Here is a 124,626-nt window from a genome sequence, read left to right on the forward strand (position 1 = left end):
CTTGGGGCAGACTCACAAAAACCACAGAGCAAATCTCTTTGACTCAGATTGCTAAACATCCGGGTGGTAAGGGGCCTGATTCGTGGGAAATAAAAGGAGCAATGAATTGTCTTTTGGTGTTTGTGAAAAGTGAGGACTAAAAATCTGCAAAGTCTCCCCGGGCGACGCATCTGACTTGCCTCTACAGGTTTCCTCCTCTTCTAGGAGTGATCCTCCCCCCAGCGCTGAGCTGTATGAAATACAAAGGCAGGGGTGCCTGGGTGGCTCAGTGGGTTAAAGCCTCTGCCTTCGGCTCAGGTCATGATCTCAGGGTCCTGGGATGAAGCCGGGCATCAGGCTCTCTGCTCAGTAGGGAACCTGCTTCCTTTCCTCTCTCTCTCCCTGCCTCTCTGCCTACTTGTGATCTCTGTCAAATAAATAAATAAAATCTTTAAAAAAGAAAGAAAGAAGGAAGGAAGGAAGGAAGGAAGGAAGGAAGGAAGGAAGGAAGGAAGGAAGGAAACACTCCCTTCAGCGCAGCCCTGGGAGGGAAGAGGTCGGATGGGTGGAAGGAAGCAAGCCCTGGGCCCCCGCCAAGGACAGAGCAGGGGCGTGGCCACCCCTGTGCTGCGAGCTCCCCCCTGAGGCCAAGCACACAGTGTCAGGCTGTCCCCAGAGAACTCAAGGGTGGGGAGGATTCCTTCTTCCCACTTTTGTAAAGACTTTGTTTCTACTGGACACCCATTTTTAAAGCTTTTTCCCCCCTATACACTCAATGCTGCTGCCAAAAATTCATTCAGGCAACTTTTCAGATACCTTCGTGGTACGCCTGTCTGAGCAGTCGCCTTGGGCACAGGGTGCCGGCCGCAAACCTGCCCAAATTGGCAGAATGAGCGTGGGATGGGATGGTGGGGGAGGGCCAAGCACGGACCCCCAAACAGAGAGGGACGGGGACATCCGCAGCCAAGAACCCTGTTCCTCCCGGCACTTCGGAATCAACGGCAGACCTCAGCGGCCTGGAGTCATGGGAGGCTTGATTTCACTGACCTTGTATGTTTCCCTTTCCCTCTGCCTGATGGCTTATGTGTGCCAGGACTTCACGAAAATTCCTGTCAGAAACCATGGAGTCCCACACATTCTGTAGCTGAGAAGCATTATCGCTCAGGGCTCCAGCTCCGGGGTCAAACACCTCTGAGTTCTTACCATGGTTTCATCACTTCCTACCCACAGGAACTTGGGTGTGTCAATGGACCTCTCCAAGCCTCTATTTTCTCACCTGTAAAATGGGACGACCTGATAAACTTTGTGTCTGGAAAGAGCAAATGGGGAGGCAGCGAGGTCAGCTCTCTTTTCATAAGCCTTATTGAAATACCTGACACTTTAAACCATGTCCATTTATCATTTTGGTTAAAAGGTAAAAATGATTTTAAAATATTAAAATACTTCAAGTAAGAAAAAGAGAAAGAAAAAAAAAACCTGAAGGCTAGAATAAGACATTTCTTTCTAACCAAGAAAAGAATATCCACAGACACATAGAAATGAAATGGGTATTTGCATCCCTCAAACAGGTTTTCTCGATTATGTTATGAGGAAAGTGAGAATAGAAGATAAAAAGAGTGTAAATACTCACATTTCATTTTCAACCTGAGGAGCTCACTGGGCATGAGCCAGCCTGGGTCTGTTACCTGCTGTGTGCTGTGTTAGTCATTTCTCGATTACATCCCTGCTTTTTATTGCACGTATATTTATTTTCTTTATGAAAATGATAATTTCTACACACAGCAAAATATCCATTTTAGTTCTCCCTCAGGTCTCTTAATTCTTTTTTCTGAATATTAAAAAAAATCTTTATCAGAAAAAGTTGATTAGATTTGCTTATTGGATGAAAAAAAATCCATTTTCCAAGTGTAGAATGAATTATAGTATGAAAAGAGTTATTTGTAAAAAATAGAAATATCAACTCTAGATTTGTGTAAAATAGCGTCTACTGCAATTTACTATGAAGAGAGATTTAAAAGATGGAATAACATAATAACATCACAGTAACTGAAAATTTCTCTGGGAAATATTCTCTTGTTCTGAAAGAATTTTGACAAACAGCATTTCAGAGGTAAGTTTGAGTTACATTATAGGACGAAAACAGTTAAATGTCTGCAGTTTTGTATGATTGAATGTAATGAAGGAGGACTCAGAAAGTGTCATTACTTTTCTTCTTAGTTATAATGAGAATTCTACTCAGATCATACACTTAAAATGCATGCATTTTATGGCATGTAAATTATGTCTCGATCTTATGGACTGAATGTTGGTGTTTGCCCCAAATTCACAGGTTGAACTCCTACTCTCTGCATGTGGGCTTTGGGAGGTAAAAAGGGTTAGATGAGCCTGGAGGGCAATATGTTCATGAATGGGATCAGTGCCCTAAGGAGAGGGAAGAGAGACCTTGCTTCCCTCCGCTCCTGCAAGAGAGCCTTTCCCAGAATTCTGACCCTGCCGGCACCCTCCTCTGGGGTTCCCAGCCTCCGGAACTGTGAGGAATAAATTTCTGTTGTTTATAAGCCAGCCAGTCTGTGGTATTTTGTGATGGAATCCCAAACCCATTGAGACATTCAGTAAAGCTGTTTAAAAAAAAATCGACTTCAGTCATTCATTCATTACTATTTTCAAAACCCTAATGCGTAATTTATCAGTGGGAGATCTCACAGTTTCCACGAAGCTAAATGACTTGTCTGACTCATTCAGAGACAGGGAGAAAACCAGGCCACAAGGAAGAGCCCAGACCTTGTCCTTCTTGGCTCAATCCCCTCATTCATGAGGCTTGGATATGAAAGGGCCCAGCCTACTGCCAGTGTTTGCAGTACTCCAAGACCGGAGGGTAATTAAACCAAGGCCACGGAAGTTTGTAGAAAAAGAACCAGAAACTAAAGTCCACCGTCTCAACTGCTTCTTCCTCCATGGTAGGTTAACCATTACCTGGAGACCAAACAAGGATCGCGGACGCCTCCCTCCTTGACTCTGAAGAACCTGCTTTACCCCGGCCCACGCCCCAGCCCTCCGCGCCACGTGTTATCAGAGGACAGACAGCCTCACTGCAGAGGTCTGACTCAACCCAACCAATCCCTGCTGGGGGACTGAAAAAAAAAAAAGGGAAGAAAGAAAGAAAAAGACAACAAGATTTGGGTGGCAACATTCAGAAAGCCTTTTTTGGTGGTTAGTATCCACATTGCAGGGCTCGAGTGCGTTCCTGGAGGCAGAGAGGACCACAAGCCTCCAGGAACCCCTGGGCGACGTGCTTCTCAGGCTAGCACGTGCACCCGGATCACCCGTTGACCTGAATAAAACACAGAGTCTTACTCATTAGGTCTGCGGAGAGCGCTGAGATTCTGCATTTCCTTTACTGTTTTTTGTTTTGTTTTTTTTAAGATTTTATTTATTTATTTGAGATAGAGATGGATAATGACAGAGATAACAAGAGCACCCACAAGCAGGGAGGAGAGGAAGGAAGCAGGCTCCCTGCTTAGCAAGGAGCTCGATGCGGGGCTCGATCCCAGCACCCTGAGATCATGACCTGAGCTGAAGGCAGAGGCTTAATTGCCTGAGCCACCCTGGTGCCCCTGAGATTCTGCATTTCTAAGAAGCTCTCAGGAGACGCTGATGCTGCTAGGACTGGGACCACCCTTCAAGCAAATTCTAGAGCGGCTCTGCTCAGTAGAAGTGTTGGCTGCTGCAAAAATGCAAGCCACATACATGATTTTAAATTCTCGGGTAGCTACATTAAAACAGCAAAAAGAAATAGAGAAAATTAATTTTAACAGTACATTTTTATTTAAGCCAAAAATTCAAAATACTGTTTCCATGTGTAACTAAGAGGGAAATTTATTTATGAGATGTTCAACATTCCTTTGTTCCTACTAAGCATTTAAATTCAGTCTGTATTTTATGGGGTGCCTGGGTGGCTCAGTGGTGGCTCAGTGGGTTAACCTCTGCCTTCAGCTCAGGTCATGATCTCAGGCTCCCGGGATCAAGCCCCACATTGGGCTCTCTGCTCTGTGGGGAGCCTGCTTCTGCATCTCTGCCTGCTTGTGATCTCCCTCTGTCAAATAAATAAATAAATAAATAAATTCAGTCTGTATTTTAGACTTCCAGTACTTCTCAGTTCCTGCTGGGCATGTTTTGGGGGCTCGGTAGCCCATGTGACCTGGGGCTGCTGTGTAGGACAAGCCAGCTCTAGGGCCTTCCTCAAGGTGCTCTGGAATGCCTAGGCAGGCACACCAGAAGCTAGGGGAAATTATCCTCACCCTACTCCTTCGTTTTTCTTGTGCGAGGTCCGCTAAGGGGTCCTATCGACTGAGAAATGGAGACAAGAAATGTTCAGTCTTTTGAGGTCTACTTACCAAGAACAGGAAGGGTCATGATGGCAAGAGAGGGAGGAGGGCATTTGCAAGGAGGAGCCTTCCCATGGGGAGTGTAGCCAGCACCGTGGGAAGCTGGGGGAGGCCGATTCTGATGGGCAAGTGGAAGGGCAAGTGAGAGGCCCCAGGGCCCCTCCATTGCACACTTGTCTGTGACCCCTCACCACCCATCCCGGACCCCAGACACTTTGGCCGCAGCCAAACTTACTAAACCCCGTGGCTTGCATTTAGTATCAAAAATGAAGTCAAAGAGGGAAAGGAAAAATATATATATTTAAAGGATAATGTACAGATTTAAAAAGATAAAAAATGGAAGGTGGGGCAGGGTACCTGGGTGGCTAAGTTGGTTGAGCAGTCAACTCTCCATTTTGGCTCAGGTTGTGATCTCAGGGTCATGAGATAGAGCCGCGTGTCTGACTCTGCGCTCAGTAGGGAGCCTATTTGAGATTCTCTCTCCTTCTCCCTCTGTCCCTCCACCCCCCCCCCCACTCTCTAGAACAAATGAATAAAGTGAGGTTAGCAGGACATAACAGAATTCCAAGAAGAAGAAAAACTCTTCTAAACACTTACCCCCTACTGGTTTCTCACTTAGTTCCCAGGCTACTCACAGCAAGATAAATTTAGGAACTTGGTTTTCCTGCCTCCTGCCTAGAGACAGGAGGAGGCCTGAAGTCACAGCCTTTAGCCCCCATACAACTAGCACGAGAGGCTCACTCTTGTCTCTTCCCCAGATTCTGCTTATGGAAGTCACAGAACCAGAGGACCGTTGACTCCCAACTCCCTTCCAAGCAGGAATTATTTCAGAAACAAGGGCAGCCAGCCTTTCCCTGGAAACTTCCACAAAAGGTTTACCCTCAAGAAGACAGCTTTTTCCATTTTCGAGAAGTCTTACAAAGTCATTTCTGTCAAGCTGAAGTTTACCTTCATTGAAAGTTCATCCACGAAATAAAAATTAAATAAGGAATAAATCAAGTTAATCCACTAATCCAAGTCCTAGTTCCGGAACTCCGCAAACCACTTGTCATCCTTCTTCTTTAAGTAATTGAAAACAGCTGTTGAGGCGAACTGCTCCTAGATCTCTTGCTGTTCAAATCCGCCAACACCTTTACAACAACCCGAGACCTATATGTATAGGGTAATTGTCCAGAAAGAGGATTAGTTAACTAAACTGCTGTACACCCACACAATGAATTATTATGCGGCTATTTAAAAATGATAATGGAGATGTAGATTTATTGACAGCGGAATACTTCCGCCATATGTTAAATAATTAAAAGGCAGGCTAGAAAACCATATGTATAGTAGAACCCTATTTTTTTTAATCTATAAGTATAGTTTTACAGTGAGAAAAGTCTAGAAGGATACACACTAAAATATCACGGAGGTTATTTATGGATGAAGGCATTACATTTGTTTTTGTCTTTTTGCTTAACCACATTTTCTAATTCTTCTATGCGAGCATGTGGTACTTGTATAATACTGTTAAATAATGTTCTACATAAATAAATAGAAATTATAACTAGTCTTCATAGCAGATAGGGAGCAATGACAAATCATTCCTTGGTTCCCTCAATGAATGAATACTTGCCATATGCCAGACACTGTTTAGGTGCAGCTGTAGGTACAAGACAGAGAAAAATCCCCGCTCTCTGGAACTTACATTTCCACGAAGGAGACAGACGTTAAAAAATAAATTAGTAAAACACATTGTATATTAGTAGTGACAAGTGGTAACAAGAAAAAAAAATCTAGGTAGGGAAAAAGTAGCAAGTATTAGGGGAGATTAAAATTTTAGGTAAGATTGTCTGGAAAAACCTCACAAGAAGGTGCCATTTTAGTAAAGACCTGAAGTCAGTAAGGGGATGATCTATATCTAGGTATCTGTGGAAAAGAGCTCCACATCAAAAGAGATGTAGTACAAAGACCCTAAGGCAGGAGCATGGCTCACATTCTAGAAGTACCAGAGAACTCAGCACAGCCAGGGTGGAGGGCGTCGATGGAGTGTCCAAGGTCGGGGTGTTGGCCAGACCAGCGGGGGCCTTGCATCAGCCTAAGACAGGCAGCGCATGGGTTTCTGAGCGGAGGACTTACATGATCCCACATAGGGTCTTAATAGAATCACTCTGGTTGCTTTGTTGACAATAGACTAAAGTGGGACAAGGACAAAATCTGGGTGACCAGGCGGCCACTGAAATAATCCAAGCGAGAGTTGACAGTGGCTTGGACCAGTGTGGTCACCAGTGGAGGCGGCGATCAGACGAACCGCTGGTAGTGGCCAGAGCATATTGTGAGAGCAGAACCCCCGGAATGTGCCCATGAACTAGCTGTAGGGGATAAGAGAAAGAGGGGAGGAAGGATGATACCAAGGCGTTAGGTGGGAATAATGAGACAATGGGGTTGACTGTGGAAGGGTCCAACGGGTAGACACCAAAAGCTCGGTTTTTTTGTTTTTTAAAGATTTTATTTATTTCTTTGAGAGAGAATGAGTGAGAGAGAGCATGAGAGAGGAGAGGGTCAGAGGGAGAAGCAGACTCCCCAAGGAGCTGGGAGCCCGATGTGGGACCCGATCCTGGAAGTCCGGGATCATGACCTGAGCCAAAGGCAGTCATCCAACCAACTGAGCCACCCCGGTGCCCAAAAGCTCAGTTCTGAACACTGAATTTGAAAACCTCTTGGACAATCAAAGGCAGATGTCAAAAACACAGGTATATATGTCTGGAAATCAGAAGAAAGGTACTGGATAGAGATGTTAAAAAACAAAATCCAACCAAGTAAGTCTTAAAGATCTCACTGGCTTTATTCAATTACTCATGAATTGGGCAGCATTCAGTCTAGCAGGTAGAAAGGAGCTCCAAGGAGCTTTACAAAATGAAAGATTTTATAGACAGAAGGAGGCAAGAAAAAGGAAGTTATACTAGGGAACATAGTGAATTGGTTATTGGAAGGTTACTTTCCTTGGATGGAAGAGAAGGGACCTAACAGGCAGATGACCTAACTAGTGATGACCAGGCAACTCCTAACTGGTTTAAGATGCTATTTCTGGGAGAGCCAAAACTGTAACTAAGTTAAATCCCACTTTGGTGATATGGGTTTAGCATAAGTGACTCCATTTGGGGCCTGTTGTCTTGTTTTTTGTTTTTTGTTTTTTATCAGATATAAATCAGGAGCTATCCAATAGATGGAACTTAAAGCCAAGAGATTGGAGAAGTCATCAGATTGTGAGTGTGGAGAGAAGAGATGCAAGGTTTGGGTTCCAGGGCACCCCGTGTTTCAGGAGCAGAGAGAAGAGGAGGGTCCAGAGAGAGACTGAGAAGCATCAATGAGGTAAAAAGCCCAAGAGAATCTAGCATCCCAAGTGTAGGAAGAGATAAATGTAAGAAGAGTTTTAGGATGGCAGGCGTGGTTCCCCGTGTCTAGTGCTACTGTTAGGCTAAGGAAAGTGAGGAGCAAGGGCTACCGTAGCAACAGAGGTGTAAATGACCTTGAAAGGACAATTCTGTGGCCCGTGGGGGCAGGAGTCAGTGGTGAGGGTCTCACAGGGGTAGGTTTGAGAGGGAATGGGAGAAGAGAAACTGGAGATTGTAAGTACATACGATTCTGCTCCAAGGAAAGTAGAATAATAACTACAGATAAGGGGAAAGAGAGGCTCTTGTTTTTTGTTTGTTTGTTTTTTTTTCTTTTAAGATGTGAAACATACACCTGTTTATATATAAGTGGAAATGATCCAGTAGATAAGGAAACAATGGGGAAGTGAAGGAAAGTTCCTGGGGCCATGTCTCTGGGTAAATGAATGAGATGGGATCCAGGTCCAAGGGGAGGGGGAGGTCTTTGCTAAGAGCACAGACACATCATCTATGGTACCAAGAAGGGGGAGTAAATGAGAACAGAGACATCTACCAATGAGGGGAAGTGTTATAGGAGCATGTAGGACTTGCCTTTGATTGCTTTACTTTTGTTAGTCAAACAGAAAGCAAGGATATCTGCTCACGGTGAGGATGAGGTATGAGGTAGGATTCAAGGACAGAGGAGAACGTATGAACCTGTCCTCTTAGGAAAGGGAGAAGCATAAAGGGAATACTTGTTTGCTAGGCAACATTAAGAGTATGCTTGAATTTAGTGACTACGAGTCATGTTTGAGATCTACTATTTATGATTCCATTTTCAAGAAAACTAAGAATCAGTAAATGAAAATACTGACTTTCACTACTACAATCAGAATATCCTGGACTTTCTGAATTGGAAGCTACTTTAAAATACTATCATTCTACTTCTTTCTTTCATAGAGAAGGAAATAGAAGACCAAGGAAGTTAGGACATTTGCTAAACAAGGTCCCTAAAGAACTTAGTGGGAGAACCTGTATGTGTTTTGTGGGGAAGAGAATGAAAACTTGATAGGCGTGTCCCCCAAGTACAGAATTCCAATGGCTGGCACGTATAGGGTTTAACTACGTATGGAACTGTCTTACGAGAGCTGCACAATAACAGCTGGGAGGAGGGGAAGGTGGAAGACGTCTTTTAAGTGTAGTGAAGAGTGGTTCCTACATTAGGGTGTTCATCGAAATTACCCTTCCACTTCTGATATTCTACACTTCAAAAGGAGTCTTCAAGAATATTGTGCACAGGGGCGCCTGGGTGGCTCAGTGGGTTAAGCCGCTGCCTTCAGCTCAGGTCCTGATCTCAGGGTTCTGGGATCGAGTTCCGCATCAGGCTCTCTGCTCAGCAGGGAGCCTGCTTCCCTCTCTCTCTGCCTGCCTCTCTACCTACTTGTGATCTCTCTCTGTCAAATAAATAAATAAAATCTTAAAAAAAAAAAAAAGAATATTGTGCACAGGGATGCCTGGGTGGCTCAGTCCATTAAGTATCTGCCTTTGGCTCAGATCCCAGGTTTGCTGGGATCAAACCCTTTGTCAGGCTCCCCGCTCAACGGGGAGTCTGCTTCTCCCTCTCCCTCTGCCCTACCCACCCCCCCACCCTGCTCATGCTCGCTCTCTCTCTCTCTGCTCTCTCTCTCAAATAAATAAATAAATAAATAAAATCTAAAAAAAAAAAAGAATATAGTGCACAGGCTATGAGAAAAAGAGTATCAGGCAGCATTGAGATGACTAATAACTAACGCCCACAGCCCACTTAAAAAGCCTCCTCTGGGGATGCCTGGGTGGCTCAGTCGGTTGAAACAGGCTCTTGGTTTTGGCTCAGGTCACCATCTCAGGGTCATGGGATGGAGCCCACACTCAGCGCAGATTCTCTCCCTCCTTCTCCCTCTGCCCCCCCCCCCCCCGCCACTCACATGGTCTCTAAATAAATACATAAATAATTTTTTTAAAGCCTCCTCCCTTAAATTCTTCAATTACAACTCTTGACCTATCAGAACCTGCTGCAGTGGCTTGCTTCCCCTTCCCACAGCGAAGCTGCGGCACACGTGCTCATACAGCTGGAAACGTCTGTGATACCAGCCGCTGGACCAAGAGTAGGGAGACCTCAGGAGCTCGAAAAATAAACAGAACAGATAATTAGTCCTTGAATAATGGATGAACTTAGGCTTTAAGGCTATTACTCCAACAAACATTCTTAATGGCACTAAAACTAATCCAAACATCTCCCCAATGCCAACCAGTGAATGGATTATAAGTTTGCTCCAAAGGAAATACTGTTTAGAGACGATGCGCGCGTTGCTATTCGGACAAATGGAATTGCCACAGCAGAGAAGGGGCCTTTAAAATGCAAGCCGGGGGAGAAAAACAAAAATACAAACAACAACAACAACAACAACCAAAACACTCTCCAATCTAGTTTGTTCCATAGCGCCTTCGTGCTTTTTAAAATTCTTCTGCAGCATAAAAAAATAAATAAATAAATAAAATTCTTCCGCAGCATATTTGGGGACGAACTGAGCGACGAAGCAAGGCGAGATACGAGGTGTCCACAGATGTAGCTGCGCGTGTCAAGCAAGGGCGACAGAGGCGGCCAGTGGAGAAAGCAGCAGCCCTGTTAGATTTCGTCTGTTAATTTATGCAGGCGGCGAAAATGAGCAGGAGATCCAGCCCCCCAGGCCCTCTGTCCCGCGGGCCAGTCCTGAGACAGGAGGCGCAAGAACCTCCAAGACCGCAGGACGTCCTTTTGCTGGGCAACCGGTGCCACAGCCCGCAGCTCAGAAGGTGGGGACCCGCCCTCTCACCTCCTGCGAAGCCAGGAAGCAACGAGAAACTCGAGAAACTGGCAGAGCGACTTCCTGGGAAGACCAGGAGGCAAAGAGCATCTCAGCAATCGGCTCTCGCGTTCTGGAACGATCGTGGGCCCGACGTGGAGAGAACCCGCCTCTCCGCCCGGGTCAGGGGCAGCCCTTCCCCGCACCGCCGTGGGTGCAAAGAGTCTCCTGGGAAAGATGGTGAAAGAGAGGGATGCAGGGCGCCTGGGTGGCTCAGTGGGTTAAGCCTCTGCCTTCGGCTCAGGTCGTGATCTCAGGGTCCTGGGATCGAGCCCCGCATCGGGCTCTCTGCTCAGCAGGGAACCCTGCTTCCCCCTCTCTCTGCCTGCCTCTCTGCCTGCTTGTGATCGCTGTCTGTCAAATAAATAAATAAAATCTTTTTAAAAAGAGAAGGATGCAGACTCAGTAAGAAGAGCCAAAGGGCTCTGAGGGGGAAGCTGGGGCCCTGACCCATCTGCAAGGGAAAGGGCTCGCAGGGTCCAGAGGTGGGGTCTCGGGGGTGGGGGGGGGGTGGGGGCGGTGAGGGGCAAAAAGTTAAGGAAAAACCCATTGGACACGGTGAAACAGGGGAGCCTGAGCGTCCCCAGCACCAGGATCCAGAAACACCACTTAGATCGACAAAACCAAAAGCAGAAGCGGTTAAGCCTTTCAGAACGAGGAATTTTTCCAAGGTAGCAAAACAACAACATACTTTGAGAATACTGTCACGTTAGGGTACATGAATATGCATTTGAAGAGTTTCCTCCGCGACGTGATAATCCCTAATTACCGGACTCAACAGACTTCGTGAAAATTTGGATCTTCCTAATCTTCAAGATTTTACAAAGCTAGAATCTGGTGGCATAAGGAAGAAAAAGTATGATTTTTTAAAAAAAGAATCCAAAACAGTAAGCTTGGCATATCTGTACTTCATAGCGAAGCTATGATTTTCAAAACAAAAAAATAAAAGTTGGGGCGCCTGGGTGGCTCAGTGGGTTAAGCCTCTGCCTTGGGCTGGGGTCATGGTCTCAGGGTCCTGGGATGGAGCCCGCCCCCCCAATCGGGTTCTCTGCTCCACGGGAGTCTGCTTCCCCCCACCCCTGCCTACCTCTCTGCCTACTTGTGATCTCTGTCTGTCAAATAAATAAATAAAATCTTAAAAAATAATAAAATAAAATAAAAAAATAAGAGTTGTTAGAATTTCAGATTTGGAAGGAGATGCAGCGACTGTATAATCTGAAGATATTCAAACATTTAAAATTTCCGGCTCCAGAACTCACTGGTCACACAAAACTCATGAAAAAAGGAGGGGAGCACGGAGCCTTGACCATCCCCCCCTCCCCCCATGTCGCAGTCCCACCCACCACTCCGAGGGGCCTGGAGGACCTCCCAGAGCAGAGTTCAGAAACCACTCATCTAGCCCAGTGCCCTGTTTATGGGCGGGGACACTGAGGGTGAGTTTTATTTTCCCAAGGTCAAACCTCTAGTTTAGAGAAGCTTGAACCCCTGAGCTCGCCTTTCCCATACAGGACTGTTTGCCGAGCAAAGAAAAGGGTTTCTGGAGAGGAAATCCGCTCCCTGCAAAGATGCTGTGAAGATTGTTGAAATGGCAACAAGGGATTTGGAATATTACAGAAACTCACCTGATCAAGCGGCGCCAGGGTTTGAGAGGTTGGGCTCCAACTTTGAAAGAAGTTCTGTGAGTGAAAGGCTATGAAGCAGCGTCGCATGCTACAGAGAAATCGTGTGGGAAAGGAAGACTCAGTCAAGGTGGCAAACGTCACTGTTGTGTCTTATTTGAAGGATTGTCACTCCCACTGTCAGCAGCCACCACCCCCGGCAGTCAGCAGCCACCAACATAAAGGCAAGACCCTCCGCCAGCAAAAAGATTACGACCCACTAAAAGCTCAGAAGATGGTTAGTGCTTTTTTTTTAAGCAGTAAAGTATATTTTAATTAAGGTCTGTACATTGTCTTCTTAGACATAATGCTATCGCACACTTAATATATTTCACTATAGTATAAACATAACCTTTACAGGCACTGGGAAACCAAAAAATACATTTGACTCGTTCTATTGCAATATTTACTTAATCGCCGTGATCTGGAACTGAACCACCGGTATCTGCCAGGAACGCCTGTGTGTGGTTTTAATGTTTCATTATGTTTTCTAGCAAGGTGTTTATTTAGTCTTAGACCCAAAACACTTCCCAAAGGAGAGCATCTCCAATTCGGTAATTTATGTCAACAAGAAAATCTGATTAATTAGTATAGATCCGATTTACTGCCAACTTTTCAGGAATAAATTTATTTTGTCAAGAAGTCTATTAATTAAACAAAAATATGGTAAGAGAAGCAAATGATAAAAATACAAATACATGACAGCCCCCAAATTTTTTATTATTTTCAGAAAGAAATAGTTTAGGTAAGAGCTGTGAACGGAAAAAGATGTTATACTTAATATTTTGTTTGTTTGTTTGTTTGTTTAAAGCAGGCTCCATGCCCAACATGGGGCTTGAACTCACAACTTCAAGACCAAGAGCTGCACGCTCTGCTGACTGAGACAGCCAGGCACACCAAAGATGTTATATTTAAATATCAAAATTCAAATACAGTTTTAGCACTGCTAGTCCATAGGTATATAAAAATCAAACAAAAAAGATATGATATGCTTTTTAAATGATTACTACTCTGCACATATTTTTTAAAAGATCTTATTTAAGAGAGAGAGCTTGCAGGGTGGGGAGGATTAGTGGGAGAGGGAGAAGACCCCGCTGAGCAGGGAGCCAAACGCAGGGCTCAATCCCAGGATCCAGAGATCATGACCTGGGATGAGGGCAGACGCTTAACCCACTGAGCCCCCCTGGTGCCCCACGCTGCACATATTTTGAGAGAGATAGGACATGGATAAGTGAAATGCTGACAGTCTAGCATATGCTGCAACCAATGACCATTAGAGACTAGATCCCCAATTTTAAATATCAAGATATATTGGACGGTTCCTTGTTTCCCCCCTATGCAAAGAGCTCAGCTGTATTATTTAGCTTCCACTGACATGAAAATGAGCAACAATTCATTGAGGTTCTTCTGTAGGCATTGGGCCACATCTCAAGCAATAAAGATTTTAAAAAGAGAAGTCATTACCCTAACTAATGTTGCTCAGTCTTCTGGAGGAGGCAGTGGACATAGATAACTATCAGTCAAGGAAGCACGGTGTGCAGCAAGTGAATGCTCCGGGCAAGGAGCGTTCCCAGGGAACAGTGACTCAGGGTTTCTCTGGAGGCAGAAGTCTTCCTGAGGGCAGGAAGTCTTGAAAGCAAGCTGGAAAGAAGGTGGTACTTGGATAAGCAAAGAGACGGTCTACATAGGGGTTGGGTATACCCGGAAGTACGTGGAGAGAAGTTTGGCCGGCAGAGGGGCTGTGAAGGGAAGTACATTTGCTATCGATGATCACACAACGAAACTGGGTTCAAGCAGGTTATAAAAAAACATTCTGAGGGGGCGCCTGGGTGGCTCAGTGGGTTAAAGCCTCTGCTTTCGGCTCAGGTCATGATCCCAGGGTCCTGGGATCGAGCCCCACATCGGGCTCTCTGCTCAGCATGGAGCCTGCTTCCCCCTCTCTCTCTGCCTGCCTCTCTGCCTACTTGTGATCTCTGTCTGTCAAATAAATAAATAAAATCTAAAAACAAAAACAAAAACCACTCTGAGGAGCCTTGAAAATCAACCCGTGCTGGGACCTTCCACGAGGGGATAGGAGGAGATTGAAGGGGTCCTGGCCGATTTTGGAGGGTCCTGGGAAGATCAGTCTGGCGGGGTGTATGTAAAGGGCCCATGGGAAGAAGGAGAGGTTGGAAGTAAGGACATCAGCTGGGAAACTACTGTGCTGGTTTAGTCACCAAGTGATGGAAAGCTGGAAGAAACTGGGAGAAATCAAAATGACTGGAGATTCTAGTGTGGGTAACTTGGAGTCTTTATGTTTGCTGAATGACTAAGTGAACAAATGAGCAAGGGCAAAAATTCAGGTGAGAACTGACTTAAAAGGGAGAGATGAGGGTGGCTCAGTGGGTTAAGCCTCTGCCTTCGGCTCGGGTCATGATCCCAGGGTCCTGGGATCGAGCCCTGCATCGGGCTCTCTGCTCAGCAGGGAGCCTGCTTCCCTTCCTCCCTCTCTGCCTGCCTCTCTGCCTACTTGTGATCTCTGTTTGTCAATAAATAAATAAAATCTTAAAAAAAAAAAAAAGGGAGAGATGAGGGGCATCTGGGTGGCTCAGTCGGTTGAGCTTCTGCCTTCAGCTCAGGTCATGATCCCGGAGTCCCGGGATCAAGGCCTGCATTGGACTCCCTGTTCAGCAGGGAGCCTGCTTCTCCCTCTCCCTCTGCCTCTCCCCCCAACTCATGCTCTCCCTCCCTCTCTCTGTCTCTCAAATAAATAAGTAATAAAATCTTTAAAAAAACAAAAAAAGGAAAGATGAGCAACTCTGGAAAACAGTATGGAGGTTCCTCAAAAAGTTGATAAAAGAGCTACCTTATGATCCAGTAATCTCACGACTAGGTATTTACCCAAAGAATACAAAAATACTAATTCAAAGGAGTATGTGCACCCAGACGTTTATAGCAGCATTGTCTACAATGGCCAAAGTATGGAAACAGCCCAAGTGTCCATCGACTGGTGAGTGGATAAAGAAGATGTGGCGCGTACATAAATGGAATATCACTCAGCCAGAGGAAAGAAGGAAATCTTTCCGCTTGCAATGACATGGGTGCAGCTGGAGGGTATCATGCTAAGTGAGACAAGTCAGTCAGAGAAAGACAAATACCGAGTTGAATACTCATATGTGGGATTTAAGAAACAAAACAAGCAAGCAAAGGTGAAAAAGAAAAGAGAGAGAGACAATCAAGAAGCAGACTCTGGGGCGCCTGGGTGGCTCAGTGGGTTAAAGCCTCTGCCTTCAGCTCTGGTCCTGATCTCAGGGTCCTGGGATCGAGCCCCGCATCAGGCTCTCTGCTCAGCGGGAAGCCTGCTTTCCTCTCTCTCTGCCTGCCTCTCTGCCTACTTGTGATCTCTCTCTGTCAAATAAGTAAAATCTTTAAAAAAAAAAAAAAGAAGCAGACTCTTCACTACAGAGAACAAACTGATGGTTACTGGAAAGGAGAGAGGGAGGGATGGGTGAGACAGGTGATGGGGTTGAAGGAGGGCGCTTGTGATGAGCACTGGGTGATGTAAGGAAGTGCTCAATCACTATATTTACACCTGAAACTAACATTACCCTGTATATTAACCAACCGGAATTTAAATAAAAACTTTTAAAAAGAGGGAAAGATAAGTTTGGATTTAGACAAACTGAATTCATAGCGATGGTCAGCTCGGAAGGTGGAGGTCGTCAGGAAGCAGTGGGAGACGGGAGGCTGAGGTCTGAGACCCCCAGAGCTACGGATGTGGGTTTGGAGTTCGTCTCGGGGGAGTCAGAGTTTAAGCCACGGGAGCAGAAGGATCCAGCAGTGGGAGCCTGTGAGCAGGGGAAGAACAACCGGAAGGGCTGAAGAATGGGCTGGAGACGTGTTCAGACTGAGGTAGAAGAAAGAGAGTTGAAATGAACAAGGAACCCAGAAAAGACATGTGAGAATTAAGTGGAGAAACGGGACAATGACGGGTTGTCAGGGCTGACTGGTTCGGAGAGGTTAGAGAGAAGGACAGCAAAGGTCACTGGTGGCCCTGGCAAGAACGGCTTCGGGAAGATGACAAGGTGAAAGCCAAATTGCAGTGGAACCACAAGTAATTGTGGAAAGAGCAAGTACAATGTTTAGCAGTGGAAAGAAGTGACAGCGGGTGAAAGGAAAAGGAAGTAGAGGGAAGATGTTAGTCTTCAAGAAATAACCGTGGTTAAGAGGGTCAGTTCTGCGGGCGGCTTGTTTAGCTGCCACAGACCGTGAAGGGGATATGTGGACCGGCTCTTTATTTTTTTTTTTTTTCTTTTTAAGACTTTATTTATTTGAGAGAGAGCAAGAGAGCATGAGAGTGGGGAGAGGCAGAGGGAGAAGCAGATTCCTTGCTGAGCCAGAAGCCCAATGTAGGGCTCGACCTGAGCCTCCGTCCCAGGATCTGGAGATCACAGCCTGAGCCGAAGGCAGATGCTTAACCATCTGAGCCGCTCAGGTGCCCCAGAAACACAGGAGAATTTTTTTAAAGCTACAAAGCAGAAGGCAAAGTTGTATTGCAGTTAACTGGATTTTAGTAACTGATTACATCCTAGAATATTTTGGAATGTGATTGAGTAAAAGTAACCCCATCTGTATTTATGTCCTCTTATATTATAAAAATCAGCGCCCCTCATCAGAAACTTCTTGCCTAAGCTCCTTATCTATCCCTATCCTCCCCCAATCTTTATTCATTTTCCCCTAGACACTTATTTTAGGAAGGGGCCTATGTTGCTTGTATCTTCAATCATTTCCTTTAGTTACAAAATGAGCATAACTAAAATTTACCAACGCTCAGTAAGTGCCAGGGACGATTCTCAGTGCTCGCCATTGGCTGTGCCCAGTCATCCTTGCGGTGCACTCTACAGAGAAGGAAACCAAAGCAAGGAGAGGTTACGTGACTCATCTGAGATCACACAGTTCTTAAACAATGGAGCAAAGTTAGAACTAAGAAGTCCTGTCCAGAGTCCACAGCGGTAACCAGACATGGCGCTGCCTCTTACCAGATGCTCCCGAAATCTGCATTCCTTCTGTTCACGAACGTCTTGAGATTACTGACTTCCTTCAGAAATATGTGCAACAGGGGCACCTGGGTGGCTCAGTGGGTTAAAGCCTCTGCCTTCGGCTCGGGTCATGATCCCAGAGTCCTGGGATCGAGCCCCACATCGGGCTCTCTGCTCGGCGGGGAGCCTGCTTCCTCCTCTCTCTGCCTGCCTCTCTGCCTGCTTGTGATCTCTGTCTGTCAAATAAATAAATTAAATCTTTACAAAAAAAAAAAAAAAAGAAGAAGTATGTGCAACATATTGTGGGCAAACACGCCGTGCTTGGGGCCGGCGTCTCAGGAGCTAACAGTGTAGGCGCTGGAGCACACCGTCCAGACGGGGAGGCAAACAAGAAGACCGTGGTTCAGATGGAATGTGGGGGTGAGCGCACACCCGCAGGCTGGGATCAGCACGATCCTCAATGCCATCCCTCCTGGGGGCGTGTGAAGGAGGCAATCAGCTCGCTAGCCTATGCATACCAGCTTCACGTTCCCCCGGGGGGAGACTGCAGGGACAGTGTGTGCACTCTTTCTGGGCCATAAATAAAATCCAGTAAGAGACGGCGCAGAGCTGCTCTCCAAAATTCGTCTTTGCTTTCTTCCTTGATCATATACATCTGGCTTCTGCAAGGAACTCTCTGCCCATAACGTTTCTATCTCTGTTTCCAGCTTGAGCCTCCCTTCTGAGCCCTGACCGCACCGCTGGTTGTCCATGCCCACGGGACACCCCTGCTTGCAGTTCTGACTCTGTAAGTCTAAATCTCACTGGCTCAGGGCGCCTGGAGGGCTCAGTCGGTTGAGTGTCCGACTTTGGCTCAGGTCATGAACTCAGGATTGGGAGGTCGTGCTCCCCACTGGGCATGAGGCCTGCTTGAGTCTCTCTCCCTCTCCCCCTCCCCCACTCTCTCTAAGGTATATATAAACTCATTGGTTCTCTCAAAACCCTTGGTCTTGAGTGGTGCACCCCACTTTGGTGCTGGCAGCAGCACTCTTCTAGAAGCCTGGGGAGGTCTCTATCGATTGCACATGCTGCCCGGTCTCGCCATCTCATCATCGTTTCCAAGTCTTTGAACTCCTCCCTCCTTTCCATTTTACTGCCGTGACTAGTTTCTACTGAAGGAGCCTGACTTGCGGGAGGCACCTCCTCGCTCAACTCTCTGCCAAGAGTCTTCCCGAATCCCAGCTGGCCAGCTGTCTTGTGCCCCTGCCTGTTCTGCCTTCCACGCTCCCGACGCAATCGCCATTGGCTTCTCCCCCGTTCCCCTCCACTCCCTTCACGCGTCTCACACCTGTCCAATTCAGCTGCTCCCTGCTCTCCCACAAACGGCTTACACGGCTCCCCCACCTGGAACTCTGCGTTTTCCCAACACGGCTCATCCTTCAATGCGCACACGCGCTGTGCTCTACGCGGTTTTCTCACCTTTGGTTGGAAATCATCTCTGTGACATGAACGTACAAAGCATGTTCTCTCTCTTCTAAGCACTTGGCAATTTCTACCTTGTTTGCACAGCGATGCATCTTCTCTCTTCCACTACATGGCAAAGTCTTTGGCTGTAGAATCCAGGCGTGATTCATTTTCAGGTGTCCTACTGCCTCAAACACCAAGTGCTCAGAAATCTAAGTAAGTGACTAAGACAAGGAATAGGAGGCCTGAAAGAAGACTGGCAAGATAGAAGAGCAGAAACGGCACTCACACGCCACCGTGGGCTTGACTGACTCCTGAGCGCTAAGCCATAGACATCCCTCCATCACAGCGATTTCAAGGAGCAAAAATAACAGACTACAGTCACATGTCAGTTAAAGAATTTTCCAGGAAGCCAGTTAAGTGAAAGGAAAGAATAGTAGCACCTTAATGTTCGGATCCACACACTGCGGAAAGGTACAAATTAATGCAGGTAAGCAGATTTTTAAGTAATGTAGGCTCCCCCAACCATCCCCGCCAAGGATTGATGGGGGCACGGGCTGGCTCAGTCCGCAGAGCAACTCTTGATCATGAGTTCAAGCCCCATGTTGGGCAGGGAGCTTACTTTAAACACAAAGAACAAAACAAAACAAAATATATATAACGAAACGGAGGAAAGACCAAGGAGGTGAAGCCATGCCAACAAAGAGTTAAGAAAATAGGTTCTCCTCTAAACTGAAAATTGATTTTCTAAACTCTATTTTTGCTTTCACTTGGTGACCATAGGCTCTTGGTGACCAAGCTTTTAAAGATGTGGCCTCAACCCAAACATTTCCCTCATGAGACTGTCTCCTTACGGCTGCTAGTCTTAAAAAAAATCAACCGAGTGGGGTGCCTGGGGGAGGGGGTGTTGGGACTCAATCGACTAAGTGATTGACTCTGGATTTCAGCTCAGAGGTCATGATCTCGGGGGCAGGGGGAGGGGAGATGGAGACCCATGTGGGGTTCCAGGCTGGGGGTGGAGCCTGCTTGGGATTCACTCTCACTCCCCCATCTCCAAAGAACTGAGTCAGCACAATCTCCAATTTTGTGATTCGTGCAAGTATTTAGAAAAGGAGCATCCTTAATAGACATGACAAGAGTTTAAGTCAACTGTCACACAGCCCAAGAAATGGAGGGGCCAATTCCAAGCATTATTCTTCATATATTGTCCATTTCAGAAGCAGAGTCTGGGATGGAGGCGGTTGGCACCGCAGGCCATTTTCCTAGTACTGTGGGTGGGCACCTACTTCTTGTCTCAAAACGTTAACTTCTTTTGGAGAAGCAAAACCAGTCTAAATGCCCCACAAAAACAAAGAATAGTAACTCTCTAACAAAAGGAATGTGTGATGAGATTACTAATTTTTCCTTATGAATTTTATCCTAGCCTCTATGCATACCACAAAATCCTGTGGCAAAAGACAGCACAGGAAATGAAAACTTCCAATCTGCATATTAAAAGATAAAGTAACATTTCAATTCCAAGGAGATAAAAGGAAGACACTTGGCAATGCTTTAAAGGAAGAGTGTTTCTTCGAGGTGTTTTGGCTTTTTTTTTTTTTTTAAACTTTTGGTTATACAGCATGAAGTTCTTCTTATACTTGTGAAGCTATGAAAATGAAGAGAGAAGGGGCTTCTGATTAAATGAGATAGAAATTGGCTTGTAAGACCACCATTATGACATGTAACAATTTCATGTTACCAGAAATGTAACTTCTGGTTGGATTTCAAGGATCTAGATACCACATTAAGTTCACCTAGCATTTAATAGATCCATAGCTGTTACAAATATTAATCCTTGTTGGTCTCACCATGAAGAGCCATGAATTCCCTAGAGTTCTTAATACAAGATCTATTTTTTAAAATTACTCTATTTAAATAACAAAGTGGGGGGGATGGATTTGCAGCTTCCCTCTATATGCAGGCAAAGGAAATTATACGCAAAACAAGGCTACTTCACAGCAAGATTTATTAATACATCCAAAAGAAAGAAAGAAAAATCATTTGTCACACTATATACAGATAATACATACAGTGTTTTATACACATATTACATCAGTTTTTACACAAGAAAAATATACATAAAAATGTAAACTTTTGTATACAAAAACCCTTAAACAAATTAAACAAGGACCAGATAACAAAAGGAGACCAATCCATTATTATTTCATCAAATTTTTAAAACAGTAATACAGTACATTCATTGAGAGATATATGGAAAATGTGAGCCATCTCTTCACGTTTAAAGGGAAATTACAAACCAACAGCCTATCACCTCCCAAAATGTGGTCCCCCCCCCAGCCACACCACACTCAGTGCCATAGACCTGCCTTTCCGTCCGAACTGGGGGGCTCTCAACCAAACCTGCCGACGTCCTCATTTGGCTGCTACAGTCTGTGCAGAAACGGGTGGCCCTTAGCTTTTGTGCATATAACAAGCTTCTAGCCACTATTCACGCAAACGCAGACAAGATTCTCGGTTTGTAAGTTCCCTTTAAGCAGCTTTTTTTTTTTTTTTGTAAATATTTTCAATGTATGGCCTGTTAAACATACTTGTGTGCCAAGGTGAATGAGAACACTGAAAAAGAAGGGCTCTGAGAACTGCTAGTCCTTGCTACCGTGCAGTTACTTCGTAAGAAGAGATTTTAAAACTGTGCAACGTGTCTGTCCCTTAGTGGATCCAAAGAAGCTACCGCCTCACCTCTGATTTCCCACTGCAACTTGGTTTCAATTTACACTTCTGTACTCCAGTTAGTACCGTAACACGGCCAAAAGGCTTCGTTAAAGGCTGCTTCTGATATCAAGTTCCAGCTCAACTACTCTATGAAATCACTCAGACCCCAACCTCTCTCCTCTCTGTTCTGGTCTTCAGGGGGGTACTCTTCCTTCACTGGCTTTTTTTTGGTAACGTCTTACAATTTGGGATTGTCCATCTACGTTCCTCTCTCTAAGGTCTCGAAATGTCATCTGCTGCCAACTCATCACAAAATAAAATATTTCATGTTTTCTTCTTCATAGTCTCTCCTTCAGTGTGCCAAACTGATGTACGGATGAAAACATCTGAAGCTGTAGGGACTAAGAATTAAATCTGTGGCAAGTGCATGCAGACTTGGAGTTCTTTAAAAAGAAAAAAAAATGTCTGGGAAGACCTTTAACTAAATAAATGCAAAGCACGCTTAAGACAAGCTTCATGAGAGCTGCCTTCTCACAAAGTTGAATTTTGAACAAGGCAGAATAACAATTAGGTGATAGATTTCCCTGCAGCTAGAGAGTAGTTAACTTCCCCCAGGCAAAATGATCTCAATGATCATTATTTATTAATGAAAGGAAGAGGCAAATTGGTGAATTAAGTTGATCTAGAAGATGGTGGTTGACATACACTAACGGAAATGATAGGATTGTTTTATAACTGGAATAAACAGGCTGGTTTGTGGTACATCTCCATTTCAGAGAGGAAAAATGCACAAGGTTCCTCGAGTGAATCCCCGGCTCGCTCTCTCTTTCTCCCATGGGACAGATGGCATTTTTAAAAATGACAGTCTCCCTTTCAGTTAAAAAAAAAAAAAAAAGTAACAATAAAAAGGAAAAGGAAGATAAATAAATAATGTGTGGATGTCTTTAGATGAGACTTTAAAATGGTTTTTTTTTTTAAATAATTTTCGATAATGTATTTTTAAATCATTACATACAACTGCCATTGCAGTGACAATATTCCAGTAGGGGCAGCATTTTGCTAAATGTAAAAGATTGCCATTTAAAACTCATACATATACATGTGTATATACAGTATATCAACACTATTTATATACATATATATCGAGAAAGCAACATTTCATTGCCTCTGAGTATCTATATATTCACTCCCACAATATATACTAGACATACTGTGTGAGTATATACCAAAGTATATGTACACGTGCTCAGACATGTATATATACACTTTTGTCTTGTGTGTGCATAAGAGCTTTAAAGGCACAATATATAGGGATGCAAGTTTTCTAGAGAGCTGCAGCGAAGTTAAAACAGAATGTCACAAATGTGGGAAAAAAGTCGAAAATATAGCAAAATTCGTTATGTAAGAATTGGTTAAAGCGGAGTCATCATGAGTAAAGTGAGTTACTTCGAGAATTCAGGAGGCTTACGTGTGACTTTGTATGCCTTCCATTAAAAAGAAAATGGTAAATAGATGATTAAAGACACAAAGTAAAACACACTTTTAAATGACAAATTGATGAGGATAAATGAGAAAATAAAGCTAACACTGTTATCAGTACTAAAATCAGTTAGGTTTTTTTCCATTGTGAGTGAACTGTCCCCAAATTATCCAGGTAAACTTTCAAATTAGTCTTGTTTGAATGTTGGTTTTTTGGTTTGTTTTTGAGACAAGGATGAATGCCCAATCCTCAAATTACTATACAAACTATTACCCAAAGTGACACCTTCTGGAAAATAGCAGAGATAAAGATCTTTAGAAGACAAGACCGAGACGTTAATGAACTATGCTTAAGCCAAACGCTTCTGGCTACATCATAGAGCCGGAAAAAAATACAATGACATGTGATGAGAGGTTGCTTGAGAAGGCAGTGAAGATGCAGGACAGTGGAACTGGCAAGGAAGAACAGGTCTACCAGGAATTCACTTATAATAACCGTAAATAAGACTATTAATCCAAAGGACTTCCCTCTTGGTATGCACCGATAATGGACTCCAGACTGTCCCCTCCTCTTGCTTACAGAATCATCGAGTTTTCCATAGACGTATAATCTTAACAAAGGCTGTTAATCTATTACACACACACATTTTTAAGGGAAATATATGTATATAGCTTTATCTATACACACACATATACATACGTGTATATATAGATTTATACAAATGTATAAATAAACATAATACTTTTCAATCTTTCCATTGACAAGGCAAGTTCACATTCAGCAAAGTGCCACCACACCCCATATACACATCTCTGTACAGATATACACAAAAGGGTCTATTTTCACCCTTCAATCAGGGGGAATTTATTCTAGCAAATCCCATTGAACCAGTAACTGAAGGGAGAAATGGCACCAGTGCAAACTCCCTTCTTTCACTTGCATGCATATGTACAAGAAATATGCAGATCTTTTTTTTTTTTAAATCCATAAAGCAAGAATGAATGAAACTGGGAGATGCAGAAATACAACTATAAAAGAACGACCTGTAGAACTTTCCTAGGTCTTGGCTATACTTAAGATGAATGAGGCTTCAAAGAACTACAAATTCTGGTGTATTCTCAGAAGTTGTTTTGACATATATCCAAGTACATGATATTTTCATATTAAAAATAAATGTGATTGGAGCATTTAATAACAACTCTAGTTTTGTCTACATTAGACCACCAGTTACTCCAGTAATGAATGTATAGCAAAATGACAAAACTCAAAATGCAGGAATGTATCTTTTTAAAATTCCATATGAATTAGGTAAAAGTCAAGGGTAGCATAATTTTTCTTATAACCAAAATATGGGGGTTGGGGGCACACTAACTTCATGAGTAATAGCACAACTGAGTAACTTTTTAAAAAAATTTTTGGAAATAACTGAAATCATCCCAGCTTTGATATATGCATGGTGAAATGATCCCATCAACTCTTCCAAAAAAGCAGTCCCTTAAAAAAAAAATGGCATTCTTTATAAAAAGCCTTTAATTTTCTTAACTTCACGAAGAAAAGATGATCACTAAGATTTTCTAACTCAGAATACGAAGAAATCTATTATTAACATAAAAAAAAAAGTTGTTTCAACTGGTCTGGTCCCATCACCCCAGCAGATAAACAACAGCTCGTGTCTGGTTCGTCTTTCTCTCTCTCTCATTTTTATGCTCAAAAGTGAGAGGCTTGTCTTAGAACCTGTTTCTCATGTCATTTGAAAACCAGAGCATACTATAAGTTAATCAAAAGGTTAAAATAAAATGCACATGATATCAGAGCTAGCCTTTTAACTAAGATAGCATAATGAAGAATTTGGTGTATTTATACTACAGAGACAATGAGAAAAAAACTCTGATAGCCTCATCTAAATAAATCATATTTCTACAATACATTCTGTTACCTTCCTCTATTTTTAACCTAAGCACACATTCATCTCTCTCACACACGTGCCCCCAATGTATATTTTTGCATGTGTGTAAAAACACAGACGAGACATGCACACAAGTAATTTAATTCTATTTTTAAGTCACAGTGGGAATTCCTTAGTGAGGAGGGATAAAAAGTTCCTGAATAAGACACTGAGAACATCTAGATTTATTATTTTCTCTATTTTTACTTCCCAACTTACAGGAGAAACTGTAAATTAAAGAATAAATCCATAGGAACTAAAAGAGGTCTGAAAAACTTAGTTTACAAATTCCAGCTACAGTAGTTGGGGGAGTTTTGCTTGATCTATTATGTATTTCTATTTACCCTGTAACTAAGCTTCTAGCCATCTTAAGTGTAAACCACAGATCATTTACTAAAGAAACACGATTCCCAACAGTTCTATGAGCAGTAATACATGGTCTAAAGGTGTTCTACATTTTGAGGCCCCAGGATATCCTTTTATTTTATATATCTGCAAGGTAGCAAAGGATAGCTGTACACCTTGACACGGCAGAGATCCAGTGTAAAAAGGTGCTTCACTAGTTTGTTTTGTCAAAAAAAAAAAAAAAAAAAAAAAGCTCATATATAATTTTTTAAGCTATTAAAACACATAGGCAACATAATTCATTACACTCAATACAGCTTTAGTATAAAACTTATAATTTATGAGGTGATGTTAATAGTATAAATTAATATACCTTTTCTCTTAAAATCTACAATAAGTATTCTGAAAGCTCATCGGGGAAGGAAACTTTTAAATAAAACTTTTAAAGCTGTGCGTGATGGGAAAGGATTCTGTTTGCTGAAGCGGAGATGAGAGCCTGAAGGAGAAAGGAAAAAATCCTACGCGAGACACGGTGGGCTATGAAACCGAACGTTTTCTCTTTCTTGCGCTCTCTTCAATGATGAGTCACCTTTAGTTACTTTTTAAAACTATTTTCTTATTTTAAAAACTGCCCTAATTTCCACAAGGAATCCCTGAGACATACTCAACACTATACAGTGAAAAGAACAATCACTGTGAAGAGGGACCGATTTCAACCCTTCCGAGCAGATGAAGACAAGGTCACAAGCAGCCAACGTCCCATCACTTGCACACTCATCTGCCGGAGCCGACGCGGCCTTAGCAACACCGGGTGGAGTCAGTTCAGGGCAAATCAGTCTATTCCCCAAGCAACAGCAATGGTGTGGCATTTGGCCGCACTGAATGGTGAACGTCTTTCCAAGGGGGAACTCTGGGTGCATATAGAGCTTACTTCAGTGGTCCCCAGCTCAAAAAAACAAACAGAAACAAAACAAAACAAAACAAAAAAAACAAGTGAAAGAGGCAGCTTCGATTACTCTTAGGCCAGGGTCAGGGCAGATCAGGGGTGTTTGTGCAGACTTGAGGACCTGGGTGGGGGGAAACTGACACCAGCAGGCAGGAGGGAAAAGGGATGGGGAGCTGGGCTGCCGGACAAAGCTTACCAAGAGTTAGAAAGCTTTTCTCTTACAACACTGTTTTTCAGACGCAGTTTTAGATCCCCCCCAAACTCCGCCACTCAAACAGTCAAACATTCCCAAGATACGGTAACCTAGTTTTCGGTAAAGAAAGTCATACCAAATCTTCTCTCTCTGAAATGCCACCTGTCCTTTAATGGCTCTGTATCACAGTGCAGAGAGAGGGAAGCGAACAGAAATTAGAGCTGAAGGGAGATTTTTTGCTATAGAAATGAGGCTCTCCAAGTCGGCCCCATAATTTTTGCATTAATGACACTGGCTATTAGGAGACGTAATTATTCACTTGTATTTCAGGGTTTTTTTCCTAACTTACTGGTCAGGGGGAAATGCTTAACAGACAGATACTCAAACAGGTTCTTCACTGGTATTTTATTTCAAATCTTTTTCAAAATCAAATAGATTTTTTAAATCTATTTCAAATCAAAGATAGCATTTAAAATGTTACTTTAGTCTTCTAAGCATGGATTCTGGTTCTCTCCAGAACAGGATATTGGAAAGCTCACAAGGCTCCAGATACTAAGATGTCATTCTTTAACCTTTCTACAGAATGCCAGTGAAGATTCCGTATTTTCAATGTATTGCGAGAGGAAAAGAAAAAAATCTATGTTCTGTCACACATATATTTCCACCTCCCACCTCACCCCCAAGAAATGTATTTCTCATCAGGAACGGATCCTTGGAACGATGTAGGTGTTGGTGATGAAAGAGATACAGATGAAGACTATTCAGTATGACCACATTTTCTTCTAAGGAATCTTTGAAATCGCCTCTTTCACCTGCAGAGTTCTGCTGACCGTGGAGAAGACCACTGTATTAGATGAATCTACATATACCAGATTAAAAACAGAATTTAGTAGAATGTTAAAAAGTTAAAAAGAGGTTGAAGAACCTGAAAACTAGATACCTAGGAATTTTTTAAATGAATTCCAAACCTATTAAAGAATTAGTTTAGTGTTATGAATAGCCTCATCTTTTTGCAATTACCAATCCACAACCACCTACAGAAAATGGAGAAAAGGCGATCGGCTCACAAGAACACTGCTGACGCAGCCTACCACGACCGCCATCACCACCCCCATGACGCAAGGGCGCAGGAAGGACTGCAGGCAAGGGACATGAGCCCATGGTGTGGGAGTTACCTACACAGGCTCAAAGTCTAGGACCAACTGATACAAACTGAATGGTACCGGGGTATGTGACTGGTTCAGCCCGTAGAGCATGTGACTTTTGATCTCAGGGTTGTGAGTTCAAGCCCCACGCTGGGCGTGGAGCCTACTTAAAATATAAAACCAAAACAAAACTGAACAGTACAGGTCAAGAGGAATATAAATTCTTTCACGTAAGAAGAAAGCTTACAGACTGGGCATGGGGATGGATTACAGACACCGTTTCCTTCCAAATCAAAGCACTGTCTTTGCCTCTGGGTTGGGATCATGGACTGCGAATGAGCTCTGATAAGGCAAAGCTTTAGTGTTAGTCACAGAAAGTGAGGATTCTTAGCTTGCCGTTGAGACTGGGCTTGTTGAAGAAATAAATCTTATAAATAATTATTTGGCAAGGATAAAGTATTCACTTTCTTTAGCCTGATGTCACTCGAGACGGTAACTACAATTTTAAGGAAAAGGAAACACACACGCACACGTGCACACACACACATTTTCCAACTTTATCTCCATCTCTACTATTTGCATCTCATTAAATTACCATCTTCTCGTGGAGGGACACTAGACCCACTGCAGTGCCTGCCAGCATGAAATTGCTCAGGAAGTCATTTATAAAGCAGTTCTACCTCACATGGTCGGTTACTAGAGAAAAAAAAAAAATCCTTCACCGTATAAACTATGTGACAATAATTACAAAATTTTTCCATTGCATAGTCTGTCATTTGGTGGGTGAAGTGTAATTGCTATTTACTGTTGTGAACTGTTTACTGGCTACATAACCTACGCAGATGTGCAAATTACTAAGCCATTTTTTACAGAGGAAAAAAAAACAATGTCTTAAGTACTTCAGTTAAAATAATATTAACAATTATGTAGAGAGAGTAAAGGAGAGAAAAACACTTCTTCGATGCTCTAAGATCACAGCCAGGATCATTCCTTAGAATGGAATTCAGGTTCTCCGAGCACAGAGTGCATCCAAGAAACTACAGCAACTGTGTAAGTAAATCACATTGACACAATCTAACTGGCCTTTATATATGGTCCCAAAGAACTACGGAAATGGAGTGAACTTCTCTGCCACTATTTCTCCTGAATTTCACACTAGCATACAAGCTAGTTTCCACCAAACCAGGACCTCACATGAATTTTGTTTGCGATTCCAGTACTGCCTTATGATAGCGTTAAGTGCTACTTAAAGACACGAATTTTCGTATTTCCAGAGTGAAAGACGCTTCATTCCTTTCTCTACACATGGCGAACCTACTACTAACAGACTAGAATTGCTTTGCATTTGCTAAAAGAAAAACGTTAACAGGTTATCTCTGGGTTCACAGCATGTTCTTCTCTCTTCCGAAAAGGGACTCACGAGAAGCCGCGAGAGCAAAGCAAATTGCAAGCTGGGATGCTGGTTTTGAAGGAGACGAAATGAGAAGACAAATTTGTTTTTTTTGCTAATTCCTCAACCCTACAGTGGTACTTCCTACGGGAGCCCCTTCTTCAGCTATCCCTGTGGGCATCTAAACAAAAATGAACTGACTCGAAGTTTTTGGTGTGAAGCTGAAACTGGCAACATTCCTGATCATTCCATGCCTCCTTACTAGAAAGCAGGAAAGGGCTTTTCAATGCACATAAAACAGAAAATTGCAAACAAGAAAATGTGCAACTTACTGCAAACTCAGTTTTGATAACTGAAGAGTTTTAAGCAGCTACCACGAGAGACGAAGAGCCAGAGAAGTTCAAACCGACTACCCAAGACGTTCCCTTTGCTGTCAGAAAAGGGCTGGTAGGTAAGACAGTCGGTGTGCTGCTCTGCTACAACCTTGAATTAGTACACAATGGAGACTAGATCGGATTGCTGGGAACGGGACAGTTCTCTAGGGATGATGAGAACGGGGAAGGGAAAGAGTGGAGGAAAACCAACTGATACTTTTGAGCAGAGGTAACTACTCATAATCATTTCATTACAGTACATTAAAATAAAAAAGCTTACTAACATAGGTTCACAGGTGAGAAATACTCAAATTATCTGTCCTCACCATTCGGAATAGAAATTTATGGTGATACCAAATATAATTTTGCTTTGTGACATAATTTATAATTTAGAAATTTCTCAATCTGCAAAAAAGGCAAAGCTGTTCAAAAATAAATCTTCCAATCAATTATCAGGATTAAAAAAAAAACCCTAAATATATTACAAATGTATTTTTGGCCCACAAAAAGAAAACTTCAATAAATACAAAATAGGGCATATAATGATTTCATACAGTCACGTGACATTTCCCCGTCCATAATCTCAGGCACGTGGTATCTGCATAATGCCTGCTGATCACCATTATTCCTTTAAAAAGCAGAGAAAGAACACTTTCAAAAGAAGGGACTGGTTAGAATTAGCACGGCATAAAGAGATTACATATAGGAAGTAGGAAAATACATCCAAATCTTTACCTATTGAAAAGGAATTAAGATCAAATATTCCCTGACAAATGAATTATTATATCACATCATTAATAGATATGTTCTCTCTACTCATCTTTTAAAATATATATATGTAAATTAGACTAGACTCGGGTATAAATAGCCAATGGTATCTGGGGACAGTGAGGCTTCTCAGCAAAAGCAGAGCACAGACGCCTTTAGAATCTAGTTCCACCCTGGGGGCCGGGGCTGGGGACAAGGCAGGTAAAAAGAAACCTCACAGATTTATTTCATAGTCACCAACTTACTAAACTACCAATATGATTTTTGAACCCTAAAATTCTGGTACTTAAAAAAAAAATTCCCCAAAGTTACCTAAGTAATTATTTTAAAAGTACCAAAGGGTGGGTACAATTTATATCTAATTTTCATATTCTGCTTTGAAAGAAACTGTAACATGTGTATCCCTCTGATATTACACAGCACTTCACAACTGGTACATCGATTCTACAAGTGTCGCGGACATCTTACAAATGTTACCAAAGAACCACTACTGTCAACATGAAAAAGTCAAAAGGAAAAGACACATCAAGGAGTTCAGAGATCCCATCTTTCCACACCTAGCTGACCTGTCCTGCTCTTCACATCAGAATGCGGTCTTTTTGTCATTACACCTCGGGAAGTTACTCCGTGAGAGAGGGACGGAGAAACCAAACGCGCGTCTAAAAAGGCCAAGGGACCACCAGACCTTGGAATCTCAGCAACCGCGCGGTCGGTCCCCGCGAGCTCGCTGTGATGCCCCCACAGCCCCGAAGTGAATTTGGCTTTCGGTGTTCCCCATCCGAGCACAACGGGGTTGTGCAATTCGCATCATCAGCCTGCCACCCTCTCTACGTGGGAGACCTCACTAATTCAGGGGGAAAGAATGACCAACCCGATGAGGGTTCTGAGATGTGGGAAAGGAGAAGTCAGAGCCTTATCCTCATTAGAAAAAAAAAAAAAAAATAACAAACAACAACAACAACAACAACAACGGGACAGCTGCGTCCTGCCCTGCAGACACACACACACATGGGCGCGCGAGCACACACACACACACACACACACACACACACACACACAGGCGGTCAAAAGACTAATTTTTTTTTCTTTTTAATCGAACGTGATCACAATTCGGAATGGAATCCTGGCCTCATGTGGTGTCTAGCAGGTGGCGCTCCGTCCGAGCCCTGCCCCGCCCCGCCCCGCCCCGCCCCGCCCCGGGCCCGCGCACCATCCTCTAGCGCTTACACAGGAACTCAGTGAATAGGACCGTTCTATCTAGAACCACCTCCGTCAAGACCTGGTCGCAGAATGGAAAGCATTGATCTGAATACTAGGAAATAGTAAAGGGCACTGGTAATCTGAGGTATCTTCCACTTCTAGGACTTGCTGCTAAAAATCGATTCTATGCAGTCACTGTGCTGAGCCACGAAGGAAACCATTGGGGGAGGGTGAACCTGCCAGGAGGGAATGAGCACCAGTGCGAAGGAGCACACGTGAACACTGAAGCGAGGTCCACCGCAGGCCGACTTGTGGAACTGGAAAAGGGAGTTCCCCTGTAGTCCCCGTCTGTTTAAAATCTCCCGTTAGGAAAGGGGGGGGGGAGGGAGAGGGATGATAAACAGGAAACAAAGATAGAAAATGCCAGGCTCCCCACCTGCCTGCAAACACACAGACACGCTCAGTTAGGGGAGGGAAAGGGAGAAGATGCATTATTGGTACTTGTAGCTGTGGCACCTGTTACTGTGAAGCCTGTAGGAGGGGCTATGGAGCTGTGGCTGGGCTGCAGGTCCTTGGGAATGCCACTGTGAGAACTCAGCTGGTGGCCGAAGGCTGCGCTGAACTGAGGGAGCTGCTGCTTGGGGGACGTGGAGGCCATGAGTTCAGCAGAAGGCCCCATGCCACTGAAGCTGGTCTGCGGTAACCCCGGGAGCACGCTGGAGCTGCTGGGGGTCACGGTGGCGAAGGCAGGCTGTGTGGTCTCTGAGTTCGAAGTGGTGGGCGGCGTGGAGAGGGAAGTGGAGAGAAGATGTCCATCTGCGCCGAGAAGGTTGCTGAACGGAGAGGGGTCTCCAAGGTTGACAGGGAGATTGCCCCAGTGAGTTCTGGGGTTTACGACTCCTCCAAGTGGCACCTCGAGTTGAGTTGGGAGCAAGTGCTGCGCCATGATGGGCATCTCTGCTGAAAAGGTAGCTGCCATATTATCACCAGAGAAAGATGTCGTGTGGGGAGAGGTGATATGGTCACTATAGGGAGACGGCACGTGCTCACTATCATAATGGCTTCCATGGGGCGAGGAGTGTGAATGATCACTGCTGTATTGCTGTCGTGAGGTGATTAGGTCATCTGCCTTGCTCAGCAGCTGGGCAGGGCGTGGCCTCTGGGAGGCATGGCTGCCGTCATGTAGTCCATGAAACTGTCCTGGGAAGGCTCTCTCCCCAAGTGCACTCTGGCTGATCAGAGTGGCAGAAGTAAGGCCAACGTTGGCTGGGGCAGAGAACTGCCCCTGGATCTGCCCTGCCAGGGGTGTAGGTGGGTTAGACAAGGTAGCGGAACGGAGCAGGTTCTCATCCAGCTCTAGACTAGAAAAATTATCGTGTACTATGCGCCCATTCAATAGCTCCCCTAGGTCCGCGTTAACTTCTCGGCTCAAGGACTGAATTCCTGAAGCTCCACTACCCGCGGAGAACACCCCTATTCCTCTATCGGACAACTCCTGGACTGGCACACCATCTGACTGGGTAAGTACCCCAATGGTACTCAGGCACTCAAGAGAAGTTACAGCCTGCAAGGCCCGTTCAAGTTCCTCGGCCTCTTCGGTAGTCGGAAGGAGGTCTCCGTTCTTTCCTAAGGAGAACAAAAGCCATCAAGAATGAGCAGAGCTTCCGCTGGTCCCTTATTACAAAAAGCAGATGCCTGTATTATTTTTCAACAATATTCTATTAAAGGGGAGCCTGGGCGGCTCAGTCAGTTGAGCTCTGACTCTGGATTTCAGTTCAGCTCATGATCTCAGGGTCATGGGATCAGCCCCACACTGGGCTTCATGCTCAGCAGGGAGACTGAGATTGTCTCTCCCTTTGTCCCTCCCCCTACACACATGAGTGCTCTCTGATAAATATATAAATCACTGAAACCAAACCAAACCAAACCAGTATTCTATTAAAGAGGGTCCCTGTGGAACAGAGAAGCTTCCAAGGACTGGACTGGAACCTGTGTCACATCTTCCGTTTGTCCACAGCACCTTCTACACCCAGCTCATCAAAGCATTAAATTCTTAAGGATTCTGAGCAATACCAACTTAAAACACACGGTGACCAGTCTGACTACACCTGTGTTTTTACATAAAGTTGAAATCATTAAAACAGGAAACACATCCGTTCAGACTGGAGACAAAAGGCTGTGTAGGAGTCCCTCTGGGTTCTTCTGCTCTTGAACCCGGGACACAGAAACTCATGCCTGCACGTGAGCACCCCGCATTTCCCTGCCTGCACGTGAGCGCCCCGCATTTCCCTGCCTGCACGTGAGCGCCCCGCATTTCCCTCCACTCACACACTGTTTTCAAATGCTTTTTGTGACCTGCTAATCCTCTTCCTCTCCTTCTAACTCACTTTCATAGGATGGAAGCCCATGGGCTGCTGCTGATTTCACTTCCAATATAAAAAATCTAGGGGCATCTGGGTTAAACATCTGCCTTCAGCTCAAGTCATGACCCCAGGGTCCTGGGATGGAGCCTGAAGTAGGGCTTCTTGCTTGGAGGGAGACCTGCTTCTCCCTCTCCTGCTCCCCCTGCTTGTGTTCCCTCTCTCGCTGTCTCTGTCAAATAAATCTTTAAAAAAAAAATCTAGGGGTGCCTGGGTGGCTCAGTGGGTTGGGGCCTCTGCCTTCAGCTCAGATCATGATACCAGAATCCTGGGATCGGGCCCCGCATCAGGCTCTCTGCTCAGCGGGGAGCCTGCTTCCCTCTCTCTCTCTCTGCCTGCCTCTTTGCCTACTTGTGATCTCTGTCTGTCAAATAAATAAATAAAATCTTAAAAAAAAAAAACTATATAGTTGGGAACTTGACTAATCACCATAAAAATACCCAGTTTTTAATGGGAAAGAAACGTTTTAAGAATATAAAAGGTTTCCCCTGAAAGCACCAGGGACCTGGTGAGATTAAGCAAACTTTGTTTTGAAAAAATGCACTTCAACTGACATACAAGTATTACAAATGGGCCAAGTTCCAAAAGCCTTCAATAAATTCAAGTTTAAAATGTTTTTGTTGGGATGCCTGGGTGGCTCAGTCGGTTAAACATCTGCCTTTGGCTCAGGTCATGATTGCACGGTCCTGGGATCAAGGTCCCATGTAGGGCTCTCTGCTCAGCGAGAAGCCTGCTTCTCCCTCTGCCCGCTGCTTCCCCTGGTTGTGCACACTCCCATTCTCAGTTTCTCTCTCTCTGACAAATACAATCTTAAAAAAAAAAAAAAAGTAGTATGTTTGTGTTGAAAAATTAAGTAAAATGACTTACTGCAAAGCAACAATGTTAAAAACCTAGCAATCAAACGATCAATCTATTAAGCCCCTGTAACACGGTGAGACAAACCACACAGCTCTCACCTAGAACAAGGAAAAGGGCTTTAGCAGTGCTGAATGTTCTGTGAGGAGGAGTACTTCAAACACATCTCAGAAACACTACTTCCCTTTTTAAAAGCTCATTAAAACAAAAAACAAAACCAAACAAAAACGGTCTTGAATCAAAATGTTGACCATACCTTCAAAAAAATCAAAATCTTGTAAGTCATCAGGTAGCCGTGGCAGGACGTCTGAAAAGTCCTCCTGGTTCAATTCCAAGTCATGTGGAATGTCAGTGATCTCATTGGCAATGTCATCCGGCAACTCATCAGCACTCAGCTCTGGCGTGGACGGGCTCCTGGGGAAGAGGACATGGTTGGCCCTACCACTCCCCTTGCCCCTTCACACCGGCGTCCCCAAGACAAGTTCATCAAACACAAAGATGGGAAATCCTAACTCAAACTTCTACTTTCAGAGAACGACATGTGAAAGCAAAAGGAAGACCTCGCCATCCAGTCAGTATTTCTGCAGCGTTTAACCAGGTACTCAGAGAAATTTCAAGATAACAGTTCTACTTCAAATTAGTAGAATGAATTATAATTTTGGGCATTGACTTCTGGTAAATTTCAAATCTAGTCGAAATAATAATTTTTAGAAACGACATAAACAGATAAAATGGAGATGCTTAGCTGAAACAGAAGCCTCATTCTTTGGGTGAAAATGCTAAGCCCTGCCCAAACTAGTAGTTCATCAGGATTCTGATGGAATATTTCTGTTGAAACGTATATGGAATTTCTGTTAAAGCAGGAAAATCTGAGTGGACAATTAAATGCTCAATTTCAGCATCTGCTTTCTGCGTTGTAACAAAATGTTCTACTTAGATCTCTCAAACATTTGGTAAAAGTTATACTGGAAACTACAAGGCCTAGGCTGATCTATCAAATGGCTTCTGGAGCCCGGGCACAACGCTAGAGAAGAACGTGAAGCTAGACATTCTGAGAACCACCGAACACAGGAAGGAAACGGAGTTTCAGCGCCATCACTGACCGGATCTGAACAGCCTCCACTGGCAGTGAGACGCTGGTGGGCATGCTGAGGTTCCCTTGGGGTACTGCAGGGGGGATGGGTTTTTGGGGTCGACGAGGTCCACGCCTTCTCTTCTTCTTGTGTTTTTTGGTAAGTGCAGGAGGCTTGGTTTTTTTCCTGGGTTTCCTCTGCTGCTGGTGCTGAACTTTACGGGAGCTATCTCCTCTCAAGAAATTATCCTTTGGAATGAATAAATGGGTATTTTTAAACCGAGACAGTTTGGGAAAAACCTAACAGCTACCTGAAAAAAATGCATCGCTTAACATTCTATGGAATACCTAAGGCATCCTGCATGCCTACAGCTGTGCACAGCAATAAAGGAACGAATAAAGAATTCATGTTTTAATTTAATTCAGATCAATTCAGTATACACATACAGTTCATCCCATACTCATACCCAGACACTGTGAGACCGTGGCAGGCCAAGGGGGAGGTGCGGGTGGGCAGAAGAGACACAGAAAAAAAGAAGACATGGGATCGGTGTTATAGAGTAAAAACATAATGAATGAAACATAATGCACTCTCAAAGAACTTACTCTTCCAAAGGAAAAATATGAATGCAAGTATACATAAATACAGTACAGAGAAAACAAGGTAATCATGACCTTCTATGGGTATACAAAAGGAACATCAATTATTTTTAGTTGCATGATTAAAAGGAAATGGCACAAACAAGAAAAAAGAAGAGCAAATAACCAAGTATGACTTGTGTTTGGAGTGTGGCATATGGAGGACGGACTATGAAAGGAAGCTGTGAAGTTTCGGACTAGATCATATATGACTCTGAATGCCGTTAAGGATTTTCAACTTCATCTTACAGGCAATGGGAAATGATTTTTGATGAAAGGATTAACACAACCTGACAAATGTTCTGAAAGGAGTAACTAGGCTCGTAGCAATGTAAAGGGACAGACAAAGCAAGTGGAGGGAGGCATTATTTCCAATCAGAGGCCTACTTCAACGGTCAATACAGGATAAACGACTAAGGCGATGTGAGTGGGACTGGAAAAACAAAGCCCTGTAGGGACAGAATTCTTCAGATTTCACAGCTCCTTGGATGTGGTGCGGATGAAGGGAAGAGGGCCCCTGAAGATGTCGCTAGGCTTTCTAGGGTTGACCATTAGACGATGTCATTAGTGGGAACAGAGGACAGAGCAGAGTAAGGATTCAGAAGAAAAGTTAAGGAATTCAGTTTGGCTCCCAATTTGAGGTATGAACATGTCCCAGGAGACAGGAAAAAAAAATGGTATAAGGAATAAAGAAGGGGGTGGAGATGTGGCCTCAGAAATCATGATATGGTAAAAGTCCTTCCAGTAACTGACATGGGGCAGGGAGACAAGGTAAAGGGGGAAGGCCATGGGACTGCAGCGTTATAGAACTTTTCCAATTAAGTAAGCAGAAAAAGGAAGAACCAGCCAAGAAGAACAAGAAATTGACAACATAACCAGCTTTCTTGAGCAGCCCCCTTCCATCTGAAGACTGCATTTCATTAATTCCAAGATACACACTGCAGTGCCTCTGCAACTCAGGTCCATCTTAGAATAATGGCATCTTACAATTGCTGTTGACCCAGTGATGGTCATGAGAGTTGGCATTGCCTACATGCGTGCAAAGATGGTAACAGTTCTTGGTACTGTATCTGTTGGAGTCTGGGTATGTACATTGTTGCTTTTACATGAAGAGGAAAAACTGAGTGTGCGGAAAGCACAAAAAGAAATAGCAGATACAACTGTCATTACTGAAGCAAAGGCTCATTACTGAAGATCTGACCACAACTCCTTTTTCTTTCTTTTTCAAAGCAACAACCAAATGATAAAGGAATATAACCACAAAAGACCAAACTGTGTTCCAGCTGATGTACGTAGAAAACACTGCCTTTCCCGGTCAAGTAATACAGCAGAAATGTTAGACCAGGAGCATTAGAAAAGATAAAAATTAGAAAAGGCAAAAATCTATGCCTGATTAAGTCTAAAGAAGCTATTTTGATAAATATAAATCAAAAATTTTAAGTGGTAAGAAATGCACCGCGCCTCATTTTTAAAATCTCTTGGTGGTGTAAAAAACAACTGTGGCTTTTACAATGGATGTCACCTTTCATGAATTCATGAATAACTCATAACTAAATAGAGTACAGACAACAGTATCTGAAAACTAATAACTAAAACTAGTTATTAGTACTTAAAACAAATTTAAGACAAGAAAGAATAAAATTAAAGTATCAATTCAGGAAATCCAAAAGAAGGTGAACAACTAGGGAAATATCTGGATTGAAACACAAATACAGACTCCAGTCACAAATGTACAAATTTATAAAACAAACAACAAAAAAGAAAGGCTGTTTCCCAGCGTCTATAGTTCTTTGGCTCAATACTTGAGGCCTACTTTGATTAGATACAGTATTTAATTCAACAAACAGTGTCCAAGTGACCACTGGTACCCACTAGGGTGCTGGGCACGCATCCCAGGCTCTCCCTCTAGGACCAGTGTTAGGTAGGAGAAAGTCTGCCTAGCCCAAGATCTACATATCCTACTTGTAAGGCACGCGGTACCACCTAGTTCTGGGTCTAGGGGTGTGTCTTATTCTCCTAAGTTATGCCTTGTAGCCCAGCAATGTCGTTGGTCATGTGCTAGGTACTCCGCACAGAACTACCCCCGACTGAGGCCCTGCCATGCTCCTGGTAGTCCCCCACATAGCTCCTCTAGGGCGCTGGCACCCCCAGGCCCTGGAGGCTTTCCTCATGCCATCTGTTCATGCCTACACTACTCACTCCCAACTTGCTCACGGCCTCCTTCTACCATGTTCTGTGTGTCAGCTGGACTTCCTGTAGCTTGAGCTGCTTCTACCAATGGCTGTTCTGTCCACTGGTTGAACCTAATTCTTCATTTCAAGCCTTCCCAGTCATGTGTCTGTTATTCAACAGTGACTTCCTGGGCATCTTTGTTCTAAGCACCAGGGATATAGCAATGAACAAAAAAATGTTCCTGCCTTTGTAAAATTTACTTCTAACAGAGGGATACCGGCAACAGACAAACTAATTGATAAATAATATGGTATTGGGCTGATATCGACGTTAGGAAGAAAAACAAGGTGGAGTATGAGGACAGAAAATGACAGGGGTAGAGGGAAGGTGAAGACTTCTTCGATGAAGTGCCATCTGATGAGAAACCTGAATGAAGGAGTGAGGTGTGTGGAAATGGAGGGAAGGAGAAAAACCAGTGCAAAGCCCATGCGGTGGGAGCGAGCGCGGATGCTGCAGCAGCAGCAAGGCTGATGCGGCCGGAATTCCAGAGGGGAAGGGGCTACAAGGTGCAGCTGTGAAGACCAGATCAGCAAGTCTCACAGGCCAGGTGGGACTCCTGGATTTGACTCTGCATGTGTTGGAAGCCACCGGAAGGTTCTGACCGGGAAACTAAAACCATCGCATGTACATTCTCAAAGGCCTGCTCTCACGGCCGCCGCATACTGGAGGATTCCAATTATACGACATTCTGGAAAATGTCAAATTATACGGGCATGAAGACGTTGGCGGAGACAGAGGAAGGGGCAGACTGCAGGGCTGGATTATGGCGATGGTGAGAGGACTCTGTGTGTCGTCAAACTCAGAGAACTGCCGACCACAAAGAGTGAGTTTTACGGCATATGAACTCAAATGTCTGCGGGGCGGGGGAGGGCCACAGAAAGAGGAAGGGAGACCAATGTCACCCGGGGCAAAGGTGAGGACAACTAAGGCTAGAACGCTGGCAGCCAAGCTGGCACAATGTGTTTGGATTCAAGACCGCTGGAAAGTAGAGCCAAGAGATTTGTACGTTTTTTATCATCCGCTGTGCGCCTCTCACTGTGGGGCTGATGGGCTACAAATGTTTGCTCTACTCAGCTGTGACTTTTAACTTAAAACAGTCCTTGATACACATTTAGCCAGTGGCAACACCAGGAGCACAGCCTTGTACTGTTACATCCTGGTCCGGCGGCCGTTTGGCTACCCTGATGCACGCCCGAAAGTGCAAGATGCTTAGAGAGAAAGAATGGTCCTACTCAGCTTTTTAGTGCATTAGACCTCGCATACTACCTAGCAAATAGTGGAACTCAGCAAGTATCTGGGTAAAAACAAACAAACAAAATGTACTTAATTACAGAAAAAATTGCCTTCTGCCTGAAATTTCATCGAGTATCTATGACATTCACTGCACTGTATATATAAAAAAGCAAAAATCTTGAGAAATGGGGCAAAGAAAACTTGAAAAATCTGTTAATCTGTTAAGTGTAAGAAAACGTACCTTGAAAAAAAAAAAAAAAAGAAAATGTACCTTGAGGGGATAGGAATAAATAGTAAACAAAATAACCGTATGTAAGTAACGACTAAATACCTTCTGGAAAAGTTTTCTTTTAAATGAGGCTATGAAATTAATCCAATGGATCAGGACCGGCATATATAAATTAATATTTTATATACATATTTATGTATTAGCATATATATTTACATACACACAGTTTTTAACTAATGCAAACAATACTTTTTACTGTGAACTGCTGTCCGAAGTTTGAAAGTCTCTGCTGCAGAAAATCAAATCTGAACTCACCATTTTTTTGGCATGTTCTTCACACAGCGGGGTCTGGTGTGTAATGTCGAACACGGGCACAGAGCACTGCTGTCCGTCTGCGAACTTGGCTGTGCAACTTGAGAAAAGCTGCTGAGAGCGGTTCAAGAGGATATCTGTGGTTTTCAAAGTTAGGAATATAACGCACTGAAACTCAAAATTATTTAAGTTTTCAATTTTTATATAAAACTGTTTCTGGGGCGCCTCGGTGGTGTAGCTGGTTAAGCACCCGACTCTTGGTTTTCGCTCAGGCTGTGGTCTCAGGGTCCTGGGATCGGACTCAGTGCTCAGCAGGGAGTCGACTAGAGATCCTCTCTCCTTCTACCCCTCTCTCACTGCATGCGCGCACATGCTCTCTCTCGAAATAAATAAATTAGTCTTTAAGGAAAAAAAAAACTTCTTCCCTTATTTGTGTTTCCTAAGTAATAAATTTTCTTATCTATAAAAGCTGAATAACCAAGCCAACTACCGATGTGGGAAATGATAACTTGAATTTATCAGAAGATACTTCTAAAGGAGTCTCCTTCATGGCCATTCTGATTTTTGTTATTCCGAAAAAGCAGGGTAATTTCATTCTTAACACACTAACTCCTAGAAATTCCACTATAGTGGTTAGAAAATACCACTTTCTTTTAAGGAAAAGTTTCATATATAATCCTCATCAAGAATAAAAATTTTATTTAAAAATTTTTAAGAAAGAAAAAAAATGTTAAGATACAATTACAAAAACTCATCTATCCAAATTCGATTTTTCATTTCCCATTTCCAACATAAAACTCAAACGCACAACTAATGAAAAGTTACTTTTAGATCAAAATTTTATCATTAAAACTGGAACAGCAGCTTTACTTGATCAACATTTTTACACGTCCAAACTTTTAGCCCCTATAGCTGCATTTCCTCAAGACGTACTTCATACCTATCAAGCAGCACCTCTGTTTTTCCTTTATACTTTTTTTTTTTTTCAAATATTTTATTTATTTGACAGACAGAGATCACAACTAGGCAGAGAGACAGGCAGAGAGAGAGGAGGAAGCAGGCTCCCTGCAGGGCAGAGAGCCCGATGCGGGGCTCGATCCCAGGACCCTGGGATCATGACCTGAGCCGAAGGCAGAGGCTTTAACCCACTGAGCCACCCAGGCGCCCCTCCTTTATACTTTAATAGTTAAGGGTATTTATAAAACCTCGACTACATAGAAAGTGCTGCTGAAAATTTAATGCCAGAACAGAGAGGAGGGCAAAAAGTCAAAGATAATAAAGAAGAGCAAGTAACTGCTACTGTATAAATTTTTAAAATGTTACTCAATTTTAAATGTTTAATAAAAGTGAGAGTAATAAGATTTCAAAACCAGCCCGAAGCCCTTTACCACAGGTTTTCCTCAAGTATATTCTGTCTTAACGTATCTTCTTTCCTAGTCAGTGATGTTTATCTTTCTTCCATTTCAAATCAGCACTATGTTCAATACAGATAGCAAATTATTCCCAGGGCAAAAGGGACACCGTAAAACTGCGTAACTTTCTTGGAAGACTAAAATCAGATTTTGAATGATACAATTTGCCTTCTCCATGAATGGGTGTTATAGGTGCCTCCTAGAAGCTATGCAGAATCACGGCAAGCACAAGATTTCTTGCAACTGAGTGACCGCTGCCGGAAGAACCTGCTACTTGCCATCATTTTTCAGATTCTGATGTAATTCTTGAATACAAAGAATCACAACAATAGAAGTGGAAAAAAATTACTCAGGAGACTTCATAAAAATGCAAAGTTACATAAAAATCTTAAACATTAAAATAGTTAAGATTTCAAAAGTCATCCACTCAGCTTAAGAATGAAAATACCAGCCCTGAATGAGTTAATACTTTTCGGCGCACACTCAATTCAGTTAAGAGGATACGCTGGAAACAATGTCTGGTGAATGGAAGGGCTTTGTTAGGGCATGGTTCACCCTTCACGGTTCCACTGCAGGCGGCTGGCTCTACTGCCCTCAACTTGGTCCGGCTCATGCTGAGAAAGCAAAGAGACAAAATTCATTTTTAAAAGAATGCTGGGAGAATCCAGGGCAACTTTACAACACCAGGCTGGCAGGTTGTAACACCAACATTTTACCTTCCCACGTTCATTCACTAAGAAGGTGACTATGAGGTACAATGACCAGTTACAGTATTTCCCCAATCTACTGACGAAACCAGTAATTATATATTATAATTGATCTCAACGGACGCCTTTTTTTCTTTTTAAAGTGATTATTTTGGTTCCTTTGACGTCAGAAAGAGCCAGTGAGGAGACAAACAGGGATAAAGAACAGGGGACTGGACTATCAGACCTAATTCTGAGTCTCAGCTCTACCTCTTCCCAGCTGTGTGACCTTGGGCAAGTTACTTAACCTCGCTTAAGCCTCAACTTCCTCACCTATAAAGTGGAGATATAAGAGTACCTTTAGGGGACAGGTAAGCATCAAAAGATACAACACATCTAAAATACTTGTCATATATAGTGGATAGTTTAATACCTAGTAAATGGTTAATGGTTGTTAGTTCCTGGTATTATTATCCTCATTAGAGTCTGGTCATGTGAAGCTGCTAAACAGTGAATGTGCAAGAAACTTGACCTAATACAGAAGAAAGGTTTAATGACATGGAGAAATGGTTGATTTGCTCTCATGCTTCCAAAATGAACTCATTTTGGATACTTTTTTAAACTTTTAAAAATATGTACAATTCCATCTTCCATTAAATATCATCTCCCCTCTGTATATTCAAAATTTAAATATTTGATTCTTATTTTTAAATTCGTGAGTAGGCAATGTGTTCACATGGTCCCAGAAAAACCAGAGAATAAAAAGCTAGGCAACAACAAAGAGTCTACTTTCAGGGTACCTGGGTGGTTCACTGGATTAAGCATCTGCTTTCCGCTCAGGTCATGATCCCAGGGTTCTGGGATCAAGTCCCGCATCGGGCTCAAAAACAAAGAGACTTTTATAAAATAAAAAAATGTTTTAAAAAGTTCTCCTAGCTACCCTTGTCCCAATTTTCCAGTTCTCACTTCCTCTATAATAAGTATTCGTTTGAATAGTTTGTGGATCTTTCCATAGTTTTTTACAAACAAACATTAAAAATTAAAAATACATAATATTCAAGTTCTTAGAAGTACAAAATCGTCCTGTGATATCTGACTCTCTGAAGCATCACAAACTTGTAGGACTTTACACCTATCTGAGGGTAGAAAAGGAAATCTACATGATATGCTGAATCACAGGTCAGGCTTCACGAATGAAATATCTTTTCAACTGTTTCTGTATCTAAGGATTTTTTTAAAAGATTTTATTCATTTATTGGACAGAGAGATCACAAGCAGGCAGACAGGCAAGCTCCCCGCTAACCAGAGAGCCTGATGCGGGGCTCGATCCCAGGACCCTGAGACCGTGACCTGAGCCGAAGGCAGCAGCTTTAACCCACTGAACCACCGAGGCGCCCCCATATCTGAGGATTTCAACAGAATGATTTCTACTAATCAGAAGGTCATTCAGAACCCAAAGTACATATGAATCGAAAGAAAATCTCAATAAAATTTCTACTCTAATTCATATAAACCGTCCATACGAACAGAGAACCAGGTACCGCCATCAAAGCATTTAATTAAGGGCTCTGCCAGATGTGTCAGAACCACAAGGGAGCCATTAACTTGTGTCTGGAAACCGGACAGACAATGTCAAATAAATGAAGCCGTACTATTGTGGCAGCCTACGCCAATTCTCTTGGTCTAGATTTAAATAGAAGGCATTTCTCTATATTGAGTAGATTATTTTTGTGGAACACTTCAAGAATCTGCTCAGCCATTCACCAAGCCTCGGGTACAATACAGTCCCTCGTTTTTTCTTTATCCGAAGGGAACTACCCATTTCATTTTGTAAAATTGCTGATACGTTCCAACTCGCCAATCTTTCTTTTAAACAGTAACATAAACTCAAAGTCAGAATTTCAATACCGCCCCCCCCATGATGATTAAGGTAAAAATGCCTGATGTTAGACAGATTTTTATTATCCAAATAATCTCAACAAAACAAAAGGAGAATTACCAAAACGTTTTGATGTTTTTAATGTGAAAACACCTACTATGAGCTTCCATTTTGTATGATTAGATCCCCATTTTACAATAAAATTTCTACACAAACAACACTCGTCTCTGCAGGATTGTGGCTACAAGAGAAGTAGATCTGAGTTTACATACTTCAGCTATTTCAGTGGTTTAGTCCACATATTCACCAATATATATGACAAAGCTCTTAGATGAGAAAGGATAATGTTATTCAGTTTAGATCCAAACTCTACGTTAAAGGATTATCTATTAAAAGGCAGTCATCAGGAGCCCCTGGGTGGCTCAGTTGGTTAAAGCCTCTGTCTTGAGCTCAGGTCATGATCTCAGGGTCCTGGGATCAAGCCCCACATGGGGCTCTCTGCTTAGCAGGGAGCCTGCTCCCCCCCCCCCCCGCCTGCCTCTCTGCCCACTTGTGGTCTCTGTCTGTCAAATAAATAAAATCTTAAAAAAAAAAAAAAAGGCAGTCATCAAAGTTTTAACTTCTAAAACATTTAAAGGCAACTTTTTAAATGTCTTTTGTGGAACTAGTCTTTGAAAGCAAAAACATCAAATAGAGGGCATTATCCAACTGACAGCTGATTTTTGTGAGCCTGAAATATAACGTAAAGTAGTAAACTACCAACCACCAACCAAGGATTACGGCTCATTGTTAAGTGATTATCAGTGAGGCACTGACCAATAAACTTTTTACTAATCATGAGTGACAGAAACAAATGACATCAAATTAATAATTAGAGTTCATCTTTGTATTTGTTGAGTAATATTTAATTATCACAAAATTTTAAAAAAAATCACTAATGAAGGTTTGGGAAATGTTTGGGGAAAAAAAAAAAATGGGGGTGGGGGAGGATTCTGCCAGTTGAAAGTCATAGATAGATACAGTCTTCTACACAAATACCAATTGTCCCAAACTCAGAGTACAGTCCCTCACATCTCTGACAAGGTCCTAGTAATACACTAGATTCAATGTATACCATGCTCTACACACAGACTGCGTCACACCAGACAAAACTGAAGTCTCTACTGAAACTGTACACTTGAAAGCATTATCCAATGTAAATGTTAGATATCATTATTTTAAAACCTATGTTAAACCAAGTGAATTCTTTTCGACAAATAGAGAACAGACGTCTCTTCACTTGTTTAATTCTATCCGTTCATTCATCAATACCAGAGACTTAAGAACAAAATGTACATTGTTCCTGCCCTCGCAAAAATGACTGTCTAGCTTGCGGCGCCTGGGTGGCTCTGTCGGTTGCCTGCCTTCGCCTCAGGCCATATAATCTCAGGGTCCTGGGATCCAATTCTGTGCCCCGCTCCCTGCTCAGCAGGAAGTCTGCTTCTCCCTCTCCCTCTGCCTCCACTGCCCCCGCCGCTTGCGCTCTCTCTCAAAATAAGTAAGTCTTAAAAAAGAATAGACTGTCTAGCCTGACAGAAATATTAGTATGCAACTGGACAGTGAACCAGAGTATGGAGCGCAATAAGCATATGTAACTGGGGACCTAACGTAGTGGAAGCTGGGAGTGTTTCTCTGATTAAGTCTGAGTATGGAAGCTAAGACTTAAAGGACGTTCTAGAACGGACACTACCTCCCTCCCCACACAGGAGTCGGGGCTCTAAGAGTGAGTAATACACTGCAGGCAGCCGTCATTACATAGTATACGAGACACACACACCAAGTTTCAAACAACTCTACATGTCCTAAGCAGCAGAAAACTCTCACAGGCAGAGTATCTTTCTGATACATGCAACTGAAAAATAGGCTATTTTTTAATAATAAATATTAACGAAAACCAAAAATACATAAAACTAAAATGACATTTCAAAAAATATAAGGGTACGTAAGAAATATGATCAGAGGCTAAAGGGATTTTTTTTTTAATATTTTATTTATTTATTTGACAGACAGAGATCATAAGTAGTCAGAGAGGCAGGCAGAGAGAGAAGAAGAAGCAGGCTCCCTGGTCAGCAGAGAGCCTGATGCGGGGCTCGATCCCAGGACCCTGAGATCATGACCTGAGCCGAAGGCAGAGGCTTTAACCCACTGAGCCACCCAGGCGCCCCTATAAAGGGATTTTTAAAGTTTTGTTTTAAACTCCTTTTCCTCAGTGACTCATGATCACTATAGAAAAAATTTTTTAAGCTTTAATTTATCAATAATCCTGCCCTCTAAGAGATAGCTACTGATAATATTTTGGTATACAAACTCATAAGAGTGTGTGTGTGTGTGTGTGTATTTCAAGGTTACTATCTGAAAATATAATAGTAAGTAAAACTCCATAAAAAACTGTGTGTTCTGGGGCACCTGGGTGACTCAGTCGGTTAAGCATCTGCCTTCAGCTCAGGTCATGATCTCAGGATCCTGGGATCCAGCTCTGCGTTGGACTCCCTGCTCAGTGCCATGTTTTAAAGAATTAGTATCATGAGGGGCGCCTGGGTGGCTCAGTGGGTTAAGACTCTGCCTTCGGCCTGGGTCATGATCTTGGGGTCTTGGGGACCTGGGATCGAGCCCCGCATCGGGCTTTCTGCTCAGCAGGGAGCCTGCTTTCTCCTCTCTCTCTGCCTCTCTGCCTACTTGTGATCTCTGTCTGTCAAATCATAAATAAAATCTTAAAAAAAAAAATTAGTATCATGAGAAAACAGTCATAATCCAATGTTAAATGGGAAAAATTAGGAAATAAAATATACCTAGGGCATGATCTCAATTATGTTTTTTAATAGAAATACATGGCTCACTGGAGATTTCATACACACACAAACACACACATGTACACACACACAAAGAAAAAAGACTACAAGGAAATAATCAAAATGTTCACAGTGCTCATTCTCTGTTCTGTGCATGGTGATTATTATGGAAATCCCCCCAACTTTTTTCTATATTTTTCAGATTTAAAACAAACAAATACTTGGACTATAATATAAACAGAAAAGATTTTTCCCCCCAAAGAAATGCAATGTAATAAAGCATTCTGAAGACATAACATGCAGGATAATGGAGATACTAACAGAAAATACGCTAGAAACAAAATTTTTTTAAAAGTAAAAAGTAAAAAATATAAAATACTATTTCTGTAGTAAAAAAAACTGTAAATATCACTTTTAAATAATATATGAAATTGTTAAGCATTGTGACTGTTTTAGCATTCTCAAATACTTTACCGAATAAATTCTCGTCAAACTCTGGCAAAGTGACAGTAATACTTTTACGGACAGCTCGTGGCGATGTTCTCTCGCCACGCGATGTTAAATTTTCTCTGAGCAGCGAAAGCAAAACGCAACGCTCCAACATTTCAGGCTTAAATGCCCACGGTCTGCTGCGCCTCAATGAGCCTGTCCCAGAGGCAGGCGCCGGAGGCGGCGGAGCAGGCAGCTGCGCGGGGCTCTCACCTGGTCCGGCTGCACGCAGCCCGCTGCAGCTCCTGCATCAACTGACCGGTGCACTCCGGTTCGCGGCTGGCCGCCTGCAGCAACGCTTTCCTAAACGTGTGCCGGCATTTCTTTTGACGGGATTCTGCCCGCTCCAGGCGGCAGAGGTGCTTATATTTCTGCTGAAAGTAAGTGCAAAGTTGGGTCACCCTGGAGCTCCTACTCTCGGTATCATCGTCATCGGACCTGGAGAGGGCAGGGAGACAAGGGAGGAACTGATTAAATGTCAGGCTCGGTGTAGAGAGGGAGAAAGCGGGTCAAGAAGCGGGTCGGAGGCACAATTTGGGGCAGGTGGGCATGTGACAAAATTCGAGAATTCCAGTAGGGCTGAAAGGAAGTACAATATTCCGACTATAAAGGTAGCAGAGCCCACCCGGTGCTTTCAGACGCTTCACCTTTTCAGCATGTCAGAATCAGACACAGTGCATCAGGGTCTTTTCAATGTTACGGGACTTGGGGTTCTCGGGAAGAAAACAATTTCTTTACTTTCACTTACTAAAACGTCTGAGTAAATGACATGGCAGTAATGAGGAAACACTCAGTGTAATTTCATAACAGATAGGTCATACCAGAAACAGAGCAGTGAATTCCACCAGAGCCTTATCAAAGAGCTGCCTTTTTACATGTACTGGTTTTTTTTTTTTTTAAAGATTTTATTTATTTATTTGGCACACAGAACATAAGTAGGCAGAGAGAGAGGGAGACACAGGCTTTCCACTGAGCAGGGAGCCCAATGTGGGGCTTGATCCCAAGATCCCGGGATCATGACCTGAGCCGAAGGCAGCTGCTTAACCGACTGAGCCACCCAGGCGCCCTTACATGTACTGTTTTTAACTCCCCTTTTCCTGCTCAACACTTTAGAGAATGCGGACTGTAGGAGTCACAATCATTCTATAGCAATTTTTTTTTTTTAACACAGGAGATACCATTTTTTTAAAAAGATTTTTTTAAAAATTTGAGAGAGAGGGGGCGCCTGGGTGTCTCAGTGGGTTAAAGCCTCTGGCTTCCGCTCAGGTCATGATTCCGGGGTCTTGGGATCGAGCCCCACATCGGGCTCTCTGCTCGCTGGGGAGTCTGCTTCCTCCTCTCTCTCTGCGTGCCTCTCTGCCTACTTGTGATCTCTGTCAAATAAATAAAATCTTTAAAAAAAAAAAATTTGAGAGAGAGGAAGCAGGGCAAGTGTGAGGGGAAGGGGCAGAAGGAGAGGGAGAAGCAGACCCCCTGCTGAGCTCAATCCCAGGACTCCAGGATCATGATCTGAGCCAAAGGCAGACACTTTAAGGGACTTAGCCAGCCATGAACTCCCCACTTTGCAAATCTCTGGTCTAAGAAGTAAGCCCTAAGAAACATGTTCTCTTCAGTATAGTAGCTACTACAGATACACCAAGTGAAGGATCTTACTTCAATCTTTTTATTTATTTACCATTCAACATTTGCTGTACGTCTATTATGCGGAGTCCCGTAAAGGAGAAAAAAAAATTTAAGCAGTTTGCAATGCAGTGTTTTTTTTTTTTTAAAGATTTTATTTATTTATTTGACAGAGAGAGATCACAAGTAGGCAGGGAGGCAGGTAGAGAGAGAGGAAGGGAAGCAGGCTCCCTGCAGAGCTGAGAGCCCGATGCAGGACTCAATCCCAGGACCCTGGGATCATGACCTGAGCCAAAGGCAGAGGCCTTAACCCACTGAGCCACACAGTCGCCCCTGCAATGCAGTTTAGACGAGATAAACAGATCCCCAAAGTTAAACAATTCAAAAGACAATCAAAACAATAACTAATAACAGTAACAATAACTAAAAGCAATAACTAAAACAATGGGGCAGGCTGACCAATGACTCAAATATCTGACCTCCAATTAGAAATATCTAGGAGTTTTTCACAATTTGAGATCCCAAGACCTACCCTAGATCTACTGAACCAGAATTTCCACGGAATGGGGCCCAGGAATCTTTATTCTGAATTGTTCCCTGAAGTCCCACACCAGGTTTTCATTCGGGAGTCCCAGTCGAGCCAGTAGATACTATAAATATCTTCAATATGAGGCAGAGAACATACGGAGGTCTAGATATGGCTAACGTGCTATTAAAGTTCACAAGCAAGATTGTTGGATGAGAGGCTCGGCAGAGGAGACGCCAACAGAACCGAACTGTGAAGAAAGGGTAGAATTTGAAGAAAAAGGGAAAAACCTCACAAGGATAAATGAATACAAGCTGGGCTTCAGAGATGGACAGGATAGAGAACAACAAGTACTAAGTAGCTTGTTTTGGCTAAGACGTGGCGTACATAGGGGAGTGCAGTGGGTAAGGCAAACTTTCTAAACCTAACCTTTATTCTACCAGCAGCGAAGAACCTCAAAGAGTTTGAAGAAAATAGGTAACAGTAATAGAACCGTGCACGAGAAAGACGGCACTGTCAGCAGGCAGAAGTGAGGAAGACAGCCCCTTGGGTGGCTCAGGTCATGATCTCAGGGATCGAGCCCCGCATCGGGCTCTCTGCTCAGCGGGGAGCCTGCTTCCTCCTCTCTCTCTCTGCCTGCCTCTCTGCCTACTTGTGATCTCTGTCTGTTTAATTAATCAATCAATCAATCTTTAAAAAAAAAAAAAGAAGTAAGGAAGTGATAGGGAAGAGGGCAGGGAGGAAATCAGTATAGAACTCCAGGAAACAGGTTAACAAGAACCCACACGAGGGCAGCAGCAGCCGGAGTGCAGAAGAGGAAAGGGATCCTGCATGTATGAAAGGCAGATGTTGTCAACCGGGATGGGAGGATGCGAGGGACACTAATCATGTGGCCACTTCCGTCAGCCAAGACCAGGGAAGAGGAACACGAGCAGACCCGGGGCAGGAAATACATTGCATTTCAGGCATGAAGAAGGTCGAGTGCAGATGAGGTGTCCAAGGCAGCAGTGGGAGAAACTGTTGGAAACGATAAAAAGAGGAGCCCAAGAACGAAGGGACAGACTTCCTAGCCAACAGCTGGCCAACTGAAGGATGGGAGGCACTGTAACTGAAAGGCCACAGAGATAGTAGAAAGAACAAGACCTATAAGGGCCATTATCATAAAAGAATTAGCTCAATTTGGTGCCTGGATATGAAGGATAAGAAAGTCGATAATGACTCAATGACTTTGAACTTGCATAACTAGGAGAATGGAAGGGCTATTAAGAGAAAAAAGAGAGAGGAGAAACTGCAAGTCTTAAAGGGAGAGTAAAGCTCAGGTAGACAATCACTTGCCAAAGCTGTTATTTGGAAAGACTCTCTTATGGCGGGGAGGACACACCAGGTCGGCAGTTCTCAAGCCGACAGTGAATGCTGAGGCATGGATGTTGAGGCAGGTGTCATCATTGTAATAAAAATTTTCACAGCTTACGCAGAAGTTCCACGCGGATCTTGTTGCAGACCAGTAACACGCAGTCTGCAGACCCGCACAGGTCCATGGACTGGCCCCGGTGTGTCCTTAACGAGAAAATCTCCAACACGCCTCCCACTTGCAAGAGCTGTAACACTCGCATTTCACACCTGGCTGTGGAGAAGAGCAGCATTCCAGGCAGAGCGAGGCCAGCGGCCATCGTTTACCGGCAGCGACAGGCCTGCCACCTGCTGCGTTCTCAGTATTCTGTTTCCCCACCTGGGAAATCAAGGAGAGCTGGCTCACCTACCTCCCAAGGCTGGGAAGAGAATGAAAAGAAATGACCTATCTGAAATCACAATATAAGCATAAGTATTATTCTTAGATACTGAAACCCATATCTATTATCTAGAATCAAATCACTTGTTAAATACACACATGCAAAAAACTCCTGGCTTGAACACTTTTACCATGAGCTCTAGCAACAGTCAAGGAAGAAAATAATTTGAATCACACACAAAATATTCCAACTGCCCAAAAAGAGGGGAATATTCTTTTTTTTTTTTTTTTAATTTTATTTGTTTATTTTAGAGAGAGATTGCGCATACAAGCAGGGGAAAGGGCAGAGGGAAAGAAATCTCCAGCTGACCCCACACTAAGCATGGAGCCCAATGCAGGGCTCGACCCCCCAACCCCAAGATCATGACCTGAGCCATAATCAGGAGTCTGACAATACACCAACTGAGCCACCCACATGCCCCAAGGGAATATTCTTTTAATTAAGCTAACCTAAACTTGATACCAAAAACTTATTAACAAGGACAATATAACAAAAGGAAAATTATAGGAAAATCTTATTAATGACTTCAGAGGCAAAATACATTAATAAGTTGAATCTAATAGCTTGTAAGAAAAAGAAATATCCGATCTGGGTTAATTAACGTAGGAGTGCAACTATTTTTCAATCTGATCTTACTAGACCTCTCTCCTGCACAAAAACAATTAATTCTTCTTTCCTTTCATCTTCCAACTTGCTACTGCCCTGCTTCCTCCCATTGTTTTCCTCATTTCCTTCTCTTTCTCTCCCCAGTCCTCATATCAGCGTGGAAATTCTTCACGTTCGTAACTTCAGCATCACTTAAATACTGAAGACTCAAGTTTGTTCTCTAGCCCATACATACCTCACAATTACATTTCAGACACGAGGTATCTATCTGGCGTGCTCATCCACATCCAACTAACGCAGAAATGCTGGAATTAGGACAGAGAACTGGGGAGGAGAGAGGCGCCCAGAAGGCAGCACTCTGAAGACCTACAGCGCCTCTCAGTTCTTCACTTAAGTACTGATCGGTGGAGCGTGTGAGCCTCCTGGGAAGAGAAGGCCAGACTCCCACAGAGCAGACGCAGTTTGTGTTTCCATCATTCAAGGGGAAAAACCTGCAACCTGCCGGGCCCTGGGTAGGCCACTCAGGAGCAGACCGCCGCAGGAGTGGGGGTAAAATGAGCCCTCCGCTAAAGGCTGCTATGGCCCTATTTCATGAAATCTAAAGAGCAAGACTCACATTTATTTCTAAGTAATTTAACTGTGTCCCCAAACAAAGCTCTTAAAGGAAGACAAAATACCAGAATCAAGTAAGTAAAATTAACAATGTCTGGCTTCTAATAAGAAATTACCACATTCAGCATGGGTGGCTCAGTGGGTTAAAGCCTCTGCCTTCGGCTTGGGTTATGATCTTGGGGTCCTGGGATGAAGCCCCACATCGGGCTCTCTGCTCCCTCCCTCTCTGCCTGCTTCTCTGCCTATTTGTGATATCTGTCTGTCAAATAAATAAATAAAATCTTTAAAAAAAAAAAAGAATTATCACATTCAAAGAAACAGGAAACTATGACCCATAAGAAAGAAAAATCAAACAGAAACAGATGTAGAAATGATATAGATGGGGGCGCCTGGGTGGCTCAGTGGTTTAAGCCGCTGCCTTCGGCTCAGGTCATGATCTCAGGGTCCTGGGATCGAGTCCCACGTCCGGCTCTCTGCTCTGAAGGGAGCCTGCTTCCCTATCATCCTCTCTGCCTGCCTCTCTGCCTACTTGTGATCTCTCTCTGTCAAATAAATAAATAAATAAATAAATAAATAAAATAAAAAGAAATGATATAGATGACAGAATTAGTAAACCAAGAATCAAAGAACAGTTATTATCATCATATCTCACATGTTTGAGAAGGTAAAGTAATCATGACCGTATTAAGGAGAGACATGCACAATATTCCAAAACAAACTTCTAGAGATAAAAAATACAATGTCTAATATGAAAAAACAGACTGAATGGGACTGATGGCTGGTTAGATGCCACAAAAGGAAAGATTAATGAACCTGAAGATAGCTATAGAAACTTTTCAAAATGAAACACAGGGGTGCTTGGGTGGCTCAGATGGTTGAGCATCTGCCTTTGGCTCAGGTCTGATCCCAGGGTCCTGGATCAAGACTCGCATTGAGCTCCCAGCTTAGCAGGGAGCCTGCTTCTCCCTCTCCCTCTGCTGTCCCCCGACTTGTGCTCCCTTGCTCTATCAAATAAGTAAATAAAATATTTTTTGAAAAAAAGAAAGAAACACAGGAAAAAAACAGACTGGGGGAAAAATGAATGGAATATAAATTTTTTAAAAAGTGAACGAACAGGGGTGCCTGGGTGGCTCAGTGGGTTAAAGCCTCTGCCTTCGGCTCAGGTCATGATCCCAGGGTCCTGGGATCGAGCCCCACATCGGGCTCTCTGCTCGGCAGGGAGCCTGCTTCCTTCTCTCTCTCTCTGCCTGCCTCTCTGCCTACTTGTGATCTCTGTCAAATAAATAAATAAAATCTTAAAAAAAAAAAAAAGTGAATGGAACATCAATAATGGAATAATTTCAAGCAACCTAAAATATGTCTAACTAAGTCTCTCAAATAGAAGGGGGAAGAAAAATAACTGAAGAAAACTAGGGTAAAATTTTTCTAAATTTCATGAAAATTATAAACTTACAGATCCAAAAAGGTCAATGAACCACAAGCACAAGAAACAGAAAAAGAACTACATAAATGGTTTAAAACTACTGATAAAGGGTATTATTCTAAGGGAAATAAGTTAGAGAAGGCAAGTAACATATTATTTCACTTATATGCAGAATCTAAAAAACCGGACCAAACAAAGCAGGAATAGACCCATAAATACAGAGGACAAATTGGTGGTTGCCAGAGGGGAGAAAGGTACGGAGACGGCAAAACGGGGTAAAAGGGAGGGGGAGGTGCAGACTTGCAGTGATGCAGTAAGTCACGAGAATAAAAGGTACAGCCTCGGGAATACAGTCAATGGTAGTAGGGTTGTATGGTGACAGACGGGAGTTACACTTGTGAACAGAGTGTAACACACAGACTTGTCAAATCACTGTGTTAGACACCTGAAACTAATCCAACATTATGAGTCGATTATACTTCAATTAAAGAATTAAAAAAGGCATAGGGACACTTGAGTGACTCAGTTTAGTGCCCAACCCTTGATTTCAGTTCAGGTCATAATCTCAGGGTTATGAGATCGAGTCCCATGTCGGGCTCCACGCCAGGCTCCCTCTCCCTCTGCACCTCCCCCCACAGCCAAAAAGGCATAGTCAATTATACAATTTTTTAAAATGAAGGCAAAATAAAGACTTTTTCAGACATAAAAGCTAAAAGAACTCACTACCAGAAGAGCAACACTACAAGAAATGTTAAAGTGAACCATTCACACAGAAAGAAAATGACATCATATGGAAATATGGACCTAGTCAAAGAAGAACGAACCCTAGAAATTATAAATATAGGGGTGAAATACAAAAGAGTATTTTTCTTTTTTTTTTTTAAAGATTTTATTTATTTATTTGACACACAGAGAGGGATCACAAGTAGGCAGAGAGAGAGGGGGAAGCAGGCTCCCCACCGAGCAGAGAGCCAGATGCAAGACTCAATCTCAGAACCCCGAGATCATGACCCGAGCCGAAGGCAGAAGCCCAACCCACTGAGCCATCCAGGAGCCCAGATTTTTCTCTTAAATCCCCTTAAAAGACAATTAACTGCCTAAATACAACAGCAATGCATTACAGGGATTATAATTATATAGAGCGGAATGTACAGCACCAAATGTCTATGGCAGGAAAACAAGGAAGATCCCAGGTTTATGCTATCCCCTTAAAAACTTGAAAGACAAACAAACGTAACCAAAACAAAGAAGGAAAGAAGAACATAGTAGAAGGAAATAATAGAGGTAAGAACAGAAAGCAATGAAATAAAGCTGAAAGAGAATCAATGACACTAAACGCTGCTTCTTTAAAAGACCAACAAAGGGGCGCCTGGGTGGCTCAGTGGGTTAAGCCTCTGCCTTCGGCTCGGGTCTTGATCTCAGGGTCCTGGGATCGAGTCCCACGTCGGGCTCTCTGCTCGGCAGGGAGCCTGCTTCCCTCTCTCTCTCTCTGCCTGCCTCTCTGCCTACGTGTGATCTCTCTCTCTCGCTGTCAAATAAATAAATAAAATCTTTAAAAAAAAAAAAAAAAGACCAACGAAAAAGAATAGGAAATGAACAGAGAGACATACACATTCATGCCAAGGGTTCCAATGCAAGATCAACAGTTTTCAATAGTGCTGGTTCAAGAGAAGATCCACACAGGAAAAAATTATCCGTAGCACCACACCTCACATTATACACAAATTATACAAAAATAAATTTCTACAAAGATTGTCAGTAAAACAATAAAGCTTCTAGAAGATAGTATTAGAGAACAGCTTCATGACTGTGAAGCTGTGGGGTAAGCAATGATTTTCTTAAATGGGTCACAAATACATTACCCATAAAGAAAAAGACCAATAAAGTGTACTCATTAAAATTAAGAAATGGGGTCACCTGGGTGGCTCCGCTGGTTAAGCGTCTGACTCCTGGTTTTGATTCAGGTCATGACCTCATGGATCATGGGATGGAGCCCTGCATCAGGCTCAGAGCGGAGTCGGCTCCAAGATTCTCTCCCTCTGTCCCTGTCCCTGCTCACACGTGCCCTCTCTCTAATAATAAATTAATCTGGGTTCCTGAGTGACTCAGTTGGTTAAGCGTCTGCCTTTGGCTCAGCTCATGATCCCAGCCAGGGATCGAGTCCCTTGTTGGACACCCTGCTCAGTGGGGAGCCTGCTTCTCCCTCTGCTTCTGCCCCCACCCCATGCTAGCATACCCTCCCTCTCCTCTCAAAAAATAAAATCTTTAAAAATAAATAAATAAAAATAAATCTCAAAAAATTTAAGAACTACTCTCTATCAAAGACACAATTCGGAATATGAAAAGGCAAGCAGCTACTAGAAGTAATGACTATTAATAATGTACTTAAGTTACCAACCTATTTCTGCTCTTGAGATAGAAATAAGAGCCTGCGAGATCTCCTTCAGTACATGTGTCTTCAGCTAAACTAAATAACCAAGAAATCTTTCCCAAAACAAGAACAGGGGTGCCTGGGTGGCCCTGTCAGTAGAACATGTGACTCTTGAACTCTGGGTCGTGAATTCAAGTCCTTTGCTGGGCATAAAGGGTACTTGGGGCAAAAACAAAACAAAACAAAACAAAACAAAAAAGCCAAACTTTCTCCCTAAAATTTCTTCAAGCATAATCCTGGTTTAGCAAGAAAATTCATGAAAAGCAGGTTTGGGGGGAAGCAAGTGGGCAGGCGGCAGAGAACGGTGATCAGACTGCTATCAGTTTTTCTTCCAAAAACTGGATGAACTCCTGGAGGAATTTTATTTTATTATATTTTAAAAGATTTTATGTATTTATTTGAGAGGGAGAGAGAGAGAATAAGCGAGAGGACAAGAGCAGGAAGAGAGAGAAGCAGACTACCCCCTCTCAATGAGCAAGGAGCCCAACAAGGGACTCGATTCAAGAACCCTGGGATCATGACCTAAGCCAAAGGCAGACTCCTAACTGACTGAGCCACCCAGGCACTCCTCACAGAGGAATTTTAAATGGTAAAACCTTCTGAGAAATTTTATACAGCAAAAACTTCTTTTTTTTTTTTTTTTTTTTTTTTTTTAAGATTTTATTATGACAGAGAGAGAGGTCACAAGTAGGCAGAGAGGCAGGCAGAGAGAGAGGAGGAAGCAGGCTCCCCGCGGAGCAGAGAGCCCGATGCGGGGCTCGATCCCAGGACCCTGAGATCATGACCTGAGCCGAAGGCAGCGGCTTAATCCACTGAGCCACCCAGGCGCCCCTACAGCAAAAACTTCTTGAAGATATAATGGACAGGCTAGGCAGGGCCCATTTTCTATAGCTGTCCATTTCCGGCTACACTTCAGCACAAGGTGAACTAAAAGACAGGTAGCTTCTACAAGAAACTGAAACGTGTTCCATGGGTGGTTTCGATACAAGACAAAGGTTGCCATCACAGGGGCACAGTGGCAGACACAGACATGGAGACGCAGACAAGGAAAGGATCGGGAACCAAATCAATCCACGTTTCACCCAAGGAAAACGATATGGAGTGCCCGTGCCTAGCATGTGTGAGTTCAACGAGAATACACTGAACGAGTGAATAAATCAATGAATAAATGAAGGGGAAAGACTAAAGTGACAGTGGGACAAGAATTAAGGATAGCCATGTAAAGAGAGACAAATATCCTGAAGGAAAAGAACTAGGAAGTGTATCGTGGTGAGGCAAAAAGCAAGTCAGCTCGCAGAAGCAACCAAGAAAGCAAAAAGCGCTACAGGGAGGAAAGAAAATGAAATGGTCGAAATCTTCTGAAAAGTCTGCAGGAAGAGAGGACAGGAACAGAAACTACGTCGCTCCTAATAAGAGCAAACCCAGCCCATACCGACGTTCAGGTCATCTGAGAATTCCAACCCGAATCTTCGCTGCCATTTACATTCATTTCCTAGGTGCCAGGTATTCTGCTAAGCTAAGCTATGTTCCCTCAGTTACAGCCATTTGTAGAATTAACTCAAAATATCCCAAATCAAGCTGAGCTGACACGAACATCCACCTGAGGAAACATGACTGATCGTATCTGTAACTGTGAGAGTGTTAAGTTCAACTGTCCTTTATCTGAAAAAAAAAAAAAAAAAAGAATTATGCTAATGTGAAGGACACAGTCTTGACAGATACATAAAATGGAACCTTGGAGAGGGAAGAAAACGGCAGCATTCTCCAATCCTACCTACCAAAGGTAGGAGACAGGGGAGGCCGGGCCACCTGACCATTAATAAATCCAACTCTTCTTCCAGGCCCAAATGAGCTCCCCATGTAGTTTTGCTTAGTGAACATTTGTACTCTTTTTTTTTTTTTTTAAGATTTTATTTATTTATTTGACAGACAGAGATCACAGGTGGGCAGAGAGGCAGCCAGAGAGAGAGGAGGGGAAGCAGGCTCCCCGTTGAGCAGAGAGCCCGATGTGGGGCTCGATCCCAGGACCCTGGAACCATGACCTGGGCCGAAGGCATTGGCTTTAACCCACTGAGCCACCCAGGTGCCCCCACATTTGTACTCTTTAATGATTATTTCTCACTGTAAACTGGCATTTTGGTTTTTACATTAGTCTCTCAAGAATCAGTTCCCTGAGCCTCATCAGCTCTGGGTGTACTAACAACATCATATTTTAAGACTAGAAACCAAAACACCGGACTCTAGAGAATTTATGTCCATACAACAATACTGTGAGAGTCTAGGAGCCAGCCTGGGGCAGATAGCTGGTCTCCCCTCTATCTATTGAAACCACAGTAAAAAACAAACAAACAACAAAAAAAAACAAAACAAACAAAAAAAAACAACCAACTGAGTCTGAGGGCCATCTTTTGGCTCCACAGACCGGGATCTATCTCGGAATGGCCCTACTGTACTAAGTTAGGACTGCCCTCAGAAAGGGCTTTCTCACAGTCACGCAAGGGGCTGTGCATTCATCAATCCAGAGCTTTTGGATAAGACAGATACCAAGAACCCCTAATGATATTATCTTGAAAATCATCTGGCACATTAGAAATACTCAGCGCTTAAGAAATGATTAAAGGGGGTGCCTGGGTGGCTCAGTGCCTTCGGCTCAGGTCATGGTCTCAGGGTCCTGGGATCGAGCCCCGCATCGGCTTTCTGCTCAGCAGGGAGCCTGCTTCTCCCTCTCTCTCTGCCTACTTGTGATCTCTCTCTCTGTCAAGTAAGTAAGTAAAATCTTAAAAAAAAAAAAAAAAAGAAAAGAAAAGAAATGATTAAAGAACGGCTCAATTTTGTAGAAGACAGAGCCGAAGTAAACTGTTCTAGCTGGGCGCCTGGGTGGCTCAGTGGATTAAGCCGCTGCCTTCGGCTCAGGTCATGATCTCAGGGTCCTGGGATCGAGCCCCGCATCGGGCTCTCTGCTCCGCAGGGAGCCTGCTTCCTCCTCTCTCTCTGCCTGCCTCTCTGCCTACTTGTGATCTCTCTCTCTGTCAAATAAATAAATAAAATCTTTAAAAAAAAAAAAAAAAAAAAACTGTTCTAGCTACTGTAGGGATCAGGCCAAAGAAGATCAAGAGAAGCCAGGCCACAGGACTCAAGCAGCTCTGGGGTCACAGGCCAATTTCTTAGACTGCCTGGGCCTGGGCCTTGGTGTCCTCTTCTGTAAAATGAGGGGATGGGACTAGGTCATCTCGAAGGTCCCTTTTCATTCTAAATTCTATTCCAATCGGTTCCTTCAGTGGTAAATGGGAAAGGTACAGAAACAAATTTACCAAGAAAAATGAAAAGTAGCTTTCCTCAAACAATATAGTACATTTCTTCCCAAGTGGAATCTGTTTTACCTCCATGACAATAAAACTAGATCCAATGAGATAGAAGAATTAGCATATAGAGTACAACATCAGGCTACTACAGGCGTAACTGGAGAATAAAAACAAAAAGGGAGGACTTACGCATGTCTTTCATATCTGAGGGTTTCTCGGACGGACCATGCCACCTGGTATGGCGAGGCCTGCTCTGCGTCCTCGGGTTCCTCTCCGCTCTCTTCTGACCAGTCCAACCCTGGGACATATGAGAAGATATGGCAAGTTAGAAAAAAATGCATTTTTATTTAAAATTTAGGAAAAAGGCTACCCAAAACGTATAACCCAAAACCTACAGCACATACTACCACTGTATGAATAAATGCCTCCCTGTTCTGACAAAAATATTAATAATGATGTGTGACACAGACTCAGGTTTAAAAAAATGACACTGTGACCAAAAAAACCCTGTACTCCAAGGATGAACTTGTCAGACACTTCACAGATGGAGTGGAAACATAAGCAGAGTTCAGGTCTTTCCTCCCACCAAAACATCATACGTTAAACCTCATACATAATGTCAGAAAAACTGTAAAACAAGGGTAATGTATGATCAGATAAGAAAGAAGTCAAAATGGACTGGTGGATTCACGCTACACTTCCACAAAGGAGGGCCCCAGGATAAACCGTCAAAGGCAGACACTCCATCCATGCCCTTTCCCGACACCTCCAGAGGAAAAGGACCCCATCCACCAGGCAGGGCCATGCCCTGGCTCTTGTCCTCTGCAGAAAGCGGGAAGGGTATGAGGTCAATATTCTGTTTCTACTGTGGCCTGGGCTTTCTTTGAATTCTTTTAAAGAAGAATTCACATTTTGCACATTTTGAAAAACAAGTTTAGAGGGGAAAACAGAGAAATACAGGATGAACAATGCTTACTTACTTTGTTAGATGCCACTAATTCTAATGACTGGATAAGTATTAGCTTCCAACATAAGGTTTTTACCTTCTTGGAAGTTTTGTATCTTGAAAAGGCCTCAATAAGTACCGATGTTGCACAGTCTAACATGAGTAACTTTAATACACTTATACCGCTATGACACTTGAATTAGATACCTTGAGAACTAGTATTCAGTCTTCCTTCTTGAGACCCTCAAAAATCAAAAGACCATCTTCATTAGACAGTTATGTTAGAAGGGACCTCACAGGTTGCTTCTATAATTTAAATGAGTTTACAGGTGCCAAATAGGGAAGTTAAGAAAAGGGGAATAGAAATGCAAATTATAAATGCTTAAAATTAAGTAACACATTGCCACTGGCATAAAGAAACCTCAAATCAAGTTCTAAGATGACTATGCAAATGTTAGGTCACCTTAAAAAGTAAGTTTAAAAAAAAAAAAAGTTACTTTCTCTTAAATAATTAGTGGTTAAAAAAAAAAGTAAAAACCAAGTAATCAGAATAGCATTAGCTTCAGGACAGGATACTGAAAGGCGAGGTCTTTCAAACACAAAGTGACACTTAAGGTAACTTTTCAAATTGGGATTTGAATTATTTTTTATCGTTTTTGTGTAATTAATAATAATTTCTACTAAGTCACCTCTATCTTCTCTGAAAAAGTCAAGATCTAAGTTGTAAAAACTAAGATGGAAGTGTTTCTCTTGTGAAATTAACTGTCCAATAAAGCAAACCTTTGATCTTGGCTTCATTATCACTAGTTTCAATATAACTAACTGAGATGACCAGCGCAGACAAGACTGTAAAAGCTGGTTACAAGACTGCATTTTTCTTCGAGTATTCCTTGCTGACATGAAGGCAGACTACACTCGGTCATAACAGTGCATTACAATTTCTGGCTTCTCCAGAGTAACCTTTGTTTTGAAAACCTAGGACCCTAATATGCTTAAATTTAAAAAATTAAAATAAAAATAAAAGGGGGGGTTGCCTTCGACTCAGGTCATGATCCCAAGGTCCTCGGCTGGAGCCCTGTGTGGGACACCCTGCTTCTCCCTCTCCCTGTGACTTTCGTCCCTGCACATGCTCTCTCACTCTGTCTCAAATGAATAAATAAAAATCATTAAAGAAAAAAAGAAGACAACACTTTTTCTGTAAGTTTTCATTCTGTTCAAAATGACAAAAACCAGACCAACAAAACAGTTTGTTTCAAAAGCTAAAAAAATTACCCGCATCCATAAATACACAAAAGTATAAATACTTAATAGATGGCACAGGTACGTTGTAGACCAAGAGGCAAACATCTGGGAAGAAATAAAGTTAGATTTTGCCCCCAAACTAGTACCCAATGAATTCTAAATAGAGGACTATAATGTAAATAATCAAACAATAAAAGGACTAAAAGAAAATATGGGTAAATATATTCATACTCTTGGAGCCCAAACAAGTAACAAACAAAATAAAGCAAAACAAAAAGTCTGATTCAAAAGGAAAAAATTCGAAAAAACCAGAATGCATAAACACTTTAAAATCCTCAATTCCAGAATCATTATCAGAGATATTTAAAAGCAAGTAACAAATAGGAGGCTTTGCAACAAACATGAAATATGTATAAAAAGATCTTACCAAATCAATTAAAAAAAAAAAAGCCCTTCAATAGAAATGAGTGAAAAAAAAACTCGAAATAAACAAGAAATACAAATGTCCAAAAAGCATTATCAACACATATTCAAAGCTACATTACTAATTCAAAACAGCAATTTTCACTTAAAGAATGTTCCATAAATCCCCAGGGGTCCCGAAAACCCTCTTAGGGAGGGAGTTCCTTAGGTCAATGCTATCTTTAAAATAAGACAGTATTTGCTTTTTTCACTGTGTTGGCATTTACACTGATGGTTAAAAAAAAAAAGAGGGGCGCCTGGGTGGCTCAGTGGGTTAAGCCTCTGCCTTCGGCTCAGGTCGTGATTTCAGGGTCCTGGGATCGAGCACCACATCAGGGTCTCTGTTCAGCAGGGAGCCTGCTTCCTCCTCTCTCTCTGCCTGCCTCTCTGCCTACTTGTGATCTCTGTCAAATAAATAAATAAAATCTTAAAATATAAAGAAAGAAACAAACAAACAACAGCACGGCAGGTAAACGTGCTGGTACCTCAATATCAAACAGGGCAGCGGCACCAAACTATACAAGCAGTCACTCTGTTTCACACCATGACGTGCAGTTACAGGAATAGATAATAAGTAAATAAGTTTTAATATTATCCTTGGGGCACCTAGGGTGGCTCAGTCACTTAAGCATCTGCCTTCAGCTTGGGTCATGATCCCAGGGTCCCGGGATGGAGCCCCGCACTTTGGTGGGGAGCCTGCTTCTCCCTCTGCCTGCTGCTTGCCCTGCTTGCGCTTTCTCTCCCTCTCTCTGACAAATAAATAAAACCTTAAAAGAAAAAAAAAAGAATATCCTTGAAAATCTTGGTATATTAAAGACTGTTTATTTTATTAAATCTTAGTTCTTGACTACACATCCTCACACCGGTCTTTGTGACCCCGGGTGAAGTCAGAAGGCCCCCGTGCTGCGCCCCGAAGGCGTATGGTGGTTGTCTTGAAGGAAAGCACCGGCAGCACGGATGTAACTGTGACCTCAACGAGCTGCTTTTTCCCCCCATTCAACACCATTTTTATTTGAAAGAGCGACTGACAAGCGATGGTTATTAAGACTCGGATTTTTCTAAAATGAACACAGTGAAACTGTCACTTCAAGGAAAACAATGGGCAGGATTTGCTGCCAAAATTCAGATTTTCACTTGAATGCTTGATTTTTGTTTTTTGAAAACTTGGAAGTCATCACTGAGTCTATGACAACTTTCTTACAGAGTTTTCCGATGAGGGTGTTGGGAGTATTAACGAACGTGATTTTGTTTTGTTTTTGAGTAGGCTGCACCCCTAGCATGGAGCCCAGCCCAGGGCTGGAACTTACAACCCTGAGATCAAGACCTAAGCTGAGATCAAGAGTTGGATGTTTAACTGATGAAGCCACCAAGGGGTCCCACGAATGTGGTTTTTAAAATTTTGTATAATTAAATATGTCCACATTTGGAACAGGTGCTTAACTAGGTAAACCAATATTTTCCAAATGACCAGTGTATGGTGTTACAAAATCACGCATGGGTAAAAAGATCCACTCAAAGTGCAAAGCAGATCAATGGATTTTTAACGTAATGGCTTGCAAAATTCCTTGACATGGTTTCAGATTTCACACTGTAACTAATCTTTAAGAAACTACCATTTGTCATATTTTGGCGTCGGATCAGATACGAATATCCACAATTATTTTTAAAAAGCTAGTAAAATATTCTTCCCTTTTCCAACTACAACGTGTAAGCCCTATTTTCACATATTAATCAAAACCACGTATCACGGCAGATTGACTGCTGAAGCAGACAGGAGAATCTAGCTGTCTTCCAGCAAATCACACATTTTTTTAAGATTTACAAAACAAGAGGCGCCTAGGTGGCTCGGTTGTTGAGCGTCTGCCTTCGGCTTACATCATCATCCCAGGGTCATGGGATGAAGCCCCATATCAGCTCCCTGCTCAGTAGGAAGCCTGCTTCTCCCTCTCCCCCTGCTTGTCTTCCCTCTCTAGCTGGGTCTCTTGCTGTCAAATAAATAAATAAAATTAAAAAAAAAAAAAAAAAGATTTACAAAACAATGTAAAATAATGTTCTTCTCATTATATTTCTTTTCAGAAAACATAGCTATTTCATAAAAAGAACATGTTACCATGTTTAAAAATGCATTAACATTTTTAAAATTTCTCAGTTATAACTTCTAATTCAGTAAATATCAACAAATGCAGCTCACATACACACAGGCTCTATGATGTCCTCAATCATGTTTAGGTGTAAAGGGATTCTAAGGCCAAAATTTGAGAAGCGCTGATCTAAGGCATGCAAATTAAAGCAAATTTTCTATCATATTTGCAAAGGCACAATAATAACCAATATCCAGTACTGTAAAGATGCGGAGAAACTGTCATTCTCATACCCTGCTGAAAGAAGGGTATTGTGTCAAAACAGTTCTGACGGAAAACTTGACAACATGTATCAAAAAAAGCTTTAAAAAAAATGCAAAAGCTTGGAATAGCAATTCTGCTTCTAGGAATCTGTTTGAAGGAAAAATTAAAGATGTGACAGTAATTATTTTACTATGAGGCGATACAGCTACAACACTTTATAATAATATAAACTGGAAACAACCTAAATTAGAGAAAGAATTCAGCTGTGACAAATTACATCGTGTATGAAAAATTACTACCTTCACCATACATCATGGAAAATTTTAAAACAGGTTATAAAACGTATGTATAGCAGGAACCCAATTTTACAGATATGAAATACACTAAGGCATTAACAAACGGGTATTAATAAGATCTGGGTGTTTTACTTTTTTTCCTCTATACCTTTTCTCTAAGTTTTATTAGTTGTTTTAATTATTGAAAGTCACACATGGTTTAGTAACAGGTGAAACAATATAAAACTTCCTATCAGAAGAGCTGCCATCCCCATCTCCATAAAAACACATCCAGTCTAATTCTGTCTTCCCCTTGACAGTCAGTGTTAACAGCCTGGTCGTGTATAACCACTCACGCTTTAGAGACCTGTGCTTACACCCAACAGGCAAACATCTATCTGTCCATATGCCTGATTGATAGATAACACTATGTCCCTTGTTTTTTTATTTAAGATTTTATTTATTTATTTGAGAGAGAGAAAGATCACAAGGAGGCAGAGAGGCAGGCAGAGAGAGAGAGAAGCAGGCTCCCCACTGAGCAGAGAGCCCAGTGCGGGGCTCGATCCCAGGACCCTGAGATCATGACCTGAGCCGAAGGCAGAGGCTTTAACCCACTGAGCCACCCAGGCACCCTTTTTCACTTTTATTTTTATAAAAATGGGGTAATACAGTACCTATGGATTTTTTCCTCCTTGGTAATATAACATGCGCACATCTACTTATATTGTTTGAGGATTTTTAATACTACCGGCAATGCTACAATAAACGTATCCTTACATTCTGGTATTTTCTTCACCCATAGGAATAGAATCCCAAAAGTGAGTCTGTTGGCTATATATACACTCTTTTTTTTTTTTAAAGATTTTATTTATTTATTTGTCAGAGAGAGAGAGACAGAGAGAGAAAGATCACAAGTAGGCAGAGAGGCAGGCAGAGGCAGAGGGAGAGGCAGGCTCCCTGCCCAGCAAGGAGCCCCATATGGGACTTGATCCCAGGACGCTGGGATCACGACCCAAGCCGAAGGCAGCCGCTTAACCAACTGAGCCACTCAGGCGTCCCGGCTATATATACACTCTTAATTAGTAAACAATGTCACATTACTCACCAGGAATGTAGACGCTTCATCAACACTGGATATAATTTTTGCCATTCTGATAGTAATTGTTAGTCTAATTTGCATTTCCACACCTGCTATGGGGATTGAGGTTTTCATTGGTTTACTGACCATTTATCTTTCTTCTTCGTCTATTCCCATCCTTTTCCTATTTTTCTATTACTATCATGTCATGCAAATGATTTTTCCTAAAGTTAGAATCATAGCTCACACCGTAATTAAAGGTTGAAATAATCACAGAACAATCAAACTTTCAATAAGAAAATATCAAATACCTGGATGAACCTGGGATCGGACAAATTTTCTTGAGTAGGAAAATTCAGAAGCAATGAAGGAAAGACATTTCACTACATTAAAGTTTTACCTGTATTTTTTTCACTTTTAAATCATAAATCGGTATCGCTTTGGGAAATTTTTTTTTTCAAGTTTTTTTTTTAAACTGTCAGCAGGTATTAACAATGCTATCATTATTCCAAAGTCCTAAGATAAGACATGTCGAAAAGTTCATCAGACACAGGTGCTGAGCTCACAGGGGCAGAAAACCACACAACAGCCTTTTAATACTTCTGGTGCTACCACTAACTTAGAAACTGTGACTGCGATTCCAAATTTCCCAACTCCTATTTCCATATCCTGTCCACCAAGGATCATCTCCTCAACCTAGCATATTGCCTTTATGATGGCCTCCCCAAACAGAGTTCTTCCCTGGACCACGGGGTCGCAGGGTCCCTCCAGCCCCGTGACATACACGGCAGTTCTGAACGCAGAGCCTCCCGTGGAAGGGTGGGCACCTTCCGTGCGGGCGAGCTGGGAAACGAGAGAACTCACCTAAGTGGGGAAACAGATCAGTGTCCAACTGATGTTTCTGGGTGCACAGTTTCACCAGTCTCTGCAGGCGACTTATACAGGAGAAGTGTGGCGAGAAGGCTGTGGCTTTCATGAGGACCCGGTCAGTCCTGGGCGGGTCCACGGCGGGAGCCCTACTGGATGGCAGGAGGGGCAGCGGCCTCTTGTGGGACAACTGCCTTGCTTGTGCTATAGTGTGCGTGGTGGGGGCCACTCCCTGCATTGGTAGGCTGGTGTTCGGAGGTGGAGGTGACTTGCAGACTAAACCCTGCGGTGGCGGTGGCGCTGGAGGTTTCAAAGAAGTGGATAAAGGTGACAGGTGGGAGTGCTGCTGCGGGGGCTGCTGCTGTGAAGGCGCAGGAGGGGGACTAAAGTGCTCTTGTCGGACTTTCAAAATCTCGGTCTCTCTCTGGCGCTGCCGATTCTGGGCCAACTTGCTCTGCAACTTCTTTCTCACAGTTGCCCCTTTCTTTAGGTCGTCATCTTCCTCGTTGAAAGCGAATGGGTCTTCCAACTCGGTTTCCAGGTAGTGGAGAGGGACCCTAGCCCCGGGTGGAGAGAGGGACATGCCATCCAGTCCATTGGGCATCTTCAAGGCCAACGGGGGCACCGTCAGGCTAAAGGCCATGGTATCCATCTGGTGCCTGACCTTCACCTCATCTATAGGATCGTTCTTTTTCTTCCTCTCTTTTTTCGGGATAAAGCCAAGTACCTGCAAGTGGCTGTTGCAGTACCTTTAAAAAGACACACACACACACACACACACAGGGAAATGTTCATGATATACACTAAGAGAAGTCGAATATAAAACTACATAGTACAAAATGTAAATCCTACCTAATATATTAAACATGCAGGACTATAGGAACTTTTGGCACTCACAGATTTAATACCAACGACCTGCACTACTCTCAAGCAAGCCTCAATGTCTGCAATTTTCCTGAAGCAAATAGGGGAGTTGTGTGTGTCAGAGGCCGCCAGACAGAAGCCAGTCATGCAAATACTGAGCGGCCCTGGATAACCACCCAGCTGTGGCTTCTCACTCTGCTTTGTGACTTTGTATTCACAGCACAAAATAACTCATCAAGTCTAAAGGATCTCTAAAAACTCTTGTTATGGGGAGGGGGAAAAATATGTACATATATATTTATATATATATATATATACTATATATATACACACACATATATATCCCAATGTCATTCAAGTATTTGTAGATTCCCAACAATCTTATGACATAACCCGTAAAAATATCAAGTGTCTACACTATATTCTACACACACACAGACTAAGAGAGAGAGGGAAACAGTATAAAGAAGGGAAGGAGATAGTAAAATAATAAAACTAGTTAGAGGGATTACAGATGAAATGAGTTCCTCAGCAGCCAGAGAAGTACATGTTTTCTACTGCAGCAGGTACTAAAATAATGCCCTTTATACAGATGAGGAAGCTAAACTTGATAAAAATTAAATAACTTGCCCCAAACCCCCATCTAGAAACTGACAGAGCTGAGACTCAAAGGAGGAATCAAAGCCCAGAAGACTCTCCCTTGTCTTCAGCAATGAGGATACTTTTGTAATGTCAATGGTATTTTCAAAATACTAGAAAGGACAGAATCCTTCTACTTAATAAGAAGGCAGAATGCATGTTGTCCCCATAAACCACACCAAAAACCTAAGGAGGCTTTCAACCGGTAGAAAAGTAGTGTTTCCCAGACTGGTACTCTTCACGCATTTTAGAAGGTCAGCAAGTACACCATAAAGACTAGTTCACACTTAAATAAATTCGGAAAATGCTGGCTTCAACAGAATTAGTAATTTTGTTGTTTGCTTCTGCTGAACAACTTCTCAAAGCATTTTGTATGATAATGTGCATTATGCTTCAAGGTGGCAATATACCCGTCTGGCAGTGTTTCCCAAACTTATTGGAAAATGCCATCTATTTTCATTGTAGTGCACCTGTGATCTCTACAGAGCAGGGTGTGCGGGAAAATGGCAATGAAGTAATTAATGTCAATCTGCAAACTCACTGGGCTGTATCAGACAAATTTTTAAATATTTGTTCAAAATACATATTCACCAAAGGATCAAGAGACACATGGTTTTGTTGGTTTGTCTTAGAAATCAGTCTGTTAGAAACTCGCCTCAATTTTAATAGGACTATTAAGAAAAAGCTTTCAGGACAGTCAGGAAAATCTGTACCACGTGTGTGTGCACACACCTGCACATACACCCATAACAGGTTGGGGTTAGGTCTCACATAGATCTTAAAGAGCATAGATTTATAAAGCTGTAGCCAACAAGGAAAAAAGGTTTCAAGGGGTAACTGCATGATTTTTGTTGTTTTTTCAAGTCATTTTTAAATTAACAAAAGGATTAGTAGGGGAGAAGTGAGATGGGACTGAACTTGGAAATGGAATTTTTGTGCTTATTACACGTGGGCAACCCGCACGGGAAACTGAGCTTCCTCCATGCCAGCACCGGTAACCCGGCAGAGGCTAACCTGCAGGTCCAGCCCTCCTTCTACCTCACCCTGGGCTCCTGCTCGAGCTGCGCTCTCAGCACAACCACCACCGAGCCTGAGCTGGTAGAACACTTCCTCCTCTCGAAGGGAAAAGCTTTCACAGCTAGAATTACAACAGCTTCCTTCATTATGATCAGCGTTTAAAAGAAGTATGCAGGGATGCCTGGGTGGCTCAGTCGGGTTGAAGTGTCTTCAACTCAGGTCCCAGCGTCCTGAGATCAAACCCCATGTCTGGCTCCCTCCTCAGCGGGGAGTCTGCTTCTTCCTCTGCCCTGCTCACGCTGTCTCTCTCTCTCTCTCCCCCAAATAAATAAATAAAATTAAAAAAAAAAAAGAGAACTGCCCTTTTAAAAAAAAAAGATATGCAAATATGACTGAATAACTATACAGGGGAGTGAGGGCTAATGGGTTCTTCTGAAGGGATGAAAATGTTGTAAATCAGACTGTGATGATAGTTGTACAACCTTGTAAATATACTAAAAAATACTAACTGGACACTTCAAATGAGTGAATTGTATCAGATGTGAATGATATCTTAATTTAACTGTTTAGGAAAATAGTAAACATACAAGAAACAAAAAACTTCTTGACAAATATACACTATTAAAATATATAAAATTATAGCAAACATACTTAAAGTATTATGTAAAATAACCAATTTAATATAACCACTTATCTCTCTGAGAAACCAAGGCTACAATAATAAGCCTTAGCTTCCCACCATACATTAGAAAATGAACTTTACTTTTTTAATTATACCAACACTCCTACTAAACGTAACACGATTCTATTCCAAAGAGGCAGAATCCCGTAAGTGGGCATTTTTAATACATACCAGAAGTTAGACCTCAGATACTAAGAAGCTTCCTTTAGCTGATCACCAATTAGATAATCTTATCAACTAAAAGTCCTTGGGGGTTTGTTTTCTAAAATAATACATAAAACCATCTCAAATTCCGAAGTGTCTGAAGAGTAACTGCATTAACAATAATGAAGGCTTATTTTCAAAAGAATTATCAACCTTTTCTACATTATGTCATACAGTGTAGTTACTAACCAGCAATATTTACACACATGCTAGACCTTACCGCAATTCAACCTCCTACTGACGTCTACTTTAATCTATTTCCTAACAACTCTACAAATAATAAAAATATTGGGGCGCCTGGGTGGCTCAGTGGTTTAGGCCACTGCCTTCGGCTCGGGTCATGATCTCAGGGTCCTGGGATCGAGTCCCGCATCGGGCTCTCTGCTCGGCAGGGAGCCTGCTTCCCTCTCACTCTCTCTGCTTGCCTCTCTGCCTACTTGTGATCTCTCTCTGTCAAATAAATAAATAAAATCTTTAAAAAATAATAATAATAATAATAATAATAAAATATTAATACCATATGCATTGGTTTGAACCAATTTTTTTAAAAAATTTATGTAACTTAGTACTTCAGGGTAATTTCTCTCAACATAGCCACACAAAAGTCCTTCCCCTTCTTTTCTTGTTCTAAAAAGAGGAAATTACTTTGAATAGCAAGGTGAAGACCTATGATTCAGAGAATTAATATTATGGAGAAATTCAGAGCAACTCTTATTTTACTTTTCCCTGCTAGCTATTAAGATAGTACTTGCTTCTGCTAAAATGAAAAAACAAACAAACAAACAAAAAAAAAAACCAAAAAAACCCCAAGGTGGACAATTGCAAATGTGGTAAACTAAATTTAAGACAAAATTAAATTTTTGTCTTAAAAATTTAATGCCTGGCTGGCTCAGCAGGAGGAGACTGGGACTGTTGATCTCAGTGTCATCAACTGGAGCCCTGCATTGGGTGTAAAGATTACTTAAATAAGTAACTTTTTTTAAAAAAGGACAAAATTATAGATGTGTTTACAGTGGAGCCTGGAGTAAAAAATGAATCCAAGTTCATCAATTCTTCAAGTTAAAAAAGGCCAAGGCTGGGGCGCCTTGGTGGCTCAGTGGGTTAAGTCTCTGCCTTCGGCCCAGGTCATGATCTCAGGGTCGTAGGATGGAGCCCCACATCGGGCTCTCTGCTGAGCAGGGAGCCTGTTCCCCCCCTCTCTCTGCCTACCTGTGATCTCTCTGTCAAATAAATAAAATCTTCAAAAAAAAAAAAAAAAAAAAAAAAAGAAAAAGGCCAGGACTAAGAAATGGACAGGTTAAGTCAGCTAGAAGCAGCCGGACAGGTATGTTTAGCCAGGTACAGTGGTCCCTTTCTCAACGGAGATTAAAATTTTATTCCTTGCCTCATTGAGCAGCTGCTTCTAACTTTCAGGTACTGTAATGTGAAGCTTTAAGTGCTCATTAGAAATTCCAAGGGAGTATTCCCAAATCACCACATGATGCTATCTATACTCATTTTGGTGGGAGCTCTACGAACACAAATTATTTATTTCACTGTAAAAGTGTAAAAAAAAGTGTAAAAGTGTAAAAACTGCTCACCATGCACAACATATGACCCCTTTATGCATATGACCAATTTATGCAGGTGACATCTGCTTGCGCATAGGAACAAGGACCAAGGTTGTACATACATATTTGAGAGATAAAAGTAAAAAGTTCCCATTTTCTACCTAAAGATAACAGTATTGGAAACTTTTGGAAAGTAATTGTGCAACTGTCTGTAATATCCTACAATGACCCCCATGGTTTCTGGAGAACTGAAGAAAAAGAAATGAAAAAGAGATTATATATGAATTTTCTTGAGAATAAGAAAGATAAGTATCATAAGACTCTCTAAAAACATCTCCATGTTTTTTAATTCAGCCTAGTAAAAATTCATAATCCTAGTGATAAAGCCTACTCTTACTATGAACATACCATTTCTCAATTATGTTAAACATACTTTATATGGAACTTTTTTAACCAAAAGAGGCAAGATTACAGAGCAATGTCAAACACTGCTTTGAAGTCTGATAGAACGTAAATCTTCTTAGTAATTCAAGTAATCATTCTTTTGAATAATTCTTTTTCAGTAAGTACACACCCTTTGCTACCTTTCAAGCACAGATTTAAAAATTCCAAAATCATTACCATTAATTATAACACCTAAGTAGTTCCTATAATTTCTGTTGTGTAAGATTTCTATCATAATCAGGAACTACTTTGTAAGACTGCAAACCAAACACAAGCAACGATTTAGGGAAAAATTCTTTTAAAGTCTATTAAATCAATAATTTAAAAACAAAAAAACACATTCAAACTTACTTTTCAAATAACTCTTCAAGTTCTCTACTCCATTTTCTAGAATGTTTCAATTCGCCCCATTTAAAAAAAGAAAAAAAAAAAAGACAAGGACAATTCCAAGCCTACGGATGAAATCAAAGAAGGATTCCCATGATTAGTCTTACCTACGATCCTCTGATTTGGGGATGGGGTTGGTGCAACGTTGGCTGTTATACTTGGCCACATATTCACATTGCTTGAAGGGGGCAGTCTTGTCCTCCAGAACGTGTCTGATACAGAAAGCGTACCCGTTCAGTCGCCGCTGCTTGCACAGTTTGGGGCTATATGAGCACAAGGGCTTATTGTCAACCTCAGAGAAGTGTATATGTTTCCCTTCATACATCACGTGACTCTATTCCTTGTGAACATCAGCTAAAAGACCACCACAAAAAAAAAAAAGAAACCCAAAGGATAAATCAGAGAGTGTAAGGCACATTGAAGCTGAGAATTTCACTGAGGGACTTCTGGCCCCACAGCCATACCTGATTTTAAATCTTCTGCACCATAGCAATGTTAAGAGAACCCCAAGGATACCACAGTTTGGAATGCTGCAGAATCAAGATGAAGCAGATTGTCTACAAAAATATCAAAAGGCCTAGTTAACAAACAGAAATGAGAAAGGTTTGCTCACCTGGGAAATGAAATAAATACTAGGATATCACCCTTCCTAACGAGAGGGATTCTCCTTGGTAATCCACCATCCCGGTATTAAATTAAAATAAAGAGACATTATAACGTATCAAGTTACCTCACCCCTCCAAATTGCAGGAAGTAACTTTTACTCTGGGAAAGTTCTGTGAGTACCTCAAAGCAGCGGGCTCTTCCACCAAACCAATGTCGGAAGGCGGCAGGTCTCTGTATTTCATTACTGGTGGCTGAACGCTACCGCTATCTTCGGACCGCACAATCTCTTCACAATACCAATGCAATGAACCTATAGACCTAAAATGTCCCTCAGAAGTTCGACTTTTTTGATGTCTGTTTGCAACAAACGTTTCTATGAAATACCAAAAAAGGGGGGGGGGGGACAATCCCTGTTTTAGAAGTCGTTTCCCCATAATTATTTACCCACTGTGATCCCATCCAAACTGTTAACTTCTTGGGCCCAAAGACTAGTCACCTAACTACGCTTCCGCCACCCAGGGCACGGCTCTACACCACATGCCGCATCCAATGACACTAAATCGTTTAACAATCAGGACTGAAGAAATGTTTGGAGTTTTGGTAACAAACGGAAGGAAGAAACCGCGTCAGCACCCGCTACCTCTCTGCACACAGGTTGGCCAGCAGTAACGTTTACATATCGTAACACCAGACAGTCTACAGTGCAAACTGATTTGTCAAGTCGGGCTATTGGGGGCGCATGTGATTTAACCCGCTTTCTCCAGAATCTACAAGTCATCCAGATGGGCTGATGGAATAGCATGAACACGTAGCAACAGAAAATTCGAGAATACACTCCTCTCTACAGACCTGAATATGAAATTCCTTACATCCATAAATGTCAAGACACCTGCTTAAAGGAGTCAGAAGACATGTTTGCCAAAATCTGCCACTTAAGAGTTTTACCTTGAATAAATAATACCACCTCAGTTTTCTCACCTACAATGGGGATAATAGTAGCTACGTTATCAGGCTACTCTAAGGTCAAGTGATACAAGGCGTTCAACGCACCAACTACCTTGCCTGGTGCATGTTAAGCACCAAACAAATGAAGTTATTAAAAAATGTTAACGCTTATTACTTATATTCTACCTGTTGGGGATAAAGGTAGAGAATTTGTATTGTCCTTAAGCATTTCACTGCAGCAGAAAAAAACTGTAAAGTATTAGCTTAGTTAATAAAAATCAGTCATTACTGAGTAAACCTAATTAGAGATAAATGTAAATAAAAAAAAATAAGAGCTTTCGTGATGCCTGAGTGGTTCAGTCTGTTAAGTGTCTGCCTTCTGCCCAGGTCATGATCCTAGGGTCCCGGAATCAGTCCTGCGTTGGGCTCCTTGCTGGGCAAGGAGCCTGCTTATCCGTCTGCCTGCCACACCCGTCTTGTGCTCGCTCTCTCTTTCTGACAACTAAATAAATAAAATCTTAAAAAAAAAAAACAAAAGAGCTTTCCCTTTTTACTTTATTAGGATATAAGGAGAAAAAGTTGTATTAAAAATTTAACTGCCCTATGGGGCGCCTGGGTGGCTCAGTGGGTTGAGCCGCTGCCTTCGGCTCAGGTCATGAGCTCAGGATCCTGGGATCTAGTCCCGCATTGGGCTCTCTGCTCAGCAGGGAGCTTGCTTCCCTCTCTCTCTCTCTGCCTGCCTCTCTGTCTACTTGTGATCTCTCTCTGTCAAATAAATAAATAAAGTCTTTAAAAAAAAAAAAATTTAACTGCCCTAAAGGTCTAGATGTTCAAGGACAGAAAATATTTCGAAGCAAACCCATACTTTTTTATTTTTGCTTTTTTTTTTTTTTTTTGAGAGGGAGAGAGGGGCAGAGCGGGAGGGAGAGAGAGAATCTCATGCCCAGCACAGAACCGGACGTGGGACTCCATCTCACAACCCTGAGATCATGACCCGAGTCAAAATCAAGAGTTGGACACTTAACGGACTGAGCCATCTAGAAGTCCCTGCTGTTTCATTTTTACCCTCTCTTTGACCTGCTCATCCACCTGGTCAACATTAAATATTTTGTAAATTTTGTTAAAGTAAACTTGTATGAACTTTGGAGAAAAAAATACACTGGATGTAAGTGAAAAGAGTAGCCAATATAACTATCTGGAGGAGAGTATTTCATAAACCACAGAAAGAAGAGTGGCGGCAGGGACGGAGGGATACGAAGAACCACCTTCACTTTTAAGACATATTCTAGATCTACAATCACTTGTGATGTATATAGACTGATGATTTCCCCTTTCTTTTCAATTTTCATCTATCTCTTTTATCCTATTTGAATGGGCCAGAACTGCTGGCATAATGTTAATAATGGGGACCACGGTTATTCCTGTTAACTGAGAATTGCTTACAGTCACTGGTAGGAATCCTGCGAACTTTTGCCGTAACTTATTTCCTGTTATGTTAAGGAAGTATCAAATAATTGTTTTATTCAGTGTTTCTTTAAAAAAACAAAACAAAAAACAAAAACTCAGAATTGATGGTTAATTTTGCCAAATTCTTTTTCAGCTTCTTGAAAGAAAATCGTTTTTCTCTTTGTACTGTTCAAAACATGGCATTTAGTACTTCCCAATACTGATGTATTACTATTTCCTGACAGTTCATTCTGAGAATATGGTCATCGTGTATTATTCTTTGCTAAATTACATTTGCTAATTTTTAGGATTTTTGTAATTTGAAAATGGTCTAGAGCTTGGGTTTTTAATGCTTTTTTCAGAATTTGGTATTAAAATAATATTTCAAAAAATAACTTAAAAAATCCTTTCCCTTTTTCTGTGTTCTGGAAAAAGTGAAAAAGCACTGCAGTTATAATGTTCCTTAACAAGTTCCTGGGCCTCATAGTGCTTTTTTGTGCACATCAGGTTTTGAAATTACAATTTAGCAATATGATCACTTTCATTTAATTTTCTAAGTATCTGGGATTCATTCTCATATTGTGTGCGTTCACACACAGGTGGTATTTGTGTCTTCTCCCTTTGTTCATGATTAGGCTCAATAGGAGTTTATCTGTTTAAAATTGTTACATCTTCAAAAATATAAATAAAAAGCCCAAATCTCTTGAATTTATTAGTACCTCCATGTAGACTTTCTAAATTCACCAATTTCTGCCTTTGTATCTGCTAATACCTTCTTTCTGCTTTCTTTCCATTTTTTTTGGTAACTTCTTGGGCTGAACTATTTTACTGTCTTGATTCTTTTCTTGCTTAGTAATTTATTTATATTTATGAATTTTCCTCTGAATACTGCTTTAGTCAAATCCCAGAGGTACTAACACAGATGTTTGGCTATCAGTACGTTCTAGTTAATCTGGATTTGAGTTTTCAATTTTTCATTTGGCCTGAGGGTTATTTAATTTTCTCAGATGGCAAAGTTTTATACTTTCTTTTGCTTTAGTTCTAGTTAAGAATAAAGAGCACAATCTGCATATATCTTTGCTTTTTGGATTTGACTGATATTTTCTTTGAGGTCTAAGAGGTATGCTTGAAAAAGGTATGTTGTTATTCCATGTATCATGCTATTATATTAACCTTTTAATTATATTAACCTTTTACTAATTATATTAACCTTTTAAAGTCTTCTGCTAATGGGTCAGCAAACTGGCTTTCAGGACAAATGTGGCCCACTACCTGTTTTTGGAAATTGTTTCACTGGAACACTGTCCTGTTCATTCATTTACATGTTATCTATGGCTGCTTTCCTACAGTAACAGTAGAGCTGATTACTTGCCAAAGGAGACTGTATGGTCACAACACCTAAAAAATTCACTAATAAAGTGAATAAATAATAAACTCACTAAAATATTACTTGCTGGAACCTTTTCAGATACCTCTCTTAATGGATTTAATTTTTTTGCTCCAATCTGTCATTTTCTTCTAATAAATGAGTTTATCCATTTTATAATTTTTTATTTGTTTATATGACAAATAGTTTGTCATAATTTTATCTTTTAAAAATCCTTTTAGGGGGCGCCTGGGTGGCTCAGTGGGTTAAAGCCTCTGCCTTCGGCTCAGGTCATGATCTCAGGGTCCTGGGATCGAGCCCCACATCGGGCTCTCCGCTTCAGTGGGGAGCCTGCTTCCTCCTCTCTCTCTGCCTGCCTCTCTGCCTGTTTGTGATCTCTGTCTGTCAAATAAATAAATAAAATCTTTAAAAAAAAATAAATAAAAATAAAAATCCTTTTAGCTTTTAATTTTTTGTAACATATTTCACTATATAGTCTGTTTTGGGGGATGATTTAGTCTATGTCCTTTAGATAACATCTCTTTACTCCACACTAAGAAAATTAGTATATAGTTGACCCTTGAACAATGCAGGAATTAGGAGCACCAACACCCTACATAGACAAAAATCGAAGTGTATCTTTTGACCTTACTTACCTCCAAGAGCCTACTGCTGACCAGCAGCTTCACTGATAATACAACAGTTGAATACAAATTTCCCATGTATACATATTATATACTATATTCTTATAATAAAGTAAGCTAAAGAAAATCATAAGGAAAATACATTTATACTACTGTCTTTACAGAAAAAAATCCAGGTTGGACCAGCACAGTTCAAACCACGCTGTTCAAGGATCGGCTGTGCTTAGCGTTACTGTTATCGATCTCATGTTATGAATGATGAGAAAAATTTTCATTTTTGTAACCATCTACCCAATCCCAATTCTGAATTTTTCCTTCTACTTCTATATTGCCACAATATTAATATTAGTTCTACACTTAAATTTATTTAATGCTAATCAGCAATTATTTTAATTCATATTTTTTTCAAGATTTTATTTATTTATTTGACAGACAGAGAGAGTGCGTGCACACGCGCACAAGCAGGGGGAAAGGCAGAGGGAGAGGGAGAAGCAGGCTCCCAGCAAAGCAGGGGATGCGCAATATGGGATTTGATCCCAGGACTTCGGGATCATGACCTGAGCCGAAGGCAGTGTCTTAACCAACTGAGTCACCCAGGCATCCCCAGATTTTGTCTTTAAGATTTTATGTATTTATTTGACAGAGAGAGAGAAACAGCAGGAGAGGGAACACAAGCAAGGGGAGTGGGAGAGGGAGAAGCAGGCTTCCTGCCGAGCAAGGAGCCTGATGTGGGGCTTGATCCCAGGACCCCAGGATCATGACCTAAGCCGAAGACATACTTGCTTAACAACCAAGTCACCCAGGTGCCCCTTAACTCAGTTTTCAACTCATCTCTTGATTCAATAGTTTATAATTACCCTCCCTTCTCCAGCCCTACCACCCCCCAAGTCCCCACCTGCAGGGATGACTTAATGAGAACTAAGCCCTGGCTTTTTTGGGAAATATGTGTCAATTCGTATTAAGCTATAGCTTGCCTGGACATAAAATTCTTGGGTGCTATTTTTTTCTCTAGCGACTGTAGTTTTTTCCACGTTACAAAATGGAAAAGCCTATAAGCCCAGCCTCTTTTATTTTAAAATATATATATTTTTTGATTTACTTGACAGAGATCACAAGCAGGCAGAGAGGCAGGCAGAAGAGATGGGGAAGCAGGCTCCCCGCTGAGCAGAGAGCCCGATGCGGGACTCGATCGCACGGTCCCGGGATCATGACCTGAGCCGAAGGCAGAGGCTTTGACCCACTGAGTCACCCAGGTGCCCCGGCCTCTTTTATTTTATAGGAGGCTTGATTCCCCCCTCTTCCCCCCCCACCGTTTTGACCCAACAATAGCTTTACATTGAAAGACTAGAAACCATTCTAAAATACCAAGTGTTTTATTATGGTAAACTCTGTCTTGACAAATTCTTTCTGCGTCAATGATTCTGTATGTCAGGGATATCAATTATTGGTATGCTAAACTGACTGTGTTTCCTATCTATTACTCCCTAGTCTTTCTTAATTTTTACTTTTTTCCATTTGGGATTGCTGAAATCTCTCAAGCTTACCTCCATGATTTCCAGCTAGAGTGTGTATCTGACTCTAGGAAAGTGACCTTCATTTCTATAATGATTAGATTCTTTTATTTTGTAACCTGGTTCCATCAGTTCACTCTTATCTCTTCCTTTTGTCTTATCATTGATTTCTTGAGCTTTTGTCTCTCATCTTTAGTTTAGACTCCTGCCTCAGAGGAGCCAGATCTCACGCCCAACCCCACATGCCACCTCCCGCCACAGGGAGTTCTGTTCGTAATTTTCACTCGCTGTGCAGTTTCTGAAAATGATTCTCAGCAACGCTCTTCCCTTGAAGCTTGACCCAATGCTGAACTCATCTCCCCAAGTCACAGAGGCCCACATGCCACAGATTTTCAGGGGATGATAATGTAGGCTTTATTTCTCTTCAGTTGACCAGGATTGGCCGCTGTACGTACAGCTGCTGGCTGCCAGTTTCTCCTCCACTCTAAACTCCCTGCAAAATTCGTATGACTGCACGGTCCCTAATTCAGCCCCGCCTCTTACTACTCAGGGAGCCCAGTGGACACACCAGCTTTGCCACTCCACATACACGGCTTATTGGTTTTGTTCCCATGGTGGGTCAGCCACTTGGGAGAAAGCTGCGCCCTCACTTTGCGGGAGTTCATGTTCTCCTATCATCCTCCTGTCTTGGTTCAATTTTCACTGCACTTACCGGCACTAATTCACATACTCTGGTTTTAAGATTTCGTTAGTTATCAGAGAATGAGCTGCTTTTCTGTTTCTCAGGCTCCTTATTATTTCTAGTTGGTTTAGAGAGAACAAAGATGTCAGTACTCCACCATCATGAACCAGAAATATATTTTAAAATTCTGTATAGTAAAATATATCAAAATAAAACCCAAATTATAAAACAAATGTATTATCTAATTTTTTACAAGAAACACATTACTTTTATAATCTACTTTTTAAAGAATCAATATGCTATTAGAAAAGTTAATAATATTGACTCAATTTATTTCACTATGTGAAATCCACATGACTCTAGCTTTCATGGCAAGTGTTTATTAAGCACTTCTGAAAAGCCCATCATTTTTTCAGAGACTGTGAAAAATTTAATAGCAAAAGACGGAATTTTTAACTAATGTGTTAAAATTAAATTAGTTAAAAACTAATTTTTAGGGCGCCTGGGTGGCTCAGTGGGTTAAAGCCTCTGCCTTCGGCTCAGGTCATGATCCCAGGGTCCTGGGATGGGGCCCCGCATCAGGCTCTCTGCTTGGCTGGGAGGCTGCTTCCTCCTCTCTCTCTGCCTGCCTCTCTGCCTACTTGTGATCTCTGTCAAATAAATAAATAAAATCTTAAAAAAAAAACAACTAATTTTTAGCTGTGCGTTAACTGGAATTTTTTTTTAAAAAAACTTAAATTAAAAAAAAAAAAGACACAAATTTCGCTTTAGAAGATACAGTCCGTAAGATGAGATGCACTGAAAGTAAATTCACAACTGGAGGACCTCACCCCAGCTCAGCACCCAGGCTCCTCTAGTCTCATCAGATCTAAAAGGCTGCCCTCTCTGCCCAGAGCAGTGGACATCTTCCCTGTTTGTGTGCCCCCAACCTCTGGCCAGCCCAAGGCCAATACTGCAGGACCCAGCTTAGTCATGGCCACATGCAGATTCCCAAAGGCTACGTTAGTTCCGTGCTCCATGCTTTCCCCCGTTTTGGCAATCGTCACATTCTACTTTAACTGCCTATTCTTCTGTTGTTTTCCCACCTAAAAAATAAAGGTCCCAGAGGGACACGCAATTTTCTGTTCATCATTGTATCCCAGGGCCTAGTATGGTGCACAGAAGTTAATAGGTGCTCAACAAATATAGCCATTTACATAAATAGCTTCTGTGACAATAACTCTTAATTCCTGGTGGTCTACCTAAAACAAACGTTACTAGAATCCCTCAGGGATCATTAAATAATTTTCTAAAAAACCGCTAAATTGGAACTTCAGAGAGTCTATACAATGATTTCTAAGAGCCACAGTCACACAGCAAGAGAAAGTATAATTAGAAACTTGAGGGGTGTCTGGGTGGCTCAGTGGGTTGGGCCGCTGCCTTCGGCTCAGGTCATGATCTCAGGGTACTGGGATGGAGTCCCACGTCGGGCTCTCTGCTCCGTGGGGAGCCTGCTTCCCTCTCTCTCTCTGCCTGCCTCTCTGCCTACTTGTGATCTCTCTCTGTCAAATAAATAAAATCTTTAAAAAAAAAAAAAAAAAGAAACTTGAAAGTTTCTGAATATACCAGTATATCTCACGAACATCAAACAGGTACCATATAATGTGGTACCCAACGCCTATTCCGCAAATAATGTGTAAAAAATATACAAGAATGCAGGGCACCTGGGTGGCTCAGTTGGCTAAGGGATTGACTGCCTTGCTCAGAGCCTGATCGCACAGCATCCATCCGACTTCCTGCTCAACGGAGTCTGCTCATCCCTCTGCCCCTCCCCCTACTCATGTGTGGGCACACTCTCTCTCTCATAAATAAAACTTAAAAATCTTTTTTTTTTTTAAAGATTTTATTTATTTGACAGAGCAAGATCACAAATAGACAGAGAGGCAGGCAGAGAGAGAGAGAAGGAAGCAGGCTCCTGCTGAGCAAAGAGCCCGACTTGGGACTCGATCTCAGGACCCTGAGATCATGACCTGAGCCGAAGGCAGCGGCTTAACCCACTGAGCCACCCAGGCGCCCTAAAACTTAAAAATCTTAAGCTAACTCTGTATCATTCTTTCCATCTTCCTTTTGAATAATCAACACTTCATTTGCAAATCCCTCTTTTAAATGCTTGATTTAGGGGCACCTGGGTGGCTCTGCCAGTCTAGTGACCAACCCTTGATTTCAGCTCAGGTCATGATCTCAGTCAGGGCTGTTAAGACTGAGCCCTGCATCAGGCTGTGCTGGGTGTGGAGCCTGTTTAAGATTTTCTCTCCTTGCCGGCCTGCGTGGCTCAGTGGGTTAAGCCTCTGCCTTCAGCTCAGGTCATGATCTCAGGGTCCTGGGATCGAGCCCCGCATCGGGCTCTCAGCTCAGTGGAGAGCCTGCTTCCCCCTCTCCCTCTGCCTGCCTCTGATCTCTCTCTCTTTGTCAAATAAATAAATAAGTAAATAAATAATCTTTAAAAAGATTCTCTCTCCTTGGGGCACCTGGGTGGCTCAGTGGGTTAAGCCTCTGTCTTTGGCTTGGGCCCTGATCTCAGGGTCCTGAGATCGAGCCCCACATCGGGCTCTCTGCTTGGCGGGGAGCCTGCTTCCCCCCCAACTATCTGCCTGCCTGTGATCTCTGTCAAGTAAATAAATAAAATATTTTTAATAAAAAAGACTCTCTCTCCTTTTCCTTCTGCCCCTACCCCTGCTTGCGTTCTCACTCTCTTAAAAAAAAAAAAAGCTCAATTTAATCTTCATACTTAATATTTCCAATCCTGTAATGTATTCAGACTTACTTTGTATACCATAAAAAGTAACAAATGTTGGAGGAAAATGGCCCTCTGCCTCAAAATCGAACTTCCTACTAAATGAGTATTATTTAATATCAAAATCACTTCATGTATAAACTGGAAACAACTATTCATCTGGTCCTTACGTTAATGGGGTTTTTTCTTTTTAATTAAAACAAAAGCACTAAGGCAGATCTCAGGGGAAAAAAAACACAAAAAACTTTTTTTTTCTTCATTTGTTCATGTAGTCTCCTACAACTGAAGTTCTTTACCCCAATTCCAAAGGTGCAGTTCACAGAGCCTCCTTCACTCCTTAAAATTTGTTGTAAGACATTTTAAAAGAGAGGGGGGCCTGGGTGGCTCAGTGTAAGCCAGTGCCTTCGGCTCAGGTCATGATCTCAGGGTCCTGGGATCGAGTCCCGCGTCGGGCTCTCTGCTGGGCAGGGAGCCTGCTTCCCTCCCTCTCTCTCTCTCTCTCTCTCTGCCTGCCTCTCTGCCTACTTGTGATCTCTCTGTCAAATAAATAAATAAAATCTTTAAAAAAAAAAAAAAAAGACATAAAAGAGAGGAGGGGCTCCTGGGTATTAAGTGTCTGCCTCAGTTGGTTAAGTGTCTGTCTCCAGCTCAGGTCAGGATCCCAGTGATCCAGCCCTATGACGGGTGCCCTGCTTAGTGGGGAGCCTGTTTCTCCCTCTTCCTCGACTCCTCCATCAGCTCGTGCTCTCCCTCTCTCTCTCTCTCAAATAAATAAATAAAATCTTTTTCTTTTAAAGTAAAGATTTTATTTATTTATTTGACAGAGAGAGGGAGAGAGACAGACAGATAGTGAGAGAGGGAACACAAGCAGGGCGAGTGGGAGAGGGAGAAGCAGGCTTCCCTTCAAACACGAGCCTGATGCAGGGCTCGATCCCAGGACCATGGGATCGTGACCAGAGTCAAAGGCAGATGCTCAATGACTGAGCCACTCAGGCGCCCTTCAAATAAATAAACAAAATCTTAAAAAAAAAAAAAAAAAAAATATACCGGGGCGCCTGCGTGGCTCATTAGGCTAAGCCGCTCCCTTAGGCTCAGGTCATGATCTGTGTCCTGGGATGGAGCCCCAAAATGAATAGGGCTTCCTGCTCAGTAGGGAGTCTGCCTCTCCCTCTTCCTGCTCTTGTCCTCAGTTGTTCTCTCTCTCACCCTCTCAAATAAACAAATAAAATCTTTTAATAAATAAGTAAATAAATAAAATACAAAGATATAAAGAGAAGAAACATATAATGCCCACATGATCTTAGTCAAATAGTATTTAAACACTATCACATTCTAATCCATGAAGAAGAAAAGCTATACCCGAAGCTCTACTTTTTAAAAAAATTTTTTAAGATTTTATTTATTAATTTGACAGACAGATCACAAGTAGGCAGAGAGGCAGGCAGAGAGAGGGGGAAGCAAGCTCCCTGCTGAGCAGAGAGCCCCATGCGTGGCTCGATCCCAGGACCCTGGGATCATGACCTGAGCCACCCAGGTACCCCCTAAGCTCTACTTTTTAACACATGATCAGTATTACTTCAAAAAAGAAGAAAAAAATCCCAACCATACTCAATTTATTAACAGCAACTGTAGCTATGATCTTCAGCTATGGACATAACTTGTTGGGAACCTAAGTGGATCTAGGCTCCCTTAAAGAGAATGCAAGCAATTAAGCACTTCAGAGCAGAGCAGAATACACACCCTTATTTACTACCAAAAGGCACAAGTAACCATTACTGAGAGTAGTCTCAGAATGAGTATTTTCATGGCAAACATGTCCATATACTGGAATTCAAGAGTAGGAAATAATGGATAGGTGTAAGATCTTTTTTTTTTTTTTTTAAAGATTTTATTTAGTTATTTGACAGAGAGAGGTCACAAGTAGGCAGAGAGGCAGGCAGAGAGAGAGGAGGAAGCAGGCTCCCTGCAGAGCAGAGAGCCCGATGCGGGGCTCGATCCCAGGACCCCGAGATCATGACCTGAGCCGAAGGCAGCGGCCTAATCCACTGAGCCACCCAGGCGCCCCGGATAGGTGTAAGATCTTAAAAACTCCTTCATAGAAGCATCTGGGTGGCTCAGTCAGTTATACACCTGCCTTCAGCTCATTCAGGTCATGATCCTGGGGTCCTGGGATGGAGCCCAGAGCTGGGCTCCCTGCTCAGCGGGGAAGCCTGCTTTTCCCTCTCCCCCTGCTTGTATTCTCTCTCTCAATCTCCGTCTCATCCCAGGTTCTGGGATCAAGCCATGCGTGAGGCTCCTTGCTCAAGGGGAGCTTCCTTCTCTCTCTGCCTCTGCCTGCCACATTGCCTGCTTGTGCTCTCTCTCTGACAAATAAATTTAAAAAAAAAAAAAAAGGCAACCTATAGTGTTTTTTTTTAAAAGATTTTATTTATTTATTTGACAGAGAGAGATCACAGGTAGGCAGAGAGGCAGACAGAGAGAGAGGAGGAAGCAGGCTCCCCGCTGAGCAGAGAGCCCGATGCGGGGCTCGATCCCAGGACCCTGAGATCATGACCTGAGCTGAAGGCAGAGGCTTAACCCACTGAGCCACCCAGGTGCCCCACCTATCGTTTATTATTAAAAAATAAAAATTATTAAAAATATCTGTCTCTCAAATGAATGAATAAAATCTTAAAAAACAACAACAATAATAACAACAAACCGTCCTTGATATTCTATGCTGAGCGTCCTTGATATTCTATGCTGAGTTTAGTTGGAAAATAAAATGATTCTTTTCCATAGTTTCTTCTTTGCAGATCCGGAGGAATAAGACATTAGCAGGGAGAAATGGAAGACAAGCTTTAACAAAAGCAACCTATGGCCCTTTCAGTCTCCCACCTTAACACATAAACCAATCTGACCAAAATATGAACATTATTCTCTTTGGGACTGCCACTGTACCACATCCATGTGGAAACTCTGTATGTCCTGACTGTTCTTTTGAGTCTCGTGTTTCAGAAGCATGTTCATTTCACTGCCACGGCATTTTCCCCTAATTGCTACCTGTAATCTTATATTCTACCCCCTTTTAAGAGCTAGACCAACAATATACCTTACAATTTTTTTAAATCCAGCACCTAAATTCCCACAATGTTAGCTTTCTAATATATTTAATACAATGGGGAAAAAAAAAAACAAAACATTTACTTATCCCAAGAGTCATATACTCGCAGGTCTTAAAAAACTTGTCTCCCCATTTTAACTTATTTCTGAAACAAGTTTTAATTCAACTTCGTGGAGCTCAAAAACATAATGAGATACTAAGTAGCTGAGTACACTCATTAAAAAACAACAACAAAAAACGATCATCCCACATATCAATGTGAAAAGTGGTCAAATTAGCCTCAAAAAACGATCATCCCACATATCAATGTGAAAAGTGGTCAAATTAGCCTCGGAAGTGATGAAAATCTGCCTATTGATGTGATCTGAAAACAACGATCAGGGAGAAAATTGTCTATCACCTGTAAACATAGATAATAATCAGCATAATTAAAGTTCAAAATAAAATGTTTTAAAATAAACCAAGTAAGTGCTTACTGAATATGTTTTGCGACAAATACTGTGCTCAAACAGCGCTGTACAAATAAGTCTGCAAAATGAACTGAAATTAAATACGGCCTTTACACTAGTTGAGTTCCTTAGCTGATTCATTAGAACGGTAAGGACAGTTTCTGCAGCAGTTGGGGAGGGCACTCTTCGGCTCTAGTGGGGACCAGAGATGGTGCTTCAATCTGGTTCTGCTAATTACTAGGTGTGTGACCTTGCGCAAATTATTTAGGTTCCAGTTTCCTCCTATGTAAGAAGAGAACTATAACCGCATGTACCTCATTGAGTCGTTTAGGAGAATTAAATTAGGTATTTCATGAACCGTACTTAGCATGGCACCCAGCACATAGTAATCACTTAATCTTAACTACTATTAGAAGCAGTAAGTAGTAGTTTATTGGTATTATCATTTTAATCTAGAATCGGCAGGGCTAAAATGCTCTCTCCAGCGGCTAGTGCTTTTCTGAATGGTACAGGGTAATTCTCCATTAAGTCAGGCCCTCCCACCTCCTTGGGGCTTGAGTAACAGAAACCACTGAGAATGGTTTCCTATAATCTATATTAAGAACCCAATGTTAAAAGTATATTTTTTACATTTTATAGAGCATCTATATAGTGATGGAAAATACCAATGAGCAGCGCTTGATTCGGTTACAGCATTGATGAACTCCATTTAACAATCCTTTACAACAAATGTTGAATTACTTATCCATGCCACAGTCACTCCCCATCGTTACAGAAGCCCTGTACTGCAGAACCAGAGGAAAAACTAAGTTATAGCTCTAGTCCTCAAAGTTCTTTCCTTCTAAGAATCTGAAACTACTGGTTTCTTTGTTGCTAAATTTCACATACACTTTTCCATCCTTATCTTACTTAACCTCTCTGCAGCTTTGACACCTTCGACCACTTTCTTTTTCTTGAAAATCTCTCCTTTCTGGCAGCTCAGTGGCTTCCTTTTTCTTGCTTCCACCCTTAAATGTCCCTGTTCCCCAAGATTTTCTTCTTCTCAGTTTGTACGGATGCAAGATGAAATGCCTAAATGTGCCACAGAGGCCAGCCAGAGACGGACGGGCAAACTTTGCTCATCTAAAGGAGGCTCACTCAAACCAGCTCCAGCAAGTTGCTGGGCTTAAGGAAAAAAAAAAGAAAGAAAGAAAAAGACAAGACAGATAAAAGGGAAAAAAATACAGACCCAAGGTTTCTAAACCTTACCAACTTTTCAGGAAGTAGAAATCCAGGTTTCCACACAAAAAACGCAGGCAGTCCATTAAACTGTTAAAATAAAGATGCCTGACATTGACCAAGTAAATCTATTTCCTCATCTATGAAATGGCAGTGGTAAAGTCACAAACATATAAAAAGTGAATCAAACAAAACATTTCTACAGCCTTTTATTTGATCTTCCACTCTGCATCTACCCCGACTACAGGTTGCGAACCCAAGTTTCAAGCCACATGAAGAACTGTAAACATGCAAAAATGCATTCTTCTGGAGAAGAATCCACACAGTTCATCAGATTCCCCCAGAAGATTAAGAACCAGACTAAGCCAAATGTTTCTGCTTCTATGGCTGCAGCTGTCACCCCTCTGAGGATGACCTCCCGACAAGCTAAGTCCGGCCAACCTATGCACACCACTTTACCTGGGTGAGCAGCCTCTCCACTGACTTCTCTCCATGTCCACTGTCAATGCCATGGCCTCAGTGCAAACCTTCCATCTCTCCTTTGCAGCTGCCTCACTGGCCTGTTTCAGTCTCACCCTCCTTCCTTCCACTCTGTACAACTCGGATCCCCTAAAACACAAATAATTTACTTGACCAAAGGCCTTCAGGGTCCGCGTAGGAACATAAAAGGTATCCAAACTCCCTAGCCCACCAGGAACACTTAAGACTGGGCCTGGCAGACCTCGCCCCTCCCACTATTTATTCCTATTCCTACTACTCCTACAATTTGCAACACAGAATACTCTTTTGTCCTCAGGCATTTATTCATAGGAGCAGGTCCCACCTCTTGGAATGCCTTTCTAACTCCTCCCATTCGCTTAGGGCAGAAACCCTTATTAAAGTCTAGAAATCCTGGAAAGTCCTTCTCCTCTTTAAGGCTTACCCCTAGGCTAGAATAAATAGATTTTCTCCCTCCAGGCTAATCTATCTCTGATCATTCAATGATGAATTTCAGCCTCCCCCCCCCCCCCACTAAAAACTCCTCTAGGGCAGAGAACTTGTCTTTGTATAACAAGGCCACAGTGACCAAGAGGAAACTGATCTGGTAAGTGAATGGAACAGTCCTGGTTCTGGCAACTCCCATCATGCCTCAGGTAAACATCCCACCCTCCCAGGGTAGGCTCGCCAAAGTCACGGACTAGGGCTTCCTCAAAACTATGCAGCTTACACCCTAGCAGGCCTAGAACTCCCAAGTGTCAAAAGAGCAACTAACTACAAGTAAACTCGCCTTTCTTCCCCACCGCACTTACCAATCCTTTACATCCACCAACTCACAGAATTCAACAGCTAGACCACCACGAGCTGCTGAGACTTCTAGGAATACAGTGCCAACTTTTTACTGGCACAAAAACAGTTATTTGTCCCATGAAGGTAATTATACTATTCTATCTTACTCAAATACTTACTAGTATTAGTAATATCTGTGGAGCCAAGAACTTACTCACATTGAAAAAAATCTCACACCCAGAAGAGTAAAAATCTTTAGAGGAAAATATTATATAAAAGTCAATGCACCAGGCACCATTCTAGAAACTATGTGTGATTCCAATCATTCAATGGCCACAGCAATCCTATGGAAAAGGTATTACTATTGCCCCTTTTCACAGATGGAGAAACTGAGACTTAGTGAAATTAAGCAATTTGTCCCATCACAGGAGCTACAAGGCCAACAAAAGCGCTTAGCCAACAGAAAACTACACAACACTGTTAAATGGGAGATCCTAAGATTATGTTGCATGTACACACAATCACACACGGAAAGAAAACACAACAAAATATGTTAACAGTGGTGAGTTTCCTCCTGAGTGTGAAAAACAGGTCTGAGTGGGATGAATATCAGCCTGTACAACTTTTAGTCAGAAAAAAGCAAACAAGCCAATAAGAGAGATGGTATTTAAATGGTTTTAATTTAAAGCGGGTAAGGTGGGTTAGGGGAATGTTAACCAGGACCTACTCAGAGCCAAGCTGCACAAGGGCTATCTCATCTAATTCTTGCATCACAAATGTTCTATTTCCATTTTACAGATAAAGAAACCAATGATTAAGTAACCCACCCCATGGACGAGCTGGGATCAGAACCCAAAGCCCAGTCCCGAGATGTCTGACTGCAGGATACCACCCTACAAGCAAAATTTAACTGAGAAGCTGTTTAAAAACAAACACACATTCTGGGAAAGAATCAGAGCCAGGAAACCTGGCGTATTAAGCGAAGGTGGGAAAAGATAGAGAGCCCTAAGGTTTTAACTTGAAGCTTTAATTAACTCCCCAAGTGTCTCAAAAGAGCCAGAAGCATTCTCTAGAAAATCAGCCAGGACAGTGAGGACTCTGGGACAGACCCATACCAGAGGGGAGTGGGAAGGAGATTCCACTCCCGTTTGTTTTGCAAAGCAGAATGGCATTAGCATAAGTTACAGGGACTTAAATGTGCCTCCATTGTATAAACTGCAGAGAGTATCTGCTTTGGGGACAATTGGCGGCCTCCAACCCAGTCTCACCTATTCATCTATTGTCTACAAGTCACCAGGTGTGTGTGGGGAGAAACGGGGTGTTGCGTGTCCGACAATATTGCTAACTGTATTCAGATATAAATGACCTCTCATTATTCATAACTGCTGTTCCAAACCTGGATAGTGAGAGCTATGAACTCTTGGGAAATGAATGGATGAGCACTTTTTTTTGAAATGACATATTTAATTTGAGTGCTCTGACTTTGAAATTTTAAAATCCATATAAACTAAAATCTCATTTCTCTAAAATAGTGTTTCATTTTTCTAAAATGATTTGCTGAGGAAACTAGCTGGGGTGGGGCTATACAAATTTCCTTATACAATCTTGCAGAGGAAATAAAATGTGATTATTTCAGACTTACAAATTAAAAAAAACATCTACTTTTGAAACTAAATATTTAACGGTGAAAAATACATTACCTTTGCAATTTAAAATTAATTCAGTATTTGCCCTGAAAGTCTCATTAGTTTCAAATAAAATGTAATTTAGAAAAATATCAAATCCTCCATTCCCTCAGGAGTAAAGTAGCCCACAAGGTGATTAGATTAGGAAATTTATGTAGGTTTGGGACAGGATCCTTTTGAAAGCTTAGAAAACTAAAGTCGACAATATACCTTAAAGATCTTAATTTATGGGGCAAAGAGATCTTTTTAAATCCTAAAATGTTCTAGGAAAAGAGACTCACTGAATGATTTCTTCTATCCAACATGCTCTAAAAATAAGGGCGAGCTATAACAGAAGTTAACAATTCTGGGTACACAAGCCTATGAAAATGTCTGAGTCAATACGCAATTTCAATTCATCAATAAAGTTAAACAACCATTAAATGTAATTTGCATTTTTGAATGAAATCCATACAACCTCAAATATCAAGCTTTCCTTAAGTAAAATGCTTACTGGCTGGGTATCTATCATTGTGGAGAAACAGAAGGAGTTTTATTTTAGGCAGACAAAAGGAAAAGAAAGCCACACTTAGTAAGAATCACAGAAGGAGTCTCACTTCCACGCCTGACAGAAGTCAGACCAAGTCATGGGTTATCTCTTGCTCTGCAAGGGGCAGCTTTTCACTAGGTAACAGTGCTCTGGGGGGGTGTGTGGTCAGAATGTGGAACACCTCTGCCAGCCAACTACAGCCTGATACCAGGCAGGACACACACACATACACAGCACATAATACCATAGGTCCACTAAAAAAAGAAGGGGGGGGGAATAAAAGTGAAAGAGGAAAAATAACCTCCAAACTTGCCCACACCAGGGGCTGGTAGTGGGGGGGCAGAGGCCATTAACATTTCCACTTCCATACTAAAGAACAACCAAAAGGAGGTTAAGTGTAACCACAGGAAACATCCCATCCCTGAAAACCAGGAAATCTAGATTTGGAAATTTAAGTTTTCGACCTTTTTTTTTTTTTTTTTTTGCAACTTTCAAAGCTCATGGCACCAAAATAAAGCTAAAATTAAATCCGTTTAAACATAGAAAAAAAAAATTACCAAAACCACATTGTGTCAGCTATGTTCAGTTCCCTGAGGGCGCTTCCACCGACCCTAACGAGTTGTGGCAATAACAAGTTTCCTTAAAATCCCCATTTTCCTATCTCTAGGGTCAAACATAAGAATATCACATAAATTCAAAGAGTTATTGTCAGAATAGATAAACTGCTCATCCTTAAACTGTAGACCTTGTTCCAGGAGCTGCCCTGCCCACCTCCTCTCCCTCCTCCTCATTTTGAATGCTTCCAAGCGTTCTGACAACGAGGGTCTCCCCCTTGGGTTCGGTTCGTGTGTCTGATTTACCAGACACTGACCAAATAGGACAGGAAACTCCTACGTCTGGGGGCTGCTCCAGAAATCCAGCCCCCTCTAATGACAGTCTCCTCGCCGTTCCCTACAGTCTTTCCGTCTGCGGGGACCGTCCAGAAAAGGGGGCTTGAGACCCAAAGGAGTCCGGGAAGAAAGGTGGGGGGACGCCTAATCTGAAATGAACACCCCCGGTTTCTGGAGTAAGAGCTGAAAAGGCGATTAGGAGAGCCTACCCAGGAGAAATACCACCTGGATTTACCTCCTCCTCTCCCGCAGCAAAAGCCCAGTCACTAACTAATACGCTAAGAAAAATCCCTGGAAAACTTTTCCAAACGGCAGAGAAGGCCCTCTCCGCAGCCTGTGGGGGCTCCAGGGGAACGGGCTGGAGTTTGCAGCCCAGGAAGGGGTCGCCGGGGAGCGGGGTGGGGCGCGGGCGAGGGGTACAGGGGCGGAGTACCTTCAATGGACAGGAACTGGCAAAGAGTTGCAAAATAGCCGAGTGCTCTCCTCCATGCCCTCGGGGGTCGCGGGCGCTAGGACCAGGGCTCCCCGAAAGGAGGGCAACCCCCAATTCGGGCCTAAAAGGAAACTTTCCGGGCCGCGGCTGCACCTGACTCCTCACCGCCCCTCCACCCCACCCCACGCCCGCCAGGCCGCCCGCCCCGCCCCGGCCTGGCCGCCCGGAGCGCATAGACGGATAAATAAATTCAACTATTACCGGAATCGAGGGGGATGGGGGCGTCTGCGAGAGACCAGGGGAAGGGGGCGGAAGGGTGCCCATTCCCCACTCCTAGGCCCTGACGCCCCCGTCCCGGCAACCCGGGCCTGCCGCCCCGCGGGGAGCCTCCCGGCCCGGCGCACGATCCGACCCCGCAGCGTCGCCGTCCCGCCCGGAGGCCCCGGGGGAGCCGGAGGAGCGCGGGGAGGCCCGGGGTGCTGGGGCAGGGCGCGGCAGCCGCGGGGCCCGCCGGCCCGAGGCCTAGCCGGCTCCCCCCCCCCCAAAACCCCAAACGCCCGCCCCGGCCCACACCCCCACCCCGGCCCGCGCAGGCCGCGCTGCTCTCCCGGCTCGGGCCCCGGCCGGACCCCCGCCCGCCCGCCAGCCACCGCCGCCCGTGGGCGCCCCCAGGCCCTGCGGCCCCCAGCCCCCGCCACCCCGGCGCCGGCCCCTCTCACCCTTTCATTCTCTGCCCGGGGCCTGACGCGGGCCGGCGAATCCCCGGCCTCACGTAAGCGCGCTCGCCGCCCGCCCTGCCTGCGCGGCCCTGCCCGCCGCCCTACGGGAGCCCGGGGATGTGGGCCGGGCCTGGGGCCGCCTCTGCTTACCTTTCAGCTGCTTTTTTTTTTTTCTCCTTCCCCCCTTTTCCCTCGGCCGGGCTGACAGATCAGAGTGAGAGGCGCTGGCAATGAACTAGGAAGCTCGGCTGCCGCTGCTACTGCTCCCCCCTGGGCTCCGGCGAGAGCCTTTCCCTGTCAAGCAAGAGGGGTGAGGATCATATTTTTATTTTGGAAACTAAAAAGTGCTCCCAGGGTCGGTGATTATTAAGGGGAAATCCCTGAATATACTCTCCAGCCAAGAAGGCAGGGCTGCCGGGGCTGCACAGAAGAGGCAGCAGCCTCCTACAGCACCACTACAGGCACTGCGAGGACATAACACCAGAGAGCCGCTCCTCTGCCCTCCGAAACGACAACTTTCCTACCATCTTGGAGGCAGAGGAAAGGGGGGCCGGGGGGAAAAGTGCACCCGCTCCCGATAAAGTACAAATTTCTGCTTCTCATCTCTGGAAAAAAGTCCACACCGGCCGTCTACACCGGCGCCTGGGGGAAAAGGCGGGGAAGAAACTGGGGGTGCTTGAGAAACGTTTTCATTTGCACCACGGGGCAAAATGTTTCTGCATCTTCTGATGGAGAGAAATCTTTACAAGACACAGGTTTTCCGGTGATTATTGTTTTCTCTTGTCTATTTAATTTTTTTTTCCATGTCGGGGGCCGTGATATTTTTTTATTTTATTTTATTTCAGGCTAATCGTGATTTTTCTCCATTGCAGATCCAAGTTCTGGGGCTGGTGGTCTGTTTATAAATTTGTACTTCGAGAGACTTCATAGCCACTTTATCTTCATTTGTCTGTTTATATTTTTTTACACGGATATTTACAGGTTGCCTTATATATATAAATGTGTGTTATTTATTCCCCTCAAAACTGAGATTGTGAAAAGACAATTGTAAAGGGATGTCTTTTGTCTCCTTTTCTCAAAGCAATGTAAATAAAACCTATTGAGTGTCCAGAAAGGCTGGATACAGCTGTTTATTTTTCACAGTGCAAATAAAGGCAGAGATCACTGAGAGGTTAAATACAACTTCAGGGTAACTGACCAGATTTCTGGAAATAATTCTAATTCTGTTATGGTCTCCCCAGGAAGAAAGGTTACTGTAAAACTGGAAATAGATTGGAAAGCTTTAGATTTTCTTTAAGACTGCTTATTAAGAAACTGCTTATTATACCTAGATACTGGATTTTCTCATCGGATTCTTTAGATCTTTGGTGACTTGCACGTGTTGCTGCCCACTTTCTGTGTCACAGAATGGGAAAATGTGTGTTTTTGTTCAAGTTGCTATGTTGTTAGTTTATAACTTCCAGTGTGCTGCCGGCCTCTATAAATTACTTTTAATATATTGCAGTGGATGTCATGGGTCTACTTTTAATGAGCCAAGCTTTGTAGGTAAGTGGGATCAAAGTTGCACCAAGCTGAGGTAGCACAGAGGTGAGAGAAGGGACCCGCCCCCTTGCAACAATTCCCACAGAACTCTTATTGGAGGAGAATAAATTCCAGAGATATTTTTCTATTTTTGCCAAGAAAGGGGAGAGTACCAGAAAATGACTAAAGGATCTTTTTGTGGGTTCTACTGGGAATGATGAATTGAATCTTAGACTAAAAGTTACTTTTCTGACATATGTTTGCTAACCTAGTGGGAATGGATTTGTAATATTAGTGCCTCGAATCAGCAGAATATTTAATTTCTTTCATTTAAAATGTATTGCAAAGCACTTAGAAATAACTGATGACTCCACTTAAAAAATGTTTCTTTTTTTGAGCGTCCAAATTTAGAAATTCCCATAATGTTAAAGTGAGTTCAGATAATGCATATATCAAATACTTACTATTTTCATGTTGACCCCCATCTTGATCATCTAAATTTGAATACAGTACCTGAATAGTCCGGGTTTTCTTTTGTGGGCTTTTTTTTTTTTTTTTTTCTCGTTGGTAGAAAAATCAAAAGTTGTGGTGCCTGGGTGGCTCAGTTGGTTAGTGGCTGCCTTTGGCTCAGGTCATGATCCCGGGGTCTGGGATCTGCTTGATGGGGAGCCTGCTTGCAGCCTCTTCTCCCTCTCCCTCTGCCGCTCCCCCTGCTTGTGCTCTCTCCCTTGCTTTCTTACTCTCAAATAAGAAAAGTCTTAAAAACAAAAACAAAAATAAAGTAATGAAAGTAAAATTAACTGATTCTTATTATCTTGGAAACCTCACTATGAAGTTGTATTTTATTTACAAGTTTTTAAAAAACATTTGGAGATCAAACACGTTGGTCAGGACAAGGAAATTACTTCCCTTAACATGGAACCCTAGTGGACTTGAAAAACGTGTTTCGAACTTGTTCTTCTATATGATGTGACTTTATAGGTATGCTTTGCATTTTTTAAGAAATTAAGATGTGTTCACTTTAAGCTGACTGCACCCTTTTATACAGTCCCACAAACTTATTTTGCACGATAGGGATATGGGATATGATGCATAATCTTAGCATTTCAGTGTCTTTCTCTTTATAAAGCTTGACTTGTACATGGCTATAATCCATGATGTTTATCCACCAGCTGCAGACTTGGGGAATTACAGCCTAACCGAGGAAGAAATCTCACTATGTTTGCAATATTGGTGAATTTGATTGGTCGGTGTTTCAATTGCTCATTGAACTTGTATTAGGAGCTGTGTCTCCATAATTTCTAGAAGCTGCAGGTAGTAACAAAACTACTGACCTAACTGGGGTGACTGGGTGGCTCAGTCAGTTAAGTGTCTGCCTTTGCCCCAGACCATGATCTCAGAGTCCTAGGATACTGCACCCCTCTCTTTAGACTTCCTGCTCAGCAGGGAGTCCGCTTCTCCCTCTCCCTTTACCCCTCCCCCAGCTCAGGCCCACACTCCTGCCTGCTCTCTCTCAAATAAATAAGTAAAATGTTAAAAAACAAACAAACAACAACAACAACAAAAAAACTGCGTACCTGGGTGGCTCAGTGGGTTAAGTGTCTGCCTTTGGCCCAGATCATGATCTCAGAGTCCTAGGATACAGCTCCCCCACTTTTTTTTTTCCAGCTCCCCCCTCTTTAGACTTCCTGCTCAGCAGGGAGTCTGCTTCTCCCTCTTCCTTACCCCTCCCCCAGCTAATGCAGGAGAGCCTGTACTCCTGCGTGCTCTCTCTCAAATAAGTAAGTAAAAAACTGGGCACCTGGGTGGCTCAGTGGGTTAAGCCTCTGCCTTCGGCTCAGGCCATGATCTCAGGGTCCGGGGATGGAGCCCCACATCAAGCTCTCTGCTCAGCACGGAGCCTGCTTCCCCCGCTCTCCCTCTGCCTACCTCTCTGCCTATTTGTGATCTCTCTCTCTGTAAAATAAATAAATAAAATCTTAAAAAAAAAAAAAAAAAACTGCTGGCATAATTAACCTTAAATAACCCTAATTTTGTGCCAAAAAAAAAAATCCCAAAACTCAAATTTGGCTAATATTATTGAGCCCCGACTACATTTTGGTAACCTTGCTGGACACTTTATGTATGTGCTCACATGTAATGCCCCCCAAAAGCTCCAAACAGGGTTATTTCTCCTTCTTTGCTCTCCTCCTCCTCTTTCTCTTTTCTTCATTTAAATACAGTTGGGATAACTGTCTATACTTTCAAGGAGGTGTAGACCTTCTTGGACCTAAAACTTTCTAAGAAGATTTCAAATTCTCCTTGTGCTCTAGAATTGCTGAGGTGCCTATCACAGCTCTATGTTCTGTATCTGGAAATGCTAGATTCCTGCCCTATGCCCTCTGCGAAAACCAAATTTTGAGTAGCCAGCAATTGGAGCCCTCTTCATAGTGACAACCAGGGGCCTATTTCACCTTGGTGAGGTCTAGTAACAAAGTCTGTGTTATTTTGAGGAATGCAAGTTGTCAGTGAAATAGCACTGTGAGTAAGAGAGGAAAAAAATAACGGTGTATGTTGTGAAGTACTAGCATAATTAGAAGTGCTACCTATGGTTGTAAGGTTATGCTATTTTTTTTTTTAAGATTTTATTTATTTGACAGAGATCACAAGTAGACAGAGAGGCAGGAAGAGAGAGAGGAGGAAGCAGGCTTCCTGCTGAGCAGAGAGCCCCATGGGGGCTCAATCCCTGGACCCTGAGATCATGACCTGAGCCAAGGCAGAGGTTTAGCCCACGGAGCCACTCAGGCGCCCCAGGTTATGCTATTTTATAAAGATCTAGTTAATGGACGACAGCAACCTGCAGGCATGAATGAATGCCAGAGTTTGACCAAAATGATACTTGAAGCAGTAGCGTCTCATTTATTCTGTTACTGTGCCTTCATTTCACAAGCAGTTTGGCCTTTAGTTGAAATAGAAAATGTTTGACTTAATATTTTTGCTATATTAGAATCTTTAACTGATCTGTATTTAAGTATTAATTATTTTAACCTTGTAAAAATTAGGCACCTTGGGGCGCCTGGGTTGCTCAGTGGGGTAAGCTTCTGCCTTCAGCTCAGATGGGATCGAGCCCCACATCGGACTCTCCGCTCAGCGGGAAGCCTGCTTCTCCCTCTCTGCCTGCCTCTCTGCCTACTTGTGATCTCTCTCTCTCTGTGTCAAATGGATAAATAAAATCTTAATTTAAAATAAAATAAAAATAAAAATTAGCCACCTTATGATGAACACGTATTGTGAAGTCATTAAGAAAATACCACCTAGGGGCGCCTGGGTGGCTAGGTTGAAGCCTCTGCCTTCTGCTCACGTCATGATCCCAGGGTCCTGGGATCGAGCCCCGCATTGGGCTTTCTGCTCAGCAGGGAGCCTGCTTCCTCCTCTCTCTCTGCCTGCCTCTCTGCCTACTTGTGATCTCTGTCTGTCAAATAAACAAATAAAATCGTTAAAAAGAAAAAAGAAAATATCACCTATATCCTTAAAAGCTTTCATCCATAGATTGTGTGGATTTAAAATGAAAGATTTATGCATGTTTAATAATATTACATGTCTTTAAGCAATAAACTTATGCCTTTGTTGGCAAATGTTTGCTGACAGAATCAAGTGTTTAAAAAGACACTGAGCAGATGTGGTTATACAAATTATACATGGGGTTTTTCTGGGGGGGGGGTATGGGCATGTATATAAACCTTCTCTGATCATACATTTCCAAAGACAGACGCTAAAGTCATCAGGAGTCCCTAGCCTGTGTACAAACTCCCAAGGGGGTAAAAAGGTAGAAGTAGGCTATGTGTTCAGAGCCTAAAAGTTTTCAATACCACACTATTATGATGGCCATAGACACAATTTTTTTTCACTTTAAGCATTTCTGTTTTGGAAACATTTGTTGGTAATGTTTCTATCTAAAACAAAGATCCGGTTTTATTGTGGTTACGGTGCCCTGCAAGAAAATGTTTCTGAGACAAGCGTAGTTGGCAGACACCCAGTTCATGGTTTTAGATTATTTGAGTATGAAATTTCTGTAATATAGATTTAGCTGTAGTCAAAACACACACAATCAGGTTGTCTCCACGTCCTAACACCTGATCCGGGGGGCACTGAGACCTGGGAATTCCTACCTGATGCCAAGACAGAAACCAAGAAAGTCTCCCCCTCGCCCCCCCCCCCACAAGTCCCAAAAGATACCCCCTCCAGGAACCCATTGGTCACTGGCAGCACCAGGGAAGAGGCGTGTCCCTAGTGCCATCTAACTGCCTTATCACACTTTCGGCAGAAGAATGTAACCTCCTAGCCTAGGCTGTCGGCATTCTGGAGATGTTCCATGGAGTACCAACTCTAACCAAAGTTGTGTAAGTAATGATCAGTAAAAAGGAACACCCAAAAGCAGTATTAATGATTGAATTTGAGTACAATTATAAGTGATTATCAACCTTTTCTAGAATTTAAAATGAAAAATGTTCCAAAAGTGGTGGTTAGCTAAAACATTGTAGTAAGAAGAGAAATCCATAGAGTCCTCAGAATAACAGGCAAAGGTCAACACAAAGATTACAGTGTTCATTTCTGCTACATTCCTGGTCAAGCAAGCTTTTGTAGACCCACTGGGAACTTAACCACTATTTCCATGGGAAAATAAAGTCTAGGTTCCAAACAGCGAATGGACAGTGATGTTCTGGAACACATTCATTAATAACTTTGAACTTCCTGTACTGTATGTGATATCTTTGCCATATGTTTGTTATAGACGGCCAGGGTTCAATAGTGAGGGTGGGGAAAAAGGGAAATTCTCTCATTCAGTTAAAGTAAGAAATAATGATTTTTTTTAAAATATTTTTTTAAGATTTTATTTATTTCTTTGAGCTAGAGATCACAAGCAGGAGGGGAAGAGTAGAAGGAGAAGCAGACTCCCCGGTGAACAGGGAGTCCATGTGGGACTCACCACCACATGAGCCCAAGGAAGACTCAGTCACTTCACCACCTGCACCGCCCAAGGCGCCCCACTAAGGAGTTACTCTTAACACGATTCAAATAGCTTGATTCAAATTCGGTTGAGGGAGATTATCAAATTGTAAAAGGCCAGTTGTACACCAGGAGGGAAGACCTCAGTAACCAAAAATTATACTTTTTACCTTAACCGTATACATTGCTCTTTCTGTTCTATGCATGTCTGGGTGCTATATGAGCTTACAAGTAGGTATTTGCATTTTTGCTTTATTTATTTATTTATTTATTTTTAAAGCTTTTATTTATTTATTTGACAGAGATCACACATAGGCAGAGAGGCAGGCAGAGACAGAGAGGGGGCAAGCAGGCTCCCCGCTGAGCAGAGAGCCTGATGCGGGGCTCGATCCCAGAACCCTGGGATCATGACCTGAGCTGAAGGCAGAGGCTTAACCCACTGAGCCACCCAGGTGCCCCTATTTATTTTTTGAGAGAAAGGGAGACAGAGTGAGAGAGCATGAGAGAGTATGAGAGGGGAGGTCAGAGGAAGAAGCAGACTCCCCATGGAGTTGGCAGCCTGATGTGGGACTTGATCCCAGGACTCCAGGATCATGACCTGAGCCGAAGGCAGAGGCTTAACCCACTGAGCCACCCAGGCACCCCTGCATTTTGCTTTATTAAGGAAAACCAGAAAGAGAAAGAAATGAGGGAACAGAAATCGGTAAGGTTCTACTAAAAATGATCCAAACTCATCCTTCTGTTAGGCTGATGCTGTTTTTTTGCCCCACACAGCAAGTCACGGCCATTCTTGTCTGGATGCCCCCGTTCCCACTCTGCTTTGATGCCTTGCTCAGAATCGTGTCCCCAAAGCTTTCGGATGCCACCTGAGTCTACAGTGACCTTGTTCTTACTTTAATGCCTTGAGTTGTTTCCTAGGATTTGGGGGATTTTTGTTTGTTCATTTGTTTCCACGTGTGTTCCTCTTCAAAACAGCGTGAGGTGGTTCGGAGCCCAATCTCCTGTCAAGGCCATCTGGTTCAGGAGCTTGGCTTGACCACTTTCCTTGGTAGTGTGCTGCTGGGCGAGTTTTTAACCTCTCAGTTTCCTCATTTGTCAAAATGAGAATAATGGTAGCACCTACGTTACTGTATTATGGTAAGGATGAAGTGGCGCAGTGCACGGGAGGCCCAAGCCGTAGGAAGTGCTGTGTAAAGTCAGCTGCCCTTTTTGGTTGCTTGCCAGTGAACACCTCACAGGCAGTACGGCTCAAGGTCAGGGAGTACAGCTCAAGGTCAGGGAGTACTGTTTTGTTATTGTTCTGTTTTGAAGCACTACCAAGACGGTGGGCTTAGCAGCACTAATTACAAGTTGACCTCAACACAGGAAAAGATGAAAGGAGATTAAGATTATGCCATACTAAATATCTGCGTTAAAACAGAAATAGGCCATTGATTTTTTTTTTTCCAGATTTTTTTTGGTTTTTTTTTTTTTTTTTAGGTAACCTCCACACCCATCGTGAAGCTTAAAGTTACAACCCCAAGATCAAGAGTCTCGTGCTGTACCAACTGAACCAGAGGGCCCCTCCAGGTGGCTTTGAATACCCAGGGAGTTGACAGTCTACAACAAAGAATTTTAAGTTTAGCTGAGATCCTGGTGTCTCTCAGACTCCATCAAGGTGTTAAATATAAAATGGAGTACAGGAAAAGTACTCACACAATGCACAACAGAATTCCGTGACCGGTTAAACCCTCTTTCATTAGCCATTCTAAAGAATGAGAAATGCATCTAAGTTTCAGTATGAGGTATTGAAGAAAGATTGTTCTGACAAGGAAGCATAAAAAAAATAGGAAAAAAACAATTTTTTTTAAGATTTATTTACTTTATTTGAGAGAGTGAGCTTGAGGGGCATGGGCAGAGGGAGAGAGAATCTTCAGCCAACTCCATGCTGAGCCCGGAGCCCAAGGCAGGGTTCAGTCTCATGACCTAACGACCTAAGCTGAAACCAAGAGTCAGATGCCCAACCGACTCCACCACCCGGATGCCCCTGATTATGAAATATCTTCAAAAAGGGCCACCCCATAAAGGAAGCAGTGGATGTTTGACCCGTATAACATTTCCAACTGACTGCATTATCAGACAGCTATTAGTTAATTGTTTTAAAATGCAAATACAGGGGGTACCTGGGTGGCTCAGTTGGTTAAGCAGCTGCCTTTGGCTCAGGTCCTGATTCCAGGGTCCTGGGATCGAGCCCTGCATCGGGTTCCCTACTCAGCAGAGGGCCTGCATCTCTCTCTCCCTCTGCCTGCTGCTCTTTTTACTTGTGCTCTCTCTATTCTCTCTGTCAAATAAATAAATAAAATCTTAAAAAAAAAAGTCAAATACAGTGTTAGGTTAAAGTGTGGGGTTTAGAAAACCATGTGTGAATCCCATAGCTAATATTTGTGTAGTAGCTATAAAAATGGGCAAGTTCCCTAGACTGTAAAGCCTCAGTGCCCTCATTCTTAAGACGACTGCTTGAATTAGATAATTTATAGGACCCTATACTGGTATACTAGTATACTGTCCGACACTTAACAGCCATTCCATAACTGAATATTTCTGTTTCTTTTCTCTGAATTCATAGAAAGTGACTTTAATCAAAGTAGGACTTTAATTAGGAAACTGAGAAGGGGCCTTGCTCTAGAATTGATTTCCAAAGTATTGAAGAACAAATAACATATTAGTTCAAACCCTATCTACATACTTACTATTTTCTTGGAAGATTTGTGTGAGATTTCTCTGTGATTGAAGAGTACTTGAGTAAATGAAAGTTTAATTTTTAAACTATATATTTTTCCTGTAAGACAGCCTTAGCCAACACGGAGCACAAGCATGTAGTCACTGTGCTATGTGCCCAGACTCCTAGCACTTGGCTCTAAAGGAAAATGATCACAGGGGTCTTCTTGTACAGGGCCCTAGGTGATACCCTGCCCAGAGAATGGACCTCAGCTCTGTGGCATGTATTGTGTTTGAAACAGGGAACTTAAGAAATCAACTCATCAGCTGATCATCTACTAAAAAGAACAGAATGCTATAGAATAGAAAATATCCAGAGTCATTGTGGTCAAAGTTTATTTCATGAAACGGTTCTCTTCAGTTACAAACACACGTATGTGTCTTTATGGTGGATTGGGACAAAAATTTGAAGAGCTCCCAGTATGTATTATCAGGCTGAAATTTGTAGGATCCTGTGGTGGTTAAGGAGTGAACCAGACAGGCCTTGTCCTCTCCTTGGCTTTACAGTTGAGGTATGGGATAAAGGTCTGAACTGGCCTGGTGGAAGACGGTGGGGAGAGGTAGAGCGTGAGAAGACCTTGAGACCACTGGGCTTAGAAATGTTAGGTTTCTTACGTTTTTCTCAACGGCTGGTGGAGCTAAACGTGTGGAGGGCAGATCTGGGGGCCGATGGGAACCTGTGACGCTGGATAGGTTATCTCATGAAAACGCAGGTTGTCTGTGCAAGTTTACCTTGTCATACCTCAAAGGCGTGAAGAGGCCATTGTGTGGCCAAAGAATGAAAGAAAACCAGGAAACAGTAGGACTTCTGTGCTGGGAAAATAAACTGAACAGGGTTGTGATTAAAGTCAATGAAGGAAGTAGATCAGCTGAACATTAAAATGTTTACCTGTAAGTCAAACATTTCAGGTGAGGTTATTTAAGACTAAAGGAAGTATTTTTTCACAACAGTAAGTTCTGTGTAAAACTTAATTCAAAAGCTGAAATTTGGCGCCTGGGTGGCTCAGTGGTTTAAGCTGCTGCCTTCGGCTCAGGTCATGATCTCAGGGTCCTGGGATCGAGTCCCACATCGGGCTCTCAGCTCGGCAGGGAGCCTGCTTCCCTCTCACTCTCTCTGCCTGCCTCTCTGCCTACTTATGATCTCTCTCTGTCAAATAAATAAATAAAAATCTTTAAAAAAAAAAAAAAAAGCTGAAATTTGTGGGGCACCTGGCTGGCTCGGTCAGTAGAGCAGGCGACTGTTGATCTCAGTGTTGGGAGTTCAAGCCCGACCTTGGATATACAGGTTGTACTTGGATGTACTTTGAAATAAAATCTTTAAAAGAAAGAAAAAAGATGGAATTTATTGCAAAGATTAACTTGTAACAGTTGAAAACAGGAGACTCAGCCCAAATTGCTTAGCCTGCCTTCAGTCAGTGCGTGCTTGCTGGGCATGGCATCCAGGCTCTGTGCGGATATAAAATAGGTACCCAGCTGGACACAGGGAGCTTCGAGTCCAGCTGCAAGGTAAGTAAGGTCAGGAAACCCTGGGGAACGAGCAAGGGCTCATGGTAGGGAACCGAAGGGGCAGAGCAAGGAGTTAAGCCGCTTTGGGTTGTTGTCGAGGCCCGCCTGGGTCGCTGAGTGACCCTGGGCCCCTCTCGGAGCTCAGAGCGTCCTTTGCTCTTTCGGAAAACCGGTGAGAGTGCTTGTGTGGAGTCAAGAAGATATGTGGGGCTCTCTAGCAGTCCTGGCACAAAGAAGATCCTAGATCAGTGTTTGTTGAATCTAAGCGGAGGGTTTTTTTGTTTTTGTTTTGTTTTTAGATTTTATTTATTTATTTGACAGAGATCACAAGCAGGCAGAGAGGCAGGCAGAGAGAGAGGAGGAAGCAGGCTCCCTGCCAAGCAGAGAGCCCGGTGCAGGGCTCGATCCCGGGACCCTGAGATCATGACCCGAGCCCAAGGCAGAGGCTTGAACCCACTGAGCCACCCGGTGCCCCACAAATGGAGGTTTTTACTTACCTGGGGCAGAGGAAGTGGTGTGAGGTAAAGCAGGAGTATGTCTTCTCTGTAGAATGACAGCGTACGTGCTGGAAAATAGTGGAAATTAAGGAAGTAGGGGTAGGGCCCAATTAAGAGAACTTTGAAAGCCAAGCTGAAAAGTTCAAGCAGATGCAACAGGCAATGACCACTATTTATACTTAAGCATAAAGCATCTTCTGCTATTTAATTATTCAAGGAGTACGTATGAATCACTTACAGAGTGCTAGGCCCTGCAGTTAGGATATTAGGGAAACAGTAAGCCCTGCCCTCAAGTGGCTTCTGTCTGGCAAGGGAGAGAAGACTTATTGTTTTAGAGATGTTTTATTTTATACAGATCCCACTTTAAAAATAAAAGTTCTGCGGCACCTGGGTGGCTCCAGCCCTATGCTGGGCTGGGCACAAAGCCTACTTAAGATATATATATAAAATATATATAATATATATATATTTAATATATATATAATATATAAAATATATATATTATACATATGTATATTATATATATATATATTATACATATGTATTCCATGAAAGCTAGGGGCTTTTTCCTTTTTTAAAAAATGTTTTTAATTTTAGTTTTTTTTTTAAACTAGGTTCCATACCCAGCATGGGGCTTGACCTCATGACCTCGAGATCAAGAGTCAGATGCTTTACCAACTGAGCCAGGCACCCTTCTTTTTCTTTTTCTTTTTCTTTTTTTTTTAAAGATATTTTGTTCACTAAGCATCTAGAACAGTGCTTGCCACAAAATCTGCACCGTATTTGTTAAATTAATGAATATTTAAGATTTTGAATTCTTAACCAGTTTAATGTCTTTGAGATGATTTTATAATTAGGATATGGCTATTGGGGCACCTGGGGCTCAGTCCATAAAGCATCTGCCTTCAACTCAGGTCATGATCTCAGGGTCCCGGAATCAAGCCCTGCTTGGGGCTCTCCACTCAGCTGCAAGTCTGCTTCTCCCTCTCTGATCTCTCTGGCTTTCATTCTCTTTCAGATAAATAAAATCTTAAAAACCAAAAAAAAATAAATAAAAAAGAAGATAGGACCATTCTATAGGTTAAATGAGAAGCGTTCCAAGGAAGCAAATGTGGACTTTCTGTCAATTTCACGAGAGTCTAAGGTGATTAGTAAAATAATATGTGTACAATTCTAACCATGCTAGTCCCTTGAGCATTATATTCCAACTGTGCGTATTACAGTCTAGCTCAAACATCCGGGAGTGGTGCTTTTTCTATGGGCTATTTCTGTGGTACATTCTTTATTACGAAGACCACTTAAAGTGTATGCACACCCTATTTTTAAATGAGTAATGTCACTTAATATTGAAAACTCTACAGGTTAAAAAGCAAAAAATACAATACAAGAGAATAGCCGGAGGTAAAAGCAAACATACAAGAGGAGAGAAATACGGTTTTCATTATAGCCTTTTGTGTGGAAACTCTGTGGCATATTTGAGGAAATATCTTTAAGTAGTCCCTCCCCCCATTATGTAGGACATGATCAATTATACCATCTGCTCCTCTAGGTAACTTGGCAGCTGTTAATTGACTAACATTATTCCCTGAGTTTTACTGTAGCCATGGATGGTTCTAGAACATAAAAACAAGAGATTTGCAAGAATGGCTTTCGTGGCGTGGGGGGTGAGGGGGATGGGTGAAATAGGCGTTGGGGATAAAGGAGTGCACCTGTTGTAATGAGCACCGGGCGATGTACGGAAGTGATGAATCACTGCATTGTACACCTGAAACTAATATTACACTGTATGTTAACTAACAGGAATTAAAATAAAAACTTCAAAAATAAATAAATAAATGGGAGGAAAAAAGAATAAATATTGACTGACTGGGAAGAACAAAGTAAATATTTACGTAGTCATAAATCATTTTTGTTTTCCCAGAGGTTTTATGATGTTCTCTATATCTGAATGTTTTCATGTATTAATGTATAGAGCAGAAGCAATTAAGTAATTTAATACCAACAGAATTTATACTTCAAATGGCGAAAGAATGGATCATCTCGGTTTGTGGTAAGATACCCAGATGCTTCCTGTTACTCTGTCCAGAACGATGTTAACATTAACCTCAGAGGAGGCCGTTAAGCCAGTCTTGAGCTAGAAATGGCAAGCATTATGTTTCTGTCTGTGGAGGAAGGAGGAAAGAATCATGTTACCTAAAATGTATGAGCAGCAAAGTTAGCGTACGTTATACAATAATCACTGATGATGTGCTGAGTTCTCATTCAGTCCCTACCGTATATGTCCATCTCTCTGAAATAAAGCTAACGAGCAATTATAAGGACAGAGACTCCCGATACCATTCCTAGAATGCTCGTGCAAATACTTCGCAGGCCATTTGTCCGTTTCTTTTTCTTCTATTGGAAGAGGATTTCTGTCTTTTCTGAATCAAACTCTTCGAATGGTGTGTTACTGAATTCTTTTTTTGCTCCCCTCTCTTTAACCTGACTTGAGTTCAGAAAATTTCTGAAATGTTCATTCTTTTAAACTACAAAGGGGCTTTTGTGTTATTTATTTAATTTGAAGTAAAAGAAAAAAAAACAAAACAGCAAAGCAGCAACCACAAAAAGCCTCCACAATGTGCTAAGTTGTCCAGATTTTCATTTTTGGATTATACCCATTAATAGTATTTGGTTTAGGGATGCCTGGGTGGCTCAGTTGGCTAAGTGTCTAACCCTTGATTTCGGCTCAGGTCATGATCTCGGGGTGGCGAGGTGGAACCCCACTTCTGGCGCTGTGCCGGGCATGGAGCCTGCTTAAGAGTCTCTTCCTCTCCCTCTCCCTCTGTCTCTCCCCCCACCAACTCCTGGGCAGGCACCCTCTCTCTCTCTCTAAAAAAAAAGAAAAAAGGGGCGCCTGGGTGGCTCAGTGGGTTAAGCCGCTGCCTTTGGCTCAGGTCATGATCTCAGGGTCCTGGGATCGAGTCCCGCATCGGGCTCTCTGCTCGGCAGGGAACCTGCTTCCTCCTCTCTCCCTCTCTCTACCTGCCTCTTTAATCTACTTGTGATCTCTCTCTGTCAAATAAATAAATAAAATCTTTAAAAAAAAAAAAAAAAGAAAAAAGGGGCGCCTGGGTGGTTCAGTGGATTAAAGCCTCTGCTTTCAGCTCAGGTCATGATCCCAGGGGCCTGGGATAGAGCCGCATCGGGCTCTCTGCTCGGCAGGGAGCCTGCTTCCTCCTCTCTCTGCCTGAGTCTCTGCCTACTTGTGATCTCTGTCTGTCAAATAAATAAATAAAATCTTAAAAAAAAAAAAAAGAAAAAAAAAGGTAGTATATTAAGTCATATTAAGTCTTCCAAAACACACCAACTCTTCCAAAATTGAGCTATCTTAAAAGAAAATAAAATGTGCTTTTTGTGTTACGTAACAATTAGAGAAACCAAGTTCTAGGCACGTAAATTGCTTACAGTTGCATAGACTAGCCCAGTTCTAGGGGGAAATAGCTCCAAGTGTTTTGTCATATTTGTTGTTGTTGTTCACTATGGACTTTGTTCAGATTTCATCGGTTTACCACTAATGTCCTTTTTCCGCTCCAGACACTCCGTCTTTCCTTTTCTTTTATGACCTCGATCTTTTTGAAGAGTATTGGTCAGTCATTTCGTAGAGTGTCTCCCAATTTGGGTTTCTCTTCGGTTTTCTCATGATTAGATGAGGTAATGTAGTTTTGGCAAGAAAATCTCAGACACGATGTGTCCTTTTCAGAGCATCCTATCGGGGCATGATGCTGAGATGTGTTATGGCTAGTTGTATAGTTTTCTTCTGTCACCGGAGTAAATCACCGTAGACCTAGCACCATAACACGACCCATTTGTTAGCTTTCCGTTTCTAGAGGTGCGAAGTCCAAGCAAAGGGTGGCTATGGTCTCTGCTCAGGGTCTCCCAGGGGTGAAATCAGGGTGTTGGCTGGGCTGCATTTGGATTTGTAACTTGTAGTCCTCTTGTTGGCTCACTCAGGCTGTTGGCAAAATCCAGTTTCTTGGTTCTAGGATGGACAGCCTGGGAGCACTCTCATTTCGTACAGGTTCCTCTCCAGCTCTAACTGTGGCTCCTCCGTCTATAAGGGCAGGTAAACCTCCCAGACAGTCCCTCTCATACCTCGAGTCTCTGATTTCTAAGCCCAGGCATAAAAGGCCCTTATGGGACAAGGGGGTGACCCAGTCAGTTAAGCATCTGCCTTCGGCTCAGGTCATGATCCCAGGGTCAGCAGGAGCCTGTGCAGGGAGCCTGCTTCTCCCTCTTCCTGCCGTTCCCTTGTCTGTGCTCTCCCTCTCTCTGTCAAATAAATAAATAAAATCTTAAAACAAAACAAACAAACCAAAAAAAAAAAAAAAAAAAAACCAGAGGTAAGGAGGATGGAGGGAGTGGACAGGAATCTTAGAATTCTGCTTGCCACACTAGTGATTATTAATCTTGATTACTTGGTTAAGCTGGTGTCTTCAGGGTTTCTCCACCACAGAGTTACTGTATTTCCACTTGTAATTACGAAGTATCTTGGGAGACATACTTTGAACTATGCAAGTAGTCTGTTTCTCCTCCAACTTTCCCATATTAATTTTTTAAATGTTTTATTTGTTTGTTTGTTTATTTAAGAGAATGAGCATGAGTGGTGGGGAGGGGTAGAGGGAGAGGAAGAAGCAGACTCCCCGCTGAGCAGGGGGCCAGACTGGGGCTCCCTCCCAGGACCCCGAGATCATGACCTGAGCTAAAGGCGCTTTACCGACTGAACCACCCAGGCACCCCTTTCCCATATTAATTTTAACATTCTTCAGTGGAATTGTCCATTCTCCTCCATGTATGTATGTATTCATGTGTTAATTTATTTCATTGTGGCCACATGAGAATACATATTTTATTTGAGGGGTTATAATCCATCATTATTTTGTTGTTCAACTTGTTCCAGCTTTAGCCATTGGTAGCTTTTTCAGATTAGTGTCTGTACCCTTTTAACATGCCCCCCAATCCTTGAGCACTTACTTCTTCACTTTCTGATATCAAAAGAAGCTGCCCCAAACCTGAATAAATCGCTTTTCCTGCCCCAAACCCAAATAAATCGCTTTTCCAAGGATAACTCCAGTTGTAATCCAAGAGAAGTAAAGTTGTGTTTGTATGGACTTCAGATTAGGGCCTCCATAGGTTTGGTGCAGATTAATGAATGTATTCATTGAAACTTGCTTCCAGGGGCGCCTGGGTGGCTCAGTGGGTTGGGCAGCTGCCTTCGGCTGGGGTCGTGATCTCAGGGTCCTGGGATCGAGTCCGGCATCCAGCTCTCTGCTCAGCGGGGAGCCTGCTTCCCTCTCTCTCTGCCTGCCTATCTACTTGTGATCTCTCTCTGTCAAATAAATAAATAAAATCTTAAAAAAAAGAAAGAAAGAAAGAAAGAAACTTGCTTCCAAACAAAGTACTACAAATTTAGTGACTTAACACAGTTTATTATGTTACAGCTCTGCAGGTCAGAAGTCCGAAAGGGGTTTTACTGGGCTGAAGTTAAGTCATCAGCAGGGTTGCATTCGTCTGGAGGCTCCAGGGGATAAACTTTTCCCTTGTCTTTTCCAGCTTCTAGAAACTACAACCTATGTACCCTGACTTGTGATGATCCCCTCCTCCATCTTTAAAGCCAGCGGCACAGTGTCTTCTCCTCTCCTCCTACTCTTGGCCTCCCGCCTTGCTCTTATTAGGACACTTCTGATTACATTGTCCCCACCCAGATAATCCAGAATAATCTCCCCAACTCAAGATCCTTAACTTTTTTTTTTTTTTTTTTTTTTTAAGATTTTATTTATTTATTTGACAGAGAGAGATCACAAGTAGGCAGAGAGGCAGACAGAGAGAGTGAGAGGGAAGCAGGCTCACCGCTGAGCAGAGAGCCCGATGTGGGACTCGATCCCAGGACCCTGAGATCATGACCTGAGCCGAAGGCAGCAGCTTAAACCACTGAGCCACCCAGGCGCCCCATCCTATCTACAAAATCTGTTTTGCCGTGTAGGGTAACAGATTCACATGTTCAGGGAATTAAGACACGGACATATTTGGGGGCTACTATGTAGTCTACCACATGAATATATTTAGACTAATATATATGGATTAGTGCGACAACCAGTCCACATTAATCAGGCAAAAGGGGGAAAAAAGCATGCACACACAAATTTTTTTTTTTTTTTTTTTTTTAAGAGAGGGAGAGAGAGAATCTCAATCAAGCTCCATACCCAGGGTGGAACCAACACCCAGGTATCCAGCATCGGGCTTGATCTCACAACCCTGAGACCATGACCTGAGCTGAAATCAAGAGTCAGACGCTTAGCCAACTGAGCCACCCAGGAGCCCCAAGGGAAATATCTTTTTTTTTTAATTATTTTTTTTTAAGATTTATTTATTGGACAGAGAGAGACCACAAGTAGGCAGAGAGGCAGGCAGAGAGAGAGTAGGGGAAGCAGGCTCCCCGTGGAGCAGAGAACCCAATGTGGGGCTCGATCCTAGGACCCTGAGATCATGACACTGAGCCACCCAGGTGCCCTGGGAAATATCTTTTTTTCCCCCCATATGTTAATAATGATTTTATTTAACTTGTTATTAATGAGGGAACTTAGTAGGTTTTTTAAAAATTTTTTTTATTTTTTATAAACATATAATGTATTAATAGCCCCAGGTTTCAGGTCTGTGAATCGCCAGGTTTACACACTTCACAGCACTCACCATAGCACATACCCTCCCCAATGTCCATAACCCCACCCCCTCTCCCTATCCCCCCCCAACCCCTCAGTTTGTTTTGTGAGATTAAGAGTCTCTTATGGGGGGTGCCTGGGTAGCTCAGTGGGTTAAAGCCTCTGCCTTCCGCTTGGGTCATGATCTCAGGGTCCTGGGATCGAGCCCCGCATTGGGCTCTTTGCTCAGCGGGGAGCCTGCTTCCCCAACTCTCTCTTGGCGGGCCTTTCTGCCTACTCGTGGTCTCTCTCTGTCAAATAAATAAATAAAATCTTTAAAAAAAAAGAAAAAGAGTCTCTTATGGTTTGTCTCCCTCCCAATCCCAGGGGAATATCTTTTTTTTTTTTTAATATTTTATTTATTTAACAGACAGAAATCACAACTAGGCAGAGAGACAGGCAGAGAGAGAGGAGGAAGCAGGCTCCCTGCAGGGCAGAGAGCCCGATGTGGGGCTCGATCCCAGGACCCCGGGATCATGACCTGAGCCGAAGGCAGAGGCTTTAACCCACTGAGCCACCCAGGCGCCCCCCCCAGGGGAATATCTTTTTAATAACACGTCCCTTTTTACTTTTTCTTCATTGCGCAGTAAGTCACCTTTTTATTATTTTATTTTATTTTAAGATTTTATTTATTTACTTGACAGAGAGAGACACAGTGAGAGGGAAACACAAGCAGGGGGAATAGGAGAGGGAGAAGCAGGCCTCCCACTGAGCAGGGAGCCCTATGCAGGGCTAGATCCCAGAACCCTGGAATCATGACCCGAGCTGAAGGTAGACGCTTAACGACTGAACCACCCAGGTGCCGAGTAAGTCACCTTTTTAAAAATTGTAGTATGTTTGCAAATTTGTCTAATTCCTTCATAAAAATAAATGTCAGCAATCTTCCATTGGTAGGACATTGGTTTTGATTTGTCCTCCAGCAGGACTGAAGAACTCCTGCTGATCTATCTGTCCTGCGGATCCATCTGTCTGTCCCCCTCCTTCCTTTGTCACCAAGAGCACAGAATTTTACGGGATCATACCCAGTTGTACAAGCAGTGATTATAATTTCCCATGACGCATTACTCTACGGACCAAAGAGCTCAGTTTATATAAACTGTAGGTACTTTGCCGGTTGGGAATTACTTTGCTGGAGTTAAATGAAAAAAATTAAATATTCTCTTTATACTCTCAACTATATCTGTGAATTTACCTTTTATTCATTTATTTATTGAGCAGATGTTTGAATACCTGACTGTGCAAGATACCTGCAGTAGATATTGGTGATGACTGTTACTAGGCATGAAATAAATCAGGATTCAAAAGAGGGTTTTGTTTTGTTTTGGGGACATTGCTTTTAGTAGCTAAACCTCAGGGAGAAGTTCGAGGATCTAATACTTACATACTTACTTTCTCTCTGGAAGCGTATTTCTTTTTTTTTTTTTTTTTTAAGATTTTATTTATTTATTTGACAGAGATCACAAGTAGGCAGAGAGGCAGGCAGAGAGAGAGGAAGGAAGCAGGCTCCCCGCTGAGCAGAGAGCCCGATGCGGGGCTGGATCCCAGGACACTGGGATCATGACCTGAGCTGAAGGCAGAGGCTTTAACCCACTGAGCCACCCAGGCTCCCCTCTGGAAGCGTATTTCTAAAGCCAAGGTTTTCCCATTCTTATTACTTTCAACTGACTAGAAATAAAATTTTTGATGTAAATATTGTGTGGGAAAAAGCCATAATATGTAAAATATTATGTGGAAAAAGTACTATTTTAGTACTAAACTATAGATTGGTCGCATACACAATCACAGGTTTCTAGGTACACATTTTATTAAGTAATCTCTATACCCAATGTGGGGCTTGAACTCAACAACTTCAGGATCAAGTTGGATGCTCTATCAACTGAGCCAGCCAGGCAGCCCTGGGTATACATTTTCAGTCTTTCTTTTTAAAGGTGGAAATAGCAACAACTAACACTTACTACACACTTTATTTATGCTTAGTGCTTCACACATACTATTTAGTTAACTCTATGAGGCAAGTGTTATTATTATCCCCAGTTCAACTGGTAATAATAATAGAGATGACATAGTTGGTAAGTGGTAGAGTCAGGATTTAAATCCGGGGAATTGATTCCAGAACTTTTTCCCTTAACACACAAAGCAGTGTGTACATTATCACATGGTGTTGCCACTCAGTAAATAGTGCTGGATATAAGGAGTGCCCCAAATCCTTCTCATAACTTGATCATTTTTCCCAAATTTGGAATATAGTTTAAAAATTATAATCTCAGTGGATTGTGATACGCACAGTGAACAGAACTTTTAGGAACAGTCTCAATGCTGCAAAGACTTAGTAAATCAAAGTCCTGTTGGGTGCACATACATTCACTAGAACCTGGGATCTGGCCAACTTAAGTTCATCACTGAGTTCACTGTCTCTTTGATAGCATGACTCAGACCGTGCATCTCCCAGCACAGTTACTCAGAGTAACGTAGAACTGTATACTAGTATCGGGCAATTGCCACTTGCCACTGGCGATTACTTTCCCCGTAACTGGGGAGGACTGCTGTCGATTTAAGTATTTGTTATGATCTGAATGTTTGTGTCCCTTCAAAATTCATATGTTGACACCCTCACACCCAGTGTGATGATTTTAGGAGGTAGGGCCTTCGGGAGGTGCTTTCATTAGGAGGATGGGGCTTTCATGAATGGGATGAATGCTTTTATGACAGCAAAAGACAGCAGTGTGCAACTAGAAAGGGCCTTCACCAGGCCTGACCACGCTGGCACCCAGAGAGTGGATTTCCAGGCTCTGGAGCTGTCAAAAACAAATTCATTTATAAGCTACCCAGTCTGTGGTATTTTGTGATAGCAACCCAAATGGACTGAAACAGCATTATTTTTCCAGTTCTTGGAAGAATCCTGAAAGGAAACTCTTCACTAAATAAATTTTGGCTCTTGACAAATTCTTAAAAATATATACTATTCACACCTAATCAGAAAGAATGTTTTTGGGGCGCCTGGATAGCTCAGTCTTTAAGCCTGCCTTCGGCTCGGGTTATGATCCCAGCGTCCTGGGATCGAGTGCCGCACTGGGCTCCCTGCTCAGTGAGAGGCCTGCTTCTCCTTCTCCCACTGCCCCTGCTTGTGTTCCCTCTCTTGCTGTGTCTCTCTCTGTCAAATTAATAAATAAAATCTTTTAAATTAAAAAAAGGAATGTTTTTCACGTTTACGTTATTTCTACATTTGACTGTGTACATGTGTCGTTCACAGAAATATGTAGTTATTCTATTCCAGGACACCCAAGAATAAAACATATGCATATATTTTTTAATATTTTATTTATTTACCGAGAGAGGGAGTGCCCACAAGCCGGGAAGCAGCAGGCAGAGGGAGAAGCAGTCTCCCCGCTGAGCAGAGAACTTGATCCCGACTCTGGGATCATGACCTGAGCCAAAGGCAGGCGCTTAATGACCAAGCCACCCAAGTGCCCAAGACTCAAATATTTTCATGTTGAAGTTTGTAGATATTTCTCAATCGAGTTTACAAAACATATAAACCTAGGGGCACCTGTCTGGCTCAGTCAGTAGAGCATGTGACTCTAGATCTCAGGGTCGTGAGTTTGAGTCCCATTTGGGTGTAGAGATTACTTAAAAACAAACAACAACAACAACAAAAAAATATATGTATGTGGGAGAAAAATTGATTTAATTTATGTTTTTAAAGATTTAATTTATTTATTTGACAGACAGAGATCACAATTAGGCAGAGAGGCAGGCAGAGAGAGAGGAAGGGAAGCAGGCTCCCCGCTGAGTGGAGAGCCCGATGCAGGACTCCATCCCAGGACCCTGAGATCATGACCTGAGCCAAAGGCAGAGGCTTAACCCACTGAACCACCCAGGAGCCCCTGGATTCAATTTATATCCACATTTGTGCAAGTCTGAAATATAGGTATATTCAACAAGAAGGGACATTATTCAAGATAACTGAGAGTTTTAGCAGATGAAATTTATGAAATGTGACTTATATAGTCCAATAAAATGCACATAGTCTAAAATATAATTTGGAAGTTTTGTCAGCATATATATGACTACATGACTAATTTTTACTAAACTGCTAATCACTTGGAAGTGGTTCACAAATACCAATGTCTATCAATAATTTTAAAGAAATAGAAGACAGTATCTGGAAGGACCAATAAATTATACAGCATAAGGGTTACTAATCAATAAAGGATTATTTTCTATATTTCTGTATTTTCTAAATTAGTAGAGAGGCAGTTACTCAGCATATGACAAACTAGATAACTTCAGACTCTGCTCTCCATGATTTGCTTATCCGTTTACCCGAGATCAAATTTTAAGACCTTAACCCATGTTATGAACATAGTTCTAAAGAAGACATAGATATTCATTATTTAGGGGAAATACAAAGCGCAAAAAATTATCTTTTGGGGGGTGTCTGGGTGGCTCAGTCGGTTCAGCGTCTGCCTTCAGCTTGGGTCATGATTCCAGGGTCCTGGGATGGAGTCCATTGGCTCCTATTCTGCAAGGAATCTGCTTCTCCCTCTGCCTCTGCCCCTGTCCCTGCTCATGCTCGCTTTCTCTCTCTCTCTCAAATAAATAAATAAAATCTTTAATTAAAAAAAAAAGAATTACCTGGATTCAAATCCCATCTCCACAATTTACTAGCTGTGTGATCATAAAGAAATTATCCCACTGTGCTTTTGGTTTGCCTGTCTGTAATGTGGAACTAATAACGGAATTTTTTTCACTGGGCTGTGATATTTAGAACTGCACCTAATCCATGGTACAGCCTCAATACATTTTAGTTATCGTTATTGATAGGGAATTGGGATACATTTTGGTAGAGGCACACAGTGGAACACTAGGTAACTATTTGAAACAGAGCGCTCTGTGTACTCTATTTAACCAAAAAGCAATCTCTGCCAACTCAGTGTGTCTCCCTCCCTCCAGCACCCAAGACAAAATTTGGCTAAACTTAACTTGGCTAAACTTGGTGCATATATATTGAAGAAAAAAGAGCAAATTCTTTGAATTCTGGTAGAAAAAGCGTTTAGGGGTCTTGGGGAAGGAAGGTAAAAGGCTTTGGAGCATCTGGAGTGTGAGAGTGAAAGAGGATAGCCAACACTTCTGATGTAATAGCTTTGTGAGTGCGTTCAGGGAAAGAATGATGGCCCCAGCGGGAAACAGATCTGGTATCTTTTTGGTTACTAACTGCATCCATGTGCTTTCCTGCATCAGAAACAATAATTTTTCAACCGTTTATTGTGTGTAATCGTGCTGAGTCAGAGGGTGAGTCAATGCAGCTCTCTGGGAGAGAGGTACTCCCACGGGGACAGGAATGACCTCTTCTGGGCAAATGGGCCAATTTAGGAAAACCTTGCCCAGTGTGCTAATCATAGTATCTTGGAGCCCGGGAAAAATTACTTGTTATTCCCAAGGATGAGCAGTTGACTTGATCTACTTAACCTTGAGCATCAGACATAATAACTTAACATCAGAATGTTCAAATATATAGAGCATGGGGCACCGGGATGGCTCAGTCTTCACCTCGGGTCATGAACCCAGGGTCCTGGGATGGAGCCCCCCACATCAGGCTCCCTGCTTGGTGAGGAACCTGCTTCTCCCTCTTCCTCGGCAGCTCCTTCTGCTTGTGTTCTCTTTCTCAAGTAAATAAAATCTTAAGATATATATATAGAGAGAGCAGGTTGGGTACTGCCCCGGGAATAAAATTGAATCGGCATAGCCCTTGGCCTCGTAGCCTTAATCATAAGCTACTAAGGATTTTAGGAGGTGGCTGTTAAAAGCATACGAGCTCCTAATAATCTCTTTGGTGGTTCACCTAGCAGAAGGTTTCCTACCTTCTTAGGGTGTTTTTCATTTTCCTTCTTAAAACTGCTTTTCTTGTACAGAGACTTAATGAATTAAAGCATAAAATATGAATGGAAGCACAAATTCCAATCAGAACGTTCACAGTGGAATAAGATATGGATTCTCAAGACTCAAATATATTATTAAAAATGGTTAGGCATCTCTTTTTTGGCCATCAATTGATTGATACATGGTACCGCACATTCCTAAAACAATTCCCGATTATTGTCCTAATATTCCAGCTTTGAATGAGAACTGTCCTGGTTTTGCCAAAGGGCAATGCACTGAGTCACAGTAAAGAGGAGGTACAGAGTCCATGGGAGGACAACGATAAATTCGAACTGGTAGAAAATGTACCTCACCAACGTGTGGAAATGCTGTGAGAGGGAAGTACTAGGTAGAGCTCTAGAGATAGAGTGAAAGGAGTAAGGAACACATCTCATCTTCGGTGGAACAAAAGGTTTCGGGAGATGGACACACGCCTTTGGCCAGGAAGGTGGGTAAACAAGGGGAGGACATAGGTCACAGAATGAGGAAGTACCCAGGAGTTATTGAGGAATAATCCCCATTTCCCAAGGGAACGCTGCTGCCCAGGGATACACTATCCTTCCCTCATCATTCCCTCTGGGTTTGCAGGCACAAAACAAGCCGCATCCCATGATGGGGTGTGGCTGTTTAGTTCCTGCTACTAAGCAAATGATACATTTCCACTTCATGCTTTATGGGAATTGTAGTTTGGGGTTTGGGGAGCTATATAGGAAGGCATATGTTATCCTATTATTTAACTTTATTGGGGTGCCTGGGTGGCTCAGTGGGTTAAAGCCTCTGCCTTCGGCTCAGGTCCTGATCCCAGGGTCGTGGGGTCGAGCCCCGCATCGGGCTCTCTACTCGGCGGGGAGCCTGCTTCCTCCTCTCTCTCTGCCTGCCTCTCTGCCTACTTGTGATCTCTGTCTGTCAAATAAATAAATAAAATCTTAAAAAAAAAAAAACAACCTTTATCTACATAATGTTCTACCTCAGTCAAAGACCAGGTTGCTTCTAGTCTTTTTTTTTTTAAGCTTTTTATTTATTTATTTGACACAGTGAGAGAGAGCGAGCAAGCAAGGGCAGCAGCAGGCAGAGGGAGAGGGAGAAGCAGACTCCCCACTGAGCAGGGAGCCCAGCGCAAGGAGCAATCCCAGGACCCTGGAATCACCACCCAAGCCAAAGACAGACAGACCCTCAACTGACCGAACCACCCAAGCACCCCTACATTGTTTCTAGTCCTAAAAAAGAAACAGAAACAGGCCAAATAAATAAATAAATAAAATTGTGGCCCTTATTCTCCTTGACAGGGGCAATTGAGATTAATGAAGTTTAGTCACGCTTCATTGCTCCCTTTAGGCTTTCAACATTATCCCAGGACTTCCCAGCCGCAAAGTGGATGCTGCTGTTCTAGAGCAATGGGACAAGGTCACCCTACCCCTAGGAACATGAGGAAAATCCCAAAGTCTTGGAAGAGTTTAAAGATCCCAGTAGGCTCAGTTCCTGTCCAAGTTTTCCCTTGTGAGTAAAAAAAAAAAAAAACCAAAAAACAAACACACAACTTACTTTTTTTTTTTTAAGGTTTTATTTATTTGTCAGAGAGAGAGAGCACAAGCAGGGGGAGCAGCAAGCAGAGGGAGAAGCAGGCTCCCGGCTGAGCAAGGAGGCTGATGTGAGGCTCAATCCCAAGACCCTGTGATCATGACCTGAGCTGACGGGAGACACTTAACTGACTGTGAGCCACAGAGGTGCGCCCAAAACCTTTCTTTTTTTAATTCGGAAAGAAAAAATTATATTAATAATGTACAGTACATTGTTTGACAGGGAGGTTACTTATCCTGCTGAATAATATATTCAATTTTATAAAGCGGAAATGGAATGGGAGACCTTGGAGAACTACTTTGGGTCCCACTATGGTACTCAAACTACAGTACTAACTAGGTTCCTAGGGGAACACTACTTTGTTAGGACCTACTAGTTACCCAATCTATAGCAACCCAAGCTGGACAATCTGCAAGCAACCTACCAGAGACTCATTCCTCCTATAAACAGCTTTAATCCCACAAAGAACATTTCATTTCCATATGCCAAGGTTCTTGAGTTATATTGAAAAACTTAAAGAATTTGAGCCTGAAGGAAGGGCTTCAGCTCTATCCTATATATGATAAGGGACTTAGCAACTCTATTCTGGGTACACAAGCGGTAGCGCTGTGTATGTGGCAATTAGAAAACAGCTACAGATTAACTGGTATGTTACAGAAATTTCATCTGGGCTGCCTGAGTGGCTCAGTCAGTTAAGCATCCAACTCTTGATTTCAGCTCAGGTCATGATCTCAGGGTTGTGAGATCGAGCCCCAAGTTGGACTCCATCCTGGGTGTGGAGCCTGCTTGGGATTTTCTTTCTCCCTTTCCCTCTGCCCCACTCTCTCTCTCACAAACAAACAAAATATATATAGATGTATATTCCCTCTCTCCCTCCCCCTCAACCCTGTGCTCTCTCATTCTTGCTCTCCCTCCCCTTCTCTAAAAAATAGTAATAATAATAATATATTTATATATAATAATTTTAAAAATAAATCAATAAAAAATATATAGTTGTTAATGGTCTCTCTTCTTTTCTCTGTCTCCTTCTTCGTTGCTGTGGTACAGATGCAGGGCCTGTGGCAGAAACTAATTGTCCCCCAGTATCTACCCTTGCAGTGGTTTTAATTCTCTGACACTCCTCCCACGGGATGTATGTTTCCTCCCCTTGAATCTGGGTGGGCTCTGGCCAGACTGACTTGACCAGTAAAGCACAGTGCAAGTGAAGCTATATAACTTCCAAGGTTAAGTATCAAAAACCTTCCTCGCTGGTCTTGCTCTTGGAGCCCTGAGCACTCTGCAAGCACGATTGTCCTGAGACTGTCCTGCGGAATAGGCCACAAGTAGACGCTCTGGAAGACAGACAGTCCCGTCTGAACCAGTCTTTCTATCATTCCAGGCAAGGAGCCAAACATGAGAGCGAAGATGCTATCTGGGAACCGGGTCTTCGCAGCAACAGCTGCTCCAGGCCCCAGCTGTCTGACTCAACCTCCAGTTCCGCCGCCATCCAGCGGGGGTTCTGGCCTGCCAGAGATGACTCACTCCCGTCTCTGCTGTGTCCTTTCTGTATCTTGAATCATCTCCTGAGCATAATAAGACGGTTGCTGTTTTACACCATTACGTTTTGGGTTCGTTTCTTACACAGCAAACCCAGAACTAGAGCACTTCTCTTAGAACCTCTGTTTCGGTTAGTTGGGTAGATGACTACGTGATTAGAAGGTCCATTTCCCAGCTTCCTCTCTTGCGGGTGAACGTGGCTGTAATTCTTACCTATGATATTTTAGTGGAAGTGATGTAATTTCCGAGTCACGTCAATAAAATGTTTAGAGCTCGTTCCCTGCTTCCTCTCGCTCACGAACGTCTTGCTGGCTGAGACAGTGATACTTGGAGCAGCTCTCTAGGATACATAGATGTTCTGGATGGTGATCACAGATTGGATTCCCAGGTAGCAGACTGAGAAGAGTGTAATGGACAGAGCATTTATTAATGAGTTCCCTGGAGGTCGACACTGTAAGGGAGGGAAAGAAAGCAGGAATGGGCAGAGGGAAAGCTAATCTGCGATTTCAGCCCCGATGACAATCTCAGCCAACCCCACAGAGAGCTTTGGAGCTCGGACAGCCTTGCAGAGTTGTCGCCCAGTGGGTCTGGAAGGTCAGGTCTTTGTATTCCCACATGGATCCGGCATTGTATGCGGGTCATCCTGCCATATATTTTTGCTGTCATAGTTATCTATTATTACATAACAAAATAACCCAAAACCTAGTGGCTAAAAACAACAAACATTTAGCATCTCGGTTTCTGTGTGTCTGGAATCTAGAAGTGTACGGGTTTGAGTCCTCTCAACGGAACTGGGGTCAAAGGATTCGGCTCGCTCACATGGTTGCTGGGAGGTAGTCCAATTCCTTACCACCTGGTCCTTTTCCGAGGCTGCTTATGTGTCCTCACACATCCCAGGTGGTGATCCGAGAGGGAGAGAATCAGAGAACGTCCAAGATGGAAGCCAGTCTTAAAAACCCAGCGGGGACATCCCTAATCACTACAAGTGAATCAGTAAGTCCAGCCCACACTCCAAGGGAGGGCATTACGTAAGGGCGTGAGTCCCAGTGGGCAACATCACGCGGGCCATCTTACAGGCTGCCTACCACACATAACATACACAGAATTTTGTATCCTGCTAGATTTCGTTTTCATCAGCCTATGTATTTTGGTTTGCTACATAGTCTTCATTTAAACAATGTGTTTAAAAATTATAAAAGCAAAATAGTCTTGCTGTAAAAACTCAAATGTTCAAATGACAGAGGTGTAAAATCCTTTTCTTTATCCTCACTTTAGCTGAACTACCCAGAGGTCACATTTTTTTTTCTGCTGAACTACTTTTTACATATAGGTAAACATATATATAGGTGCAGATACGTATTATTGCAGCTTAATGTTCTTAATGGGGGCACCTGGGTGGCTCAGTGGGTTAAAGCCTCTGCCTTTGGCTTAGGTCATGATCCCAGGGTCCTGGGATCGAGCCCCGCATCAGGCTCTCTGCTCAGCAGGGAGCCTGCTTCCTCCTCTCTCTCTGCCTGCTTGTCTGCCTACTTGTGATCTCCATCTGTCAAATAAATAAATAAAATCTTAAAAAAAAATGTTTTTGGGGCATGTGGGTGGCTCAGTCGATTGAGAGGCCAACTCTTGATTTCAGCTCAGGTCATGATCTTGGGCTCCTGAGATAAAGCCCAGTGTTGTGTTCTGTGCTCTGCAGGCAGTCTGCTTGAGGATTCCTTCTCTCCCTCTGCAAAAAAAAAAAAAAAAATCTTAAAAAATAAACAAGAATAAAGTTTTGATGGATATCATACAGTGTATGAGTTTATCTGTTTCTCCAGATAATGGCTAACCCTGGCATTACTAAGCTTTAAAAAATCTTTTTTTTTTTTTTTTTTAAGATTTATTTATTTGACAGAGAGAGATCACGAGTAAGCAGAGAGGCAGGCAGAGAGAGAGAGGAGGAAGCAGGCTCCCCGCTGAGCAGAGAGCCCGATGTGGGGCTCGATCCCAGGACCCTGAGATCATGACCTGAGCTGAAGGCAGAGGCTTAACCCACTGAGCCACCCAGGTGCCCCCATTACTAAGCTTTAAAATGTTGTCAGGGTCAGTCATGGCCACTGCTGTATCACGTATACCTGTATTCAAATGTCGACATTACTAGAATTGATGTTTACAGATCTTTTACTACACTGTTAGCTTCTTGAGGACACAAACTGAAGTCCATTTCTCCTAATACTATACTTGGCACGCAATACTCTGCAAATGTTTCATAAATCTCAAAGGTGAATTTAAGGCTTTGAGATGTCACTGAACCAGGGGTCAGAAGAGCTGGTTCAACCCAAAAAACCTGCCCTGAATTTTTCTCTAAGCCTCTCTGGCTTCCATTTCCACAACTACAAAATGCACGTGTAACACTAGATTTCTTGGGGCACCCAGCTACCTTAGTCAGTACAGTGTCTAGTTTTTTGGTTTTTTTTTAACATTTTATTTATTCATTTGAGAGAGAGACCGCAAAAGAGAGAATACAAGCAGAGCGAGTGGGAGAGGAGCAGCAGGCTTCCTGCTGAGCAGGGAGCCCATTGTGGGGCTCCATCCCAGGACCCTGGGACCATGACCCAAGCCGAAAGCAGACGCCTAACGACTGAGCCACCCATGCGCCCCGAGTATCTGGCTCTTGATTTCAGTTCAGGTTTTGATCTCAGGGCTATGAGTTCAAGCCTCTTGTGGGGCTCCATCAGCATGAAGCCTACTTAAAAAACAACAAAAAAAACTAGGTTTCTTTCTACAGTCCTTTTCAGACCTCAAATTATATGCTTCTAAGAAGGGCGTTCATTTTTTAAAAATTATTTTTTATTAACATATAATTTATTACTTGCCCCAGGGGTACAGGTCTGTGAATCATCAGGCTTACACACTTCACAGCACTCACCGTATCACAAACCCTCCCCAATGTCCATAACCCCACCTCTCTCTCCCTACCACCCCCCCCACCACCGCAACCCTCTGTTTGTTTTGTGAGATTAAGAGTCTCTTATGGTTTGTCTCCCTCCTGATCCCATCTTGTTTCATTTTTTCCTTCCCTAGCCCCAAACCCCCCACTCTGCCTCTCAAATTCCTCATATCAGGGAGATCATATAACTGTCTTTCTCTGATTGACTTATTTTGCTCAGGATAGTACCCTCTAGTTCCATCCACATCGTTGCAAATGGCAAGATTTCATTTCTTTTGATGGCTGCACAGTATTCCATTGTGTATATATACCACGTCTTCTTTTATCCATTCATCTGTTGATGGACATTACGTTCTTTCCATAGTTTGGCTATTGTGGACATTGCTGCTATAAACATTTGGGTGTACATGCCCTGGGGAGGACATTAGTGTTTGTCATCTTGTGACCTCTTTACATACCAATTAAAAATTCAATACTGGAAACTAATCACTAGTCCTAAACCACACATTCACCATATTTTTCAGTACCAACATATGCTTTCCAGTGTAGGTTATTTTCCAAATATTAAGATATCAAAGATTTTGAATGTCATAGGCAAATCAATCTTTAGAATTTTTCAGTAGTAAAATCTACAAACACTTCAAGTAAAAGCTATTTGGTTTCAAGATCCTTATTCTTTTAAAATCTGGACCTGAGTTCTAGTCATAGTTTTCTCATTGTCTCTTGGGGCTAAATTAAATAAGCAGGCTAATTAAAGTACTATGCAATTATTAAGATATTTTAAAGTCTCAGTTATTAAAAAATTATTAGGGAGTTATCAGCTACCTTCATCATTATTAAGTGGTGGCCATATATATGTCTATACACAATTTTTTTTTTAATATTTTTATTTATTTGACAGAGGTTACAAGTAGGCAGACAGAGAGAGAAGGAAGGGAAGCAGGCTCCCTGTTGAGCAGAGAGCCCGATGCGGGGCTTGATCCCAGGACCCTGGGATCATGACCTGAGCTGAAGGCAGAGGCTTTAACCCACTGAGCCACCCAGGTGCCCCTGTCTATACACAATTTTTGTTCCAATAGATCCTTATCAGATTATTTTTCTTAGAATCCAACAGACTCAGTAAATCCTCCTACAACAGGTAAAATTTCCACCAAAATAAGAGTTCTGCTTAATAAATTTTCACAGCTTTGGTGGATGTACAAATATATAGTAGCAGTGTTTTGTTGATTAGCTTGATCTTGAATAAGTCATTAACTACTTGGAGCCTTAAGAAAGGAATGCATTTCGTTTTATTTATAAAAATAAAAGCTGGAGGTTTTATTAGGCATGACTTTCCCTCACAACCATAGTTTTGAGTTTTTCACTTCATTCATTTAGAATGGGGACTTTTAATTTTAGGATCAAGAACTCCCTTAGGGGTGCCTGCCTGGTTCAGTTAGTAGAGTGACTACTGATCTCTTCTGAGTTTGAGCCCCACGTTGGGTACAGAGCTTAGTTTAAAAAACAGTAACAAAACTCCCATGGATGGTTCCCTGCAACCCCCTGCTGTTAGAAAAATTTTGAATACACATTTCCCTGTAAAGATGGTCTTGT

The 124,626-nt window shown here is 42.5% G+C and overlaps 2 protein-coding genes, 1 long non-coding RNA gene and 1 pseudogene across 16 annotated transcripts; 3 read left to right on the top strand and 1 right to left on the bottom strand.

Moving 5' to 3' along the window:
- Positions 1-266, top strand: part of LOC123950316 — a 1,321-nt pseudogene extending 1,055 nt beyond the window's left edge.
- Positions 267-20,703: 20,437 nt separating this feature from the next.
- Positions 20,704-93,356, bottom strand: INO80D (INO80 complex subunit D). Of its 6 annotated transcripts, none has more exons than XM_046019875.1 (11): positions 93,224-93,306; positions 73,273-73,365; positions 72,916-73,162; positions 67,019-67,770; positions 59,996-60,104; positions 47,710-47,934; positions 42,119-42,228; positions 40,206-40,339; positions 35,589-35,806; positions 34,742-34,899; positions 20,704-32,836 (listed from the first exon to the last, which is right to left on the bottom strand). In XM_046019875.1, the coding sequence occupies exons 3-11, from the start codon at positions 73,131-73,133 to the stop codon at positions 31,671-31,673; spliced, it is 3,090 nt and encodes a 1,029-aa protein (XP_045875831.1). In that variant the 5' UTR covers positions 73,134-73,162; positions 73,273-73,365; positions 93,224-93,306; the 3' UTR covers positions 20,704-31,670. The 6 variants fall into 6 exon arrangements, with proteins under 6 accessions (XP_045875831.1, XP_045875829.1, XP_045875830.1 ...); XM_046019873.1 differs by lacking the exon at positions 93,224-93,306 and adding an exon at positions 93,074-93,157; XM_046019874.1 differs by lacking the exon at positions 93,224-93,306 and adding an exon at positions 92,355-92,482.
- On the top strand, positions 65,247-71,117 carry LOC123951170. Its single transcript, XR_006820359.1, has 3 exons — positions 65,247-65,284; positions 68,784-68,786; positions 71,107-71,117. It is a non-coding gene; the product is annotated as an uncharacterized LOC123951170 (long non-coding RNA).
- LOC123951169 (translation initiation factor IF-2-like) lies at positions 92,409-120,385 on the top strand. Of its 9 annotated transcripts, XR_006820358.1 has the most exons (5): positions 92,986-93,126; positions 93,282-93,836; positions 101,060-101,149; positions 118,329-118,490; positions 119,619-120,385. XR_006820358.1 is itself a non-coding variant. In XM_046019886.1 (4 exons), exons 1-2 carry the CDS (start codon positions 92,409-92,411, stop codon positions 93,305-93,307), a joined length of 744 nt encoding a protein of 247 aa, XP_045875842.1. In that variant the 3' UTR covers positions 93,308-93,836; positions 101,060-101,149; positions 119,950-120,385. The 9 variants fall into 9 exon arrangements, 8 of the variants coding, with proteins under 8 accessions (XP_045875842.1, XP_045875843.1, XP_045875836.1 ...); XM_046019886.1 differs by lacking the exon at positions 118,329-118,490 and having other exon boundaries at positions 92,409-93,126; positions 119,950-120,385; XM_046019887.1 differs by lacking the exon at positions 118,329-118,490 and having other exon boundaries at positions 92,409-93,126; positions 93,282-93,383; positions 119,950-120,385.
- Positions 120,386-124,626: the final 4,241 nt, after the last annotated feature.

Source organism: Meles meles, chromosome 9, assembly GCF_922984935.1.
Source record: "Meles meles chromosome 9, mMelMel3.1 paternal haplotype, whole genome shotgun sequence".
Classification (NCBI taxonomy): Eukaryota; Metazoa; Chordata; class Mammalia; order Carnivora; family Mustelidae; genus Meles; species Meles meles.

Coding starts and splice junctions, on each gene's coding strand:
- LOC123951169 (XM_046019880.1), top strand. CDS start 92,409: ATGCCCTCGGGGGTCGCGGGCGCTAGGACCAGGGCTCCCCGAAAGGAG.
- INO80D (XM_046019878.1), bottom strand. CDS start 73,133: ATGTATGAAGGGAAACATATACACTTCTCTGAGGTTGACAATAAGCCC. Junction 47,935..59,995: donor CTCAGATATGAAAGACATGC/GTAAGTCCTCCC, acceptor TGCCCTCTCCAG/GTCCGATGACGATGATACCG. Junction 35,807..40,205: donor AAGAACATGCCAAAAAAATG/GTGAGTTCAGAT, acceptor TTCATTCCAAAG/GATAATTTCTTGAGAGGAGA.